At 35.6% G+C, this 144,179-nt stretch overlaps 1 protein-coding gene and 1 long non-coding RNA gene across 2 annotated transcripts; both read right to left on the minus strand.

Annotated features, from left to right (window-relative positions):
• Positions 1–3,356: 3,356 nt before the first annotated feature.
• Positions 3,357–7,792, minus strand: LOC128547860 (uncharacterized). The gene is made up of 2 exons (XR_008366714.1): positions 7,551–7,792; positions 3,357–3,423 (listed from the first exon to the last, which is right to left on the minus strand). It is a non-coding gene; the product is annotated as an uncharacterized LOC128547860 (long non-coding RNA).
• Positions 7,793–22,449: 14,657 nt separating this feature from the next.
• Positions 22,450–69,332, minus strand: LOC123530064 (protein jagged-1-like). The gene is made up of 12 exons (XM_053520806.1): positions 69,312–69,332; positions 67,510–67,561; positions 59,675–59,782; positions 58,837–58,944; positions 57,707–57,814; positions 56,829–56,936; positions 43,362–43,496; positions 36,832–36,846; positions 26,501–26,670; positions 24,969–25,132; positions 24,227–24,402; positions 22,450–22,683 (listed from the first exon to the last, which is right to left on the minus strand). The coding sequence occupies exons 1-12, from the start codon at positions 69,330–69,332 to the stop codon at positions 22,634–22,636; spliced, it is 1,215 nt and encodes a 404-aa protein (XP_053376781.1). The 3' UTR covers positions 22,450–22,633.
• Between the last annotated feature and the right edge of the window lie 74,847 nt (positions 69,333–144,179).

Consider the following 144,179-nt stretch of genomic DNA (forward strand, 5'->3'; position numbering starts at 1 on the left):
ACTGAAATGTTCTGTGACAACTCCATTTTAACAATATCTATGACAGTTTTCAAATCAGCACCAAGCTTTGAAACGTCGTGTTTTGTGGCATCGATGGACATCTCGATTGTTGTTATTTTATTCTCCGGTAATGAATTTGTCTGATTTGCAAGCTTTGTTGCATTATTACTGACGGCCGTTACTTCATTTCTGACGACTAAAATGTTCTGTGAAAACTCCATTTTAACAACATCTATGACAGTTTTTAAATCAGCACCCAGCTTTGAAACGTCGTGTTTCGTGGCATCAATGGACATCTCGATGATTGTTGTTATTTCATTCTCCATTAATGAATTTGTCTGATTTGCCAGCTTTGCTGCATTATTACTGACGGCCGTTACTTCATTTCTGACGACTGAAATGTTTTGTGACAACGCCATTTTAACAATATCTATGACAGTTTTTAAATCAGCACCCAGCTTTGAAACGTCGTGTTTTGTGGCATCGATGGACATTTCGATTGTTGTTATTTTATTCTCCATTAATGAATTTGTCTGATTTGCCAGCTTTGCTGCATTATTACTGACGGCCGTTACTTCATTTCTGACGACTGAAATGTTCTGTGACAACTCCATTTTAACAATATCTATGACAGTTTTTAAATCAGCACCCAGCTTTGAAACGTCGTGTTTTGTGGCATCGATGAACATCTCGATTGTTGTTATTTTATTCTCCATTAATGAATTTGTCTGATTTCCAAGCTTTGCTGCATTATTACTGACGGCCGTTACTTCATTTCTGACGACTGAAATGTTCTGTGACAACTCCATTTTAACAATATCTATGACAGTTTTTAAATCAGCACCCAGCTTTGAAACGTCGTGTTTTGTGGCATCGATGGACATCTCGATTGTTGTTATTTTAATCTCCATTAATGAATTTGTCTGATTTGCCAGCTTTGCTGTATTATTACTGACGGCCGTAACTTCATTTCTGACGACTGAAATGTTCTGTGACAACTCCATTTTAACAATATCTATGACAGTTTTTAAATCAGCACCCAGCTTTGAAACGTCGTGTTTCGTGGCATCAATGGACATCTCGATTGTTGTTATTTTATTCTCCATTAATGAATTTGTCTGATTTGCCAGCTTTGCTGCATTATTACTGACGGCCGTTACTTCATTTCTGACGACTGAAATGTTCTGTGACAACACCATTTTAACAATATCTATGACAGTTTTTAAATCAGCACCCAGCTTTGAAACGTCGTGTTTTGTGGCATCGATGGACATCTCGATTGTTGTTATTTTATTCTCCATTAATGAATTTGTCTGATTTGCCAGCTTTGCTGCATTATTACTGACGGCCGTTACTTCATTTCTGACGACTGAAATGTTCTGTGACAACTCCATTTTAACAATATCTATGACAGTTTTTAAATCAGCACCCAGCTTTGAAACGTCGTGTTTTGTGGCATCGATGGACATCTCGATTGTTGTTATTTTATTCTCCATTAATGAATTTGTCTGATTTGCAAGCTTTGCTGCATTATTACTGACGGCCGTTACTTCATTTCTGACGACTGAAATGTTCTGTGACAACTCCATTTTAACAATATCTATGACAGTTTTTAAATCAGCACCCAGCTTTGAAACGTCGTGTTTCGTGGCATCAATGGACATCTCGATGATTGTTGTTATTTTATTCTCCATTAATGAATTTGTCTGATTTGCCAGCTTTGCTGCATTATTACTGACGGCCGTTACTTCATTTCTGACGACTGAAATGTTCTGTGACAACTCCATTTTAACAATATCTATGACAGTTTTTAAATCAGCACCAGCTTTGAAACGTCGTGTTTTGTGGCATCGATGGACATCTCGATTGTTTTATTTTATTCTTCATTAATGAATTTGTCTGATTTGCCAGCTTTGCTGCTATTATTACTGACGGCCGTTACTTCATTTCTGACGACTGAAATGTTCTATGACAACTCCATTTTAACAATATCTATGACAGTTTTTAAATCAGCACCCAGCTTTGAAACGTCGTGTTTTGTGGCATCGATGAATCTCGATTGTTGTTATTTTATTCTCCATTAATGAATTTGTCTGATTTGCAAGCTTTGCTGCATTATTACTGACGGCCGTTACTTCATTTCTGACGACTGAAATGTTCTGTGACAATCCATTTTAACAATATCTATGAACAGTTTTTAAATCAGCACCCAGCTTTGAAACGTCGTGTTTTGTGGCATCGATGGACATCTCATTGTTGTTCTTTTATTCTCCATTAATGAATTTGTCTGATTTGCCAGCTTTGCTGCATTATTACTGACGGCCGTTACTTCATTTCTGACGACTGAAATGTTCTGTGACAACTCCATTTTAACAATATCTATGACAGTTTTAAATCAGCACCCAGCTTGAAACGTCAGTGTTTTTCGTGCATCAATGGACATCTCGATTGTTGTTATTTTATTCTCCATTAATGAATTTGTCTGATTTGCAGCTTTTGCCTGATTTATTATGACGGCCGTTACTTCATTTCTGACGACTGAAATGTTCTGTGACAACTCAATTTAAACAATATCTATGACAGTTTTTAAATCAGCACCAAGCTTTGAAACGTCGTGTTTTGTGGCATCGATGGACATCTCGATTGTTTTTATTTTATTCTTCATTAAAGAATTTGCCTGATTTGCCAGCTTTTCTGCGTAATTACTTACGGCCGTTACTTCATTTCTGACGACTGAAATGTTCTGTGACAACTCCATTTTAACAATATCTATGACAGTTTTTAAATCAGCACCAAGCTTTGAAACGTCGTGTTTTGTGGCATCGATGGACATCTCGATTGTTGTTATTTTATTCTTCATTAAAGAATTTGCCTGATTTGCCAGCTTTTCTGCGTAATTACTTACGACCGTTACTTCATTTCTGACGACTTAAATGTTCTGTGACAATTCCATTTTAACAATATCTATAACAGTTTTTAAATCAGCACCCAGCTTTGAAACGTCGTGTTTTGTGGCATCGATGGACATCTCGATTGTTTTTATTTTATTCTCCATTAATGAATTTGTCTGATTTGCCAGCTTTTCTGCATAATTACTTACGGCCGTTACTTCATTTCTGACGACAGAAAAGTTTTGTGACAACTCCATTTTAATGTCCAGTATACGATTTGAGATATTTGCAAAATGTGATCCGAAAACGGCATCTGATTGAACTTTGAACGCCTTCAGGCTGTCATTAATTTTCCTTAGACCTGCTGCTATTTTCAATTCCGATTTGTGTCGTTCTACTTTCTCTGAACGAAGAGCTTTAGCTATCAAGTTTTGCAGTTGGAACGGGTTCTTCGGATATTTTGTGGTGCTTTCAGGCATTTTTGTTTCGATAGCACTGATTCTAGTTTCAATCATCTCAATTCGATCTGTGCCTGAATAATAGCAATTGAACTGCTTAAAACAATTGTATTTCTCAATTTTTCAATGCAGATCATTTATAATTACCAACATAGATAACACAAAAGAATACAGTCATTCTGTAATGTGGTGCAATGACATTTAGTACACCCATTGGAGTAAACTTTAAAACTCAGCATTATGTGTACACCCCCCCCCCCACACACCCCACCCCCCCACACCGCCATCTTTGTCCATTTACAGTGATACACTTAACGGATGTGTGGTCGAAACTAAAATAAATGCAAATTACACGGTCTTGTCCAACAAAGTGTTAGTCACAATCACATTTTAATATAACTTCTTCTACATCATTTTATTATAACAACGCATTTCTTTAGGAATATATCATGTTGATGTGTATTAAAATGTGTTATAATGATTAGTATTATAATGTTTCGTGCTGATTGGTATTATAATGTATCGTGTTGATGGCTATTTAAATGTATTATGTTGATGGGTATTAAAATGTTTCATGTTGATAGGTATCAGATTGTATCGTGTTGATGGGTATTGTAACGTATCGTACAAATTGTTATCATTAAAATGCATCGTGTTGATGGGTATTACAATGTGTCATGCTGATCGGTATCATAATGTATCGTGCTGATGGGTATTACAATGTATCGTGTTGATGGATATTATAATGTATCGTGTTGATGGCTATTTAAATGTATTATGTTGATGGGTATTAAAATGTTTCATGTTGATAGGTATCAGATTGTATCGTGTTGATGGGTATTGTAATGTATCGTAAAAATTGTTATCATTAAAATGTATCGAGATGATGGGTATTACAATGTGTCATGCTGATCGGTATCATAATGTATCGTGTTGATGGGTATTACAATGTGTCATGCTGATCGGTATCATAATGTATCGTGCTGATGGGTATTACAATGTGTCATGCTGATCGGTATCATAATGTATCGTGCTGATGGGTATTACAATGTGTCATGCTGATCGGTATCATAATGTATCGTGCTGATGGGTATTACAATGTGTCATGCTGATCGGTATCATAATGTGTCGTGCTGATGGGAATTACAATGTGTCATGCTGATCGGTATCAAAATGTGTCGTGCTGATGGGAATTACAATGTGTCATGCTGATCGGTATCATAATGTGTCGTGATGATGGGCATTACAATGTGTCATGCTGATCGGTATCATAATGTGTCGTGCTGATGGGTATACAATGTGTCTGCTGATCGGTATCAAATGTTCGTGTGAGGGAATACAATGTGTCATGCTGATCGGTATCATAATGTATCGTGCTTGATGTGAGTGATGTAGACAATGTATCATGCTGATCGGTATCATAATGTATCGTGCTGATGGAATACAATGTTCATGCTGATCGGTATCATAATGTATCGTGCTGATGGGATTACAATGTGTCATGCTGATCGGTATCATAATGTATCGTGCTGATGGGTATTACAATGTGTCATGCTGATCGGTATCATAATGTATCGTGCTGATGGGTATTACAATGTGTCATGCTGATCGGTATCATAATGTATCGTGCTGATGGGTATTACAATGTGTCATGCTGATCGGTATCATAATGTATCATGTTGATGGGTATTAAATTGTATCGTGCTGATAGGTATTAAATAACAAAATGTATCGTGCTACAGGGTATCATGTTGATGAGTATCAAACTGTATCGTTACGATGGGTATTAAAATGTATCGTTACGATGGGTATTAAAATGTATCGTTCTGTTTGATACTTAAAGGCATCGTGCTGACGGGTATTACAATGTTTTGCGCTGATAGGTATTAAAATGTGGGCGGTACACTTAGTTGTTACACCTTTCCGCCGCGATGTCAGTTCGTGGGTGACTCTGTGTACTGTGCATAACCTGTTTTCTTTTTTGTTGTACCTTCAGGGATTCTGCTTTGACTGTGCATACTCCTCCTTTTTATGTTACACTTACTGCACGTATAACGCGGTAGAAAACAATCATACATATATAATATATATTCTATAGACTACTGCTAACTAACTTACAAGTAATTGTTTCTTGTATAAATAACTGATTATAGATGTGGGCGCATTACTGCGCACAGAAAAATAGCCTGATAATATGGCGTGTCGAACGCTGCAAATTTCAGTTAATAATATGTTTACCTTTCATATCGCTCTATTCGTATCACGTAACGCAGTATTTTTATTCTATAGATAATGTCACATATTTGTCCTAAATATATTACGCGTTATCCCGCTGTCGCCACAATCCATCAATAAACTGTACTAGTCAGAAATCCGAGAAGCAGTCCATTAATACCTCCATCACTTCAAACTCGTTTTCATTATTCTTCAAAAATGTAGCCGAACGAGCTCAAACTGTATGCCAACGGAACTGACGGAGAAGCGATGTTCTACCGTCTATTTAAGAACTTTATGGACTGGTTCGGACGGGTTTGAACGTGAATGGTGGTCCAGAACTTTGAGTCTGCTCAAAATTTTCTGCCGCTCATCCCGTCCTGCAGTTAGACAGACAACGTACTTCAAACGAGATGTACTTACTAAGAACTGAACTGCCGTACTTCGATCAACTAGAGACGTGGTATGACGTAATGCAATCGGGCGTGAATTTCAGTACGTGTGCGCGTCGACCGGATCCGTTTGTAGCTCGTGCAACCCGTTCACACACAGACTTAACTCGGTCGCATTACATCATTGGTGCGTCGTTATTCCGTCTGAATACGATCAAAATAAAAACAGACAAACTTAGTTTGCAATACGTTTCTAAACTGTTCTATGAGTCTGCAGAAGGTTCTCAGTACGTTCCGCTCGTTTTTAGTACGTTTATTACGTTTGTTCGCAGTTCATACAACGTCGATCCCGTCTGCTGTACAATTACACAAAGTAGGGTATAAATACAGGCTGTTAAACATTAGGGCACAATGTTTAGCCGGAGCCACGGTTCACGAGGCTCTGTATCGGCTTATGTTGTGCAGGTGCTACGAGACGTTGGGTCTTTTACTGCTTTAACACCCGTCTCTGTTTAGCTCCACTTTCCTTTTAAGGCTTGCCAGTTTCTGTGGGTTTTTTAGTTGTTTATCTTGAGAGATTGAAGAGACAAACGAAAATGAGAACTGGACGAAACTTGATGGCTTTTTATAATGTGGTCGCAATTCACGTTCTGAACGTAATAGGGACAAGATAAGGACGTATTTAGAACGAGTTACTGTATACACTGTGAACGAGTTGGTCGAGTTTCATACTAGTTAGAACGTATTTCGGCGTACTAGAAACGAAGAGGACTAGTTACAAACTGCTTTAATCTGACTATAGCCGGGCTTGGACTGCTAACGGTGTCCACATGAGGTGAACGGGCAATTTTTCCTAAACTGAACTAAGTCTTACTATAAACGGACTTCAGACGGGAAAAAGACGCGATGGACGTATCGAGAACTGTTTATTGAATTAACTACGATTAGGATATTATCCGGCTAAAGTACAAACGTTCTTGCCATATCTCGGCCCGTTTTACAATTTTTTTAGGACGGGTTGGGACGTTTTGACAACTAGTTGTGTGTGATGAGGGTTTTAATAGTCATCTGGTACAGTCGACTAACTTTCTCCGCAATCAATATAAAATGATTTTAAAATCTACATGTTTATATGTTAGAATGCTGGTCTCGTGTTGACTCAATGCCGAGCAAGGATGACTCAAACGGTGATGTTATAATAAGTTAATAAGTTCTTGAATCTGTGTGACCACGTGCTGTGCGAACGTTATGGACACGGTTGCCGTGTATATAGTCTCTGCAGGAGAGCAGAATAGTTTTGAAAAGATACAACTTCAGTTATGGAATAGATACAATAAATATTTTATAAGAGAAAATCAATATTACGACATACCACAACATATTGAAGTTTACAACACATATACTATTTTAGAACAATAATATGAAATTAAAGAAAATGTATACTTACTACATTTTGCAACTTCTGACATGCCATGTGATAAATGTGTATAAATTATTACAATTACATATTTGCTTTTAGTTTTTTTTAATATTGATAAGATTTTAAGATGCAAATTTAAAGAGAACATTCTTACATTGAATTAAAATATTCTTACCTATTTTGCCTGATTGTTAGGATCTGCATCATCAATTCCATCTTTTTAATTCTAGACTGGAGTTGTTTATTTTCAGCCTTAAGATCAAAAATTTCATTGCTCAGTATATCCTTAACCGTCTCACAATCAGAAGTATTTCCGAAAACACATCGTATACCCAAGAGCAAAAATGCCAGAAGCCTAACGGCAAGCAGTGTGCTCGCCATCTTGCTTAAAGACGTTTGTATGTGACAAACTGTGATTTATGTATATAAGTCTTAAGTCTTAAATCTTAAGTGGAAAACACTTAAAACATATGTAACCGGACGTACATGCTTAAAAGACAAATTAGAAATAGCTGTTTTGTTGTATCTCAAACAACCGGACATTGCTCATTGAGTTTTTGTTAAAATGTCTGTATGATTTTGGTCATGTAATGCTTTTCACTGGGTATATATCAAACGGAAATATAAAACTCGAAATTCTATTGTAATCATAAGAAATAAACAGCTTTTAAACACTTTTACGTTAAAAGTGTTAAATTATTTTATTACTTTTTTAAGATATGCCTAATGAAATACATTTCTATGTAACTAGCTTTTTGTTTCTTAAACCAGTCTCTCATGGAATATAGTATGAAAAACGATGTTGTCATAGTGATGCTAATATAGTTTAATATGCACTGAGGAAGAATTGCGAGCTCAAATCACAATAATACGTGAAACGTGTCACTGTTTTATATGATTGTGGTTGTATTATATGAAAAGAAATTCGTGAAAACCTTCAAATACAATTATAAATATTTGGTTATGTGTATATTATCCCCTTTGCAGTAGTATTCCACTGCCAATTTTATTCTTGTCTTAGACATTTCAACACACGTTTTATTCTGTGTTTAATAAAGAAGAAACAGTTACGGCTTAACTTACCTTTCACAAATAACAAACACTACTTGCAGTGAGCAAGACTTCGATTTATTTTGGAGGTGTTGCTACTAAATACATTTTCATATAAGTGTTTGAGTTCATCTTTACAGGTGACACTTATAATATTAACAAATAAAATTTAAAATAAAAAACACCAGGCATGTACTGTAAATGCGTTTTCTGTTTGAATATTACAATATGCCGTACACGTATATTCTACAACACAATGATTTACTAAAATAATAACTGTCTTAGAGAATACCTGTTTTAACTACATATTGAAATTGAAGTATTTACAACGCTTTGCTTTACTTTCTATTTTAAATTTTACCTCGTACAAAAATATTATCCGTCATTGATAAGACACCATGACCGCTCAGGAACCCCCCCCCCCCCCCCCTCCCTCCACCACCACCACACTTTTTTAAAGGAGGAAACATTTACCCGTTGCCCGCCCCCCCTCCCTCCACCACCACCACACTTTTTTAAAGGAGGAAACATTTACCCGTTGCAAGTGTCAAGCTGCCCTCAGGATAATATTTTACGGGATTTTTAAATTCGAGGCATTTCACGTACTTATTGCTCCCAACTTTAACTTAACAGTCGTTCAAGAATTACTAGATTTGTCCGAACATGACTGTGTGAACAATACAGTAAATATTTCTAAATTCATGTGACAAACATTACCAGAGCGTTTACAACAAATGTTCCAGTATACCTCTGGCTTAAACACGGCCATGCTGATAATACAAAAATAATTATACCCGCCAATCTATTAAGATATGTTATAAACTCAAACTAGAACACGGTTTTCGAATTTGAAAATAGCTCACGTGTTGTATCGACGAAGTCAAGCCTAGAACTGAAAACGCCTACGTTATCTTATACATTTGTCCCGCCAAATTACCACATGACTTTAACGCACAAATGACTCGGTGCATTTGTACACCGCTACGTTAAGACATACGTTCTGCTCGATACTTCGTAACGCGCAGAACTTTCAAATCTTTGACAAGCTATACATCCGCTGTAATTGTTACAGGAAAACGCTAATAAATAGAGATAGTACCTAAAATTTTAAATTATGAAAAGCAATTAAAAGATAACTTTGGTTGTTTAAATATAACATTTAGGACGGAATATAATATATGTCTTGATTTAAGTTTTTAACCATACAGTTATTTCATTTTTCCTATTAACTGGTGTCCTACGGGTGTACAGGTTAATGCAGGGAATGGTTATTATTTGTGTCAGTGATGGATCTCTAGTACTATGTCTATAATAAATGACTATGTACAGTGAATAATTGCCTCCAAACTCCAACTGCGCAGAATAAGAAACACCTTCAGTTTTTTAGCCATTAAGAGCAGTTACCATTATTGCAATGAAACGACTTTCAAATATCACATTGGTGGAAATTTTCCAAGAGTTACTATGGTGGCTGATTTCTTCCATTTCGTGTGTTCGTGTCGGCGGGTCGAAATGTCGAAGTAACGAAAACACGAAAGGTCGAAATAATGCTTATTTGTCGTGTGTTCGTCTTTCGACTTTCGAGGCGAATACATTAAGTAACGAAACATTGAAGGCGAAATAACGAAATTTCAGAGGCGAACACACGAACTTTTGTATTAATCACTTTTCGTGTCGGCGGGTATTAAAACTTCGTTATTTCGCCTTCAGGCCTAACTAAACTAAAGGAACCAGCGTGGGAGCCATCTGGTCTAGTCGCGTAATGGCTGCCAGGTATTTGAACACTATTTTTTCACTTGACATGGCAACAGAGGTCTAAATTGAGGCTAGTTTTTGTTTAAATTTCATTGTGGATGTAATGTTGACATTTTGGTAGGAAAAATGGGAGAGCAGGTTGTATTTGGTGAAGTCAAGCTCAATTTTAGTATGAGTAGTATTTGCAGGTCACAGCAGTGTGATTTTGATGTCAGTTTACAGTAAGTAAATGTGACCAGAGAAATCTCTCTTAGAAGATACATGACCCCTACTTTTCTCTTCATTTTATATCAGTTTTATCATAACTCTTTAAAATGAGGTAAGGATTTGTTCTCTGAAATGGGTCTAGCTATGTTTGGTAGCTCTTTGAAAAAGGTCAGTTTTATATAGAATATATAGGGAAAACTATTTAGGCTGTTGTGACCTATAAGAAAATGTGGACAAAAATTGAGATTTGTCCAGATATTGATATAAATGAACTAGTTTGGTCAGATTTTGGTAAAAAAATGAGCATTTCATTGACATTTTGCTGCAAAAATTGATAAAAACCCAAAGCAATTTTCTGTCTCAGCTGGGTTTTAGATTAAAATTTTGACAGCTAGTTTTAATGGTACATAAAGATTATATTCCAGCTGAAACTGAATAGTCACTTGTAAATAGTCATGAATTTAAAACTTAAATATTATATCGATAATTCATATATACAATAAAACGGAAATTAATAAATCTTATAACTGTCTTTTCTCAGATATTTTAAATGGAAACAGTATTATGGCATTAGAACCGGATGATAAATATGCCACTGTTCAGTTATGCATAACAAACTTATATACAGTTTGAGAAAACCCCTAAAGTAAGTCCGCAGTCCGTGGTCCGCAGTACGCGTCGGAGTAAACTGAAAATCTCTAATAGCTAGTTGAAGATTATCGTTCTTTTTCGAGACAGTGAAATCACACAGAGTCGGTATCAGTTTCAATATGAGTGCTATATACTCATTGAGTTACGATTGGCAAGTTTGACTTATTTAAGCGATCTACCTACATTCAGTTACTAATAATGAAAGCTTGTAAACACTGTGCGAGTTTCATGAAGATTGCTCGATAACAATGATATCAAGTTATTTACAAACCGAAAAAACGAAAGAGCGATGAAGAGCTGAAACTGAAAATTGAAGCTCACTACCCTTGGGAAATTCGTGCCAGGTGAATTACAAAATGTATAATCATCAGAATGAATATTTAACGGTTTGAAAAAAAGAAAAGAAAACACTTTTATTTAAGTTTTTAGCATCATTTTGTACCAATTTTATCAGAATGTTATTATTAACATGAACACAGACGAGAATCGCTTTCATCTTTGATTGAGTCTGACGGAAATGGCGGAGGAATCTATGATTGGAAGTTTTTCTATCCCCTTGGGACTGAACTGTTTTGATATTTATATTCTTGCCTGTCTTGTTGGGCCCCTAAGAGCAAAGGTATTGAGTACATTGATTTTGGTTCTAAAATTCTGCTTTATATATAAATTTGCAAAAGCATTTTGTGTTTTACGTGCAATGTCACACTGTCCTGTGACTTTGGATCATAGTGAGGGCAAGACCGAGTCTAGGTTCGCCTCATAAAACCGGTTGAAGCTACCAAGTAGTGATTTTGCCGATGACCGTGAAAAAAAACGTGATTCTTATCTCGTCGACTTATTGGCTGTATTCCTTTGTTTGTTCGTTTTTACCTCATGTGTTGTTGAGTCTTGTAGCTTAACAAGGTATTTTTGACCTTCTTTCATGTTTCAGTTTTATTTACGAAAAGAAACCGATATTTTTGGTTATACTCAGACTTTACTTGTTATAAACAGGAAGCTGGCGCAAGAAAGAATTAATATTGCACAAGCCGTCTAGCATTTCTTCTTCATATAAACGTATATATAATATGGTGGCTGATTACTGCCATTTCGTGTGTTCGTGTCGGCGAGGCGAAATGTCGCAAGTAACGAAAACACGAAAAGTCGAAATAATGCTTATTTGTCGTGTATTCGCCTTTCGAATTTCGAGGCGAATACACGAAGTAACGAAACATTGAAGGCGAAATTACGAAATTTCAGAGGCGAACACACGAACTTTTGTATTAATCACTTTTCATATCGGCGGGTATTAAAACTTCGTCATTTCGCCTTCAATATTTCGTTATTTCGTGTATTCGCCTCGGAAGGCGAAAGGCGAACACACGAAAATTGAGCTGTTTTCGGTATTTCGTTACTTCGACCCGCCGGCACGAACACGTGTAGGGTCTGCCTAAATACACTGATAATGGCGCAAAATGGGGCGAAATGTATATATAAATTTAATACCAGAACTGAAATACTTGAAGAGTGACATGTTTTATTGCATTTTCTATCATAAATTGAGATTTTTTGTATAAATGGTAAAACACATTATCTAGATAGCATTCAAAGTTCAGATCGGCGTAAAGATATGCCCCGTAAGACTGACAGAAGCTTAATGAATTAGTTAATATATGTACAAATTTAATACACTATAGTGATAAAATATCTACAAAATGACATCGTTTATGGAATATAATTAATTATCTTCCGTTTTAGAACAAATATTATTTTATAAATGGTAAAACACATTATTTAGATAGCATATACATTTCAGCAACATATGTGTAATTGTTATGCGCATGCCTACCAGAAGGCGAATACACGAAAGGACGAAATTGCACATTTGTCATGTGTTCGTGTCGGCGGGTCGAAGTAAAGAAAGGTCGAAAACTGCTTCTTTCTCGTGTGTTCGCCTTTCGACTTTCGAGGCGAATACACGAAGACACGACAAAAGAAGGGCCACAACACGACGTTTGGATACCCGCCGACACGAAAAGTGACTAATACAAAAGTTCGTGTGTTCGCCTCTGAAATTTCGTTATTTCGCCTTTAATGTTTCGTTACTTCGTGTATTCGCCTCAAATGTCGAAAGGCGAACACACGACAAATAAGCAGTTTTCGACCTTTCGTGTTTTCGTTACTTCGACTTTTCGACCCGCCGACACGAACAAATATGCATTATTTCGACAATTTGCAAACGTATTGTAGGAGTTAAAAAAGCACGTAAAACGATTTTATATATGGTGGACTTGGCAGAGTTGCTTATCAAACACAACGTCATTACAATATTTTGAAATACTGGATAAAAATTATGCATGCAAGTAGTAATAGATATGTCAATAATGTTTATACTTTACTGAAACATGATTTGGAAACCTGACCAAATAAAACTAACTGGTGCACTTTAGTTAAATTTCTGTTGTGCTTTTTAGGTTTTTATGACGCCTGGCATATGCAAAATGTAGAAAATGATGATGTGTTTTATCTGTTGTAAAAAACCAGGTTGAAGGGGATCATTTTGTACAAAACTGGTCAAGTAGGCTAGAAGATTCTAGCAGACAAATTTCATGTTTTAAATTTCAGCCATACATCAATTTGATCAATATTACAAAAAAAATATTGCGAACTAGCACGTTTAAGAGTATCTTTTCATAGATTGCATGTCTAAACTGGTAGATGGACTAAGCCAAACAGTACACCTATAAATGAAAGAAAATGTTATGCTTGTGGTATGTTAGAAGATGAATTCCACTTCATATTAAAATGCAACGTATATGCTGATTTAAGAAAACGTTTTATTCCATCTTATTATTGGAGACGGCCAAATATGTCAAAATTGATAGAATTGTTAAATACTGACAGAAAAAAATTAACACGTAATCTTGCAAACTTCGTATATTATGCTTTTCAGCTTAGGAAAAACTCTACTTAGTTCGTACTTAATAACTAGTAGAAACATTACGTAGAATGTTATATGGAATTTTATAGGTATATGTAATTTTATGTTATGTTATATGGAATTTTATAAGTATATAATTATTATTATATTATGTTGCATAGAGGATATTACATGAGTGTCTTTTCATCTTGAATTTATTAAACGAGTTGAATAAAATAATAAAAAGCGAGTCTCTGTCGATCATTTTATCAATTTTATTCAACGAGTTTAATAAATTCAATGCAGAAAGTCACAAATGTAATATTCTTTTTATCACATGTTAACCTTTCCTGTTGAAACATCAAAAATTCTACTTTCTTTTACTATAAACAGGTCAATTTGACCCAAGTCTCTTACACTATAAACGACGTAGACGTCAAAGCTTTTAATGGCTTTATTACACTCCCGCGCCGTCAAACAAGTGATAAACGGTAATATACATGTAAATACACGCGCAGTTTGAAATTGAAAATTATAAACGTATAATCAACATTACAGTCTTTCATTTCTGAGATCCATCTGTTGACCTTGTGTTTCGTTTCGGCAAGCACAACATAGCATAGACATTAAACATAGTGTAGAGTGCACGGTCTAGCTCAGTATATTAAATATAATATAATTTTCCTATGGGCTTCCTTGCCGAATGATTGGAAAACAAATGATTCTTAAAATAATTGGTGAAATATAAAATAATTAATGCTAATCAATCTATCTCAAATTAACTGATGACAAGCACTCAAAATTCGTGGATGGGGTCTTGTAGAATGGCGATTCACAACAAACAATGCCTGAGGTGAATACCATACATTAAGAGTTTACCTAAATACCACCAGATGTTGAGTTCCTATCGTCGTGGAACTTAAACAAAACGCAATGTTTTGAGTAAGAACTCAGACTATGATAGGAGGTCAAGAACCCAATAGTATTTGGTAATTTATTGTATTATTTATTTTTCAATGAAGTTATTCACTCGGTAGCTTGGCAGATTCTTTAATATATTTACTCTGACGTTGTTGACTCCTCGGTAGCCAGGCAGGTTCTGATCTCTTCGTGGCGCTGGCCGCGTATTAATAAGCTTCATCCAACTGTAATTAATGAGTGATTATGACAAAATCAAGCTCCATAGTACAATGATCATGGAAGTGCGTAATTTGTCTTTAATTTGTGTATTTTCCGTAATTAGAGTCTAAAACTGTCGTAATTAACGGGTCAGTAGATAGAACTTTCTTTTCTAGGAATTTATGAAAGATTAGTGCTTATTTCATTTAGTCTATCATCTAAAATATTGAATTATGACGGATCATCGGCAGTTCGAATATGATCGGGTCTAACTATTCTATGTACGAATCATAAGGTATGCGGCAACTAAATTACATCAAACATCCTGATAGAGGCATCTCGCCACATTACCCTCTCCTCCGAATTCATGCGCCCCGCATTACATTTAAAAACTTATCATTATACCTTTATATTCATAAATTACGACACACAAAAATGCAAAGTATATCGAGGCATTGTTTTAATGTTTCCATCTGAAACAAATGCATATATATAGATAATATCTGTCCTTAAATCTTAAGTTTTATCAATCACATAGCATATTGAAAGTCAGTTTTTCTAAATCTCAGACTGTTATCATATTTCAAAGATGGTAATCAGAATCACATGTTCATCAGCTCTTCCACTGAGATCTAGCCATTATCGTCAACGTAAAAGTTGATACTTGATGAATAAGGTTCATAAATAGTTTCACTATGTTGCATTTTCATATGCTTTTTCAAGTATGCAAGTTTTAACATAACTTTATTACATATGTTACATGTTCTCTCTAAATCTTTCTTCTTTGAACACTCGACAATATGGTTTTCAAACCTTATACCTTCTGGTATATGTGTCCTGCACACTGGGCATATAGGCAAAAGTTGACGTTTCTTCGTCTTGCCTGTCATGTTAATATCTTTGCAAACATCTGTACTTTGTAAGGAGTCTACGTTTTGGACTTTACTGTCGCTGCCTGTATGAACCTTTCTTTTCCTACGACGTGTCTGTCTTTTAATGGGCTCATCAACTTGATCTAACCGACCTACTTGATAACAACCTAGTCTTCCTGAACAGATCAAGTCGAAAGTTTGTCCACGTATTTTGATGGTATTGTGTACAATGTCTATGCTCACATCATGCATCCGCATAAAATCAAGGCCCAGTACTACGTCCATGTCAATCTCTGCAACTATGACAGTAGTTCGGCAATATCTGTTGTTACCAAATAAAATTGACAGCTCTGTCTGTCCTTTGACTTTCAAATAATGCCCACTCGTTGATGAAACTTGGAAGTCAAATTCTTTCAAAGTGTGATTATGCTCACTTTGTCGGATATGAGAGTCAAAGTAGCTCCCGTATCTATCAAACAATCTACCGACTTCCTGTCAATACTTGCTCTTGCATATAAACCTGATTTTCGCACGCTCGGTTTATTAAATCTGCCGTCATCTCTATTTTTGCCTGCCTCCGATCTCAATTCTAAACTGCCTGGTTTAAAATAATAATTGAACTCTCGTTTTCTATACTTGGGAGGAGAGTTTGTAACACCCGAGTTTGAATGATGGTATCGCCTTTTCGATCTATCATCATTTGATCGATGATAAGGTGTTTTTCTGTATTTACCTTGTTGTACTCGTCCTCTATCACAACTATATGGTCTATGCATGGATCTATCTTCAGTCTTACTGTATTGTATTTGGTGTTTCAAACTATCTACGCTATGTTTAAGATTCAAAACTACCTGCTTAAGATCTTCAATTTCTTTTGACTGCCCCTCATTTACTGCGCTTTTAAAGATTCCCTCTTCTTTCTTTTCTGCTCGATAGAAGGCCTCCAACTCCGCTGCATGTCTGACGGCATCGTTTAGATCCGTAGGCCTGACCTGCTTAATCTTGAGACGTGTTTCTGAACTTACAAGGGCGTCGATGAATTGTTCCTTAGCCAGGGTCTCACGAACGTCGGCTGGGGCATTAGGATAGGCCAAGTTAGTTAAACGCCGGATATCCTGTCCCAGTTCGGCCATAGACTCTGTAGCTTTCTGTTGTCTGTCTCTCAGTTGAACCCTATATAACTCGGTTTGATTTCTCGGTGAAAACCTATCTTCTAAAGCTCTTATTAATTCATGATAATCGGTGGTCTTTGAATTAAGGTTGCCAAAAACTCCCTGGGCTTGTCCACGTAGTGATACGGATAGATATAAGCCTTTCTTGTTATCATCCCAGCCATTTAAAGTAGCACATGCATCAAAGTGTGCCTTATAATCTGTCCATGCACTTGTCCTGTCATATGTGGCTGGTTTCACCAAAGTCGTCTCACTGGAACTTGACATTTTTGTATTATCACTTGAATCTAAAGTTTGCTTATCCTCAATTTTTGGTGGATGGGCAACCTTTTTAATGCGTTCCGTCACAAATCTATCTGGTTTTAATGACTCTCCTTTATCTCTTGATTTAGGTGTTTCTGGTAACAGACGTCTAGGCTTCAAGGGTCCTTTATGTATCGTAGATAACCCTTCATCAGGTCTGTCTGGTGGTATCATTTCAAAGACATACTTTTCATCACTCTGTATTGGGGTTGAGGTGCCAATATCACTCAAAGTCTTATCTATTTCTTATTGTAACTTTGAAATCTCTCGTTCAAGTATCAAAATCCTATTTTGTCTCCTCAACCTCTCAACCTCTTCAACCATGGTTTCGTCGTGACAAGGCAACCCAAAAGTGTGCTCAGTCATCTTTTAGCGTGGATAAGATAGCCTATATGAAGCTATGAACATGCCCCACGTTGGGCGCCAAATTTTGTAGCGTGCGCGGTCTAGCTCAGTATATTAAATATAATATAATTTTCCTATGGGCTTCCTTGCCGAATGATTGGAAAACAAATGATTCTTAAACTGATTGGTGAAATATAAAATAATTAATGCTAATCAATCTATCTCAATTTAACTGATGACGAGCACTCAAAATTCGTGGATGGGGTCTTGTAGAATGGCGATTCACAACAAACAATGCCTGAGGTGAATACCATACATTAAGAGTTTACCTAAATACCACCAGATGTCGAGTTCCTATCGTCGTGGAACTTAAACAAAACGCAATGTTTTGAGTAAGAACTCAGACTATGATAGGAGGTCAAGAACCCAATAGTATTTGGTAATTTATTGTATTATTTATTTTACAACGAAGTTATTCACTCGGTAGCTTGGCAGATTCCTTAATATATTTACTCTGACGTTGTTGACTCTTCGGTAGCCAGGCAGATTCTGATCTCTTCGTGGCGCTGGCCGCGTATTTATAAGCTTCATCCAACTGTAATTAATGAGCGCTCAGTGATTATGACAAAATCAAGCTCCTTAGTACAATGATCATGGAAGTGCGTAATTTGTCCTTAATTTGTGTATTTTCCGTAATTAGAGTCTAAAATTATCGTAATTAACGTGTCAGTAGATAGAACTTTCTTTTCTAGGAATTCATGAAAGATAAGTGCTTATTTCATTTAGCTGTCTTACACAGGCAGACATGTTAGATCATTTTTCTTGTCTATCATGTTCAAAATAGATCGTGGAGAGAAATAGGTTTGGGTATTTCCTAATATTATTAATAAAGTTTATGACGTCAAAATGGTACCAGTACTATGTGACGTCACCTTAGTGCACGCTATTTTAGACAAGGTTTTTCCCTAGGGAAACACAGGAATATCTATTCCCGGCGCGTGCTCGGATAAATGTATACTTTCCCCGCTAGGTAGGCAAGAAAGAACTTTCTTTTCTATAAATTCATGAAAGATTAGTGCTTATTTCATTTAGTCTATCATCTAAAATATTGAATTATGACGGGTCATCGGCGGTTCGAATATGATTGGGTCTAACTATTCTAGGTACGAATCATAAGGTATCCGGCAACTAAATTATATCAAACATCCTGATAGAGGCATCTCGCCACAATAGGATAATGCCCAACGTTGCAATATAATTTTATCAATTATTCAAACTGTCTTGCATTTAAGAAATGAAATGATTTTTTTCAGTAGAATGAACGACAGAATAGGATCGGCAACCGCGATTCATGCATAATTTGCCGATCCTATTCTGTCGTTCATTTCGCATGAACACCGAAAAAATAGTTTCATTCCTTATATTTACATTATAGGCTATTTCCTTTCCATTTGTAAACAAGATAATATTATTAATTGCACATATTTTATGGCAAATGGAACAACTGATACGTATTAGACCTTCCTGATGGCATTTAACATAAAAAATCAGTTTCTCTGCCATTCTGTTCAACACACGAAATAACTGCGAGGTCATCTAAGGAACGTTCTCCCTGACTATACGCGGACGTCGTCAAAACAGCGGCCGGTTATCACTAAGCAGCGATTACGTAACTTTCGCGCCTTTCTTTTTGCTGTTTATACGAAATGAACGTCATAATTTTCAATAGAAAAGAATAGGGCGAATGTAAATATTTTTCTTGATCTTTTGTATAACAAGCTGTACACGCTTGAAACACAAATTGCACCGATAAAATGATAAATAATCTGTCGTATGTCTATACTGGTAGGATTATGGATATTTATGTATAAATAATTGTAATTCTAATGTTGTAATATTAGAATGTCCTATTTATGTAAAAAAAAAAACTGAATGTTAACAACCTTTTCCGTTTATATTATTGTCTCGCCATTTCCGTGTTTGTTAACCTCATGGGCCAGTTAGCCTAAAGGAAAATTTGAAATAAACTTATCAAAACTAATATTTAGTATAAAACTGTTGAAAAAACTGTTGTAGTGAAAATAAATTAATGTTGAAACTTTTAAGCTTACCCATGCGTTACTCTACAATTGCGTTGTTGGAGCCAACGAACCAGGATAAGATTCTTCAAATGGGTTGTCATGGGTATTACGAAGTACTTCCGCCAGAAACGACACGCCTGCTAACTGTGAGACCTTTTATTTTTCTCATAATTCTGATATAAATCCAGCTATGCCACATTTAAAAAGTCGAAAATCAATAGTTTATTTCAGGTTTTGGTATTACGTCAGAAAAACGAAATTATTATTGGACAAACTTTTATTTTTATTTAATATGGTACGTGTTTGAAATAATGAGAACGTTATTTTATTTGAAAAAAAAATGCCTAACTTATAAATGTAGAAATTAAAAAATGGAAAAAAGGGGAAATATTCAAATAAAAAGAAATAAACTTCAAGTGTGCATTGATCGGATAGGACAGAACAGAAAGATAAGCCAAATTTTATTCCTTTATTCAGAAAGTCAGAATTTAAATTTCTCTCACTGATGCTTATTACTCTTAGCTTCCAGAATGTCGGAGATATTTTAACAAAGTGAGAGAGTTTGTAGCAAAGTAAAATTTCACTTGTTTATTTACATTCATGATTTAATTCTGTTGTCATATTTTTAAGTATATGTTGTTAAAGCAGTCGTATCAGTACGCCATAGTCTGTTGTATCATGTCTGTACTCTGTGTCCCGTTGTATTTTGTTGTACTCCGTGTTTGTCTAGTCATGTCCAGTTATGTGTCTACTCGTCCAGATAGTAAAACTATTTTGGAAAACATGTAGGAACTGTGACTCTGGGGTGGTCGAAGATGAACAACATTAACTCTTAAACTGCTATAAATATTCCGCTCTCATGGCTTATTTTATATAAAAAAATATTCTGAAAAGTATAAAAACAGATTTATATATGACTGTTTTATTTTATGCTCTTCAGTAGAATACTGAAATTTATCAGTGAATTAAATTGATATTTTCACTGATTCAAACAGTGAAAATATCATTTTTCAATTTTTCACTGGTACGGAACTACACTTGAATGCGAAAGAATAAGAATTATATAGATAATAGGTAATTCCTTGCAAAATGTACTTCAGTAAAATATAGATGTATAGAAATACTAACAGGATCATAAATATATACATTCTATTATAAATTCATAATAAAATTTAAAGAAATCAGGAAACGTAATAGAACTATTTACAATTTTTCTTCAAATATATCCTGACGTCACGACATAATGACGTCATGATGCGATGCACGTGACGTTGCGCGGACAAACAGGATATAATTTTGTTAAAACCATTTAAAAAACATAAAATAAATAGAAAAATTGTTCGTTTCAGTGTAAGATCGAAATATATATCACTCGTGAACACCATGATTTACATTTTCACTCGTGGCTGCGCCTCTCGTGAAAATATTGCATTATAGTGTTCACTCGGTGAAATATATTTCGATCTTACACTTAAACTTTTTTTTTTTTGTCTTCGATAATCATTTGCACGGCTCTCTATGCATCATTCTTTAGAATCATTTGCTACTGAACACAAGTTTCTTTAGTCTGCTACATTTGTACTTTTTGGTAAATCGTTGTGGTCGCACTTTGTTCTTTATAGTATATCTCTCGATTCAATTTATTTTACTTGAGAATTTCATAACGTTATGCAGCAAAAAATAAAATAAAATGGAACTTTATATTATGTGCTTCTTTCAAACGTCACAACACGTCCGACGTCATGTCTGTTTACACGCGTCTGTTTCCCGTGCTGAGATTAAAATTTGTTGCAAAATGAACATCTCAACGTAACTAGGCATAAAATAAAAAGAAAATCTGTTTGTTTTGAGCGAATATGGAATATATCTCGCCTCAAAGTAAGAAAATTTTCACATTTTCTCACTTCAAAGTAGCCTAAGATATAATAAATTCCATATTCACTCAGAACAAACAAGTATCATCTATGTACCATCAAATTAGACGTATCTGGGAAGCTATTTTATTTAAGCATTTGTTCTTCAAGTTAGTAATAATCGCGGGAGATGTATTTTGTGGAATCTGTATTTTCACGTTTGCTATTTCTGTATGTTTCATGTTCCTGATTTTACTGTTTATGTTTTCAGGTTTTCTCTGTGTTCTATACGGGCGCTCTGTCCAATAAATAGATACAAACTACAACATGGTCGAGTTCACTAGCATTCCAAATATGCCACTACTACATATGTTTGTTTACATTAGTCCTTGTTGACTATTTGTTATTATATATATACGCTAATGTGGGAATTTGTTTATGGCTATTTCTGTTCGATCACTGTCCTTGTTATTCTTTCTTCTGGTACCAAAACACGGCCGTCTTGGTCACTATCATGTCTGTAAACGTAAGCCAGTGATAAATGAGCCGCACTATGAGAAAACCAACATAGTGCATTTGCGACCAGCATCAATCCATACAAGCCTGCGCATCCGTGCAGTCTGGTCAGGATCCATACTGTTCGCTTTCAAAGCCTATTACGCGGATGTGCAGACTGGTCTGGATCCATGCTGGCCGCAAATGCACTATGTTGGTTTTCTGATGGCGCGGCTCTTTAATGATATTAAGCACAAGCAAGTCTATTTCAGATATGCTAGCATTTTATTTTTCAGTACAACATGAAGAAATCTTATCATTTTATGTTGTTACTCATGAGGTTATTTAACTCCAGACATTTGTCAGTGCGTATAGACAGGTCATTTGCATATATAGTTTTCGCATTCTGCATATTTTATATACTCTTGATAAATCCGTAAGTAGACTGTTTACATTTTAGTGTTGTATGATGCTGATCATTGCCGTGTCAGCAAATTCAAAGTCAACTGAAAAATAAACAAGAAAGTACACAAATAAAGTCAAGTGAAGGAGCAATATAAAGTCCCCATCTGTTTAAGGGACGGTATAATGAATATGGAAACAATATTCCTTAAACATATGTAGTTATATTAACTTTATTTTAAGTAAACAAATATCCGTTTTTCGCCTATAATGAACATTTGTATCAAGTGATTTTAATATCCATTCTTGTAGCCAACAAGAAAGCTTAATGGCCGGAGACCACTCACCTGAGTTTCACATCAGGCTTACACAATCTTCGGAGAGGGTTATACAAGTTAATTATCTGCGATTTTTTTTTAAATTTGGCTGTGGGTTTCTGACAATACACTTTTTGCTGAAGTGGGGCAACAAACTTCGAACACCACACCATCCCTATACTAACAGCTCACCCTGAGCAGCATATAGAATTTGTAAATAATAAATTTTCAACAAGACTATATTCATATATGGAATAAACTTAATGGTCTCTGAAAACGGTCGTTTAAGAAATATTTAAGTTGAACTTTGTCAACCGTTTCTTAATAGCAAATTTTAGCTTTCTATAATATACATGAAGCGAAAAGTGGCAGTAGCCCCAGGCATCAATATTGATCAGTTGAACTTTTTAACAGAGGTTCCCTATAATCTATACTGCAATAACATTAAAATCCTCAGTTCATATTGTACACTGATAAAGAAAACATGCTTTAAAATATGTTAGCTCCAGTTGTCCCCTTGAGCTAAAGGGGACTTAATCTTACAAACGACGCATTGCTTACTTTACTATCGTTACATGAACTATTCTCAAATTAATTAAATGTGAAAAATGACGATTGAGCTAGTGACATGGTCCTTGCATGGAACATACGGTCTTGTTATGGTCCACTAACAAGGACGCCAATTTATCCTCTACCAGTGCAGGTGCAGAATGCTCTGACAAGACAAAGCCTCAAGAACAAGAAAGAGGGAGGGGGTTGATAAAGACATGCTCGGCTTTCTCAGCTCTTTTTGGGTGGAGCCTTGTCCTTTAGTGTACCCGGTTTAGAGCACTGGTACTCACAAGTCCTTTTCGATAAAGACCCAGTTCATCTCTGTTAGTTGGATGGAAGAAGATCAAGAACATCTAAGAAATCCCGGATCTCTGGATTTACAGTTAAGTGTGTTATCATTCGATCTCCGGAAAAAAGGATAATCTGCTTGCTAACTTATCATGGGCGCAGTTCGCCTCTTGTAAATATGACGTTTTTATGAGGTATATGCTCATTTGATGCGCGCTACTCATTGACATATAGCTAGTCTCTAGCCATCTTGCGATACAGTCTGTTTACACACAGAAGTATGAGTGTAAGACATTGCAATTCGGTGAGAATTGAATGAATGGATCAACTTTAATGGTGCAGCACTCTCCTCTTTATGGAACACCTCTCTGTTCAGAACACTTTAAAAAGGGACCTAGTCATTAAACAAGAGGTAATAGTTTTGCAAGATATTGACAGCGCTAATTATTTATAAATATAAAATTTAAGAAAGGCAAAGAAAAGTACGAACATCTGTTTCCCGTACTGTGTGCTGTTGTCCCAACACTGTACCAGATATACGGATTATTTCCAAAACCATCGTAATAACAACAGCAACCACTCCTGTCTATTGTGAGGAAGTGGGTTATATCAGCATATTCGCAGTTTCCGACCTCGTGTTGTATGATGAAATTTCTTTCCTCAAATCTTTAAACATAAAATATTCAAAAACATATTTGTTCCTAAGGAACGCTGTTTCACATGCCGGCTCTTCTATTTAGACGGACTGAAATAAGCTCATATTGTAGGTGGAAGAGAGGGGTCTCTGTGGCCAATTGATTAAGGTTGTTGAATTCTAATCATTAATGTCTCATTATTATTGGTTCCCAGCGGGGCATCTTGGGTCTTCCTCTACCAGAAAAGTTTGGAAGGTCGCTATTTGGCCCATTCTGACTCCCAATCTCTATCACTTAAAGAATCAAAGGTATAAAATAACATGATTAGCAACAGCTAAAACTGAATTTCCAAATTTTTAAAGAAGTTAAGTTAATTTTAGAGAAAACCGTTGTTCTTCGATCATAATTTAAAACATAATTATATCATGTATTTCAGAAGTTTTGTTTTGAAACAAAATTACATTATCAACTTTCCTTATTTCAAACAGCGGGATTTTCATTTCATAACATTCACATGGTACAAATGCTAAGCTTTAAGCGGAAGAGAAAACTCGGAAAAAATTATACACGATAAAACACTTGACCAAGTATATTTACCCAGGATCAATGCCAAAAAGGATCCAGCCACTTGCATAAGTTATGTCTTCATAACTGCTGATAATTATCCTTGAGCGTGTAAACCAGTTGGTCATACTGCTTCCTTCGCCATCGAACAACACGTAGGCCACTTCCGTCTCGTTTTTATACAATGAATAGCGAACCTGTATAAGTGTAATGACAAGGTACGAAAAGGCACTACTTTCCGAATGTGTGTTTATCTTTGAGAACGGCTGCATGAAATTAACTTGGCTTTGTAAGAAATGACAAAGTACGAAAATGCATCACTTTCTTAATGTGGGTATAATCAGCACTTTACACTACTTTCCTAATATGGGTATGGTCAGCCAGCAATTTCTACAGACATTGGCTCTGTCTAGCTGCCAAACACATGTAAATGTAAATTTAAACGGGGAAAATACAATTATAATTATTTACATTTGTAGTGACAGAGGTAAAATAACAAACATAAAATTACATTCCTTCTGATGTATCCTTACTCATTTGACTTTACCGGAATGACTTATTTTATGATCTGATATTTTAAAGTTGCCTTTCCTGTATCTGCATTTTATTGTTAGGAAAACGAAGACTTTGAAAAATCCACAAAAGTCATAATAAACTGGTCAGACGGACTTTCTTTGATGAATCAAACATTAATATTCATGTAGAAACTTCAAATGGGTTGGATTTAATTCATGATTTTAATTAATAGACTTAAATCGTCGAAAATATGATGTGAGAGGTGCGGGTCAGCAATGTTAGGTTATGCTTAATGTCAATATAAATTCATTTTTAGAGATGTAATCATTACAAATACTTTGTTCTTGTACCTAAAAACGTTCCCAACATAGGGGATATGCAGAATACGTTTGGGCGTTAGAATTGTTTCTCATTTAAGTACATCAGATTGTATAACGAGCTGAGAACGCGACTGTTGAAATTATCATTCTTGCTCTTGAGGAAGGATCCAAAATCAATCAGCCTACTAGGTAGGCACGGTCTTGATCATTAACTGATCCTTTAAATTTCTAGGGCTATGTATTATCATTATCCTCAGACCTAAATAATTTATCTGCAGAGGAAATCTCTCTCAGATTTATTATGCTTCATTCTACATTCTATCAAACAACTGAATTATTACATGTTTTGTTTTCGCATTTGGTGCGATGATTTGCTAAACACCAACCCATAGACACTGAGCACATATTTAATATGTGTTTTTATATGCGAGGTTTTCAAAAAAGTTTGCCTGACGCACATTTCTGCACATGGCAGAAAGCTTATTCATATTCAATGAATTTTTGAATAATAGACAAAAACTGTATCAGTCTCAGGTTTGTGCGATCATCTCCCCCATCCCAACCCTCCAGAAGTTCAAATGGTCTGTCCCTAATAATCCAAGTCCCTTTGTCATCAATTAAATTTTGTACACACCACTGCATACGCAAATTGGTCAAAACACAAAGTAAATATTTCAAGAAAAATAGTCATCACTGACTTATTTTGGCTTTCATGATAGAGGATCAAACCTGTTTGACATTCAAGGTGTTCCAGTTGTTGACAGAAGGGTTTCTGTAATGTTTAGAGCACCCTGAAAACTGGTCAGTCGATATGCAACTTTGATCACTTGTTGTTCCGGATCCACCATTAACCCACGCATTGACGGTATTCTCGCCGTTTCCGGTCTGAACACGAAAAACTGAAACAATCAATCAACATGTCATACCGACGTACTGATGGTAATCTAATATTACAAAAACTCTCTAGCCTGTAAAATTCTAGTAAAAGTTAATTTTTGCATACTTAACACATTAATTTTACAGAGAAAGAGATGCATGATCTAGGCAAAATATGCGTTAAACTTGATTGTTCAACTTTGAGTAATTTTCGGTGAAACTTTTACATATCATTTCTAAGATTTGGTAAGATTTAAATGGTTGGGAAGATATATTAATTACCATCCTTTCATTTTTTTGATCTTTAAGCTCCATGAAATTTGCACCTGAGGTGTTAAGTCATTATATTATTTACGCATGCGTATATTTTACTTCCGTCACTTATAATAGTGCGGATACGTATACTGGTATCGCACAGTATTATGTGGTTTCTAATGTAAATCAAAGTATTGTAAATACTGGAGGACGGATTGTCTTGAAATATATTGACTCTGCTAGGTTCGAGATCAGCATGTCCCTTTTCTGTTGGAACTGTTAAACTAGTAAATGTCTTGTTCGGTTGTTGTTTTACAACAGTGTAACTATTTCCTTGCCAAATTGCTATGTTCATCGTGAATTTAATGACTAAATATGAACAATGCTGCGTTTAGACACATACACACAAATACCGTAACCGCTCGGCCAACGAGAAATGACTGACGGCATCGTAAACGTATTGTCTGCTAGTTTTTACCTAGCACTCATTAATCATCGCCAATATTTTCAGTGATTTTCGTTAGTTTACGCAATATTTGTATCCTCGAAATGTCTTATTACTGAAACAACCTATGAAAAAAACCCAACAATGACTCGATGGTGTGGTGGTAAGGTGTTTCACTTCAATACACGAGTTCAAAAACATCTCAGACCGTTTCAAATTTCAGTGTAATTTTATGCTATCAACATTGCTTTTATTCTAATATTTACATATTAAACATACTAGTATTTCACAAATTCCGACTGTTATTGGAGATGTCTAGACCTCTCGATAGTGTTGGCTTTCAAACTAGAAGGATTTAGATTAATCTACTAATTGTACGGCGTTAGATTTCACTTTCTAACACATATTACGATTGAGCCAGTCTAAAATGCCCCAATGCGCTTGCGCACAAGTAAGTTATGAAATCCTCTGAAGACGAAAATAATTGTTCGTTTAGAATAACGAAATAATTTATAGTGTAATACTATTGTTGCAAATGTTGGAAGAGGTTCAGTTCTTAATAGCAAAATATATAGATATATAATTACTATTCTTTGTTCGCAGTATTCAAAGATATGCATATGCACTGAATCACGTTAAACTATATTTCGTTCAATTAAATAGATTTATTGTTTAACTTGCGGTTCGTCTGCCTCGTTCGTTTTGGCCACAGAAGATCTACCGGAATAAGAATAGCTCTTCCGAGATGTTCGATTGTGCGTCTTTTGTTTTTAGAAGATCTTCTGTGCCTTCTACTTGATAATCGAAAGATGTAGCAGAGATGTTAATCACGTGATCAAAACAAGGCAGCAATTCGACAGATAAAACTTACAAACTTAATAATAAACTAGAACAAACAAATATGTTTTTTCTCTCTTTTTTTTCTTTCAAATAGCACAGTAACAATAAAAATCTCTGAAAAAAATACATGTAAAAAGAATGATACGTTTTTTTTTTCACTCCCGGCAGACATACGTTTGATTGGGATTTTCTTCCAAGCTATTCTAAAGCTTCTCGGATACTAGTCTCTTGACAAACAAGCTAGTGAGGTTCTCTCAAAGATGGTAAGATGCCAATATGGCAGCTTTCATCAGGACCAAGTTTTGACTTGGAGCCAAAGACGTAAGTGAACAATTATTACAGTGGTACCTTTTGAACATTTTTAAATGAAATTCAATAAATAGGAACTACTTCGGTCTGCAGTCGCATTGCCGGAGGTTGATCATAATCTGAAGACGACTTATTGATTAGGTCGTGGTTACAGTGACCTGGACCAGGGAAACAGTTTCCAAGGCAGCTTCGGCCTAGGATCTCTAAACTTGATACGAAGGCTGGCCATTACCAGCAGAATGATAACCAATAATAGGTCACAGTGTTCTGCATCATGGAAACTGTTTTTGTATACAGCACAACATATCATATAACCAGAGACCTAGATAACAATTGTTATCCATGTCCCTGATATAACTTTTAAAGGAACAAAACTGTATCTCTCAAAGGTTTCTTTTTTTTCTAAAAGAAGCCTACTTGTTTCTTGTAGTATTGATTTTCTTGAAACACTGGTGACAATGACTTTATTTCTATCTGAGAAATTTTAAGGATTTTTATTCATTTTGTTCTCGGTTATCTAGACTACAATTTTATTTCTTTCAAGAAATAGGCCATAAAGTTGAATCAGATAAGTGTGGCAATTTTTCTACTTGTAACGTTTGCAGATAAACTTTGAGGAAAAAATGTCAGATGCAAGACTCGAACCAACAGGTATACGTTTTGTCCGCACAGCTACTTCACGGTGCACAATCGCGTGACGTTTCAACTGGGGTAACACGCCAAGCAGAAATTGTAAACAAAGCGGTGCTATTCGAAGGTAAAGATTTTAAAGATATATTTTTGTAAAATGAAAACTAGCTGGTACAAGTGCTTATATCAATGCTACTTCGGTATTATAGCATATTTCCGTGTCTGCTTTTGTTTTGCTGGTAACCTGGACAAACCCAATGCGTATTTTCAAATGGCTTGTAAACCAAATCAAAGCGACTGTTGCTTGATGAACGACCAATAACTTGTCACCGCTTCGTTTTCTTTGACATCTAAGATAAGTTTGGTTGGATATTTGCTAAGAAAATGGCGTATTTCTGGATAGATGGCCAAACTCGAAATATGTCCGTTATTAAGTCCAAAAGCTCTCACAGAATAAACGTTTTTGACTGCGATTTTCTCGTTCCTCTCTTTTGAATTCATTGTCGCAATTAACGCAGATTACGTTTATCCCTACCGACGCAATACTTTGTAAGGTTTACTGCACGTGGATAGTGATATTTTCACGAAAATGTGGGTAAGTCAAAAACATGCTCTTACAGCCAGTTACTTTGGACCAATGCTATCACATCAAGCACACATCTCTGGCTGACAGGTTAATCAATTTCTTCCTTTAATTTTGCAAAGAAAGCAAAATGATTTTTATTTGACATATAGCCCTTTTCCAGTTGGATTTCACATGAATTTAGTTGTATCGAGACAAAACTTAAATAATAAAAATCTATGCTCTCACAGCTTTGATTTAAAAGTCAATGCTGTCGCAACAAGCTTAAAACGTTGACACACATTTTAACTACTTTTCAAAATAAGATCAAAGGTAAATGATTCTTATTTGACAAACATTCCTCTCTCGATTCGATTTCACCTTTTTTATTGAATTTTATTATAGGAAAGAACTCGGGTAAAACGAGAATTAGGTCTCATAGCTTATAATCAAAAGATCAATGCTCTTACTAAAAGCCAAAGTATTAAATGAGCGATTTTGCAATTCTGATCTCGAAATACCAGACCGCTGTTTTTTCAATCGAGACACAATCGGTTCGTGTACTTTCGTCACTTAAGCCTAAGATTTTTAGCGACCGTTTTATTGTCGCTATATGCGCGATTTCAACAAATTCACAAATATGTATCCTCGATAATTTATAATCTTTCACCAATACAAAATATTCGGGACTGTTTTACTGTTTTTCTTTTACCCTTATGCTGTATGATAGCATTAAGGCTTCTTAATAGTGCATTAAATAGAATATTATTGATCCATCAAATGCTAAGTAAACGGTCACCAAACATAACTTTCCAAATTTATTATTTAGTCCGCATTAATTTTCAAAACTGACAAAATTACTGACATACCCTCCTTTACATCCATCTGTATTCAAATTAAAGAAATGTATTTGTCTTTGATCTTGCATAAAATGCCGCCGCAACCGCGTGACACAATTATGTCCATTTACACAGTTGGCCAGTGTTTATAACTCCATATCAATACGTGACGTTTTTTTCACAATGATCAAATATTGGAACATATAAAGGATTCAAGGACAGAGGTGGTTTATTTGTTTGTTTACCTCTTCTTTTTAATCTTGATTAATTAGAACTCATCAGCATCAAGTCCAGGTTGCTTTTGCCAGTGTAACTCTTAAAAAATTAAAATCTATGCTCGAAATAAAGTAACGTTTATTACACATTAGGTATATAGATTTGGATATTCACCGAAATCGTCAGTCTGTAGATCTATTTGATTCATTTTATCACCGCTCTAAAAACAAACATGAAGTTCCGGGCGTCAGTTAGGGATGAAACGTCTACAGAACGCAACGTAAGCGTTGCCGAGAAGTCAAATATTTCGAACGTCATCTTATTCAAAGAAAGGGAGCACTACAAGACGAACTCCATTTTTTTTCAACGTTTCAACAATTTATTTTTCTTCTTCGAAAGAAGTCAACAAATGTGAAACATATGACTTGTCACACATTTAATGTATAGAGTGTGAAACCGTTTATCATATTTCCAGCTGTTTTGTGCCTCACGATTATGTTAATGTTCGATCACATGTAAATATGACGTCATCATATACACTCGACACCAACGCCTAATCAAAAGCAACGTTGAGAGAGATATTCACCTAACCCCAGACTCTGCGTCACACATATAGTGAACATCTCTTGATATTTATTCAGAGTCATGTGATCGAACATGGCTATTACAATCTCTTTACGGAAAATATATGACGAAGTACAATATTAACGAATTAAATAGAGTATGCCGTGTTATTTTGGATACGACAGTTACACAACTTTCAGGCGTAGGGTAAGCACTTTCTTTATGGGTTATAAATGATGTAACACTAAGAATAAAGATAAAGAAGAATAAGTTTATTTTGCAATCAAGGGTAATAAAAAAGGACATGAAAACATACAATTATGGAAGGCCTAACAAATAAATGAAATAGTAAAACAAATAAAACTTGATTCGTTTTGGTATAAACACAGACAACATACCTGAAATTTTATCACCGGAGGCATCATGCTTCTTAATACGGACGAAACTGTATTTGGGTCTAATGTTTGATAATATGCGAACATTTAACCTAGCAAACCACTTCAGACTTCAAAATACGTCAACATTAAGCTTCGCGAAAATATATGATCAACCAAGACATAAGAGGACTAGAAACATGCGTCTTTCTCACTTTCGCTTTCGCTACAAGCCAAACCAGCAACAACAGTTTATAAGCTCTTTTTCAGAAAAATAAACAATTCTGGTTGTTTCAAATCGTATTTTTGGAAATCATATGGCGATCAAAAACAAATATAGTACACATGCCATTAACTTTAGTGTAATTGGTTTTCAATACGCTTTACTGTACATTTTGACCGTTCTTCAGCAAAACTCTGAGCATGGGTATATCTAGTTTCTATATCTATTTATTCTACTAAACGCCCGTTTACAACATTATTTTCTGTTACATAATGCGAGCAGTTCACCTAACCATCGTTACTTGGAAAGACCAGTACTAGACTTCAAAGTCCTTAAGCATCTAACTACTTCCTCACCAGAAGAGCAGTAGTCAGAAACAGGGCTCTAACCAAAGACTCGCCATCACTGAAAGTTGTCAGAGACAAAAGTCTGCAAAACGGACCACGAACGATTACATCTAGAGAGTGCTGATCTAAATATCGAGGAATGAAAGCGAAAAGGTTCTAGCTGCTTCTTTATTTAATATCACTTTGACCTCTCGATATGCAGAAAGAAGCCAGAGATCCCATTCTGATAACTATTATTGCATGTTAGTATCGCCGTTGTTGTGGGATACTAGTATTGGACTTCATTTACCCAGGATAGATGTGTATGAATGTCAAAGTACCTCGCTTATTCACATAACTATACCCTAACAAACAAAGTTTGAGAGGGTATATTGGCGCTGTGTGTGTCTGTCTCTGTGTGTCTGTCCTGTAAATTCATGTCGGAAGTATTATGGGTTAATATCGCCCAGGACCGATGTATATGACTGTCAAGGTACGTCCCACATATTTGATCTGAGCAGGACCATTTCTAAGATGGATGGCTGGATGGATGGATGGACGGATAGATGAATGGATGGATGGATTGATAGATTTCTGCATAAAATGTATAAAACATGGCATCAAAATACATTATCCACGAAAACAGAAACAAATATGTGATAATGATCCATCTCAACTACATTATATACAAATATATTTTCATTTTTATTGTCAGATTCAAGAAATGGCAGACCCATTCATATATGCAAAGAAATTTTAGCACAAGAGAAATTTAAGAACGCACGAGAAGAGTCACAGTGGGACCGTCCCATTATTTTGTTGTGAAAAGGAATTTTCTTCTAAACGAGATATGGGCAGACACAGATAAATGTTAGCATTCAAGAAAGTTTAACAAATAAATTTGATACTAAAACATTATTGTGTTCGTTCACATTTTAAATAAAACTTTCCAGTTCTATATATTCTTCACCAGTCATGTTGCCTTATCTTCTAGGAAAAAATAATAGTATTACTAAAAGATAGTATTTTACAAAAATATATCTTAAAAAACCTTACCTTAAAAAAAAACCGTTTTACTTACGAATTCTACTTGGCGTGATACCCATATTGAAACGACACATGATTGTGCACACAGTAAACTTTACAAAGTATTGCTTTGGTAGGGAATAACGTAACCTGCGTTAATTGCGACATTGCATTCAATGAGAAGAATGAGAAAATCACGATTTTAAATAGTGCTTTCTGTGAGTTCTTTTGGACTTTAGAACGGACATTTTTCGAGTTCGGCGATCTATCCAGAAGTACGCCATTGTTTTAGCGAAAATCCTACCAAAATAATCTTAGATAAGAAACAGAACGTAGCGGTGATAACTAGTTGGTTGTTTATCGAGGAACAGTCGCCTGAGTTTAGTTTTCAAGCCATTTGAAAATATGCTTGCTTTGGAAGCATTGCGGTTTGTCCAGCTTACCAGCAAAACTAAAGCAGACACGGACATATGCCATATCACCGGAGGTATACATTGATATAAGGACTTGCGAGAGAAAGGTGTCAGTTTATAAAAAGATATCTTTAAAACTTTACCTTCACAAATACCGATTTGTTAACGAATTCTGCTTGGCGTAATATTCCAGTTGAAATGTCACAAGTCACGTGATTGTGTACCGTGACGACGTCAAACATGTGATGAATGATAATAATTTCAGACTGTATTAAAATTGTGGCAATTATTACTGAAGAGAGCATGTAATGCAGTGGACTGCCTTTCACCTATTAAGAAAACTTGGACTTTCCGATGGATCTAACCTACTCTTTCGTTTGCTTTCAAAACTTGACAATAATTATGCTTCTCGCATGTTGTGATGGAGTTCATTCAACAATTTCCGGTAAAGATTGTATTTTTTGATAAGCGTAAATTTCTAAACGTCGGGACACATTGGTGAAGCAATTATTATTGCGAATGTTGCATGAATTACTTTCAAGTATTAAGGTATTGGGTCCCTAACAGTAATGTCTTAAAATGGCATTTGCTTGGTATATTCCTAAAGTCGACCATGTTTCGCACTATGTTGCAAATTTTGAACAACTTTTACTGTGCTATTTGTTTTGTAAATTTTGTATAATTTATGGTATTTCATCAAGCTCAAGAAGAGACAAGTTTCAATGTGATGGTCACTATCTAAAACGTCTGCAGATAATACATTTCAGCATTAATTTTGATAAAAGACACATCAAACTATTGTTAAATTATTATAAAACACAAAATAAAATTGTAAATATTATTTTTCTAGGATGCCTCATGTAAACAGATTTAATGTGACAGAATTCTAACTCCAACATTAAAAAATTAAGGTCGAAACCTGTTGGTCTGTTTTGAATTTTGCTCACTTCATTCAAAAATAACCGTGGGCAGAAGTAAAACCTACCTGCATTTCTTCCATAATATGTAATCTAAAGAATGAAGGCAAAATAGAGACCTTTTACCGCATGTAACTCAGTATTTTTAAAGATGTCTAATTCTACCCCTCCTGATTCAGAGGTAAATTCACTCTGAACAGCAAGAAATCGCTTATTAAATGAAACTTTTCCACATTTGTACAATACATCCATAACAAGAGGGCCATGAAGGCCCTGTATCGCTCACCTAACCTACTGACCTAAAGATCTTCAAGATTAACATTCTGACCAAGTTTCATTAAGATATGGTCATAAGTGTGGCCTCTAAAGTGTTAACTAGCTTTCCCTTTGACTTGAACCTGTGACCTAGTTTTTGACCCCACACAACCCAGATTCGAACCTGACTTAAAGATCATAAAGTTTAACATTCTGACTAAGTTTCATGAAGATACAGTCATAAATGTAGCCTCTAGAGTGTTAACAAGCTTTTCCTTCGATTTGACCTAGTGACCTAGTTTTTGACCCCACCTGACCCAGATTTAAATCTAACCTATAAATCATCAAGATTAACATTCTGACCAAGTTTCATTAAGATATGGTCATAAATTTGCCCTCTAAAGTGTTAACTAGCTTTTCCTTTGACTTGACCCGGTGACCTAGTTTTTAATCTGACATGACCCAGATTCAAATCTGACCTAAAGAGCATTAAGTTTAACATTCTGAAAAAGTTTCATGCAGATACAGTCATAAATGTGGCCTCTAAAGTGTTAACAAGCTTTTCCATTGATTTGACCTGGTGACCAAGTTTTTAACCCCACCTGAACTTGATTTTCACTTGACTTATAGATCATCAAGATTAAAATTTTGACCAAGTTTCATTAACATATGGTCATAAATGTGGCCTCTACATTGTTAACAAGCTTTTCCTTTGATTTGACGCGGTTATCTAGTTTTTGACCCTACATAAACCAGATTCAAACTGGACCTTGAGATTATCAAGATTAACATTCTAACTAAGTTTCATGAAGTTACAGTCATAAATATGGCCTCTACAGTGTTAAAAAGCTTTTCCTTTGATCTGACCTGGTGACCTAGTATATGACCCCAGATAACCCCATATCGAATTCTTTCAAGATTTTATTAAAGGTAACATTTTGACCAAGTTTCATTAAGACCAGGCCAAAACTGTGACTTTCAGAGTGTTAACAAGGTTTTCATCTGATTTGACCTAGTGACCTAGTTTTTGACCAAAGATGACCCAGTATCAAACTCGTCCAAGGTTTTATTGAGGGTAACATTCTGACCAAGTTTTATTAAGATTGGGCCAAATTTGTGACCTCTAGAGTGTTAACAGTCAAATTCTTGACTACGCCGGACGACTGACGACGGACGACGGACACAGGGCGATCACAAAAGCTCACCTTGAGCACTTTGTGCTCAGGTGAGCTAATAAAAAAACTTACTAGAAAAAAAGCAAAATATGGAGAAAAAAAAGTTTGGTCCCAGTGGGGCTTGAACCTACCCGCCCCCCTCCCCCGCCCTGAAAATTGTAGTCAACGTGGTTTATGATACAAATGTAGGAATTAAATACTCTTCAAAAAGGAGGTACACTATTACGGGTCCAATACCTTAAGTGGCAACATCTCAGTAGGACTTCATGGTAAATTGCCTTGTTTTTCTATGGAAAATGGTGGAAAATGCTGAAATCGTGTTCTACAAAATCGAGGTGCACATTGTCAAACAGTAAACTAGACGAAGATAAATACATAACCTCTATATTCAAAAGATGGAATTTAAGCAATAATTGTTTTGACCAAATCAGGATTTTTGTAGATCTTTGTTTAAAATTGTTACAATATATTCTGTATCGTTTGACTAAACGGCGAGAGAAAGATCGGTCAAGAGGCGTGTAGCACTGACTAAGGATTCGGCTTAATAATAAAAAAAAAGAACTAGCACTTAACCTCGTGAAACACTCGAAATTATTGTTTTACGTCAATTCTGCACGTTCGGATCGAATGTTTTCTACAATGTAGAATTTGATTAACCTCTGATTTTTCAAAACTTCAGCATATACTCAGCTAAGACTGAAACTATTCTGTTAACATGGAGTCAGATGACATTTGTGAAGTGGCTGACTTTTTAAACAACTTTTACACAGATCTTAAATCAGAAATCATTCATCTCGGTATAACAAAAGACTTACCAGTCTCCGAAAGGTCTGAAAAAGAGATATAAAGATTAACATCTTCTGTAACAATACACATAAAAGTCACGGCAATTGAAAAGTGTAAAGCGTCATATAAGGAGAAATCCAACATCTCATTTTAATTTACATCACAATATGAATACATCTGTAAATGTTTCAAAATTGTATTCTGGTACTTGTTACATATGTAAATATTGTCGACCCGGGGACAAAGGGTATGGACGTTAGCTTGCATTTCTGCTACCGTCCATGAACTGGAACAATTAAACCGATCCTGCAATATTGTCATTTATGTGTTGGGCGACCTGTAGTTTCCACTTTTTCTATTTTATGGTGCAGACCACATTTTGCTCTAATCTCCAACCGTGGTCCAAAATCAAAACGACAATGCAACTTAAAGTTATCTCTACTGGGTGAACGCTTACTCATGAATGGCCACAGAAAAAAATAAGAGAAAAGTCAATTACGAAAAGAACGCAGTTTTATATATGAGACTGTATACACTTACACAATCGTTACTTTAACCCCCATCCCCTTTATACATATATATTTCAAAACAGTGTAAATGTTGATGCAGGGCAGACAACTGATGTTGGGCCGTTCATTTACTTTATTTGTACTTTAACCATACTCTTTGCATATCAGATGAGCTAATTAAAAATGTTGAAAAATATAACTAAGTTTGATAAATAAGATTACTTCTGAAAACAGTGCATGTCTGCCTAGTATACGGTTTTATTTAAATGGAATGATAAATGTAAATGCACAATATCTAGGCATAATATGAAGACATGTATCTAGAGAAAGACAAAGATGGGGTAAGTAGTACAATGTTTGCGATACAAGGTAATGACAAGGAAATCGTTAAAAATAATATTGAATTAACCATTACTTTTCAACAATAGCAAGAAACAATGGAGGTCTATGATGGTTCTTCATCGTGCATCTGAGTACCATTACTCAAAAATCAAGGGCTAGTTCACAAATATCCAATAAATATTTAACATGAATTCACATACCAATTTTAGTATACGTATGTTTAGTAATAAATAAACTACATACAAACATTACAGGAAAATGATTACTATATCAACGCACAAGAACAGTCAATAGTTAGACAATATGTGTACGACTTTAAAAATGTAAAATGGTACGGATTTATTGAACAGTGAAGTTGCTAGAGACTGTTTATAGTACAATGTATATCTTGCAAATAACTCTCAACATATTGACATGATCTGGTCTATATCTGGAACTTGTAAAAGATCCTTTTGGTATACACATTCTTTTTTTTAAATGATTAGGATTGATTGAAAAATAAGAACAAACAATGAAATATTGCAATTTTGATAAACTCTGGACTTACTTTTCAACTCTGGCCATCATCAAGTCTTATTCAAGATTTTGCAGACGAACATATTCTGTATAAATCTAAGGAGGATTGGCGAAGTAATAATGCTACTAGCGTAAAATATAGCTTCCTTTTTCAGATGCCCTTAACTCCACCAAAACTCTAGCAACAAAACAACTTATTAAATATGTGCAACTGGGCTCGTACTAATCAGTTCTATAGTTTCATTCATATCCCATCAGTTGTATAGGAAAAAAGACCGGACAAACTCTTATCAAAAACAACCTTTAAGAGGGTTATAACTGCGCCAAAAAATTAATCAACCGGACATACCGACTATATTTTAAACAAACCTTGGTACTGAATCATTCTGTAGTTTGGTTGATATCCCACCACCAGTATTTTTAGAGAAGTAATCTGGACTTGATTTGTGACTGAGGGTTAGACAAACAGACATGCACATGAACAGTCAGACAGGCAGCAAGAAACAGTATCTCACAATATCCCCATATATTACGAGTTCAATATCTTACATGTTAATAATGTATATTAGTCTGCCAATATCTTAGGAAAATGTGACTTCTGATGGCACTGTTTGTTAATGCTCGGATATTAGTATAACAGTGTTACTTAGGATCATACATGAAATTTAAAAGGGGCCAAAAGTCAAATGAGTGCATTTACAAATAAACTATGTCGTCATGCACTCCTTTTATTTTCATATATCCAGCTAAATTGGTTTAAATATTGTGTCTCAACGCCCTTTAGTATTTTGTAAATAAAACTGAAGATAATATAAAAAATATGTATATAATATATATTATATCATATGGAATGATATATATCCGGGAAAAGTGGCATACGATGGCAAAGTGTGTTATACTTGACATGTTTGCTAATCTTATATGTGGATCAACTGCAGAAATAGTTTTGGTACTGTCGTATCCAAGGGTTATTTTAATGTTATTTCAAGGTCACAGACATGTCAAGGTCAAAACAGAACTTCTGAAAATGACTTCTAAGGTATCAAAGATAGGAAAATGGTGCGTATATTAATAATATAATCAACACGTTTTCTAACTCCACACCTTTTTTCCCTTCTATCGCTTAATTTTGACAGATTTTAATGAATGTTTTACACAATGTTTAATGATTATTTTATTATAATATAACATAAAACGATCATAGCCTGATTTACATTCATTTAACCTTAAGGGTAACAATAAGGTAACCCTTAGAATAAAAGTCACATAATTAGTAAATTCCAAATCACACCAATACACTTTGATTCTATGAATTTAATGAAATTCAAATTATTATATTCTGAATGTTCAACTATGTTTAGTTGAAATGGAACATCCGTCGGTATTTTCAATATGAACATGTTAATTTCATATCAGGTTTGTGACGACATTAATGACACCACATTAATTACAAACTTGTTTAATCCCGTCGATTGCAGTACTAGAGAACATAGAGACCAGCACCAAGTTGCATTCATTCTGTGACTTTTTATTTTTAGGTAACCTCATTTGAACTGTCATGGCTCAGCAGACTCTAGAAAACTGATTAGGTTAATTGACCGCCGTTACATGACTGAAATACTGTTGAAAGTAACAATTACATATATGAAATGCTTCTCCAGCTCCTAAAGAAATGATTTCAATACTGGTGATGATTCATTATGATGATTCATTATATGATATATATTTATGTTAATTTGTCCACGCGGTGATGGTTAAATAGGACCATTTAAGAGGAATAACTGAAATATTGGTCACATTATAGGTGTACTTAGTACATGTACTGGTTGGGAGCATTTTCCGGACAGTACCAGTTTTCGGACACATGCAATATCCGCTTTATTTCGTTGTTATTAATGTAATCGTTTCAACTAGATCATTAAGATGTTTGTTCTTCATGTCTACAACAAACCGCTAAATTATAAGGCTGTATAATGTTTGGGTTTTGATGATAACTCATCTGAGTTTACAAAAAAGCTTTCTGCTTTAACAGGGCATGAAGATAACATTGCGCATGCGCAGGCAGTAGTTCACACTAGCCAATGTATCAAGTGGGGAAGAAATAATTAAACTACATTATGATTGTCTGCTGATGACATGTTCTACTTTAAGTTTCACAGTAAAAGTTACTTAGGATGCAGGGCTGTCGATTTTTGCAAGTTTATTCTATATTTATTGAAATTATCAAGAATTCGTGTTAGACGGAATTTGAGTTTTTTATAGTCAACCTCGGTTTGCTTTTGTAGCTGCTATTGAAAGTCGGGATATGTTTCAAGTGCAATTTTGAAGAGATGAATGATAAAGAAATGTGTAGAAATAGTTTAATTACTTATTTTGATATCAAATTGACTGCAAAACACCGTCAAAATATTTTTTCCGGAAACTGGTTTACCTGACGGGGCAAATAATTTCTTTTAGTGACCCAATTTGAGGCCCTATGGAATGAAACTTTTACGTCACAACGCGATGCTGGTTACATCATTGGATGCGGCAGGAGCTGAAGTTTGTGCAGTGTGGGCTGCTTCATTTATGTCAATTTTTTTTTTTGGGGGGGGGGGGGGGGAATAATGGAGCCGAAATGTTAAAATGTGTCCGGAAAAAAGTTCCCAACCAGTACGGTAATAAAAAAACAACAGAACAGATCTGTAGAATTTCAACTAGTAAATATATACACTATTTCTTTGATTTGCTGTAATTTCTTCTTTTTTTTACTGTCAGTCAGACATTTATCATCATATTTTATGTATTTATAATTAAGTAGCACATTTCAAGAACTATCACCGAAACTGTAAATGCGATATTTGCATTATTTTATTCTGAAAATTCAGCATGCTATTTCTGTTTCGATCCTTATTATTTTTGGCTTTACTTCTACACTCCCACTTCCTGTTCAAAACAAAAAAGAAAACGAATCAGATCGTAACAATTTACACATCTGACACTTGGTTTCAGACAGGATGTCCTTGATAACATTGTGAAAACAAAGCTAGTATCTCGACACTGAAACATAAGTCATTCAGATGTCTTACAGAAATGTAAAAATAAAGATATAAAAACATTAGACAGGTTGCTTTAGAATTTTTTATAATAGTAACAGTAAGGCACATTCAGTGAAATATTGAAGTTATACCTTCCGGTATTTTCATGATTACTAACAGATGATGGCTGGGCTAATAAAAATGATGAAATATGGTGGCTCGATAGTAACTAAGAGATATACAATGCGTAAAAATAACTTCCTGCAGGATGAGAAGATCATGAAGAAGAGATTTGAAATTCAAAACGATGGATTTAGCAGGCTAGGACGTCTATAGCTTGTGCAGTGGCACTATTAAGGGGTTTATTTATTTTCATATAAGCGTAAGAAGTTTTTTATATAAGGCTGGTTCATTCTAGCATTCCGCACTGATTTCAATTAAAAATATATTTATTTTTACACGTTTACGGCTACAATAGCGTTGGCTCACATTTGTTTCATTTTACAACATCAGATTCCTTCGTGATACATTAGTACGTTTCTACCCGGTTTTATCACCAACCAATCACTCGGAAATCTAAAGGTGTTGTAAAAGGAAAACAGACATGCTTTACCCCTATATTCACATCCATAAAGATCATACTAATAACATTCGATATACTTTAAAATTCACTGACAATTATTAAGCATTTTTGAAGTTATGCCATCTATAGAACCAACATAAACAAAAAATTACAAAATTGTAGATATTGAAAACACTTGAAGAGTGGTTACCAGTTCTTATAATAGCTAATGTAAATGTGCAAAGAAATATTTTTTAGCTTGTTCAAAAATAAGAAGAGTACCATTTATGAAGTTACTGGAATGAAAGAAAAAAAAACTTAACATCTGCGGTTATCTAATATCTATATTTAAACTTTGATATCGCTTAATTTTTGTACACAGTATTTCTAAACGCCCACAAATTTCTGAAATAACTACAGCACATGCGTAGACCACTGAAGAGTTTTAATTGACAGCATAGACCATTTTAGATAACGCTTGAGAGAATTTGCACATTTCATACTATCTCACAAACAAACTTAATCAAACCGAGTTTGCTAATTTTTTCGTCCTTGAGTTAAATGCTTCCGAATGAATCTTTAGATCTGACAACAGTTAGTGCAATCAAACTATGTTAGCTAGAAATGTGTTCGCAATATCAGTAGCACAAGCCAGCGTGAAGTATACATTATATATACCTGACGATGAGTTCCAGCCAAGAGTAGTAAGCAAATAATCCGAATTCGAGCAAAGGTAGTTTGACTGTACTAGTCTTTATAAAATACGCGCCATAGATTTTTTCTACCTGTACTGTTCATACAGACAATCATATACGCAATTTTAGCCTGGAAACGGAAGTTTTAGAAACATGAAAATGAACAAAATATCAAAGCGTACGAAAAGTTATGATCATTCTATAGAAATAACTGTAGTCGTTTTGAATTTTGCCAGTCTCAAATGCAATAAATCTACAGGAAGTAATTTATTTTACCTCTCAAATTCATAATTATCATCGAAAAAAATACAAGTTTATATCAAAAAGTAGCAAAAATGGCGAAAATCTGAAGTTTATAACAAAAATGCACTTATTGACCTTTGAAGTTGTGCCATGACCTTACTATGACCCTTAGAAGGCGACAGTCCCCATAAAACTTTTCCAATTTTTATAAAGTTAACAATGAACACGGCTGTCGGGCATTACAAAATGCCGTCAAAGGCAATTTCTAGCCTCTTTTTGGATATATAGGCAGACTATATTGATATACGTTGTAGATACTTTTGTCTTTCAGCCAACGAAAAGCATAGAATTCATTTATATAAAGTTCATTATCCTAAGGTAAATCACTAGTGTAATACAAAATTCATTCTTGCCTTTATCATTATAAACTCCCCCTTACTTATTTTGCAAAAGCTTAAAGAAAATTACCCAAGGCCCTTTAACAAATAATGTCCGAGCTTGCAAATACTTACAAGTGTGCGTTGAATCCAAATACATGTACATAAATCAATGAAACAATTTTGTTCTTTTACGTGTGTTAAAATCATCCATTGTAGACTCCTGGAATTATAACATTTGGCATTATCTATATAAATTCTGTCCTTAGAAAGTCAGATAAAATATTCTATAACTTACCGACACATTCGCAGTTATCTGTCCCTAGTGCCCAGTCCACTCTGCTACAGCTGCAAGTATAACTCCCAACTGTGTTGGTGCATATGCTAGACGTACCATGACAGCAGTCGGTATTTAATGCACATTCATCAATATCTGTTTTGTAAAAGAAAAACAAGTCTCAGTACAGCTGATCCATACAAAAATTACGAGAATGATATAAATTTCGTGTTAGGGTAAAAAAGATGTTATTACTATACATTTAGTAAAGTTGTCATCGTAAGATTAGTCAAATTGACATAACAGTATACGTTATGCTGAAATATTGCAATGAGGTAAATTGGAATTATACAATTGATTATTTTGATATTATATTGGGGCCTCCGTGGCCGAGTTGTTTAGGTCGCTGTTTTCTAACCACTTGCCCCTCATCGATGTGGGTTCGAGCCGCACTCGGGGCGTTGAACTCTTCATGTGGGGAAGCCATCCAGCTGGCTTACGGAAGGTCGGTGGTTCTACTCAGGTTCCCGCTCGTGATGAAATAATGCGTTTTGTGTGTGTGTTGAGGTTATTTAACGTCGCCACCGGTTAAAACCATATGGGCGACTGTTGCTACAATTATCCTCCTCCTCCTCTTCATACATCGTCTTTACTTCACTCCCATTAGTATACATCAGTTATATTTCATCGTAGTTATGTATCATCGTAGTTATGTATCATCTGTTATGTGTGTCGTCGTGTTTCTGTGACATCTGTTATGTGTGTATCTTCTTAGTGTTGTTGGCACCGTTGTTATTGCATCTACATTTTTAACGGTCTGATCGCCTGTCCTTCATCCCGCCCTCCGCCACCGCGTTGTACGTCGCCTCCACCAACTGCCTTGCCCGAAGTGCCGCATCCGGAAGCCTGGTTCCGAGGTCCCACCTTGTCGATGAACCAGCTGGAGTAAGCATGGGATGAGAAAATCTCTAGAGATGGTAATCCGGCATCGAGTCGGGGGTTCTGAGCCAACATCAGCCTCGTCGATGAACCAGCTGAATTATCGGGAATGCGATCCCTCAGAGATGGTAATCCGGCATCGAGTTGGCCGGGATCAACCAGACCCGGCACCCCGGTTGTAGAAGAGAGGTCCCCAACACGATGGCAAGCAGACAAGATGAAGCTCAGCCGATAAATGTCCTCTTTTTAAGGCCACACTCCTAATAATAAAAAATAATGCACGGAGGGGCTTCTGGGGTCTTCCTCCGCCATCAAAATAAAATCTGGAAAGTAGATCCATCGGAAGCACCGAGAACAATGCAAACAGTGAAAATTGCAGACTCGGTTTGATTGAGTCTGTTCATGAGCAGTAATGGAAAATGCAACACTGCCCACGCCCCCTAGCACCGGTTTAAGCAGTATTCAATCTTCAAATCTAAATGAATTGAAATCAATGAAGTCGCCATATGACCTATAAATGTATCGGTGCAACGTTAAACCCAACAAAATAAATAAATTGATATTATATTAGTTTAGTCTCCGTTATCAAAATTAGTTTAGATGACATTATACAATTAGTAGTCACTAGTCTGATCATTCAGTAGAATATTTTTCAAAAATGGTTGCAGCATTCTGATGCCTGATAGCAACAAATAAATACCTTATTGTCAATGTTAATGGCATAGCAGAAATGCTTAAACACACAAAATATAGTTAGAATTTTGAACGGTTAAGTTCTACTGAACGACCGGTCTAAAATACAACTTGTCTGATATTTACATATTGCAGAGCCAACCTGACGAGTGTATTGTTTTAGATTTCAAGTATGTGACAGTGACTTTCATCGTACTACCCAATATTATGTCGTTTCTATTTTAAGCGGTATGTAAATAAACAATCATTTACATTCTCGTTTACGAAATTAGATCAAAAGTCCGTTTGTTGGAGTGGATGGAAATGAGATCGTTTTGTATGGATCTTTTGACGGTTCGATCTTTCATCTGTCCATCAAAGTTTTTGTTTCTACTTTGCATAACATAGAATGTACTTTGCTAAAGTTTTTTCCGGTTCCTATTGATTGTTTTTTTCTGTGATTCTTATACAATCGGCAGTGTATTAAGGTTAATAATTACTGAAGTTAATGCCAGGAAATACAGTACTATTTAAAATGAATTTTAAGATTGTAATAACATTTTTAGAACTAACTCGTTGTGCTTTAAATATCAAGGCAGAGCTTTAAAAGCATTAAATCATATTTACGGTGAGTGTATTTAAACATAATGGCGTATTAATAATGACATATTTCAGTTAGTGAAAAGATCGGAACTAAATTAACTAATTTTAGTTGTCTTTGTAGAAGCTTATTAAAGAGTAAGGAATTAGATACGTTTTAAAAATGAAAACACAGACTCTGTATCTGCACCGGAAATGTTGTTAATTGTTATTCATTTGTTTTATTTAAATTTCGAAACGCCATAATAATTTGCGATAACTGTGATAACTCTAAATTCAATTTGATTTATTATTTCATATGTTTTGTTGATTTTACACAATTGGAAAAATGATTAAAAGTATTGAGTCGGTATATGTACATATGAATAGAGGTTCTAACAAATATACATAATTTTACAATGATTTTGCGTCGTAAACTTGTTTTTTTTTTACCTCATGTTACCCAGTTTGAAACCGACCTAAATTTCATAGACACAATTATTCTGACAATGTATATACATATCAGGTAAAATATGTAGTCCCTAGAGTGTTGAGAAAATGAGTGTTTTTCTATGATCTGATTATTTTAAGAAATCATATAAGCCAGTTTTGAATTTTCCTTAGATTTCGTAAAGTCAAATATTCTGACACAGTGTGATGAAAAACAAAATGTTAGCAAGGGCTTCCTATTAATTAACCTTGTGACCTATGGTTTGTCCCCAGATAACCATTACCGAACTCTTCCGATATTTTTATTTAGGGTAACAATCTGACCAAGTTCCATAAAGCTTAGATTAAAATTGTGACCCCTAGAATGTTAATAGTCAAAATGCTGAGTTAAATTTGCACTTTGTGCTAAAGTGAGCTGAAATGATAAACTGGATTTAATTGAGAAGTAATTAAATGTACAACACCCCTCACTTTCAAAGCACCGGTTTAAGTGAAATTCTATTGTGTACAGTAGAGGAAAGAACAAGCTAACCCGTATTTACTTGCGATAGTTCAACAAACAACAGACGATTGTGTTTCTTTTTATACCTGCGACACATTCATTTACACATTAAGATTTTACTGCTTATATAAAATGAATTCCTTCTTTACTAATTTATCTTCATGGGGGATTAAAGCAAATGGTTTTTGCCAAAATTTATTTTTGTGTAGTAATAATTTCATGGAACCCTAGACCTGTGTGATTGTGGAGTCGAGTGAAAGTATATATGTATAGTTATAATTCACATAAAACGGTGCTGAGGGGCTTATGGGTGTATCACGCTTCATTACCTCTTGAAAACAGAGTCAAATTTGTTATTTTCTTGCTTTTTTAAGTCCTTTGCCTCGTCCAATTTTCTTTTAGACTTTACAGTTCATATTCTACATTGTATGTTTATGAAAAATATTGTTTTACTTCTGTTAAGATTTATATATAATTAATTTCAATGATGGCACCACTTCGAACAACAAAACTCGGTCGAAATGAAACTAATTGTACAGTGTTTAAGTACCTGAAAGACCTCATTTCCGATCAGTTAATTCAAATAAACAATAAAAGGTTAGATTAGATTTCCCGAAAGCACAGCACCCCAAACTCAACCAGAGAGCCATGCATCGCAACTTAGGCCCGCAACAAAAAGAAACTGTAGCGGAAAGATATAACAGAAATGCAAGTATGAATATTCAACAGTGAAAGTCACGTCCCAAAGGACGGCCGGTGGCCAAACAAATTTGAGAGCGTACATCTTTTGAAATACCTGCATAGCAGATACTCAATGAACTGCATAAATCATATGTAAAGTCTGCAATATCAGATACTTTGTTTGCAGATGGGTACGTAAATTTAAAAACGGTTAGGCAGTCCTTAAAGGCAGAGCTTGTCTTGGCAGGACCAAAACAGCAGGGACGTCAAAGAACATTGCTGCGAAGAAATCCTAGTACACGGTGTCCTAGATAGCATCTTTTCATGGCTTGTCAACAAGGAGAACTCATGAAATTCTCACCAAGAACTAGGGTTTAAGAAAGGTTTGTACCCAGTGAGCGCCTCACATGTTAACCAAGGAGCAAAAGGCCAATAGGATGTAATGTGCTAAAAGAAACGCTGAAAAAAAAGTGTTCAAATTAAGATGATCTCACAATGTCACAGCTCCTAACAGGGGATGAGACATGGATATACTTTTATGAGCCATAGTGTCGCGTTGACAACAGACAGTGGCGGCGAAAAGGTGGCCAGTAATTGCGAAAAAGTGTCAAAAATGTTTTGTATTCCATTTTCTTAACTTAAGGGGTAGTCTTGTACAAATTTCTACACCACCAGGGAAGTCAGTCACTGGACACTTTTATAGAGACAAAATACCAAAAGCTGCTAAACGAAAATAAAAATTGCGTCCAAGGAATGGTTTTCTTCGTGGTCTCCACTTGATCCATGACAAAGCTGCGGCTCACAGAAGTGCCATTGTTCAAAAGTTTCCTAGAGATGAAAAAGTGGAACAAATCAATCATTCCGCTTATTCACCAGATCTAATTCTTTGTGACTTTTTCCTCTTTCCAAGACTGAAAAAGATCCTGGCTTGGAGCAATTATTTATCGAATAAGGCACTTTGGAGTAATATTTTCAAGTTAATTAAGATCATACCAAGGACAGACTACTCTTCAGCGTTTCCTCTTAGATTTCTCAAATGCGGAAATGCGTAGAAGTTAGGAGCGAATACTTTAAACGGGTAAACCTTAATTTGAGGTCTGAACACAAACCGTGTACCAAATTGCAGCAAAATTGTCATCATATTTAGAATGGCTCACGTATTTCGAGAAATATGCTGCAAAGTCATAATTATAAGTGTGAGAGAACCTTCGTTCTCTTTTCTACAATAAATGATAGACAAAAAGTTATATATTGTGAATTATCAAACAGGAGATAGGCAATGAAATGTATGTGCAACCATAGAAATATCTTTTAACCTAGTACGCTTTGCACATTTTGTGGAAAAGCATACAATTCCAGCAAAACATGAGACAAACCGTAATGTTTAAGTTTGGCTAATGAAATAGTGTTGAATATTTTACCATTACTCTGCTATTCAATTTGATTAAAAATTTTATTTAAAGTATAAAGTTAGTGTGAAAACCACCGCCAATCCATTTCTATCACATATTTTATACCTTCCCGAAATTCACATGAAGAATTGTTCCCCCAGATTCTACCGACAAATTGTCATGACTTATTCACAAACAGAGATAATGTACACAAATATATCGCCACCAGAATATTTCTGACAAATTACGGCAAAGCCATACAGCTTGTTCGATGTACCAGGTCTTCCTTTGAAGTCAACGAGGCAACAAAGAAATCGTTATAAAAATCTCACGTTCATCAGTAAATGTATCATACTTGAAAACAAATATCCATTTATAAATGATATTAGATCTGAAACACATCTGTCTTTTTTTAAAAGTGGGATCTGTCTATGTTTTGTTTTATAAAAATGGAAGACCAGGAGTCATTTTCATCAACGTTTAAAGAAGTACCCTTTGAAACGCTGAACTCACTTTTTACCATGTATTTATAAAATATGTACAAACGTATTTACATTAACAATAACAAACAAACACCGTTTAGATCTAATTAAATCCGTTTTAATCCAGTCAATTCGATCAGCGGGCATTCCTCTAATTACAAACAAATTAATTATTTCAACAATTTCTTATGTTAAAATAGCGATGTAAAACACCAAACATCTTTAAATAACAATTTCAGACAATCAAACAGTTTGATACGTTGTGTTGATAACATTTAAAAGACTTGTTAGCAATTAACGGATAAATACACAATGTACACGCTTAACGTGTTAACACGATGTCGCACGTGTTAATTCCCGCGGCGATTCACGGTAACATACAGAAAAATTTGAGTGGTCGTAATTGCGGTGATTAATTAAGTGTGAAAAAATCAAACAGTTCTGAAATTGGTGGTCGCATTAGTGGATTAGCGGTCTGGTCGCATTTTCGGACAAACGACCATTGGTTTTAAGAAGGAAATATTCCGTTCTTTGCAAAATCGGTCGTATTAGCGGTGCGGTCGTAATTTCGGCGTGGTCGTAAGTAGGAATTTTACTGTACGTATTATCATGAATCTCTCCAAATGAATGTTTAGAAATTTAAAGTATGGCATTCCCTGTTTGATATTTGACTGTATTTTAGTCTAAATCTGAGATCTAGAATGTTGATAAAAGTCAAAGTTGGAACCTATTTTCTGAAAACGTTTTCACGGCAATAAATCAGAACAAAACAGTCTGAATGTCAATCAGACTGCCTTCCGACTAAAACTGGTTCAAAGTGTTTAAAGTTAGGTTGTACTTCGCTAATTTTTTAAACATAACGCCCATAATTGCTCCTTTTTATTCTCATATGTATACTAACATCCCGTTTTACGCGACAGGACAATATATAAGTACGAAAGTTGCTGCAAAATGCAGCAAAAGGAAACTCCGTGCCAAACAAAGCAGTGATTGTAGTACTGATAGAACAACAGATGATATAACGATACTTGTGTCTATGTTGTGAACCATAGGCAAACAGACATTCTGGTGGGGTTTCATGAATGCTGTAAAAAAACTTTGTCTTTATAGTGTGAGCAGGATTTTTATTGTTATATTTAGTGACCTAATCATTGACTGATCATGACTCATATGCTAAATTGACCTCTAGGTTTCGGTATATGGAATGAAACGTATTGTATACACAAGGTTGTGCTTAAATTCAGACGTACGTAGCTGTTCATTCGAAATGACTGAGTTTCAAACTGAGTTCAGATGTTATCAAGACAATTATTCTGATATATATCTAATCAGGAATGTGGGCTGTATATGATACTTTTAAGTTAACAAGGTCGGCTTTTAACGAGAATTTTGGAGGATTCTCTCCCTTAATTATTGACTATGTAAAAGCTATTCCCAATAACTGCCTACATGTTTTATTGCTTTCTATGGTGTAATATGCGAGATTTATTTCCGTGTATTGCCAAAAACAAAATATTAAAGAATTATTGATTTGGGTCATGAATGACACGACTTTAGCTAATGTAAGGGTGACTCATGTAAGGTTTCATGAATCTATATCAAATACATTTTGAGCTAGGCGTGTCACAAGGTGAAAATGTGCATTTTTGACTATTTCAGGGGCCATAACTCTAAAATTAGGGGACAGAGCCAGACGAAAAATAGAATGTGCGCAAGTTCATATCATGATAAAGATCCATGCAAGGTTTCATTAATTTATATCATATACTTTTTGAGCTAGGCGTGTCACGAACTTCGGACGTATGCACGGACGCACGGACGGAAGGAAGGAAGTTCTAATGAAACAGTATTTATGTGACACCCCCATTGTTCTCTCTATTGTTCTAACAGTCACATAAAAAGAAAAAGGTCACATAAACAGAACGGAATGAATGACTTCAAAGAGAAAGTACCGTTATGCAGTCACTTAACCATCATTTCGCGGGCACGGATGGACGCACGGACAAGAGCAAATCTATGCCCCCACCACTTATGGTGGGGGGGGGGGGGCACGATTCATCCTGTGTACTTCTTTATAATATCTAAGTTACTTAGTTTTGTATAAACAATGATATATATAAAACAAATATGCCATTCAGATATCTATTTGTGCTTGTTATACAATTCAATCAAGAAATCAAATTTACCCGTGTAAACTACAGTTTCTTTAGCTGTAAAGGTGACTATTTTGCATGCTTTCCACGAACATAACCGGAACATAAATGTAGGTCCTACTAAAGTCGAGATAACCTTACCGTGCAAACTTATGGAAAGCATGCTATTTTAAATGTTGTTTTTTTCTTTTGCTTGTTTTGTTTTCAAGCTTGGATTTCATTCCTAAAATATACATTATATTGCTTGTCTGTTAATTTTCCCTTTTCTTCGTACAGCATGGAAATCATGCTGCCAGTAGTATCTTTTATTCAAATAAATGCACACATTCTCTCCCCCACCAACCAGCTTTCACTGATCGCCTAACTTCCAAATTACATTATTTCCTAAGAAAATTATTCTTACTGGCGTCGTTTTTCTCCTGTCATTAAATGTTTCAATATTCCAAAGATATTTAGCTTTCAGTCAAAACTAATGAAATTTATGTTGATTCGTATTATTCTCCAATCTGACTAAAGTACATCTCCAATTAACGCTACGCACATAGGATCTGAAAACGTGCTATTGATAGCCTCGTTCTGACGACCCTTCCGACAGCCAATCAGAGCCTTACTTACAACATTTTGTATGTGAATGTAGAAAATCTATATTTAGCCTGGGTTTTTCATATTTATATTTCTTATGACGACCACATCGCGACTCACTGTATGGTAACTACAACGGTAGCCGTGTGTTTGGATTTGTCCAATATGGCCGATCAAAGCAAAACACAATGAAACATCATATAAGTTCTTAAAGATATTTACTACGTCTTGCTACGTTTCGTTACCAAACTCTGTTCAGTAACCCTTGTAATGTCCAAAAAAGTAATCATTGGACTGACATGACGATCGGAGTCGTATTTATAATAAAAATATCTTGTAAGCTCATGGATATTTTTCAATATCGCGTCAGATGTTCCAAAATTTCATTTTATTATCTATAAAATCAAACTATTTGGACTAAATGGGTGTAAGTATGCATAAACTGTGATATGTACAAAGCACCTAATAGTCCACGGCCATTCGTAATCCCGCTCGAAAGTAGTTGAGAAATATATCCACATATATCAAATTATTCCTTGGTCCAAGACAAAAATAATAGGTATGTATCTCTTTTGGGGACCACGACTGGATCCGAAAATGACGTCATCAATATGGTGATCGCTTACGAAAATAATACTGCTGAATAATGATTAAAAATATTAATAAAATTGCTTATAATATCGGTTACGATGTTATTAAACAAGCCAATTGGACATATCAAATATATTATATTTTCACTTTCTCAGTAGAAAATTATTTAAGTTATTTTAATTGTTTTTGTACCCCATCCACCTAATTTACAATGCATTTTTACATGTCGCTTCTAGAAATAAAATATTTTCGACTAATGTTATGGCGTTGAATCTGAAATAAGATTACTTCCAAACGTTACAAGAAATATAACATACAATAAGGGAAAATACGTTATTAATATCTGGTTTTAATCAGTACCTAAAAGGAAAGGATTTTGTCGAAAATGCAATACAAATCAATGTCGGCACAAAAATTGTCTATGCTGTTATTATTAGAACATGTACAGCATTAGAACATGTGCATATTACATGCATTGTTTGCAATTTTATTTAAACAAATTTAAGTACGATCAAGACGACTATGCCGGTTGAAATTTAACAGATTTTTTCTTAAAGTTAGATTCATAATAGTCGACTCAGTTACTCAGAAATACTGATTAATCATATGCATTCAAACTTGACATCAACACTGAAAGCGTTTTACTTAATTCGTCTTCAGCTCCGCGATAACAAAAGTATCTATAAACAATATTATTTATTCATTTAAACGTTTATTATGGGCTTTCCGTAATTATGTTTAGCTAATTGCAGGAGGTGGGGCATCAGGGTCAGGGGATAATCATTTCATTTTCTTTCTTTCTTCATTCTTTCTCTGAAACTGAAAAATATTTCTCAACAGATCCGATTTGTGATAAACTATGACTCATGTTAATGCAACGCATATTTGAACCGTAAAACTCTGCAACAATGCATGTATATGTAAGAACGTGATAAATACATTGTACATGAAGGAAGAAAAGCCAATAGACAGAAAGCTTAAAACGTAAAATAAATGTACGTAGTGCGGCAAATAAAATCTGGAAAGCCTTGGAACGGTCAGTTGCAAAACAATGCTGGCAGTAATACTCACACTCTATATCACCACCATATTCCAATGTTATAGAACATTATACGTAAACTTAATCCCCCGACTGATGAGTGTCTTATTCACGCAAGGGAAACTGAGGGCACGCTATTAATTGAAACACAAAAATGATCGAGTAAATATCTACATTAAATATGTAAATAGCCTCTGGTCCTTTAGTATTATGAAGTACGTTAAATATCATTATAATATAGTTCAGCTTAAGCTGGTGCTAAAGGGCATGAGATTTTTTCACATTTCTAAATCTCTCAGGAACATATTTAGTCAAACCAAGTCTTCTATTATCTTGATTATTTGCGTTCTATACTTTCAAGGGATCTTCTTAAAGCTTTTAACAAATCATTTGCGCATGTTCTCCATGCCGTTACAGAAAGCAGAATACCAGCAGAACATTATGAAGGATCCGGCAAATCAAGAAAGTAGAAATATATCAAAGCAACTCAGTCCCAATGGCCTTTAAGAACCACCAGTCATGGCGTGGTCCACCTCTTTCGTTGGTCGTGATCAAAGAGGAAAGTGTAGCATCCAGCTGACAAAAGAATGAACACCGAATATGCAACATATCTCCAGATAAGAGGGTCAGAATCGCATATGATAAAACATTTAATCATTTGTGACAATTTTCATTGAAATTGATAAATAACTACTGTTTTGATACACTTAGTAATAATTTTTTTAATTGCTATTAAACTTAGAAAAAAACCCACACAAGTCTGAATTACAATCGTAAAATTTAGTAGAATATTCTTGCACTTGATAATAGCAGTATATCTGCAAAAGGGCATGTTGATAACGTTCACTGAATTCTTGAAAGGCGCTCTTGCAAATATATGAAGATTATATAAAAGTTAAGGAAAGTGTATTTATTAAATGTCGCATATAACCGACAAACAACATGACCTACAGATGATTGTGACAAACTACGTATCTAGTAACAGATAGTTATCTAAGCTGATATATTGCTATATTGCAGAAGACTGTATGGGGAACATCCCCATCTGAATAGAGAAAAACTCCAGTAAATTAACTTGAAAGTGTAAATCAATTTAAGATATGGAGATATATCAATCCCAAGCGATGCAGTATTGTAGTCTTTGAATTGTTAGTTTTATTTAATAACTACACCTCCCTGACATAAAAAATGACAACTATTCGAGCAACATCTGATTGTTTGTATTTGAAAACTTCACCAAGAATGCGTAAATTGTTTTTTTACATATAGTAGCCACACATAACTGTGTTTAACGTTTTCTAAATCTACGACAAGCTAGGCAGAAATAGTTCTCATGGATTACTTATTATCAAAAACTGCATTCCCTTACGAAACATCGTTTAATAAGGAGATGCTTTGACAAACTGCCTCACAGGTTCACACGGAAATTCTTTTTAGCAATGTTACAGCAGGAAAAGGCTTAACTGAAATTACATGCCCAAGAAAAGGCGTTTAATTAAAGCAGTTCCTTTGTAATTCATTGGATTATTTGGTAAATATGTATAAAGAGTAAAGGAATCATATGAAACGACGAAACAGCACACCCTGTAATTGCTGGAATGTTTTTTTCAGAATCTGCATATACTTTGTCGCACTCTTGTTTTCACATGAGGTAAATATCAGTTCGACATGAAGATATACGATTTAATAAATTAGAAGAGGTACATGTATTAGAGGTTAAATTATCTATGAAACGAACATAATGTAATTGTATATGCAATTAAGGAATCAAAAATAGTATTGCTGATCATATATGCGAGCTTTGATTGAAAATACAAATGAAGAGATGTGATTAGTTATCAAATCTTGTTAATTTAAAGGACTCAGTGTGTAGTTTTAAGTATTATACTTTTCTTTTGTAAAACGTAAATATACTGTAGCGCTAAATGACGATGACATCATAGACCAATCGTATGCTGGACAAAAACATTCTTACAGAAATCTTTTGATGATTTATTTCGTAGATGTCTTTGACTTAGTTTTAACTGATTGGAATTATCAATTTCAATAGGAGAATCTGCATTACAAAATAGTTTACAACAAGCTGTAAATGCATTAGAAAAAGCATTTTTAAAATTGTAGCAGATTTTTCTTTCTATTGATTTTGAGTTCTGACCACAGTGTCGGGGCATTTAGCTGATCTGACACACTCATACAGATAACAAGGGTATATAGATACATATAATTATAATCGACTATTTTGGTGATAGATTATTAGACTATTTCTATTTTAAATCGAACAAACTGCGCCATTAAATAGACATTTGCTCACTTGATATCGTTATTCAGTCGTTTTCGTCATTTTTGATATATATGGATATTTTCCTTTTTCATTTTAAGCATAATGAATTCCATCCTTTTCTATAAAAGTGTTTTATCTGCTAGAATAAACATAACCTTCACTAAATATATCAATTTTGCAATCATAACATAGTTTTCAAAGACGTTGTCACATGTATTTATTCAGCAGCCTACAATTTTTTATTTTCTCTTAAGCCGCCATATTTATGACGTCATAACTTTTCCCAGTCGCGTGCCTGGAAAGAGATACATGGGAAATTACAATAACTCACTTCAATCTACAATGTGGTATAGGTCTCTATATTTCTCAATATTTTTCTCACGGCGGCCCATATTCCCACAATTTGACATGCACTATAAGGCGGATTTTTAAGGGATAATTTTTCTTTCTAGTGAATTGTCTAGACGCAATTTTATGCCTTATTCGTCCTGCTAAATATTGGCAAGGCAACTGGTTTCGGCCTTAGACAATTACAATCTTTCAGTGCGTATTCCTGCTTATAGGCGGAATCCGTGTTATATTAATCTAAATTGCAATTCAAGCGGAATCCGCCCTACAACTTAAGAAGTTTTCTCAGATAATTCTGGGAGCAATTAAATTTTCGTATGGGGTGTCTACTATAGCACAAGTACTTGCATTCTAGAAAGGATTAGTCGTACATGTGGCTGAAAATGGTTATTCATATTTCTCTTTGGTATATGATAGATAAAGTTATTCGGTTTTCCTATTACACAAGAACTCTCTGCAGAACAGGTACCTCAATAACAGGAAGGTCCATTATTAAAGAATGCTGAACCAAGTATCCTAAAGACGTAATTAAACAGTCTTTTAATTAAAAACCAAAAACAATGAAAGAGTTTAAAACGGATAATCATTCAGTTTGAATATCTTACTTGGCATTTCAAGGATTTCACAGAATTTAGAAGGATCATCTGGTTTCATTCCTGATTCACAATTTGTCTTCGTGTGCAAACGCACACGTGCATCTAATTATTTTGAGTGGTAAAATGTTGAAACTACGAATTAAAGTAAGATACTTGACACATACGTTTGTGCAGGATTTAAAACAATCAAATTTCTACATACCATTTCCACAGTATGTGCCGTTATATCCCGCGGCACAAGTGCATTCATGCTGATTGTTTTGTATAGCACAGGTACCTGCATTCTGGCAAGGATTGGTTTCACATGTGACTGAAAATATTATATATATTATTTTTCTTATATGACTGACAAAATTTATATTTTCTTTACTACTTGAGAGCTAAGTGCGAATTAGGCAGGTTCAAACTAAAAAGGTTTGCTCATACAGGACTTTGAGGAGATAAGGTTTATATTACATCAAAAAGTGAGCTTTGTTTTAAAGACTAACTACCGAAATTGTGTGTCTCTAAAATAATTTCGTGGCATGATTAAATAATCATTTAAAATTTTTATTTGGCATTAATATTTTCACATAATATATAAGCGTTATCTTTATTCATACTATTTACAGTATATAAGTGTACTTTGTATTTCTAAAATTCTTTCAATTAAACCAAATGGCGGACTTTTTACCTGTCAAGAATGTCCTAAGGCGGATTGTTTCAGGGATTTTTCTTGCTAGTGAATTGTCTAGACGCAATTTTATGGCGTATGTTTTCTGGCTAAATATTGGCTATATATATGATAGATACAGTTATTCGATTTTCCTAATACACGAGAACTATCTGCAGAACAGGTACCTCCATAACAAGAAGGTCCATTATTAAAGAATGCTGAACCAAGTATTCAAAAGATGTAATTAAACAGGTTTTTAATTAAAAACAAAAACAATGAAAGAGTTTAAAACAAAATCATTTCACAAAATCTAGAAGAATCATCTGGTTTCATTCCAGATTAAAGTGTGCGTCTTCTACCAATTTCAATAAGATACTTGACACACACGTTTGTGCAGGATTTGAAAGAATCATATTGCTACATACCATTTTCACAGTAAGTGCCAACGTATCCAGCGGCACAAGTGCATTCATGCTGATTATTTTGTATAGCACAGGTACCTGCACTCTGGCAAGGATTGGTTTCACATGTGACTGAAAATTATTGATATATCATTTTTCGTATATGACTGACGAAATTTATATTTTCTTTACTACTTGAGAGCTTCGCGTGAAACAGCAGGTTCAAACTAAAAAGGTTTGCTCATACAGGACTCTGGGGAGATAAGATTTATATTACACAAATATAAAGTGAGCTTTGTTTTAAAAACTAGAGACCGAAATTGTGTGTCTCTAAAATAATTTCGTTGAACGATTAAATAATCATTTGAATTTGTTTCATGGCATTAATGTTTTCACATAATATATAAGCATTATTTTTATTCATACCATTTTACAATATATACAATTGTACTTTGTATTTTTGATTCTTTCAATTTAACTAAATGCCAGACTTTTTTCCTGTTAAGAATTTCTTAAAGCGGATTATTTTGCTAGTGAATTCTCCAGACGGAATTATAAGGCATATTATCTTCCTGTTAAATATTTGCTAGGCGGATGTTTTAAACTGTTTTCTGCCTTAATGAATTTGTATATTTCGCTGCGTATTCCTGCTTATAGGCGGAATGCGTGTTATATTAACCTGAATTGCAATTTAATCGGAATCCACCTTACAACTTCGGTTAATTGGTTTTGGTCGTAAGCAGGAATACTGAGTAAATAACCGCGCGTGTTGTTTTTCGCACCTCCTGTGGCAGACGATAACTGTGCGAATACAAGCGCATGAAGTTTTTCGTACCTCGTTTGGCATACCATTAATGTCCACTCGAGATAGCCGATGTCAAAATAGAGTAAATTTAAAGTTGGGAATTGAAGACTTAGTCAAGATATCGAAAAAATCGAAGTAAACAAATCGAGGTATCCGTAGTTGATTTATATAAAACAAGAAGGAAAGATATCGGGACCGGGAAAATCCACTAGAGATGTCGAAATAACCGAAGTCGGGATATTGAGATTTGACTGTATATTGAGTGGTAAAAGGTTGAAACTACCAATTTCAATTAGATACTTGACACACACGTTTGTGCAGAATTTAGAAGAATCATATTGCTACACACCATTTTCACAGTATGTGCCGTCATATCCCACGGCACAAGTGCATTCATGCTGACTGTTTTGTATAGCACAGGCAGCTGCATTCTGGCAAGGATTGGTTTCACATGTGACTGAAAATTATTGATATATCATTTTACGTATATGACTGACGAAATATATATATATATATTACTGATTGAGAGCTTAGTGCAAAACAGGCAGGTTCAAATTAAAAAGGTTTCCTCATACAGGACTTTTAAAAGATAAAATTTATACTATACAAAAATAAACTGAGCTTCGTACATGACTGAAGAAAATATTTTCTTTACTGCTTGAGAGCTATGTGATTGTTTACAGTATATAATTGTACTTTGTACTTTTTAGATTCTTTCATTTTAACCAAATGTCAGACTTTTGTTCTGTTAAGAATTTCTTAAGGCGGAACTTTTAAGGGATTTTTTTAAATGTGCGAAACAGAGAGGTTCAAACTAAATAGGTCTGCTCATATAGGACTTGTGCCGTCGTATCCAACGACACAAGTACATTCATGCTGATTGTTTTGTATAAGTGCATTCATGCTGATTGTTTTGTATAGCACAAGTGCATTGACATACCGAAATTGTGCGTCAAAAATGTTTTTGCAAAGCTATTAATCAATCATTTTGTATTTGTTACTTGGCTTTAAAATTGCCGCATAATGTACAAGAACTGTCTTTATTCATACCATTTTAAAGGATGTATCTTTGTAAATAATAGCACAATTGCATAACAAAAAAAAATAGAAAATCTAAACAATAAATCTGAATTAGTATTTGAAAATCATCTTTATTCAGAATACAGAAAAGTCATCTTGACACATACCTGTTTCACAGTATGTGCCGTTGTATCCAGTAGCACAAGTGCACTCATGCTGATTGTTTACTATTGCACAAGTACCTGCATTCTGGCAAGGATTGGGTACACATATGGCTGAAAATTATTGATATATCGCTTCTAATATATGACAGACCAATATGAGAGTTTCACTTCCTTGTTTATTATTTGTTGAGCTTTATTACAAAATGATCCATTTGTTCGAAACGCGGAAAGTAATTAATATATATTTGATGAAACTGAAATAATTTTGTTGAGAAGACAAACCAGAACAAAGTGTATCACAAAAGATTTCAATGAATAAATTCTAAAGCATATAAACAGTTTGAATTGGTAGCTTGGCATTACTGATATCGCAGAATCCGGAAGAATAATCTAATTTCAAACAAGATTTACAGTATGTACCCTCATATGCAATGAGAGAGGGGCATCAACATATTTTGAGTAACAGAATATTTCAATTGGATACTTGGCACTCAGGATTTTGCAGGATCTGAACGAATCATAAAGTCTTATCTCTTTACTGTACTGTTCAAAAGCGACAGCAAGTTATTTACATTGCGAATTTTGTCTATAGTTTACAGAGGAATTTCCTCTAAAAATTAAATTGCCATGCGATTTTTTATAGAAATATTGTTTTTACTGCTTACCCAAATGAAAGTGCGTTAAGGTGCAAGGTCCTGTAAAGACCAACTTTTGGTTGTTTTAAATGTCAAATCGTGACTTCTAAGAAATTGACTGAAATATGTGGGTGCACAGGCCTTGGAAGAAGTTTTGCCCTTGAGGAGGGCAGAAGCAAAATTTAAAGATTTATATTTGCGAGATGTGTGCGGGTTGGCAGGAAGAAGGAGTTGAAGCAGGGTGTGTGTTGGTGACAGGGTACTTAAGGACAAGGAACTAAATAGAAAAACATGTTTTTCTCTTTTGCAGGGGTGTTCCGAAAGCAGGATGTTTGTGTGCGGTGGTGGTGACAGGACAAGATACTAAAGATTTAACAACAAATAAGAAACTTATTGCCATTGAAGCAATTTCCGGGTTTTTAAAATATGACGATCTGACGGCAAATAATAAAAGTTAATTTTGGCAGCCATTGATACTTTAAATACAACATATTTTTTATATTTGTTTCCACCATGCATAGATGCTCAGAAAAGATACTTTATCAAAATATTTAGATTAAAAAACAAATAAGAAACTTATGGCCATATAAGTGATTTCCGGGTTCTCCAAATTTACTATTTCAAATGCCAAAAATTCTTTTATGTTTGACAGCCGGTTAAACTTTCAATATAGCATTATTTTTGTACTTTTTTTTCACTCTATCCTAAGCCTAGATACTTAAAAATTATATTACATAACTAGAGCTGTCGGAGGACAGCAACGCTCGACTATTCAACAGTCTTGTCAATTGAATGAATATTAATGTCAAAAAAGGGGCATAACTTTGTAAAATTGAAAAACATGGTTAAGAAACCTGTACCAGCTCATGACAACTGACAATTGTGTGAAGTTTAAATCAATTCCCATTTACGGGTACTAAGATACCAGCTTACATACAAAAACTTAACCAAACACAGCTATGTCGAATAAAGGGGCATACTTTTATAAAAATGCAAAGTAGAGTTACAGAACCTATGCACTGCATGTCAAATCATCACAGTGATCAAGTGTGTGAAGTTTCAATTCATTCCCTTAAGTGGGTACTGAGATACCAGTTTACCAAAAGCTTAACCAAAAACAACTAAGTAAAAAAAGTAGCATAAATTTTTAAAGAGTTATGGAACCTGTACAGTGTAAGTGAGTTTATCACAGTGAATAAGTGTGTCAAGTTTCAATTCCCCTAAGTGGTTACTGAGAAACCAGCTTACATACAAAAACTTAACCAAATCTTGACGCCGACGCCGACGCATGGGTGACTCCAATAGCTCTACCTATTCTTAAATAGTCGAGATAAAAACTTTTAGACAGAAACAACAAATAAAAAACGTCTGGCCATGTACATGATTTTCGAAAGTTAGCTGTAAAATTTCCGGGTTTTCCGGGGAATACACCTGTCTGAAATTTTTGCTATTTTTGTTTGCTTGTGTGTAAAAATCTGTTGTGGTTTTGTTTTTTACATATATTTTAAACAGTAGTGCAAAAATTACAGTTTTAAAGACAAACTTAGTATGTGTCCATAGCCGTTTTATGTGGTTTCACGACTCTATGTGAAAATCCAACACAAATGTTTAAGCACTTTATGTGTTTTTCAAAAAGTCAAGGACAATAACTCTAGTCTGGCTGAGTGAAATTCAAAACAGAACACCAAGTGCATATAATTATGCTATATGAGTATCTTCTAACGTTTAATGACTCAGTGTGTACATACCACGTGGTATGTGACGTCATTTTCGGGTATTACGGCAAGAGAATTTATAAACATATCCATCGATTCAGAAGTTAAAATCACCGTAAGCATTTTATTTTTTCAGCAGTTTGAATAAAAATTTTACAAGGCTTAAGCCAAAATAGTAGGCTATAAACACAAGACAATATTTTTCTGAAATTCTAAGAGGTTTTTGCAAAGGTCGGTTCCAACCCTGAAATTCGCCAAATTCTTGAATACGGCAAGAAAACCCCAGGTTTTACAAAATAATGCAAGATTGCTTTCCTTTACATTGTTGTGCCTTTCACCGCTGTTTAATTGGGTTCCAAGAAGGCCTGCAAACCACTATACTGGAAATAAAATGGTACGTTTCTCTGTGAAAAAAAGTGTTTTCGGAAAATGCTAATACGGCAAGAATGATATGACGGCAAGCAGAGTCTGTACCTAACAGTAATTTAGATTTGATTCTTTAAAACAGCTTGATTGTATCTAAAAGTAAGTAAATAGGGCCTATACCTATTTAGTTCATGGTATGCTTAACTAGACGGAACCGTTTATAAACAGTAAAGCCCAGTGTTGATAAAACATTTTTACGTATGTTTGGGATTTACCAAAGTGATCTGTTTTCAAAATCAGTTCTGAAAGATATCATAATGAAACAAGTCGTGCGTGTATAATGATGCAAAAAGATGTAATAAAACCTTTAGTCCGTTACATGCATCACTGATTGTTATGATTTAATTTTAATATTTGCTTATTTCTTCCTCGATGGCGGACTTCTTTTATCAAGGTGAATGGAAAGAAGTATATTACACCACATATGTCACATAAAAAGTAATAAATGTAGATTACCAACTACTTTAATATTTATGTTTCGAAACAAGGACGGAAGCAAATTCTCATATTTGTTCTACATGTGGAAAGTCGTACAAACACATGCGAAGTTTGGCCACACATGAAAAAAGTCACAGTGGAACTCTGCCTTTCACGTGCTGTGGATTGGCTTTTCTTTCGAGAAGGGGATTACAGAGACACAGGTTAACCATGAAACCTTAACCATATAGATGATAGCTTGAAAAACAATAATTGAGCCGTGCCATGGGAAAACCAACATAGTGGGTATGCGACCAGCATGGATCCAGACCAGCCTGCGCATCCGCGCAGTCTGGTCAGGATCCATGCTGTTCGCTTTCAAAGCCTAATGGAATTAGAGAAACTGTTAGCGAACAGCATGGAGCCTGACCAGACTGCGCGAATGCGCAGGCTGGTCTGGATCCATGCTGGTCGCAAAGCCACTATGTTGGTTTTCCCATGGCATGGCTCAATTATATTTCAAATTTATCTGGACAAAGACAAAAAGAGACCAGAAAGGTAGCTATCAGTTTTCAGAATTTTCAGTCAACCATTTACTTTAAACTTTTTGGAACAATTGAATAAGGGTGTTAGCTTTTAAAAAGGGATTTAAACTTTAGGAGATCGCTGTTGTACAAACATGTATATCTTAATCAGAGTATGAATTTCACAATTAATTAATTACATAGATATGCGGTACATGGTGAAATAAAAACGTATGTCTGCATAAAATGTAGCAAGGAGTTAACAACTAGAGATAATATACTTCAGCATGAAAGCCGGGAGCAAAGGGAACAATAACTTTCTTGCGAAGTCTGTGGCCAAAAGTTCTTCAGAAAGCCACTTTCTGGTTTCAGCATTATGTGATTGGACATATGCCAAACGTTCTTCAGAAAGCCACTTTCTGGTTTCAGCATTATGTGATTGGACATAGGATTCTTAAGTTTCTGAAAACCCGAATTTATCTTCAGTAATGATTCTGTGGTCCTTACCAAAACTTGGGTCATAACTTAGTAGACAACTGTTTCATTACATGAACTGTATTTGAAAGATGTTATACCGACCCTTGATTCCCTCTGTGACAACTATGTTCTAGTTACTAACAGATAAGTATTATGTCTCAGTGGCAGATCAATATATCACACTTATTTGTGCTCTTTGGCTAATCATTAACTCTTTATTCAAAGGTCATGCAATATTATTTTCTCTTGCGTTCGGTTTAGTCTTTATGAGAAACAAAATTCGAATTTATCATATTCTTGTAGTCATTGGTTTACTCGTTGAAAGTGTCCAAATATTTGAGAATATATTTTAATACATTACATTTTGTAATGTTTTTATTTTTAAAGGTCTCGCAGGTGCATCTGCATTTTACACTCGAGTATGACAAACAAGAAGTACTGCATACACATGTATATATTTTTGTTATTTTTATATGATTTACATTGATTAAACTGTGAATAAGGGTAACGACAAATGAAAGTCGAGAATAATTTTATATCATATGTGCAAGTTTGCCCATCGTCAGTAAAATATTTTGTTTGAATAAAAGATAAATTTGACATACAAATTATTTCACAAAAGGGTGCTGCATAGTCTTCATTTATGTACGTTGTTTACTAAGTTTCAATGTGCATAATATGTCGTTGCGTATATCGAAACTAAAAAGCTGACTTGGTGACCTTTTGTTGATTTTGCTTTTGTTGTATTGCCATTGCTTTGTTGATAAAATGAATAGTTCCAATTTTACTTGATTTTTTACTGTTATCTTTTACATTTCAAAACGTTTAATATTTTTTTTTAAATTTATAACTATCAGCTTATACTTTAATTTGAATGTGTTAATTTATACCATTTCATAAATAAAACGATCTTTAAGAAGCATTAAAAAAAGCTGTTCTTTCATATCAAAGCTTATATATACAGAAATTAATCCTAAAAGCTAAAGAAATCTTTGCAAAAAGGTATTTTAGATGAGGAAAGGAGGATTCAAACTCATTAATTCTCGAAACTGTTCATAAAGGTACAATACGTGTATTAATGCATCTGCTTGCCGTCATATCATTCTTGCCGTATCAGCATTTTCGGAAGACATAATTTTTTCACTGAGAAACCTACCATTTTATTTCCAGTATAGTAGTGGTTCGCAAGGCCTTCTTGGAACCCAAATAAACCGCGATGAAAGGCACAACAATGTAAAGGAAAGCAATTCCGCATTATTCAGTAAAACGCGGGCTTTTCTTGCCGTATTACCCTCCAAGAATTTGCCGAATTTCAGGGTTGAACCGACCTTTGCAAAAACTGCTTAGAATTTCAGAAAAATATTGTCTTGTGTTTATAGCCCAATACTTTGGCTTGAGCCTTATATTTTTTTTAATCGGTGAAACAATGAAATACATATGGTGTTTTTAAGTTCTGAATCGATGGATTTGTTTATAAATTTTCTTGCCGTAATACCCGAAAATGACGTCACATACCACATGGAATGAACACACTGTGACTGATAGTCAAATAATTTCTGACATACATGGAACACAAAATGACATACATGAAACAAAAATTTTTACGCCCTTAATCCTGAGAAAATTAGCAACTAATACTGACTAGCAAGAAAGAGCAAAAAGATTTTATTCAACATTTGTGGAAACCATTTTTCTATTATTAGTAATAGTAACCTTGACCTGAGTTTCTAAGTATCTCAAACGTTTGTTTTAATAAAAGGTATCTATACACATAGGTGACAATAAGTCTATCTAAACTTAAAGAAAAACAATTTTCTATTTTTCAAAATCCTTATGACCCAGACCTTGAACCAAGTGACCTAAAATATAATCATAAATGATAACCTTTGTCTTGATAAAGACCTGCAGTAAAACAACAAAAGTTTATTCCTTTATGGTCATCTGCACATCAAGCATGTTCATTTGTGAAAGTTTGAAGCGAATCAGGCTAATAGTGTGGGAGGAGTTTGTTTGTTTGTTTGTGTTGGGTTTAACGCCGTTTTTCAACAGTATTTCAGTCAATTAACGGCGGGCAGTTAACCTAACCAGTGTTCCTGGATTCTGTACCAGTACAAACATGTTCTCTGCAAGTAAATTTTAACTTCCCCACATGAATCAGAGGTGGAGGACGAATGATTTCAGACACAATGTCGTTTATCAAATCGTCACGAACATGAATTTTCTCTATATTCTATATAGCAAAACTATCAAAAGGTAGCGATAACTGATTACAAGAGGGTCATGATGACCTTGGATAGCTCACCTGAGTAATATAAGCTACAGGTTTCAAATGTCAAACTACTGCTAAAATATTAAGAAAGTAGGTCAGTAGGTTACACTCATGGTCACTGAAAGTCAGTTTAAAGATGATGTGCAAAACTGTACATGTCATCGAAATTTAAAGGCTCAATCTTAAAAAAAACATGAAAGTAGGACAGTAGGTTACATCCATGGTCACTAAAAGTCATTTTTAAGATCGGTGTGCGAAACTGTACAAGTCGTCCAACTTTCAAGGCTGTATCTTAAAAAACAAGAAATTAGGTCAGTAGGTCAAGGTCACAGTCGTGTGACCCCTAATCACTTGGGGTCATCAGGTAATTATAATAAAACTGTCTAGGTGATGCTACATACCAAATGCAAAAGCCCTAGGACCTGTGGTTTTGCACAAGAAGGTTTTCGTTTCGGTTGGCAACCAGAGTTCTGCATGGATTTCAATTCTTTGGGCAATCTTTTAAAGGACACTCAAGGATTCTTATGAAGTTTGGTGTAAATCTGCCCAGTGGTTTTGGAGAAGAATAGTTTTTTAGAAATTGTTGACACACGACGCACGGCGGACGAATGGCGATCACAAAAGCTCTCCTTGTCACTGCAGCAGCAACACTATATGCCCCCACATAATGTATGAACATAAAGAATAAGACCCGGACGTGGATTTGAACCAGCACACATCAGTTCAAGATTCCAACAGCATCATGGACCAATGCTGAAGCCCACTGCACTGTAGTAGAATTTTTTTATACGGACTAATAAAATTATGCTGATCCTGAACTTGATCCCTTAGAGCCTATTAAACACCAATGCTTGGTTTTTCTCTAAACTACCTAGAGGTCAAATTTGATTTCAATACATCAATTTTAACTAAAGCTATTGCCTATTGGGTAGAAACAGTTTTTAATATTTTACGTAACAGTGACCTTGGCCTTGATTCCACTGAAACCAAATGGTGCTGTTATATACAACCTAGAGTCCAAGTCTCCTTCCAAAGCTTCAACCTTAATTAAAGTTATTTAGCCGAAACAAAGGCTGCCCTGCACGTTCAAACAATGACATTTGCAATTTCTGAAGACCTGCAATCTCAACGCAAAGACATCAACCATGATAGAAATGGATTGCCGTCATATTGAAAAAAATACAATTTTGCAATTCCATAAAGTATAGTAATCAGTAGTTTCTCAGAAAATATGCATTTACCTATTTTGGAAAGTCTGTTGTCTATTGTATTGCCTGTAAGGCAACAGAGTGACTTTTTATAACTCAACAGAGTGACTTTTTGTAACTCAGGGCAAATGCTAAATGTTACAAATTATAAACTTATTGCCACTTACAGGGATAACATTTCTTTCCACTGTGACCGCTTTTGCTTTTACTGTGACCGCTCTTTTACTGTGACCGCTCTTGCTTTTACTGTGACCGCTCTTGCTTTTACTGGAACTAACTTCTGAGCAAACAGTACCTGGTGGGCACTGAAATATACAACAGTATAATCAAATATCAGGCATATTTTTCACAAAATAGGCACATAAACAATATTATAGGCAAACATATCATAGCATATGCAAATATATCAAAGTACAGACAGATAAACTACAATATAGTCAAATATAGCATAGTATAGGCAGATGTATGGGAATAGGCAGATATGCCACAGTATATATAGGCCTATATTTCATTTTGCTATAGTCTATAGCATTCAACTGTCGCATAAAGGTTTAACTTCTATGCGCTTTGCCTAAAGCTCAAAACCTAGTTACAATACTGCAACTCTTCTTTAGTCTACGAATGTCAAAAGTCTTCTTTTAAATAATTCATCCGCCCTGAGAGTGTAGCTGCCATAGCTTTCTTATTTATGTACTGCGGGATAAATTGTAAGTCGAATCCTTGATGTGATTACATCAGTCGCTGGATACAGAATTAATTCTATGTCATCCGTCAGCCTATTTTTACCCTAGCAGTAGTGCGCTTTGATTGGTGCCTATTTATAGAACTTGTTTTAACAAATTTGAAATTTTTTGGGAGAGGACCTTATAGTAACGCTACAGACCAGGTTTAATGAATATCCATTAAGCGGTTCATGAGTTCTTTATATGTTTTTCTATTTTTACCTCTGGTGGCCCCTAAAAGGGGTCAAGGTGAACTATTTGAACAAACTTGATAGATGCCCATGTCAAGACGCTACTGACCTAATTTGGTGTTATCCTGACCTGTAGTTTGTACAAGATGTACAAGTAAAAATATTGACGCAGAACATTGAGCGGCAGACCCGGGACCATCCACCTATACTAACCCTTACCTGATGAACTTGTCAATCTTTCGGTTTGGACAGTACCATTAACTGTTAAAAAGGTTGCACATGAAAACGATACTGACTGACTGGCGAACAAAGCAGGTCATGATCAGTCTGCACGGATATGCAGGCTGATCATGATCTGCACTGGTTGCAAAGGCAGATCCAATCGTGTCCAGCATGATAAGGGCTAATAGCTCAACCTGAACTTTGTGAGCTAAAAGAAATTGGTGGGTGAATAGGTAGGGGTCAAAGGGCAGGGAAAAACCAGCGTGTGTGCGCGTGTACAGTGATTGGTAGTGACAGGATAGTTAAGGCTAAGAAGGTTAAGAAACTAAATGAAAAATGTGGGGGTGGGGTAATGATGATGGAGGTATAAGGTAGATTGTTGCAGTGACAGGATAAAAAGGGCAAAAACTGCAAGTAAAATATATTGTTTTGATGGAAGGCGTTAATGGGGTGGGTTGTAATTGTTGCAGTCTGCATATCAGACAGATTTGATCTTTGAGCTCAATTTGTGACATTGACCTTTAACCTACAGACCCAGTTCATGTGCTCTGCACATTGTCTCATCACCACCTACCTTATAACATACCAAGTTTGAAGTCAATACCTTGCATTGTTATTTAGTTATGTTCCGGACACAAAATATGATTGACAATTTTGACCTTTAAGCTCAAATTGTGACCTTGACCGTTGACCCGCAAATTCTCATCGCCATCGACAGTACCTATATGCCAAGTTTAAAGTCAATACCTTAAGTAGTTATAAAGTTATGCTCCGAATATGAATTATGATAGACGTTCTCATGTAGGGACCTTTATTGGTTATTTCTTTTGTTACAATGTACCCAACAAGCGACATAGTCTAGTCCGATTTTGCAGATATAAGCTTATTTAAGAAGTTACAAGCATTTTGTTAGTATTTGGTCCAACATACTTTTTTAACATATTTTGGGTATGCTGAATCCAAAAATATATGTTGGCCGTTTGGCAAATGCCTCTGAAAGGGTTAAAAATGGGGGCAAAAATTACCACTATTTTTAACAAAAAAAATTTCCATCGATATTTCTTTATACAAATCTTTATCTTGAGATATGTTTCAACAAATTATTTCATGTTACTAGTATGATTGAGTGAATGTTTATCAATAAAATATATCACAAGTTAAAAATGTGAACTTTACGGGGTTCATAAAGGGGAATTTGAAGAAAATTTAGAAAAAAAAAAAAAAAAATATCCAACATCATTTATTGAATAGAAAAATGAGACTAAGTATTAGATTGAAAACTTCCGCAGGAATTTTAATGTCAAAAAAAAAATGATATTTTTGATGAAATGGTATTGCAGTTTTAAAATAGTCATTTAAGAAAAAATAAACTTAATTAACATGACATTGTCTGTAATGAACAAAACACGATGTAGAACTTATTTTATCTTTGTAAGATCACTTTTATTAATAATCATTTTTTTAATACCTTAGCATCATAATAATTGATGAAAATTAAGTGTGACAGGGATTAAGATTAAGGCTAATGTGAACTTAATCAGTATAAACAATCCATGTCTCTATCACAATAACAATCTGAGTCAAATCATGTTTTTGTTAAAGTCCTTAACTAAAATCTTTGGAGTATTTTATCTGTTGTTTAATGCAAATTAACTCTAACAAGACACACACTTTCATGATCATTAAGGTTTTAGAGGTGTCAAGAATACTTCATGGAATCAGGACTTTTCGAAGGATTTTTTACAGGTAGGACAAATTAACATGTATATTTTATTTCTAAAAATTTTTTAGAGATGCTTTGCTTTATATACTTCGTTATATTTCAAAATTTGGTGAAATTGTATTTATTTTAACTTTCAGTATCTGTGATAAGTTCATTTATATGAATCTGTTAAAGCTAGCTTTTTATATACTATAATTGCTTGTGAATAATAAGTACTAAATATTATTTTGTATTCATAGGTGTTAAAATATTTCAAAGTAAGAATGGACAAGACTTTGCATCTCAAGAGACCATTTCAAGATAGCACAGAATGGTGCATCATTTGTCAGAAGGCAAAATCTGACAAAACTTGAAACTAAACAGCCTCAAGGCATAACATCTCTAAAAGAGTTTGCTGAATCAAGATTTCTTTAAGAGATTTTTTCTAAATAAGAAGCCATTAGTAGAATTGAAAAACATGATGAAAATGACAAAATACATTGCCATAGGAAGCGTTATTCTAATTTTGTCCACAAAGAATTAATACATACTATATATAATCCAGTCAAAGCTAAGTTAAATATAGAATAAACATCAGATAAAGCTGCATCCTCATCAAACTTATTATATACTCCTACTAAATTGGGAAATGTGTATGTTCTGTCAGGGTAAAAAGAACATGAAGAACTTTTTTACATAGCTAGTCAGTGATAGTATTTTAAAGGATGCGATTATGACCCTCTAATGTCAACAGAGGGCAAATATCATAAAAATGTTTAAATTCTTTTAGATACGGAGTTCACAAAACCAAGTTGGACAACTCAAATACAGATCTTGCCATCATGTTTCTTATACATGAACGTGGGTATGCTGCAATGAAATCGCAAATACTGCAGCTTTCAAACAGTCGGAACAGATACCGCATACCTACTGAAGCCCTACAACATTAACTGAGAAACCAGTTTTAGTTTGTAACTCCACTTCATATATCTTCTGACGAAAGTAATGCACTTTTTGTTCTATATGAATGTGCTGCGTCAATGCTTAGAGATGCCCATTATAATATTACTGGTAATAGTGATGAACAGCTGACAGTACAGAAATATAATTCCAGTGACGACTTCTTGTCAGAAGTAAATGTAGCACTTAAATTAAGGGCTAATTTGTTCTCTCTGAAAGGACATTCTGGACTGAGTGTGACTGAAAATGATTCAGTAAACTGTGTTCCGGAGTGTCTTTCATGTTTCTGTATTTAACGTATGGTGGCCAAGAGCTTCTAGATGAAGAATTTGACCATAAAGATCATGAATCTGATAGGCAAACAAAAATAAGTGTAGCACAAGATATTATGGAGTGAGTGATGGTAAAAATGGAACCCTAAACACATTGATCTTGCAAGTACATTGCACTAGATGACTAGGTTAAAACATTTAGTTAACCTATTTTATAGTACAGGACACACATAGAGTTACAGAGACATACTAAGAGTAGACACATCTTTAGCTGAAAAAACAACAACCTGGAGTCAATGGATCCTAAAACTGGTCATGTTATTCCGCTGAATCTTACTGGGAATGAGATATTGACACATTAAAAACTGTTGTTCAGAAGTGTATGCATATATCAGAAAGACTGGGACAGTCGGATTCAATTATAACTGTTCACAATGTTCTTTACTTTAAGTTTGTGGATTTGAAATGGGCAGTGAATGGGTGGTTTACAAATTTCAATGAATTATTTGAAATCTGGTGAAACTTTTTTAGCACTAGCAAATAAAATTGACGTAGTAGATTTTTATCAGAAGCTGATCATGCAGTCGCCTACAGAAAGGACGTTGGTTGTTGGTGTCGGCTTTAAGGAAGAAGAAACTGTTGAAAACTCTGCCACTGAACTTAATTTGGATGAATAAAAGGCTAAACGCGAGGAATCTGACACAAGAATCATTCTCCATGCTGTTCACTGCAGTAAACGATCAAATTGTTTCTGTCAGAGATACTGCCGTATTTGCTCTAACTATGCCACTTGCAGGAAATAAATGCAACAGTATGGATGATGGCTGGAACAGTGAAAGAAACGAAAATGCATTCAAGTGAACACAGTGTTACATAACTCCTCAATAACTGAAGAGTTGTGTAGAAATTTACTTGCCTTTCATGCACTCACTGGCTGAGATATAACATCAAATTTATGTGGAATCTCTAAAGATCTGTATTTAAAGTGTTTACAGCAAGTGCAAAACTGATAGAAGGTCTTGGATATGGACAACTCTCTGATGAAGTAATGAAAAACTGTGAATATTTTATTTGCAAAATGTATGGCCAAGATGCTGTAAGTACTGACAGTGCAAAATGTTATGTTTGGCAGGTCTACAAGTCCTGAACACATACCCCCAACCAGTGATGCTTGCTCATTTCACATTAAAAGAACTCATTATCAAGCCCTGGTATGGAACCAATCAACTGTTCTCAATGCAGACCTGCCTGCACCTTACGACATGGGATGGAAGGTGGCAGGTGACACACTTAAGCTAGTTCTTATTACCCGTGATCCAATTCCTCAAGCTTGTATTGAGTTCATTGCTTGCAAGTGTAAACCTGGATGTAGGACCCTTAGATGTTAATGTAAAAAGACTGGGATCTTATGCACAGATATAAATTATGTTATGTGCGATAAAAGCATTACCAGCTGTATGGACTCGAGGCACGAAATGAACATGAAATTAACATGAAATGGGACTGTGAAAGCAAATGTTTCAATCTATATTATTTTGAAATAATTATATGATTATATGAACAGTTTATGGATGAGCTTCCGTCCTGTAAATTCATTTCAGATATGAAATTAGTGTACTGTATTCAGCAATGGCTTTGCAATTATAACCAACGTGAATTATTTAATAATCATCATCATCTTTTTGGCGAAATAGTCAAGTTAGTGTGGGTTTTTAATGCTTTTTTCTCCTAACGGAGCACACACTTTGATTAAAAGCTATTTATCTTTGAAAAAATGTTGTTAATTTAATCTGTTACTGTGTTACACATAACTTTGATAAAAAATCTCCACATATTTTTGGATATTGTAGAACTATTACATATTTATATTAGAAATATCACAATTTGGCGGCCATTTTGTTTTCCGCCATTTTGACCTACAAAAAATCATTTGTCAGATGGCCAACATATATTTTTGAATTCAGCATACCCAAATTATACTAAAACAGTATATGGGACCAAATACTAACAAAATGCCTGTACGTCTCACATTTATTGAAATCTGGACTAGACTAACAGAAAGTATCCAATGAGCAGTACAGAACGAACAGAATATATACCATTATCTGTTGTCCTCAGTACCCAGCAAATGTACAAAAAATGGTCAGACAGATGGGCAGATAGACAGACAGACGGACACGCCATCACATAACACGACCCGCATCTGAATAATACAGATTATATAACAAGTTGTAGAATTATGTTGAAACCATAAAACAAGTGTTTGGATAAACATCGTTATTGTCTTTTATAAATAACGTAAAAAAAAATCAACAAAACCTTTTTTTTTCGAAATGAAATCAAATAGAATAAATAATGTTATTTTGTCCGATTATTGCACTGAATTCTAGTTTTCTGCCACTGAGAGATATTTTCATTTGACTATGTAGATATTTATCACAAGAACATACCTGCTGAGTAATAATGGACACTTTTACTCTGCCCTATTATCAGTTTAATCAAAGGCAAAGATCAGATTCTACTGAGACTTAATCCTTATTCCTATAACTTTGAAATACTGGACTATATCACTGAAACAAACATATTTTCAATTTTAAAAGCACTGATAATATTATATTTATTTTTTCACTGGTACAGACTACACTTAAATACAGAAGAATATGAACAAGGAATGTGGACATTGGACGAGAACCAGGTTTTCAAAATTTGCATCACGCGAACAGGTTCTGTTTAAAAAATGGTCATGTTCTATTATACATATCTGACTGCATCCAATCATGTCATTCAAAAGTACAGGTATAAGAAAAGCACATGTGTCATTGCCCTGTGTAATTTATGATTCTTTGATAAAAGCTACCTAAACAAATGTTTGCTGACAATAAGTGTACCCAAACTAAAAATATTGAGCATAAACATTTTTTTTTATTTTTAGTAACAGTGGCCCAAAATGCATTCCAAAGCCAGTTCTTCAATCCAAGTTATAAACTCGAAACCAGCTTTTTGATGGTCAAAGTGAAAAAAAATCGATCTTTGATTTTAACTATCACCATAAATTTTCTATTTATAGTTACTCAATGGCATTAAATAGACCTTTTTATCACAAAAAAGTAAAAACAATAAACAAGGCAGTCAGTAACACCGATGGTTGCTCCCCGAAGCAATTATCCCAAAAGAGAAGCAATTCAAAAACAAGCTCATATATGATTCTTAATTGCTGCACTTCCCGTCAATGTGTTCTATAAGAATTTAAAGTTTGATGAAAGTATCTCTTATAGTTAACACAAAGGAAGGTAATTAGCTAGAGGCCAGTTAGAGTTATAGTTCTTGGTTACTGCACTTCCTCTCACTGACCTCTTAAGAATGTATGACGTATTGAATCAACCATGTATACACTTTTCAAGTAATACTCTGGAAAAGTTTTCATACATAAAGGGCGATAATTCAAACGCCGGGCAAGCTAGAGTTACTATTCTGTTTCAATGCACTCCCTCTCACTGATTTCTAAAAAATTAAATTAATCCCGCATATATTTTTCAAGTAATGCTCAAGCCTCTGGATAAGCTTTTTGCACATAAGAGGAGATAATTCAAAATTGACATCAGCTTGAGTTATAGGTTCTGTTTATTGGACTTTCTTTCAATGATCTCTATCACTGTCTAAAGTATCAAGTCATTCCTTCCTATTCCTACAGTTTCCAAATTATATTCAGGACAAACTTTTTCACATAAGGGGATATAATTCAACAAGAGGGCCATGAGCTACCTAGACAAGTGTAAGAGATCAGGAAAAATATTAAGAAAGTAGGCCAGCAGGTCATGTTCATGGCCATTAAAAGTCAGTTTAAAGATCGTGTGTATGTCATCCAAAGTTCAAGGCTGTATCTTAACAAGAGGGTCATGGTGACGTTGGATCGCTCACCTGAGTAATATGAGCTACATGTTTCAAATGTCAAACTGATGCTAAAATACATGTATTAAGAAAGTATGAAAGTAGATCACATCCATGGTCACTGAAAGTCAGTTTTAAGATCGGAGTGTAAAACGGAATATGACATTAAAATTTCTAGGCTGTATCTTAAACAAGAGATCACAGAGTGGTCTCAAGACTAGCTTAAATCTTAAAAGTAGGTACCTATGTCAGAATCCAGGTTATCACAATCTTTGGATCCAGTGACCTCTAATATCAATTGATAGTTTTGGCATTATACAAGGTACTTAGACACAAATATGTCACTAGGTCAAAATCAAGGTCAAAGTTCATTTCGGTACACAAACTGTGTGTGTGGTCCATGCATGTGGTCCAAATTTGAAAGCTGTTGCTTGAGAAATGTGAAAGTAAGTCACTAGATCAATTTCAAGGTCAAAGTTCATTTTGGTACTAGGTGCTTGGTGAAAATCAAGGTCAAATTTCAATTCAGAACACAAAACAATGCATGTCGTCCAAATTTTAAACCTGTAGTTTGAGAAATGTTAAAGTAGGTCACTAGGTCAATCTCAAGATCAAAGTTTATTTTGGTACACAAAACTATGCATATGGTCCAAATTTGAAGCCTGTTCCTTCAAAAATGTGAAAGTAGGTCACTAGGTCAAAATCAAGGTCAAATTTCATTTCGGAACACGAAACTATGCATGTTGTACAAATTTGAAGCCTGTAGCTTGAGAAATGTGAAAGTATGTCACTAGGTCAATCTCAAGGTCAAAGTTCATTTTGATACATAAACCTATGCAAGTGGTCCAAATTTGAAGCCTGTACCTTCAAATATGTGAAAGAAGGTCACTAGGTCAAAATCAAGGTCAAATTTCATTTCGGAACACAAAACTATGCATGTGGTCGACATTTGAAGCATGTATCTTCAAAATGTAAAAGTAGGTTTCTAGGTCAATGTCAAGGTCAATGTTTATTTCGGTACACAATCCGATGCATGTGGTCAAAATTTGAAAGCTGTAGCTACAGAAATGTGAAATTAGGTCACTAGGTTAAGATTAATGTCAAGGTTCATTTCAGTACACAAAACTATGCATTGGTCCAAATTTGAAAGCTGTAACTTGATAAATGTGAAAGTAGGTCACTAGGTCAAAATCAAGGTCAAATTTCATTTCGGAATACAAAACTGTGCTTGTGGTCTAAATTTGAAGCCTGTACATTCAAAAATGTGAAAGTAGGTCACTAGGTCAATGTAAAGGTTAAAGATTATTTCGGTACGCACACCTATGCATGTGGTCCAAATTTGAAGGCTGTAGCTACAGAAATGTGAAAGAAGGCCACTAGGTCAATCTCAAGGTCAAAGTTTATTTCGGTACACAAAACTATGCATGTGGTTCAAAGTTGAAGGCTGTAACTACAGAAATGTGAAAGTATGTCACTGGGTCAAATTCAAGGTCAACTCATGTCAAGGTTCATCTAGCCACTCAAAACTATACAGGTAGTCAAAATTTGAATGTTGTAGGTTATGGACAAGATTTTAAAGGTGTTTTTCGGATATAAGTCTATATAAACCATATGACCCCCGGGGCGGGCCATATTTGACCCTAGGGGTATAATTTGTATAAACTTGCTACATTACAAATATCAAAGCCCTAGTCTTTGTGGTTTTGGACAAGTAGATTTTCAAAGTTTTTCGTTATATAAGTCTATGTATACCATGTGACCCCCAGGGTAGGGCCATATTGACCGTAGTGGAATGATTTAAACAATCTTAGTAGAGGACCACTAGATGATGTCACATACAAAATATCAAAGCCCTAGGCCCTGTGGTTTTGGACAAGAGGATTTTCAAAGTTTTCCCCTAAATAAGTCTTTATAAACCATGTGACTCTCGGGGCGGGACCATATTTGACCTTAGGGAAATAATTTGAACAATGTTGGTAGAGGACAACTAGATGATGTTACATACCAAATATCAAAGCCCTAGGCCCTGTGTTTATTTTTTTCACAAGAAGATTTTTGAGATTTTTCCCTATATAAATCTATGTAAATTATAAAAATAAACAAAAGCTGTCTGAAAGACAGCAAATGCTCGACTATTCGAATTGTTGTCCCAGAAGCAGAAATATTACCCTTAATGTTAGAGTATCTATAGAGTTTCAATCCAGTATTTGCATTAGTTTTGGAGATAGTAAATGGCATGCAAAACTTCAACTGTATAAGTTCACAGGGGACATAATTTGCATGTCAGAGTTAAGGGACTTGATGCTATAACCTAGTTTTATAACCCTGAAGATACAGTAAAAGTTTGGAGACAATAACTTGCACCGATTTTCTAAGTCCAGAAGGAGGCATAATTTGCCACGAATACCTGTTATGGGACTTGACCCAGTGAGGTTGGTAATTGCCCTAGAAAAGAAAAAATAAGTTACAAAGCTATATGCCTTTAAGTAATAACTATTTATACTTGAATGCAGAATTCTAAGTCCAAAAGGGGCCTAATTTGGCCAAAAAGCATGTCAGAGTTATGGCTCTTGATGCTATCACCTAGCTTTATGACCCCGAAGACAGGTAAAGCTTCAATTCAATATCTGCATTAGTTTTGGAGATAATTACTTGCATGTAAAACTTTAATAATAATTTTCTAAGTCCGAAAGGGGGCATAATTTGGCCCAAATACATGTCAGAGTTATAGAAATTGACCCAATGAGGTTGGTAATTGACCTTAAAAAAAGAAAATCAAGAGGGCCATAAAGGCCCTGTTTCGCTCACCTGACCTATTTACCTAAAAGATCATCAAGATTAACATTCTCACCAAGTTTCATTAAGATATGGTCATAAATGTGGCCTCTAAAGTGTTAACTAGTTTTTCCTTTACTTTGACCTAGTGACCTTGTTTTTGATCTCACATGACCCAGATTTGAACTTGACCTAAAGATCATCAAGATTAGCATTCTGACCAAGTTTCACGAAGATTCAATCATAAATGTGGCTTCTAGATTGACAACAAACTTTACATTTGATTTGACCTGGTGACCTAGTTTTTTACCCCACCTGATCCAGGTTGGAACTTAATTTGAAGATCATTAAGATTAGCATTTTGACCAAGTTTCATAAAGATATGGTCATAAATGTGGCCTCTAGAGTGTTCACTAGCTTTTCCTTTGATATAACCTGGTGACCTAGTTTTTGACCCCACTTAAACCAGCTTCCAATTTGGCCTAAAGGCCATCAAGATTAACATTCTGACCAAGTTTCATGAAGATACAGTCATACATTTGACCTCTAGGTTTTGACCCCACATGATCCAGATTCGAACCTGACCTTAGAGGTCATCAAGACATACATTCTGATCAACTTGACCAAATACATGTCAGAGTTATGGGACTTGACCCAGTCAGGTGGGTAATTGACCTAAAAAAAAAAGAAAAAATAAGTTTCAAAGCTATATTCCTTTAAATGATAGCTATATGTACTTGCATGCAAAACTTTAACCAGAATTTTCAAAGTACATAAAGGGGCATAATTTTGCCAAATTACATGTCAGAGTTATGGGACCTGACCCAGTGAGGTTGGTAATTGACCTAGAAAAAGGAAAAATAAGTTTCAAAGCTATATGCTTTTAAATGATAGCTATATGTACTTGCACGCAAAAATTTAACCAGAATTTTCTAAATCCAAAAGGGGAATAATTTGGCCAACATGCATGTCACAGTTATGACTCTTGAAGCTGTCGTCTAATTTTATGACCCCGAAGACACATGTATGTGAAGTTTCAATTCAATATCTGCATTAGTTTGGAGATAGTAACTTGCATGTAAAACTTTAATCATAATTTTCTAAGTGCAAAAGGGGGCATAATTTGGTCAAAATACATGTCAGAATTATGGGACTTCACCCAGTAATATTAGTAATTGACCTAGAAAAAAATAAGTTTCAAAGCTATATGTTTTAAATGATAGCCAAATGTACTTGCATGCAAAACTTTAATCAAGGTGTAACGCCGACTTCGACACCGAGTAGAATAGCTAGACTATTTTCTGAATAGTCGAGCTAACAAAGGGCCATAACTCATTCAAAAATTGTTGAACCAGTCCAAAGAAGTATAAAATACACAGAATGGCAACTGGCTGTAATCTCGCGTGATCTCGTGTCAGAGCGTGATTGGGCGTTATCTTAGTAAAACAACCATCGTCGAGCATGGAGTTACAATTTGTACCTTTAAAACTACATTTAAAATACATGTTAGCTTCTAAAACAACATCACTTTATGGTGAAATAGTCTTATGACACAAAGTACACGTTTCTTGTCATCAAAAGAAGCGTGGTCATATCGTGATAATTATTTTACCGATGGATAATTGCTTTCGCATACAATATGGCGCGTGGAGAAAGCGCCACTTCCGGTACACGAGATCTCATCCCGTGCTATCACGGGATGTTGGCGTGATTTGCTCTATATACCTTTGCCGATCTGTTTATTTTTATAGCTCTTTGACCAGTCTGATTTTCAAGGAGACAAAACTAGGGTACCAATACATTATTCTGACAAAGTTTGGTCAAAATCCCCCCAGTAGTTTCTGAGGATATGCGATAACGAAAACTTGTTGACGGAAGGACGACGACCACGGACGCAGAGTGATTTGAATAGCCCACCATCTGATGATGGTGGGCTAAAAACAAGAAAATAAGTCAGTAGGTCAAGGTCACAGTCAAGTGACACCTAATTACTTTGGGTCATCAGGTAACTATAAATAAACAGTCTAGGAAATATGATCAGATAATTTTTGAAGTATTTTTTCCTATATAACTCGAATAAAATTTAAGTGGCACTCGGGACAGGGCCTCTTTTCACCCCAGGGTCATAATTTGAACAATCTTGTTAGAGAACTACTGGGCAATGATAGATACCAAATATCAAAAGTCTAGGCCTTGAACTTTTAGTCAAGAAGGTTTCAAAAAGTTTTTTCTAATTGTAAGTCCATTTAAAACTTGGGACCCCTAGGAAAAGGCCTCTTTTCACCCCAGAGGCATTATTTGAACAATCTTGGTAGAGGACCACTAGGCAATAAAACATACCAAATATCGAAAGCCTAGGCCTTGCAGTTTCATACAATATGATTTTAATTATATGTTTCCTATATAAGTCTATGTAAAACTTGGGACCCCCGGGGCGGGGCCTCTTTTCACCCCAGGGGCATATTTTGAACAAGAAGATTTTAAAAGGTTTTTTCCAACTGTAAGTCTATGTAAAACTTGGGACCCCTGGGGAGGGCCCTCTTTTTACCCCAGAGGAATTATTTTAACAATCTTGGTAGAGGACCACAAGGCAATGCTACACACCAAACACTTAAGGCCTAGGTCTTGTGGTTTCAGCAAGAAGGTTTTTGCTGTATAAATCTATATAAATTTGGGACCCCCGGGTCTAGTCTTTTCACCCCAGGGGTATAATTTGAATAATCTTTTATAGAGGACCATTAGATGACGTTACCTGCCAGATATTGAGGCTCTACGCTTTTTGGTTTTGGCCAAGAAGATTTTCAAAGTTTTCGCTATATAAGTCAATGTAAACCATGTGACACCCCTCCAGGGCGGGACCATATTTGATGCTAGGTGAATAATTTCGACAATCTTTGTAGAGGACCACTAGATGATGCTACAAGCCAAATATTAAAGCCCTATGACCTGTGGTTTTGGACAAGATGATTTTTTAAAAGTTTTTCCTTTTTCTTTGAACAATTTTTAAAGAAGTTTCTTCAAAATTGGCCTGGTGGTTTAGTTGGAGATGTTGTTTAAAGGAAAGTGTGGGCGGACGGACGACGGACAGACGGACGCCAGACGGTGAGCGATCACAATAGCTCACACTGAGCCTTTGGCAGCAGGTCTGTAGGTCAAGGTCAAAGTCATTACTTGGGATCATCAGATAGTTATAATATAACAGTCTAGGAACATATGATCAGATAATTTTTGAAGTATTTTTCCTATATAATTCTATATAACAGGTGACCCCCGGGACCGTCTTTTCACCCTGGGGGCGTAATTTAGTTTGTTAGCGAACAACTAGGCAATGCTACATATCAAATATCAAAGTCCTACGCCTTGAACTTGAAGACAAAAAGATTTTTCCTTTATAAGAATAAGTAAAACATTGGACCCCCGTGGCAAGGCCTATTTTCACCTCGGGGCATAATTTGAACAACTTTGGTAGAGGACCAAAAGGCAATGCAAACATACCAAATATCAAAGGAATAGGCCTTGCAGTTTCAGTCAAATCAAGTCCATGTAAAATTTGGAATCCCCTGGGTGGAGCATTTTTTCTCATCAGGAGTATAATTTGAATAATCTTTGTGGAGGATCACAAGGAAAGGCAACACACCAAATGTCAAAAGCCTAGGTCTTGCAGTTTTAAACAAGAAGATTTTTAAAGTATTTGTTTCCTATATAAGTCTATGTAAAACTTGGTACCCGGGGCGGGGACTCTTTTCAACCCAGGGTAATAATTTGAACAATCTTAGTAGAGGACAACAAGGTAATGCTTACATAATACATATCAAAGGCCTAAGGTATTGTGATTTCAGACAAGAACATTTGTAAAGTTTTTTCCCTATATAAGTCTATGTAAAACTTGGGTTCCCCGGGGCGGAGCCTCTTTTCACCCCAGCGACACAATTTGAATTTCATTGTCAAGAAGAAGATTTTTTTAAATTGTTAACAGACGGACGACGCACGACGGACATCAAGCAGTGACAAAAGCTCATCATGAGTGTTTAGCTCTGGTGAGCTAAAATGGGGTCAGCTAGAGTTATGGTTCTTTAACAGTACACTTCCTCACACTGACCTCTATCAATAAGTAAAGTATCAAGTCAATCCCTTTCATAGTTTTGGACTTACGCTCCGGACAAAACGGGAGATAATTCATAAATTGGACACCTAGAGCTATGGTTCCTTATCACTGCACTTCCTCTCAATGAGCTCTATCATTACAACTTAGTGCCTTCAATACTTTTTGAGATATGCTCCGGACAAGAAGTGTGATGGACAGATGGTCATACGGATGGACAAGGTGGCGACTATATGCTACCCCACTTTGGGGAGCATCATAAAATTTTGGACCTCAGTGGGATTTGAACCATAACTCTTCCGTTCCACAGCATTAGTATCTGTGACCTTGACCCTGGCACAATAGCATTAAAAAAATATTTTATAACATGTCAAACAGAAACAAGAGGGTCATGGTGACCCTTAATCGCTCAACTGATTAATGTGAGCTACATTGAAAAGTGTAAGAGGTCAGGTAAGAAAGTCAAACGTAAGTAAGCATTTAATCTCTTCCCAGTAGTGTGAACATGTTTCAAGTGTCAAACTGATGCTAAAATATTGAAAAAGTAGGTCAGTAGGTGACATTTATGGTCACTTTAAGATGGGTGTGCAAAAATGTACATGTCATCTACATTTCAAGGTTGTTTCTTAAACAAGAAGGCCATAATGACCCTATATCGCTCATCGGAGTTTAGTTGCTTGCTTAAACAAATTTCTTTGCTTAAACTTCACTAACAAAAACTAATAAGTAGGTCACGGTAAAGATTATTCAAAATAACTATTGAAATCTGAACAACAGGGTCATGATGACTCTGGATCGCTTACCTGAGTAATATGAGCTACATGTTTCAAATGTCAAACTGATGCTAAAATATTAAGAAAGTCAGTAGTTCACATTCATGGTCAATGAAAGTCAGTTTTACGACCGGTGTGCAAAACTGTGCATGTCATCCAAATTTCAAGGCTGTATCTTAAAAAAGAAGAAAGTAGGTCAGCAGGTCAAGGTCACAGTCAAATGACATCATACTACTTGGGATCATCAGGTAATTATAATTAAAAAGTCTTGGAAATAGAATCAGATAATATTTTAGGTATTTTCCAATATAACTCATATAATAACTAAGTGACCCCAGGGCGGGGCCTCTTTTAACCCAAGGGGCATAATTTGAACAATGTTGGTAGAGGACTACTAGGCAATGCATCATATCAAATATCAAAAGCATAGGCCTTGCAGTTTCAGGCAAAATATTATTTACAATTATTTCCTATATAGGTCTATATAAAACTTGGGACCCAAGGGCGGGGCCTCTTTTCACCCAAGGGTAGTAATTTGAATGATATTTGTAGAGGACCACTAGGCAATGCAACATACCAAATATCAAAAGCCTAGACCTTTCAGTTTCAGACAAGAAGATTTTTAAAATTTGTTCCTATAAAAGTCAATGTAAAACTTTGGACCACAGGGCGGGCCTCTTTTCACCCCAGGTTAATAATTTGAACAATCTTGGTAGAGGGCCAATAGATGATGCTAAATACCAGATATCAAAGCCCTAGGCCCTGTGGTTTTGGATAAGATTAAGATTTTTAAAGTTTTTCCTTTCGGTTGCCATGGCAACCAGAGTTCTGCATGGAATTCAATTCTTAGAACACTTTTGAAAGGGGGCAACCCAAGGATCATTCCTGTGAAGATTGGTGTTATTCTACCCAGTTGTTTTCAAGAAGAAGATTTTTTTAGACAAGAGGGTCATTGACCCTAAAGCGCTCACCTGTGTACAAGGCTTCAAGTGTGTTTGTATAAGTACAGAGTTATGTTTCTTCTAATTTAGCCTATATTATATACATGTCACACACACTTTTGAACCTAGGGCAATAATATGAACAATTATGGCAGACATCACAAATCTGATATCACACGCCAAATATCAAGGCTCTAGCTATTGTTGATTCAGAGAAGAAAAGTGACCACGCTCCCTTGCAGTCATGTTTTTCGACAAATCGGAATAATTTGAACAATCTTGGTAAAGGCTCACACAAGAATCATTTGTGCAAAATTATTTTAAAATCGGGCCAGCAGTTTCACACAAAAAAAAGATTTTTAAAGATTCCACTATATACTTTTCAGATTTTATTGGTTATTACATGAGCATGTTAGATTGGTTTTGTGCCAAAAATGTGAAAATAATTGTAATCTATAACTCTGATGTAAAACAAAATGGCGTCATTTGAAAATCTAACGGAAGTGACTTCTCCGTATTGGCCCTCTCTTTAATTTTGAACCGATCAAAATGCTTGAATTTCGTATCGGCCCTATTTTCTCGCATTGACCCTGTTTTTCTCATACTGGCTCAGTTATGTTTTGTATTAACTCTATCTGTTTCATATGATGTTCGCAACTGGTCTAATACAGTGTGTAATATTGTAAAGTTGAATAATAATGTTTGATACAGATTTTAACATTTATCTTGAATTATCTTAATCACGACTTTCTGACATACTTTCTTGTTTTTGAATGTACAGCATAGAAATTCGGACCACGTTTGTAACTTCTGATACTAATTTCAATACTCATCTTCAATATTCTTAACCTTGAACTACTGACCTCCTTTCTTGTTTTTAAAGCTACAGCTAAGAAATTTGGACCACTAGTTTAACTTTTTATTAGCTCACCAGGCTCATGGTGAGTTTTTGTGACCTTTCAATGTTCGTCGCCGTGTTTCTGTATGGAATTCATTTTTTTAACATTTTTTTTAAAAAGCCATCCAAGGAACATCCGTATGAAGTTTCTTATATAAATGCCTATAGTAAGTACATGTCAGACAAAAGGGCGTGACCATTTTTTTACCTTAGGGCAATAATTTGGAAAAGTATGGTAGAGTGTCAAACCCTTATATCGCATGCCAAATATCAAAGCTCTAGAGAAAATTATTTTTAAAGTATGATAGCTGAAAACCTGTTTTTAACCAAAATGACCTGTATGTTCAATGAACCGGAACTATTTGAACAATTTTAAAAGAGAGCTACATAGAGATCATTTGTGTTTTATCAACATCTATTCAGTGGTTTTGGAGGAGATATTGTTAATTAAAAGTGACCTCTGGCGGCCATGTTTTTTGACGAATCAGAAAAAATGAACAAAATTTGTAGAAGGTCACACAAGAACCATTTGTGTAAAATTATTTTAAAATCTGGCTAGCAGTTTCACACAACAACATATTTAAAGTTTCCACTATATACATATAGGGAAAAGTGACCACGCGTTCTGGCGGCCATGTTTATGGATGAATCGGTATAATTTTAACAATCTTTGTAGAGGGTCAGAAAAGGACCATTTGTGTAAAATTATTCTAAAATCGGGCAAGCAGTTTCACACAAGAAGATTTTTAAAGTTTCAACTATATACATAAAGGGAATAGTGACCATGCCCCCTGGCAGCCATATTTTTGACGAATCAAAATAATTTGAACAATCTTGGTAAAGGGTCATTCAAGGACCATTTAGGACTATTCAATAGAGTATTGAATTCTAAATCACAAGTTATACGTGTAGTCCAAATTACTAGGCTGTAATTTCAAAAACAGGAATGTAGGTCAGTAGGTCACGATTAAGACAATTCAAGATGAATATTGAAATCTGTGTCAAACATTATACTTGTGCAAATTTCTTCAAAACAATAAATAAGTCCATGTAAAACAATGGACCACCTAGGCGTTGTCTATATTGAACCCAGTTTCAAGATTTGAACAATCTTGGTAGAGAACCTCTACAGCATGCTACATATCAAATAGCTAAGTTCAAGGCCTTATGGTTTTAGAAAAGAACCTTTTAAAAGGTTTTTCCCTATATAAGTCAATTTAAACACTGTTGACCCTGGGGTGCAGTCAATTTTGGGTCATGATTTGAACCAACTTGATAGTTGGCTACTAGACAATACCAAATATCTTAGGCATGGGTCTTATGGTTCTAGACGATAAGTGTCCTAAAATTTCCCTATATAAGTCAATGTAAAACAAGAGACCCCACCCCAGGGCGTGGCACACATTGACCGCAGGGTCTTGGTAGAGAACCACTACAGCATGTTGCATACTAGATATCTAAGCTCTGGGCCTTATGGTTTAAGACATTATTTTTAAAAAGTTTTTTTTCTTACAAGTACAAGTCTACTTAAACCATGTGACTCCCGGTGTGGGTCCATATTTGACCCTAGCGGGATAATTTGAACAATCTTGGTAGAGGACCATTAGATGATGCTACATCTCAGGGCGGGGCCATAATTGATCCTAGGGAGATAACTGGAACAATCTGGGTAGAGGACTACTAGATGATGACACAAACCAAATATCAAAGTCCTAGGCCCTGTGGTTTTGGACAAGAAGGTTTTCTAAATGAATATATATAAGTATATATAAATCATTTGATCCCAGGGCGGAGCTATATTTGATCCTCGAGGGATAATTGGAACATTCTTGGTAGAGAACCTCTAGATGATGCTACATACCAAATATAAAAGCCCTAGGCCCTTTGGTTATGGACAAGACGATTTTCAAAGTCATTCCTTATATAAGTCTATATAAACCATGTGACCCCAGGGCGGGGTCATATTTGACCCTAGGCGGATAATGTGAACACTCTTGGTAGAGGACCACTAGATGATGCGACATACAGATATCAAAGCCCTAGGTCTTGTGGTTTCGGACATAAAGATTTTCAAAATTTTCCTTATATAAGTCTATATAAACCATGGGACCCCAGGGCGGGGCCATATTTGACCCTAGGGGGATAATTTCAACAATCTTGGTAGGTAAATACTAAATATCAAAGCCCTAGGACTTGTGGGTCTGGACAAGTTGATTACAAAAGTTTTTTCTTTCAGTTGCCATTGCAACCAGAGTTCTGTATGGAATTTAATTCTTTGAACAATTTTTAAAGTATCGTGTGTGTGCGTGTGTGTGTGTGTGCGTGTGCGTGTGCGTGTGCGTGCGCGTGCGCGTGCGCGTGCGTGTGCGTGTGTGTGTGTGTGTGTTTAACGTCTTTTTCAACAATTTTGCAGTCATATAAACGACGGTGTCTACTTGTAGCAGTGAGCACAATGCCCAACTTTATAGTGCTGCCTCACTGGAATATCACGCCGTAGACACGTAGCATGATACCCCAACCAGTCACATTATATTGACACCAGGCTGACTAGTCCTAGCACTATCCACTTAATGCAGAGCGCCAAGCGAGGAAGCTACTAGTACCATTTTTGCGTCTTTGGTATGACGCGACCGGGAATCGAACCCACAACCTCCCGCACTCGAAGCGGACGCTCTACCACAAGGCTACTGAGGCGGTAATTTTAAAGTAAACCATCCAAGGAATATCCCTGTGAAGTTTTATTAAAATTGGTAATTTAGGAAGAGACACCAGACGACGGACACCGGACGGACGCCAGATGGTGAGCGATTACAATAACTCACCCTGAGCACAAACCCTGAGCACTTTGTGCTCAAGTAAGTTAAAACACTCTATTATTGTAAAATGTGATTTTTTAAATAAATCTAGAAACAATATAGAACTACACAACATTGTATCAACAAAGATATTGTGAGGTCACAAAATTGAGGTAACAATATCATTCAAATGATGATATATGTGATAAATTGTACATAATGGAAAGCCAACTACCATTTTCGTTACATGTAAAATCTTAATCATATATGGCAATAAATCAAACAATACCAAACAACACCTCTCATTTTCAGAATTTCATAGTTTTAAACATATTACCTGTGCGTCTGTTGTACATTTTCCTTTCGAAGGTCTATCCGAGATTTTAGTCTTTCCTCCTTTCGAAACTTTCGAAATGTTTGCACGATTTGGAAAGCATGATACTAGTACAAGATATGCCAAACACATGACCTGAAAAAAATATATAAAAAAGAAGATTGAATCATATTGGGGATGGGGGATTGGAGAATGTTGATATCAGATTGATATTGTTAGAAACATAATTATAGTTTCTAATATTTGTTGTTTCTGACGCTATTTATTTGACGTCTGTTTGGCGTCTTCAGCCACGTGATAATTTGCGGCGTTCATTGACGTCAACGTCATAGTTGTTCATACTTCCGTTTTCCGCCCAGACATTGAAATGTTAACTGAACTGAATGTTAACTGTGTGGACATTAATTATTCTGAAGAGACTTGATGAGTAAGAGACCAAATTCGGTAACTAAATACTGTTAATTTATTCAAAGCGTAATTTATTGAAGTTAAGATATTGAATTTGTTAAATATCATTGAATGAATATATAGACTTTAAGTTTAATTTTCTGCATGATTTCTGCATGTTTGGATAGTGCAACCTTTGTTGATGTGAAATATGTTTCAAAAGTGCATCTGTTGTTTATATGAGTACATGTATATTTGGTGAACATTGTATGAATGCTGTTTGTATTTTTGTATTTGTAGAGAACCGCTATGACTAGAAAATAAAAAGAGTAAAGGCGCATCTCTCGTTCAGTCACTGAGTTGATCCAAGTCCCAGAACAGATATTATTTGATACAGAAGAAAAAAAGCCAAAACAGGCTTGGAACAGACAAACCGGCTATGATCTCAGTGAAAATTCCTTTTCAAAACAGCTGCTAGAAATATTGACAAAGTGATAAATTTCAAATAAAAATATTATCATTTGTAAACATTATTGCTTGCTTATACAGTTTTGGATTGATAAATATTATTATTATCATAAAGAAATTGTCAATTTGCTAAGGTGAACTAATAAGTGCCGTTATGGGCACCTGGCCGCTAATCAAAACTTATAACATCCCCTTGATAACTTTTGTTGTATCTTTCATAATACGAATAGCTGCAAAGATATCATTTCATTCATTTTACAACCATAACCCATTTTATTTTTAAATCACAAATAAACAGGTACATGTTTTTCTAGTAGTGATTCGATACTAAAAGCAAATATCAAGAAACTTTAAAAACTAAAAGAAAACTTGATTGTTGGTGTCCCTACTTCCTGTCACTGTACAAGGTTTCGTGGCTCTAGGTGAAACAATTTTTGGATATATGTAACATGAACTTGTAGGCACTTTATGTGTATTTTTCACAATGTCAAGGACTATGACTCTCGTCTGGCAGGGTGAAATCCAAAACAGAATATAAGGTGCACAACTTCACATGCTATATAAAAATTTTTAATGATTTATTACTCTAAGTCTTACAGAGTGAAATCAACAGAAAAAATAACATTTCTACATGGTTCTTTTTTTTGTATTGAGCTTAACGCGTTTTTCAACAGTATTTCAGTTATGTAACGGCGGGCAGTTAACCTAACCAGTGTTCCTGGATTCATTACTTGTACAAATCTGTTCTCCGCAAGTAACTGCCAAATTCCCCACATAAATCAGAGGCGTACAAAACACCAGGTGTACAACTTCATGTGGTGAATTATATTCCTATAATGTAAGATAATCAAATTTATTTTGAACTACATGCAACGCAAACTTTTAGCCCCTTTCATGTATATGTTTACTACTACTTGTAGTGTGTGTGTGTGCGAGGGGGGAGGGTAAAGTGGGCGAAAAGAGGGTGGGGAGAAGATACTAAGAGATAATATCAAGAAACACAGCAGTTACTAATAGAAATATACCAGATGAAATGACATTTGAGCCTCCCTGTATAGCTCAATAGGTTGAGTGCAGATATACGGAATGATTTCAAACCGCTGGTGAGGCATATGTTCTACGTGACATTCTGTCCTCCTCTGATTCATGTGGAGAAGTTGGCAGTTACTTGCAGAAAACAGGCTAGTACTGGTACAGAATCAAGGAACATTTAATTAGGATAACTGCCTGCTGTAACATAAATGAACAAGAGCACCACCGTCAGGTGCCAACGCTCATCTGTAAGTACTGGAAAATATATTAGAAAAAAAGAGTTATGGCTCTTGGCCTTCTTACTCATCATAATTGATGACAAAAATTGTATGAAGTTTCAAAGCTATAGAAAGTTTTCAAGAAAACTGAACTTAAACAAAAATCAACCAAGGCTACCATTAAAACATTTTTGGTTGCTGTGACATGACCTACCCATGAAAATCGCTGCGACCCATCTTTTTTTTTCTGGTCGGTCAGATGACGTTATTTTTTAACCCATATAATTATATGCAAAAACAACAAAACATCTCTCTACCTACCTACCAACATGAAAAACTTTGGGTTGTGTTACCGCAAACAATTTTTAAAATACCGCCAAAGAAATACTGTTTTGTGTTACCGCAAACAATTTTTTAATTACGGCCAAAGAAATACTGATTTGTGTTACCACAAATTTTTTTTTAATTACGGCCAAAGAAATACTGATTTTCTATAATAATTCTGACAAAATGCAAGTGAGAGTTATGGTTCTTAGCTAAGATACTAACTAAACGATAATAACAAGAGGGCCATATGATGGCCCTATATTGCTCAGCAAAGTTGATCTGGCATTCTGACCTAGTTTTTGACCCACATGACCCAGTTTCAAACTTTACATAGAGATCACCATGACACATATTCTGTTAAGTTCTGACCAAGGTTCATGAAGATAGGATCATAAATCTGATCTCAAGAGCGTTAACAATGGAAATAAGAGTTTATTTTAACACTTTTTGTGTGTTATCCTTGACATATGATGTATACTTGCCATGTAATTGAACATTTTATGTTGAAATAAATCTATCTATAAATCTATCTAACAAACTTTTCATGTGATTTGAGCATGTGACCTACTTTTTGATCCCACATGACCCAATTTGAACTTGACCTAGAGATCATCAAGATAAACATTCTGAACAAGTTTCGTAACTGTGGCCTTAGAGTGTTAACAAGTTTTTCCTTTGATTTGAGCGGGTGACCTTGTTTCTGAAACAAAATGACCCACTTTCAATCATTGCCTAGGAATCATCAAGACAAACATTTTCACAAAGTTTCATGAAGATAGGATCATAAATGTGGTCTCAAGAGTGTTAACAAGCTTTTGCTTTGAACTGACCTAATGACATAGTTTTTGACCCCGCATAACTCAGTTTAAACTTGTCCTAGAGATCATTAAGATAAATATTCTGATCACGTTCAATGAAGATAGTTCATAAATCTAGCCTCTAGAGTGTTAAAGAAAAGTTTCCTATGATTTGATTAGATGACATAGATTTGACCCCAAACGAACAAACTATGTTGGCCTAAAGTCATCAAGACAAACGGGTGACTTATGTTTGATCTCACATGACCTAGAAACCATCAAGACAAACTTTCTGACTAATTCTCATGATTTTCAAACTTAAACTGTTAACAAGAATTTCTTTGATCTGGCCTAGTGACCTAGTTTTTTAGTCAATATGACCCAGTTTCAAACTTGACTTAGAAATTATCAAGACGAACATTCTGACCAATTTTCATGAAGACTGGTTCATAAATGTGGCCTCTAGAGTGTTAACAAGCTTTCCCTTTGATTTGACCGGGTGACTAAACTTTTGACCCCACATGCCCAAGATTCAAATCTGATCTATAGGTCATTAAGACAAACATTCTGACAAATGCTCATGCGTTTCAAACTTAAACTGTGGACTCTATAGAGTGTTGACAAGATTTTGGTCTGACCTAGTGACCTCGTTTTTGACTTCTAATGGCACAGTTTCAAACTTGACCTAGAAATCATCAAGGCAAACATTATGTCCACGTTTCACAAAGACTTGGTCATAGATGTGGCCTCTAGAGTGTTAACAAGCTTTCCCTTTGATTTGACCAGGTGATCTAGTTTTTAATCCCACATGACCCAGATTCCAACTTGACTTGAAGGTCATCAGGACAAACATTCTGACCAATTCTAATGCGATTCAAACTTAAAATGTGGGTTCAAGAGTGTTAACAAGATTGTCTTTTGATCTAGCCTAGTGACCCAGTTCTTGACTCCACATAAGCGTGTTTCAAACTTGACCTAGAGATCATCAAGATCAACATTCTGATTAAGTTTCAAAAAGATAGGGTCATAAATATGGGCTCTAGAGTGTTAAAATTCTTTACCAAATGACCTAGAAGTCATTAAGGCAAACAATCTGTCAAATACTCATGATTTTCAAACTAAAACTATGGATTCTAGACTGTTAACAAGATTTTCCTTTGATCTGGCCTAGCGACCTAGTTTTTGATTCAACATAACCAAGTTTCAAACTTGACATTATCAAGACAAACATTCTGACCAATTTTCATGAAGACAGGTTCATAAATGTGGCCTCTAGAGTGTAAACAAGCTTTCCCTTTGATTTGACCGGGTGACCTAGTTTTTGACTCCAAATGCCAAGATTCAAATCTGATCAAGACAAACATTCTGACCAATGCTCATGCGTTTCAAACTTAAACTGTGGACCCTATAGAAAATTTTCCTTTGATCTGACCTAGTGACCTCATTTTTGAATTCAAATGGCCCAGTTTCAAACTTGGCCTAGAAATCATCGCGACAAACATGGTACCCATGTTTCACAAAGGCTGGGTCATAAATGTGGCCTCTAGAGTATTAACAAGCTTTCCTTTGATTTGGCCGGGTGACCTAGTTTATGACCCCACATGACGCAAATTCTAACTATACCTAGAGGTCATCGAGACAAACATTTTGGCAAATGCTCATGCGTTTCAAACTTAAACTGTGTACTCTATAGAGTGTTAACAAGAGTTTCGATTGATCTAGCCTAGTGACCTAATTTTTGACCCACATAACCCAGTTTGGAGCTTTGCCTAAAGATCATCAATACAAACATTCTCACCAAATTTTATAAAGATTTGTTTGAAACTGTTGCCTCTAGAGTGTTAATAAGGCAAATGTTGACCCACGACTCACGACGCCGGACAATGACTGGTCACAATAGCTCGCTCACCTTGAGCACTTCGTGCTGTTGTGAGCTAAGAAAGTGTACAAAGTTTCAAAGCTATAGCTCAAAAGACTCAAAATGACCATAACTCTTGTTTTGTTGAGTGAAATTTCAAATAAAACACAAGATGAACCATTTCACATGCTATTACAATCCTCTAATGTTTTTGACTCTAAGTCCAATACTTTTTAGATAGGTGTAACACAAGCTTTTAGGCCCTTTTAACTTTAATCAAATCAGGGGCCATAACTCTGGTCTGGCTGAGTGAAATACAAAACAAAACCCTAGCTTCGCAATTTCACATTCTGAATAGTATTCTTATAATTGTTCATGATCCTAGGTCAATTACTTTCTGAGATACATGCAACGCAAACTACAATGTTTAATTAATCAGACTATAGGTCAAATACCTTTTAAGACATATGTGAAACAAACATGCGTGCTACCTTAAGCATATTTTTGTCAATGACATTGACAATGGCCATAACTTTGGTCTGGCTTAGAGAAATACAAAGCAAATTCCAATCTGCACAAAATCACATGCTGAGTAATATTCCTCTTAGGTTTAATGACTCTAGGTCAAGTATTTTTTGATACATATGTAACGCAAACTTCCATGACCTTTATGCATATTTCTGACCATGTCAAGGGTCAGACCTCTGATGATCAAGGGTCTGGGTAAGTGAAAACTGAAAATAAAAGGTGCAGAGCATCACATCTTGAATAACAATCCTATAAATAGATTCATCCGATAATATCTGATTACAAATTGGGATAGATGGCAGGAGATCAGACAAGGTGAATGCCAACCGCTCCCTCGCAAACCCAAACCCCATAAAAATTTAGTGACAGTATCAAGTAAAAAGGTAAACAAATAATGAAACAAGAAACTAAAAGTAAAATGTTTTTTATGGTTGTTGGATGTGTGTGTATGGAGGGGGTGGGGGTGCGGTGGAGAGGTGCAAACACATACAGTGATTCATGAGCAGTATGCATTCTATATTCCCATATGACAACATACATTGAAGAAAAACAAAAGAAACAGAAGATACATTTCTAGTTTGTTTAAAAATGTCTAAGTATTAAATGGGAGATTAAAAGGCAATTGACATCAACAATAATTATTATGAAACTTAGTTCATACTATTTGAATTTTAATGGCAAAGACATGTGTAAAGTATCATTGACTTTTGATGTTTAGTTACAGAGTAACTCACTTTCCGGCAAGAGCAAACAGAAATGTATAGACAAGAAACTTCTTTTGAAAAAGTGCATGCCCCAATACTGCTTCCTTTGAACAGAAAATGTAACTTGTATATATTTGGTCAAATGTTTTATAACTTATATTTTATGGACTAGACAGGGAAAACACCCTACTGACCTTTGACTTCAGGTTGTAACCTTGATCTTTGAGCTAGGGGTGTGTGTGTTATGCATGGCAAGTTGTCTTTATGGGAAACATTTGTGCAAAACAACTATTATTTATTTATTTTGTTGGGTTTATCGCACCGACACTATTATAGGTCATATGGCGACTTTCCAGCTTTGATGGTGGAGGAAGACCCCAGGTTCCCCTCCGTGTCTTATTTCATCACGAGCGGACACCTGGATACAACCACCGACCTTTCGTAAGCCAGCTGGATGGCTTCCTCACATAAAGAATTCAACACCCCGAGTGAGGCTTGAACCCACATTGGTGAGACGTAAGTATTATGAAGACAGCAACCTTAACCACTCGGCCATAGAGGCCCCAAAAAAACTATATAAGTCCCTTGACGGATGACACACTTATTGGCCAGATGGGAACAAAACCCTATTGCAGTTTAACCTGTGAGTGTGACCTTGACCTCTGGGCTAGGGGTCTGGGTGTTGCGCATGACACATCATCTCATTATGGGATTTTTGTTCTTGTAGCATATGTAAATGTTGAGTTCTGCTCAACCCGGGTCTAGAGGGCGAGGACGGTAGCATGCATTTCCACTACCGTCCATGAACAGGCTCAATCAAACCGAGCCTGCAACATTTTCGTTTTTGTCGTGTTGAGCGATCTGTAGAGTTTCCACTTTTTCCATTTTATACGTTTGAGCCATGTAATATTAGAATCACTTCAAGGATGACCAGACAGAAACAAAAGCTCTCACAGCTGGATAGTGAAATGGGGCACATCTGAGGAAGCCGTTGTCACTCGAGTATTTAATGACTCAAATATGGATGAAAATATAAGTGAAAATTAAATCAAATATGTTTAGTAATAACAGAGATAGGGTGAAAGTGCATAAAACGTTTACCTGAAATTTAAAGTAAAAAGGGGGATAAGTCAGAAAATACAGATGTCACAGTTATGGCACTTATGTCAAATGACGTAGGTGAGAGGGCTGAACAATTTTTTAAAGTTTAAATCAAATCAATTCTGAAATAACAGAGATATAGTGGACATGCATCAAAATTAACAAAAATTCTAAGTAAAAAGGGGGCATAATTCTTGGAAAAATGGTGCCAGTGTTATGGCCATTGTGCCATATGATGTAGATGATGATGTGTGGAATAACTATTTCAAGTTTGAAGCAAATCCATCAAGTAATAACAAAAATAAAGAGAAAGTGCATCAAGACTTTAACCTAGGTGCGGACGCGGAAGGACGGTGACACTGACGCCAACGCTGGGCCGAGTAGATAACTCTCCATACTTCGTATAGTCGAGCTAAAAAAGAACACTTCTGATGTTTACCTCAAAGTGTGACCTTGCTCTTTGAGTTAGGGATCTTGGTGATGCACATGACACAACATATAATTTGTGCCAACTAATATTACAAGAGCTGTCACATGAGACAGCGCGCTCGACTATTTCGATGCTGGATAGTGAAGCTGGGCACATCTGAGGAAGCTGGAGCTGGCACTGGAGTGTTTAATGACTCCAAAAATGAAGATATTGTATAATAGCTTGAGTCTGTGTCAAAAGTATTAAGTAATAAGAGAGATATAGTACATTAAATAAGTACAATTCTTAAAAAAAAGTGGGATAATTCATGAAATATTGGCGCAAGAGTGAATTTTGCACCTTATGTCATATGATGTAGGTGGTGATGTGGAATAACAACTAAAAGTTTCAATCAAATCCATTTAGTAATAACTGAGATAATGTGAAAATGCATCATAAGTAACCTAAAAGTCTAAGCAAAAGGGAGCATAATTCATGAAATATTGGCGCAAGAGTTATGGCCATTGTGTCATATGATATGATTAATAATGTTTAATAACTAATTTAAGTTTGAATCAAATCCATTTAGTAATAACTGAGATAAGAGTGAAACGGAATGAAAAAAACTTTAGCCTGAAAATGCATCATGAGTAACCTAAAGGTCTAAGTAAAAGGGAGCATAATTCGTGAAATATTGGTACGAGAGTTATGGACCTTGTGTCATATGACGTGGTTGATAAGGTGGAACAACTATTTTAAGTTTGATTCAAATCCATGTAGTAATAACTGAGATAAGAGTGAAACGGAATGAAAAAAACTTTAGCCTGCAATTCTTAAACCTAAATATTGGTGCAAGAGTTCTGGCCCTTGTGTCATATGATGTGAGTGGTGATGTTGAATAACTATTTTAAGTCTGAATCAAATCCAACTAGTAATAACTGAGATATAGTGAAAATGCATAAAAATGTTAACCTGAAATTCTTAGTAAAAAGGAGGGATAATTCATGAAATATTGGTGCAAGTGTTCTGGCCCTTTTGTCATATGATGAGAGTGGTGATGTTGAATAACTGTTTTAAGTCTGAATCAAATCCATTTAGCAGTAACTAAGATACAGTGAAAGTGCATGAAAACTTTAACCCGAAATTCTAAGTAAAAGGGGGCATAATTAATGAAATATTGGTGCAAGAGTTATAACCCTTGTGTCATATGATGTGGGTGATAAGGTGGAACAACTGTTTTAAGTTTAAATCAAATCCATTTAGCAATAACTGAGAGAGTGAAAGTGCATTGGGGTTGGGGGGAAAGAACCAATTGGTCAGTTTCTCCCCCTCCCCCTTCAATGTGTATTTTTCAGAAATGCAGATACATACACACTAGGGGGTGAGGAGAGAACCAACTAGTCAGTCTCTTCCCCCTTCAATGTGTTTTATTCAGACATGCAGATCTATGCACAGGGGGTTGGGAGAGGGGAGAACCAACTAGTCAGTTTTATTCCTTTTCACTGTGTATTATTCAGCTATATGCATATACATACATACCAAGGCGGAAAGAACCAACTAGTCCGTTTCTTTCCCCTTCACGGTATATTATTCAGACATTCAGATACATGCACACTACGGAATGGGTGGGTGTGTGGGGGTAGGAGGGGAAGAACCAACTAGTCAGTCTGTAACTGACCGTCATAAGATGACAACGATAATAACCGTTATTCATTGAATATTTAGGTCAAATAGATTACCTCCCTTTTTACGTTGCTCCGCCATTTGCAGAATTTTAGGCGCAAATAGATAGAAAACTCAGTTTTTCTTAAATATAAGGTGCTTAAATATGTATAGGCCTAAAGAGGTATATTTTAGTAGTCCTTAATAAAATATCACGTTGTTTTTGTAGAATCATAGTTATTAAATAGTTTTTTCGTTGAATTTACATATAGAATGTCATACTCTGTTTTCGCGGTTTTCTAAATTTCGGATAGATATTTTTGAAAAGAATTAAAGGAAATCACTCCTTAATAGGCATCACTTACAAAATACATCCAAGTATAATTCTGACTATTATTGCGTAATTCAAATAGTATTTTGTGATGTAAGTTTTGCATACCAATTGTACTAATGAGAAACTGAATTCTTGTATGTTTTGAATTTCAGTTTGACGTAGACAACCGAATAAAGAATGAATAAGGTCTTCAGTCTGTCTTGGGTACTAATATTTCACCTTATATTTCGCTAAGTGTTGTAATCGTATCCGACAACACTTACAGTCAAACTCTCGGCAATACAGTCAAGTGGAATCCTGGCATATCAGTTGTTCTCTGTGTCTACAAATTCAGCTGTGCACCTGCAGTGGACTACATTCATGAGTGACAGTAGATTAAAGAAACATTACAGTAAATGCTAGATTTACATGCACTTATAGTCAAGCTCCTGCAAAAGCCAAGCATTCAAGTAGATAAGTATCTTATCCGATCCAATGTGATAGTGTGCATCCAGGAGAACACTTGCGAATTCATAAGACCTGTTGTTTTCACTTTTTTTGAAAATTGGTTACGATAAAAGGAGTCTGAATGCTAAACCCAAGCATTCAAGTGGATGAGTGTCTTATCCGATTCAACGTGATAGTGTGCATCCAGGAGAACACCTTGCGAATTCATAAGACCTGATGTTTTCACTTTTTTTTTTGGAAAATTGGTTTACGACAAATAGAGTCTGAATGTTAAACCCAAGCATTCAAGTGGATGGGCGTTTTATCAACTTCAGCCAACAGTGATATAGTGTGCATCAAGCAGAACACCTTGTGAATCCCTGGTGATTTTTGCCTTCAACATTTTCAAAGAAAACTGCAATCCACAAACATAGTCTGAGTGCTTTGACTTGCATTGACATTTGCTTAGGCTGAGATAGCTCAGTCATAAATTGCTACTTGCATATATAGAACTATTAGATTTCTGTGAAGTGTAACTATATAGTAGCTGTAATTTCATGTCTATTCAAAGTACTTTAATGTATCTTATATATCATTTTTCAAGTTATTAGAACTACATGTTATTAGAACAAGTTAGCTTCATCAGTGATAGTGCACATATTGCAATTTTTCAGCTTGTGTTAAACTATTGCAATTTTTTCAGTTTGTGTTGAACTATTGCAATTTTTTCAGCTTGTGTTAAACTAAGGCTATTGTTATTTTTGAGGAAGGGCCTATTATTATTATTAATTTTTTTTTTTTTTTTTTTTTTCATGCTGCAATTTTAAGTACAGGTATTATTTTTGCGCACTTAGATTTAAGGATAAGGTTTGTATTTTTGTAGTATTGTATATCTATTTTCATATTGTTGGTTAAGATGACTACCGAAGACTCTAATATGGCAGTGCGATCCTCTTCTCGCGAACGAACATTAACTGAGAAGGGTTTAGGGTACCACATTTCTCAGCAGACTATTAAGTTTCGGTCAGCCATATCAGCATGGAGGGGTATTGCCAATAAGTTACAAGTGTCAATGTCTGATAACACTGATATTTCTGTTATCCGTGAAGAACGCAATAAGCTTCAAGAAAATTTTCATTCTCTGTCTAGTGTTGATCTTGATCTGAATTTTCTTTCATCTGGGGAACAATCACATTCCACTGAGTTTGTCAATATAGAAACTTACCATCATGAACTAATGAGAGACATTGGTATTTATTTACGTTCAGTAGAAACCGATAGGTCCGAGACTAGGTCAAATTCATCAAGGTCCTGTAGGTCAAGGTCTCGATGTTCAGTCAGGTCAAGTCGCACACAGAATTCCAATAAGTCTGAGGTTGCTGCTCACGCAGCAGTTCTTAAAGTTAAGCTGAAGTATATAGACTTAGAAGCAAAATCAAAGGCAGAACTCGAAAAATTCAAACCAAAAGGGAGATTGATATGGCAGAGGCAAAATTGAAGCTTTAGATAGCACTGATTCTTTTTTACCAAATACATGTTTGTCAACAGAATCAAGTCTTGACAGGGTAAAAGATTATGTTGAAGCCCATGCCCATTATGATTCTAGCAGTACAAAATTTCCTCTGTCTCAGGCACAGAATCCCATTACAACTGAAGCTACTGATGATATCATAGTCTCAAACCCCAGCTCATATCTCATATACTACTTCTTTGAATCCTAGGGTATCAGACTTTGTACCTCAGAGTTCTGATACAGTTTTTTTCCGCCACCAATCCTTCTCTAGATAGGACAGCAGACATCACTAATACCGACAGTGCACATATACCTGTCCATAAGCCTATCATAGCCCTATACCATCTATTTACCAAGTGGTTCCACCCAAAGGGCCCAGTGATCAAAGTCTAATTGATCTTGCAAAGACGCTTGCAGAACAAGTTTCACTGAATAGGCTACCTTCACCCGAGCCCGGTGTATTCTATGGCGACCCCATTCAGTATCCTTCATGGAAGCTAGCGTTTAAAACTCTCATAGAGAGTAGGCAAATTCCTGATGCTGAGAAAATCACTATTTGAAGAAATATATTGGTGGTCCTGTTAAACTAGTTGTTGAAAACTACACCCTGTTAGCCAGTGATGATGCATATGATAGCGCTAGGAAGCTACTAGATGAAAGGTATGGGGACCCATTTATTGTGTCCAATGCTTTTAGATCAAAACTTGACTCCTGGCCAAAGATAAGTCCCAAGGATGCCAGTAGCCTTTTAAAATTTTCAGACTTTTTAAGACAGTGTCTTGCAGCAATGCAAAGCATCCCTCATCTAAGCGTCCTTAATGACCCTGCTGAGAATCGTAAGATGTTTAGCCAGGCTTCCAGAATGGTTAGTCTCCAGATGGAACCGTGTCGTGGTAGGTCACAAGGAATCCCATAACGAGTTTCCTCCCTTTCAGTCATTTGAATCCTTCATTTCAAAGGAAGCCAAAATTGCTTGTAATCCAGTCACTTCTGTTCAGTCCATCAAGGGTGACATGGGAAATCATGGAAGTGAGGTACCTGAGAAACGGATACGGGCGGAACAGAAACCTTTGCTTAAGGGAAGATCCTTCTTAACTGGGATCGATGAGGGTAAGAATCCCTCTAAGGGCCATCCCAGGCGTAATTTTTCTGATTTCCAATGTTTTTTCTGTGAAAGGCCAGGTCATGAACTCGATCTTTGTAGAAAATACCTAGCTAAGACACTTGAGGAACGTAAATCATTTGCTCGGGACAAAAACCTCTGCTTTGGTTGTCTTTCTCCTGGTCACCTATCTAAGGGATGTAAAAGGAGAAAACAGTGTAAAACCTGTTCCAAATTCCATCCTACCTCGCTTCATGGAGACAAAAGAGGGACCTCTGATGTCACCAAGGACAAAGGCCAGGCTGATAAAACTGGAAGAGACTCAGAAGTCTCAGGCAATGCTTTCAGATTCGTCATGTCTCAATGGCACTAGTTGTAATAGTAAATGTTCTATGGTAGTCCCCGTATTTCTTTCTCAGCATGATAACCCGAACTTAGAGAGACTGGTCTATGCCATGCTAGACACCCAATCCGACACAACCTTTGTCCTAAATGACACTTGTGATGCATTGGGACTGACTGGCCCAAAGGTAACACTGATCCTGTCCACTATGTCTTGCAAGGATACCAGAGTGGAAAGCGCAAGGATTGGTGGCCTTGTGGTTCGCGGGTTTGATAGCTCTGTGAAGATATCTTTACCTGATGCCTTTACTAGAGAGGTTATACCAGCTAACAGATCACATATCCCTACTCCAGAAATAGCCAAACACTGGCCACACCTAAATGGCATAGCTGAAAGGTTAATGCCAGTTGCTGATTGCGAAGTTGGATTACTCATAGGATACAATTGTGCTCGTGCCTTAATGCCACGCGAAGTAATTCTCCCATTGACCAAGGACCATTTGGTCAACGTACGGATCTTGGGTGGGGAATAGTTGGTATAGTTTGATAAGTTTGCAGACAATCACGATGACTGCATTGGACTGAGCCATCGAATTTGTACCCTTGAAGTGCCATTGATCTTGCCCCTAAAAAGGCCAACATAGTCTGACAAATGAGGTAGCATTTTCCTTTAGAACTCGGGTCAAGGTTGCCAGTCCTGTTGAAATAGCAAAGGCTATGGAGTTGGATTTTTGTGAAAATCAAGTTACTTGTACGTTGATCTCTCAAGAAGACCAAAGATTCTTGGAGAAAATGAATTCTGATATCAAGTTCGTTGATGGCCATTATACAATGCCCTTACCATTCAAGGGTGACCCACCAAACTTACCTAACAATCAATATATGGCTCTCCGTAGGTTAGAAGGTCTTAAAAGGCGTTTACAGCGTGACAGCGACTACCGCAGACTTTATGAACAGTTTATGAATAGTTTGATTAAAATGGGTCATGCTGAAGTTGTGAGTGACTCTGACCTACGAGTTGTCAATGGCCATGAGTGGTACATACCCCATCATGGTGTTTTTTCACCCAAAGAAGCCAGGCAAGCTTCGAGTAGTTTTTGATTGTAGTGCTGTGTTTAATGGACAAAGTTTAAAACAATCACCTTCTACAAGGTCCTGACTTAACAAACACCCTTATTGGAGTCCTCTGTCGCTTTCGCATGGAAAAGGTTGCATTTGCGTGCGACATTGAACAAATGTTTCATCAATTTAGAGTCGCCGAGAAAGATCGAAACTACTTGAGGTTCTTTTGGTGGTCAGATAGTAGTATGAAACAACCTGTAGTGTATCGTATGTGTGTTCACCTATTCGGCGCCAGTTCTTCCCCTGGTTGCGCAAATTTTGGGTTAAAACAGATTGCCAAGGACAACGAACTTGAGTTTGGAGAAGAAGTAGCTAACTTCTTGCGACACAATTTTTATGTGGATGATGGACTCAAGTCTGTTCCTTCTGTCGAAGAAGCTATTCGCATGATAGATTCTAGTCAGGCAATGTGCAAAAGGGGCGGTGTTAGATTGCACAAATTCTTAAGCAATTCTAAGGAAGTTATAAGTCACGTGTCACCTGAAGACAGGGCTAGTGGACTTGCAGATTTTGATATTCTTACTGATAGTTTTCATGTTGAAAGAACATTGGGCGTTCAATGGTGTATCGAGTCTGATTGCTTTCAGTTCAGAATAGTCTTGAGTGACAAACCTTTAACCAGAAGAGGAGATTCTGTCCACGGTTAGCTCCGTATATGACCCTTTGGGATTTATTTCACCAGTTATCCTTGTAGGCAAGCAGATACTGCAGCAGCTATGTGCACAGAATGCAGACTGGGATGATCCAGTTCCTGACAACTTAAAATCAAAATGGGAGCAGTGGAGAAATGAGCTTACATTCTTGGGTCACTTAGAATAAGCAGATGTTTTAAGCCTAAGGAGTTTGGTGAAGTCATATCTGCTGAAATACATCACTTTTCAGATGCAAGCATGGACGGCTATGGTCAGTGTTCATACCTCAGATTAATTGATAACAAGGGCCAGGTCAATTGTTCTCTTCTTATGAGTAAGGCTAGAGTTGCACCACTCAAGCCTATCACTATTCCTCGTCTTGAGCTGGCTGCAGCTGTTGTCTCAGTAAAAATTAGCGTCTTATTACGACAAGAGTTACAATTTCCAGATGCACTTGAGTATTTTTGGACTGATAGTAAGGTAGTTATTGGTTATGTTGGGAACGATTCACGGAGATTTCATGTGTATGTAGCTAATCGTGTCCAACAGATTAGAAGTCACAGTGATCCATCCCAGTGGAGGTATGTTGAGTCAGAACTCAATCCTGCGGAATTGCATCAAGGGGTTCATCGGCTTATGCCCTTGTACACAAGTCCAATTGGTTTAAAGGCCCAGATTTCCTGTGGAATATTCAACTTCCACCTATCAAAAATGTAATCCCACCTTTGTCAGATGATGATAAGGAGCTAAAAAAGGCTCATACATTCAGAACCTTCGGTGCTTCTACCAATCTAGGGGAAATCTGTTCGCGTTTCGAGTATTTCTCTAGCTGGAGACGATTGAAACTTGCAGTTGCTCTATGTCTTAAGTACATTGTCTGTCTTAACAAACGTGTTAGGTCGTCCAAAGCTGAACAGCCGATTGCTCAGACTGAGGGAGAGGCGAGTTGTCAGTCTGCCGTATCAGTGGACGATTTGTTAGTAGCAGAACAAATCGTTGTCAAGGCTGTGCAAGCGGATGCATTTTATGAAGAAATTAAAACTCTCCGTAACCTAAATGTGTCGGACAAGTTGTCTGATCACGAGATATTAAAGTTAAGAAAATTTGCTTTGAAGGGAAATTCTCCCATATTTCGCTTAGATCCTTTCCTTGATCAGTTTGGACTTTTGCGTGTTGGTGGTCGTATAAAACGGGCTGAGCTGACATTTGGTTTTAAGCACCCTGTTATTCTTCCCAAAAGAGGACACGTTACCGAACTCATTATTCGTCACTTTCACGAACATGTCCATCACCAGGGAAGAGGAATAACTATCAACGAGATCCGTTCCAGTGGTTTTTGGATTGTTAATCTCAATTCGAGAGTTTCGAGCTACATTTCTGGTTGCGTAGTATGTAAGAGGTTGCGTGGAACTACACAAGTTCAAAAAATGGCTGACTTGCCAATAGACAGGCTCCAACCTGCTCCTCCTTTTACATACAGCGGAGTTGACTACTTTGGGCCCTGGTATGTCAGGGAAGGCCGCAAACAACTTAAAAGATACGGGGCCATATTTACATGCTTATTATGTAGAGCAGTTCACATTGAGGTAGCGTCTTCTCTTGATACGGACTCATTCATTAATGCCTTGCGCAGGTTCTTGTCAATACGTGGTCCAATTCGAGTACTTAGGTCGGATAGGGGCACCAATTTTATTGGTGCAGCTCGTGAATTAAGAGAGGCTGTTTCAGAAATGGACGATGACCGTGTAAGTCAGTATTTACTTGAATCAAATTGTGACTATGTTGTTTTTTAAAACAAACGTTCCGTCTGCCAGCCATATGGGCGGAGTATGGGAACGTCAGATAAGATCAATTCGAAATGTCCTTAGTTCCCTGATGTATCAGAATGGGTCTCAACTGGATGATGAAGGTCTCAGAACCTTCATGTGTGAAGCTGCGGCAGTGGTTAACAGCAGACCCTTAACTGTAGAAAACCTCAATGACCCATTGTCACTGGACCCCTTAACGCCAAATCACTTGTTAACCATGAAATCTAGTGTTGTCTTATCACCTCCTGGTCAGTTCGAAAAGTCTGATCTTTACTCTCGGAAAACGTTGGAGGCGTGTTCAGTATTTTAGCTGATGAATTTTGGTCGCGTTGGCGTAAGGAGTTTTTACAAAACTTGCAAGCCAGAAGCAAATGGGTTAAACCAGAACAGAATCTTTCTGTGGGAGATGTAGTTCTAGTCAAGGATGACAATGTCCCAAGATGTCAATGGTCGCTTGTCGTGTAAGTCAGGCGGAACCAATCAAGATGGCCTTGTCAGAAAGGTAACAGTCGCTGTTGGTGATTCCTCTCTTGATAAAGATGGAAGGCGTAACAAGCCATTGACCTTGTTGGAACGACCAATCCATAAATTGGTGTTATTGTGAACCGGGATAATTCCCCATCGGGAAGCCTTTTTTAATTGTTGTGCGCAATAAATGAATCGGTTTTTCAAGTTTTGAGAACAGTGCTATGTCGCAATTGAGAAATATTGCCTTTCTTTTAAATTCAAGTTTTAGGTTTAAGTTTATGTAATAGGTCCCTCTCCAGATTCATTTGGGGTTTTTTTGCTCATATTGTAATTCTGTATACTTAAAATTAATTTGTCTGTAATCAGTTGATGTATGGTTCAGATGTGATGCCTTATGTGAATGCTTCGAAACTTCTAAGATTTAATAAGCAATAATTGCTGCAATGATGTTATCACTTTAAGGGTTTCTACTTTAACTCTAGGTTATGTAATTTATATCCCTATATATATATATATTTTTTTTTTTTATTGCCTTGGAAAATTAGGAAACCTAATTTTGGGGAGCCATGTAACTGACCGTCATAAGATGACAACGATAATAACCGTTATTCATTGAATATTTAGGTCAAATAGATTACCTCCCTTTTTACGTTGCTCCGCCATTTGCAGAATTTTAGGCGCAAATAGATAGAAAACTCAGTTTTTCTTAAATATAAGGTGCTTAAATATGTATAGGCCTAAAGAGGTATATTTTAGTAGTCCTTAATAAAATATCACGTTGTTTTTGTAGAATCATAGTTATTAAATAGTTTTTTCGTTGAATTTACATATAGAATGTCATACTCTGTTTTCGCGGTTTTCTAAATTTCGGATAGATATTTTTGAAAGAATTAAAGGAAATCACTCCTTAATAGGCATCACTTACAAAATACATCCAAGTATAATTCTGACTATTATTGCGTAATTCAAATAGTATTTTGTGATGTAAGTTTTGCATACCAATTGTACTAATGAGAAACTGAATTCTTGTATGTTTTGAATTTCAGTTTGACGTAGACAACCGAATAAAGAATGAATAAGGTCTTCAGTCTGTCTTGGGTACTAATATTTCACCTTATATTTCGCTAAGTGTTGTAATCGTATCCGACAACACTTACACAGTCTCTTCCCCCTTCACTGTGTATTATTCGGACATGCAGATTCATACATACTAGTGGGGAAAGAACCATCAGGTCAGTGTCTTTCCCCTTAAGTGTGTATTATTATTCAGATATATAGATATATTCATACTAGAGGGCGGGGTGGGTGGGGGAGAGAGAGAGAGAGAGAGAGAGAGAGAGAGAGAGAGAGAGAGCCAGCTAGCCAGTTTCTTCCCCCTTCACCCTGTATAATTTTTCTGTATGTAGATGTATTCTTCCTTGAGGGAAAAGAACCAACAGGTCAGTTTCTTCCCCTTCCACTCTGAATTACTTTTTCAGGTATGTAGATATATTCATACTAGGTGAAAAAATTATCTATTAAGTTTCTCCCCAATACACCCTGCATTATTTTTCTGATATGTAGATGTACTTGTCAGTTTATTCTTTCTTGTTTGTGTACATGTGTTTCTGCCGTAAAACAAAGTTATGGCCTAGACAAGAGCATATATTACCTTTGAGATAGTGGCCTGAGGTCTTTGTGCGACACTCACATTTTTGCCTAATATATATAAAGATAATTGCCCCATGCATGTCAGACTGGCTCTAAAATGATCTTTGATCCCTGAGTGTAATGACCAATGTGACAGGGACTTGGGGTTTGCACGTGACACTCTGCCTCTTTGAGGCAAACATTTATGTCAAATATGATTGCTCCAAGAATGTCAAAGATATGACCTGGACAAGCACTAAAATGATATTTGACCCTCATCAAGTGTGAATCTTAGTGTCCCCATAAACTGTCACATTGGCCCGCACATGTGAACTTGACCTTTAAGGTAAGAATCTTGGGTTTTGACACACTCATTCTGAACAAAAACAAGAGGGCCATGGTTGCTTGCTTGAAAAAATATTTTTGCTAAAGCTTCAATAACAAAGTGTTGGGGGATAAAAACTGAAGAACAATGTTTGAGGTGAGTGGGGCGTGCATGACGGGAGAGGGGTGGATGAGTGAGGTAGGGGAAGATACAACTTTGCGATTTTCAATTGGAGCGGTTTTTCTGTTATATAGAATTCGCTGTCAACTTATAGCGCAAGATGTGCTCCGTATGTTATGAAATACTCGTTGTTATTCATTTACCAGCAAATCTAAGCACTTTTCTCAAATACTTTGGAAAACCAAGCAAAAATAGCAGGTAAACAATGCCATGACTCAGAAAAAGTATTATTTTAGTACCTTTTTTTGGCATAAACACTATATTACTACTTCCACGATATCACTGACACATTCCTGTAAATGTTTTATCATAAATGATGATTTGAGCCGTGCCATGGGAAAACCAACATAGTGGGTGTGCGACCAGCATGGATCCAGACCAGCCTGCGCATCCGCGCAGTCTGGTCAGGCTCCATACTGTTCGCTTTTAAAGCCTATTGGAATTGGAGAAACTGTTAGCGAACAGCATGGATCCTGACCAGACTGCGCGGATGCGCAGGCTGGTCTGGATCCATGCTGGTCGCACACCCACTATGTTGGTTTTCCCATGGCACGGCTCATTTATATTTCTTGAAAGAGTAATATAAGGCGGCGATTCATGACCGTGCTGGTCAGTAAGGCAGGAGACACAGAATCAGCGACTGAAAATGCAGTAATATAGGAGCTTCCTAGTTTTCTTCTGTGTTCGTTTTTCACAAGGGAAACATATCTTTATTCACTTTATTTATCTATCAAAACATAAGTAGTTGCAACACAAAGAACAATGTGATCAAAAAGATGTTTAATGCTCCACTCTGGTAAGAGTCACGTCACCATATGTTGCTACTACATTGAAGTATATGAAAATTGAATAAATGAAGTTAGAACAAAGGGGATGGCTCCAACCTACCTCAGAACTTGAAATCAGTACTGATTCTTAAGGTATATAATTATACTGGTTGTAATAAAATAGCGTTCCACACAGTGGACATATCATTGGGTTCGAATTCCCTGTTCCATACTCGCCAGGACAGTAGAATGATTTATTACATCTGTTGCACTCGCGGATTTTACTTTGTGTCTTTTCATATGTCTCTTCAGGATTGATTTTGTTGATTTTGTTTGATAGCATATGAAGCACACGAAGCCATAATAATAAAAGAATAATGCAACAACTCGCCCTCTTTCTCTGCTTACATTTAGATTTTCTATAGTTCCAGTAATTATAGCGCTGCCATGGGGGTATCAATAATTCTGTTTTCAAATCACCTCCGAAAAGAGGCGGAGCTAGTGTTTACAGGCTATAACTTTGAGAGAATAACTTGCAAAGCAGTGGTATCATAATTGTATTTTTAGACAAATTGAATAATTTCTGCTAAAGAATTGCAAATCCCTTAACTCTTCAGTTTAAATACTGTCGATGTTTACTATTAAATAAAGTTTGTAGCAAAAGTCTGTGATTGTTGTCAAGGACACAAAAGCTTTTGCCTAACTTTTAGTCTGAAAAAGGAAAATTTACATACAAGTCTAAAGAAGGTAAAATCACAAGGGTGAAAACCGACTAAGAATAGTCATGTAACTGGGGACAAGTTCTTACTTGAGGAATCCTTAAAGGTATACATGCGTGTTTTTGATAGTTTGGTACAAACGCATTAATAGATGTGCTAAGGTGAGAAATAAAATACACTGTAGTACGAAAAGTAGTTCCATGTCACAGCATTTTAATCTTGATCTCAGGAAAAATCTCTCGAAAATGGTTTTCTCGCCATCGTTCTTATAAGTTAAAATTGGGCAAGCTATATGTACATATTTTTTAACTTTATATAGAAGATATAAGCAACAGGATTTCGGACACGCATGCCTTATTTCGTCTAAAACAGTTTGACCACAGTGCGACCGAATTTCTGCCCTTAAATCAATAGTAATATACGGGGTTTCATCAGAAGAATGATAAACTATATAAAAAAGCAATAAACAGCTGTTCAGACTAGAACCTATCCAGAGAAATACCTATCGCAGTTTTTAAAAGATATATTAAGTGAATAAAGGTACGTTTCCCTTGGAAATTGATGAAAACGAACACAGAAGAAAAATCCGAAGCTCCTGCGTTACTCCATTTTGCAGCCCGTAGATCCTTTGGCTCCTACATTACTGATCAGTTCAGTCATGAATCGCACTTATATCGGCCTTCCAAGTAATTTAATTCATCTTTTGTAGCACTAACGTGTTACATGAATATATCAGTGAGAACAAGGAGTTGGTTATGTTGTATTTGAGGACGTACTGGAAATAACGCATTTTTTTAGTCATGGCATTGTTTGCCTGTTATTTTGGCATGTTTTCCCCGAAGTATTTGAGAAATTTGCTTAGATTTGCTGAAAAAGAAATAGCAACGAGTATCCATAATGTTCAGAGCACATCTTGCGCTATATGCCGTCTCTGACAATAATTTCTTAATAACTGAAATAGACAATTTTCTTACCAAAATCGCTCCATTTGATCCGAGATCTTACGTTACTGATCCGGTTTTTCAAAGTAACGATTGGACACGGTGAGATTCTTTAAGTTTTTCCTTTCGGTTGCCATGGCAACCATAAATTTGCGTAGAATACTATTCTTTGAATAATTTTGAAAGGGGCCACCCGAGGATCATTCCTGTGAGTTTTGGTTTAAATCTCTCCAGTGGTTTTGAAAGGAAGATTTTTTTTTAGAAATTGTTGACTGATGCGTTTAGCTCAACTGAAAATCATTTGACTAAAACATGAAGATAATATCATTGCACCTCTTCTTGATAATGAAACTTCACTAAATTCCAACCAGTGGTTGCTGAGAAATACACTGGACAAGAATTGTACTATATGTACAGTAAACTACTGTTGAATTATCGAAGAGCAATAACTCATCCGACCGGAACAAGAATATAACATGTGCATCCCCTCTTGGTAGTTAAGCTTCCTTTGAAGTTTCGCTAAATTCCAAATAGTGGTTGCTGAGAAATGCTTCGGACAAGAAATGCGGGACAGATTGACGAAGCGGCAACTATAATATGCTTCCCCTTTGGAAAGCATAAAAATATCATCTCCATCCTTTAGTTTTTTTATTCGGTATACAAGTTTAACATGTTTAATTCATACTTGCATAGATATTCTGCAGTTATTGTTGTTTGTGTTCTTTTTTTTTAAATTAAAACTGGGCATAATATATCTTTAACTGATGACAGTATAATGTATGATACTTACAGCGAAAAATACTGTCAGTTTCATGCTTGATTTTAAAGTGAGAAACCAGTCTGGTGCCTAAGGATATCAACTGAGTAAATGCCGAACTGCTGGAAATAGAAAGACAAATATCATATAAATATAGTGCCTCTCTTCTTAAAGAGATTTTATGGTAGAAAGGATTGTTTATACATGTATAGTTGTAAAAGAAACAATGTAGCTTCCTACATTGTGTGTTCCTTCGTTCATTATAAGCCTTTTCTGCATAGTCGATATTAAGCAGTCATATTTATGTAACAGAACAGATTTTTTTTTATATTTAAGTATAACATCATATCATCTGTAATAACAGCATATTAATTAACAAAAGGCACAAAGAAAGTGAAAGGCACATATTAAGATATGGGAGGGTAAACATATAATTTATTGACACAAAAGGCAATATTCATACCCTTGTATCTAATTTTGTGTTGGGTTTAGACAAAGACCAACACAATCAAGGTCATCATAATTAATAATAATAATATATTTCCAGCTTTTGATGGTGGAGGAAGACCCCAGGTGCCACATCCAGCCATTATATTTCATAATAGGCAGGCACCTAGGTAGAAGCACTATCCTTCTGTAAACCAGTTGGGTGACTTCCTCATAACTGAGCCGCGCCATGGGAAAACCAACATAGTGGGTTTGCGACCAGCATGGATCCAGACCAGCTTGCGCATCCGCGCAGTCTGGTCAGGATCCATGCTGTTCGCTATAAGTTTCTCTAATTCCATAAGGCTTTGAAAGCGAACAGCATGGATCCTGACCAGACTGCGCGGATGCGCAGGCTGTCTGGATCCATGCTGGTCGCAAAGCCATAGGTCTGGAGACATGCTGGTCGCAAAATATGTTTTTATTCCTAACGGCTTTAAAGAAAGAATATCCTACAACTGCGCATTGCGAGGTGTTGGATCCATCTGGCTTGCAAGCCACTTAAGCTCTGGAACCTTACGCTCGCCACACAACCACTATTGCTTGTGCTATTCTCCTCAAGTCATATAAAATAATATCCACATCATCGAGCTTTGGAAAACTTTCTGTGGCATTCACCTGAAGTATTTAAGACACAAACTTAACCAAATCAGCTCTAGTAGAATGCTATCTTAGCTGAAATGCTATTCTATCCTCTAAGTCATTTTAACACATAATAATGCCAAGATCCAGCTCTTAGTTGAAATGCTATTCATAGTTGAAATGCTATTCATCCTGTAAGTCATTTTAGACACATAATGATGCCAAGATCTGGCTCTTAGTAGAAATGCTATTCTTAGTTGAAATGCTATTCATGGTTGAAATGCTATTCATCCTGTAAGTCATTTTAGACACATAATAATTCCAATATCTGGCTCTTAGTAGAAATGCTACTCTTAGATGAAATGCTATTCATCCTATACGTCATTTTTAGACACATAATAATGCCAATATCTGGCTCTTAGTTGAAATGCTATTCATCCTGTAAGTCATTTTAGACACATAGTAATGCCAAGATTTGGCTTTTTAAATGCATTTCCTGGTAATACGCTGACGTTCCATAAGGACCAAACAGAAAAACACAGAAAATGCAATGTTTACTGCAATGAAAATAAATTTATGTAGCAAAAAAATCACACACACGCATCAGAAACAAAAACAAATAAAAACACATCCTCCATTGTTTTCTACTTGTTGTTTAAGTACACTCTTATTTCAGTTTTAAATAACAGCACCAGTATCTTCATTAGAATCTGTTTCTCTCACTGCCTTATTTTTCCTACAAGGCTAAGTTAAGACTGGAAACTGTTTGGATTTAGATTCAGATATGGTTCATGTTACAGGAAAATGAAATCTGTACAAGCTTGAATTCATTTAAATTTACATCACGTCACTTTATATCAAATATTTATTATAAGATTTATTTAACATCTAAGTAGCTCACAAAACTCATTTGCAGAAGGAAGGGAAATGCGTTTCTTTAAATAACTTTTATATCTTCATATCTAAGTATTTATTATATTTATTTTAATATTTATTTATTTTCTTTAAATTTCATAATTATGACACTATGTATATTTATTTTCTCTAACTGTTCAAAAGAATATCAATGATATTTTTATTTCTTTAAAATGGTACTTTATCCTGTATTTCTTTGCTTTTCTACTACAAACTTAAATGTAACATAAATTTATATATTAAACATAAATTATTCACTGCAGTTTGACAAATGTTTAGCAAAGTGGTAAGAGCGTACATTTGTAGAAGGCATTTAATAATTTTTTCCTGTCATCCCTACACACTTTCTTAGTAACTTATAAGATTTCAAATAACATTTTGTACAGATTGTATGCCTTAATGTTACATTGTAGAAAATATACCAGAGTATATAATAATATAAAATATACTGCTTTTACTCATTGAACTTTCCCTATTTTCGTTGACTGAATTTACAACATCCTTTACATTTACTTAATTAAAATTCTTACTTACAAGTGCCGTGTTTTAAATGACAAAAGTTTGTTTAAGAAAGCAACGATTTTTATTTTGCCTTTCATTAACCTTTAGGCTGATGGCGGCAAGTGATTCTGCGACCATGGTCTGCACTGTTTGCTATTCAGACAGTAAATTTTCAATGAACCCCCACCCCTTCGAATAATTAATGGTATTGTCAAAATTGAATGATGGACCAGTCCATTTTAGAAATTTAGCCGGAAATTTGGAAATGAATTTCGTCCTTCGTTACTTCATATCATTCAATACGTTCCATTCAAAATAACCCAATGCGGTGCTAAGGAAGCACCTCCCGCATCGGTCGAATTCAGCCGTCAGAGCATTGATACTGACGAAGACGTGAACCGCCAGTATAAATAATGTTACCGAGCTACCTCTGGCCTCATAAAAGAAGGATCGTGAGTAAGCCGTCATGTATTATGTCACCAATTGTGCCTTCAGTAGGGATAAAAAAACTTTATAGTTTCCACTAGCTGAACTTGAATTTGCCAGCATGCCGTCACATTCATGTTCAATTTCATACATATATGTTAATTATTGCATCACATTGTTTTATTTCATTTGTAAAATACACATTTATACCATTAAACATATGCCTTATCTTTCATTCCTTGAAATCTTGAACATCTTGTGGGTTTTTTTATTGTTGTTTTTTTAATTTTTGGTTATAATTTTACACTGTCTACAAATAAACTTTACTGAAGAGATTAAAGGGAAAATTTTATTGCTTCCAGATAAATATCCATTTTTTTTCCAAACAGAAAGCAAGTGATATTAGATATTGAAAATGATAAATCCATATTAATTATTAAATAGTATTTTAATGTGACTATAAAAGGCACAGCTAAATTCCTTCTATTTTGCAACAAATTTCGAAAGTGTGACTAACACATATTTTATTGTCTAAACAGTAACTAGACAAAAACTTCCCTAACATTAGAAATTTTTATAATTATTGATTAAATATATTTCTATTTTACACTTGAGCTTATGTATTTTTGTTGGAAACTTTTTAATCTCTTTGTAATGAAAACTGTATTAAAATTCTGACTGTTATTCCTTGAATCATCTGCCAAATTGTTCAAGTTTGATTATAATTTAATACACTGTGATATATTACTTTATATGAGCTATTTGATTTATTTCATCGTATGCGTAAATAATTCTAACATTTGATTATAAAAAAATACAGATTCTAAAATGTTTTACTTTAAATTCTTCTGAAAGCGGATGTATATATAGTCTGTCACATTCCTGTTTAACTTCATACCTATCATTCAAATACTGTTTTCCATTCAAAAATAACCCAGATGCGGTGGCCTAATGGATAAGGCACCTGCCCCGCAATCGGGGGTCGAAGGTTCGAGCCCTGTCAGAGGCCAGTCTTGATACTGACGAGAGACTGGTTGATGAGCCGCCAGCTAGTTAAATAATGGTTACCGATTGCCTACCTGCCTGGTGCCTGGCATTAAAAAGAAGGACTCGTGAAGTAATGCCGTTCAATGTATGTAGGTGTCTCATAAGCCAAATTGGCTGGACCTTTCAGTAGGAGTGACTCTATAACAAACAAACACTTTACTAGTTTGCCACTAGCCTGTCAACTTTTGAATTTGCCATGCATTGGCCGGTCACATTCATGTTCCAATTTCAATACCATATAATTGCTTAATTATTTGCATTCCACATTTTGTTTTATTTCATTTTTGGGTAAAAAGTACACATTGATACCATTACAACATATGCACTTATTCTTTATCATTCCTTGAAAATCTTGAACATCTTGTGTTGTTTTTTTTGTTGTTGTTTTTTTAATTTTTGGTTATAATTTTACACTGTCTACAAATAAACTTTACTGAAGAGATTAAAGGGAAAATTTTATTGCTTCCAGATAAATATCCATTTTTTTTTCCAAACAGAAAGCAAGTGATATTAGATATTGAAAATGATAAATCCATATTAATTATTTAAATAGATATTTTAATGTGACTATAAAAGGCACAGCTAAATTCCTTCTATTTTGCAACAAATTTCGAAAGTGTGACTAACACATATTTTATTGTCCTAAACAGTAACTAGACAAAAACTTCCCATAACATTTAGAAATTTTTATAATTATTGATTAAATATATTTCTATTTTACACTTGAGCATTATGTATTTTTGTTGGAAACTTTTTAATCTCTTTGTAATGAAAAACTGTATTAAAATTCTGACTGTTATTCCTTGAATCATCTGCCAAATTTGTTCAAGTTTTGATTATAATTTTAATACACTGTGATATATTACTTTATATGAGCTACTTGATTTATTTCATCGTATGCGTAAATAATTCTAACCTTTGATTATAAAAAAATACAGATTCTAAAATGTTTTACTTTAAATTCTTCTGAAAGTGGATGTATATGTCGTCTGTCACGTTCCTGTTTAACTTCATACCTATCATTCAAATACTGTTTTCCATTCAAAAATAACCCAGATGCGGTGGCCTAATGGATAAGGCACCTGCCCCGCAATCGGGGGTCGAAGGTTCGAGCCCTGTCAGAGGCCAGTCTTGATACTGACGAGAGACTGGTTGATGAGCCGCCAGCTAGTTAAATAATGGTTACCGATTGCCTACCTGCCTGGTGCCTGGCATTAAAAAGAAGGACTCGTGAAGTAATGTCGTTCAATGTATGTAGGTGTCTCATAAGCCAAATTGGCTGGACCTTTCAGTAGGAGTGACACTATAACAAACAAACACTTTACTAGTTTGCCACTAGCCTGTCAACTTTTGAATTTGCCATGCATTGGCAGGTCACATTCATGTTCCAATTTCAATACCATATACTTGCTTAATTATTTGCATTCCACATTTTGTTTTATTTCATTTTTGGGTAAAAAGTACACATTGATACCATTACAACATATGCACTTATTCTTTAACATTCCTTGAAAATCTTGAACATCTTGTGTTTTTTGTTGTTTATTTTTTTTTTTTTTTTTTTTTTAATTTTTTGGTTATAATTTTACACTGTCTACAAATAAACTTTACTGAAGAGATTAAAGGGAAAATTTTATTGCTTCCAGATAAATATCCACTTTTTTTCCAAACAGAAAGCAAGTTATATTAGATATTGAAAATGATAAATCCATATTAATTATTTAAATAGATATTTTAATGTGACTATAAAAGGCACACCTAAATTCCTTCTATTTTGCAACAAATTTCGAAAGTGTGACTAACACATATTTTATTGTCGAAAACAGTAACTAGACAAAAACTTCGCATAACATTTAGAAAATTTTTATAATTATTGATTAAATATATTTCTATTTTACACTTGAGCATTATGTATTTTTGTTGGAAACTTTTTAATCTCTTTGTAATGAAAAACTGTATTAAAATTCTGACTGTTATTCCTTGAATCATCTGCCAAATTTGTTCAAGTTTTGATTATAATTTTAATACACTGTGATATATTACTTTATATGAGCTATTTGATTTATTTCATCGTATGCGTAAATAATTCTAACCTTTGATTATAAAAAAATACAGATTCTAAAAATGTTTTACTTTAAATTCTTCTGAAAGCGGATGTATATATAGTCTGTCACATTCCTGTTTAACTTCATACCTATCATTCAAATACAGTTTTCCATTCAAAAATAACCCAGATGCGGTGGCCTAATGGATAAGGCACCTGCCCCGCAATCGGGGGTCGAAGGTTCGAGCCCTGTCAGAGGCCAGTCTTGATACTGACGAGAGACTGGTTGATGAGCCGCCAGCTAGTTAAATAATGGTTACCGATTGCCTACCTGCCTGGTGCCTGGCATTGAAAAGAAGGACTCGTGAAGTAATGTCGTTCAATGTATGTAGGTGTCTCATAAGCCAAATTGGCTGGACTTTTCAGTAGGAGTGACACTATAACAAACAAACACTTTACTAGTTTGCCACTAGCCTGTCAACTTTTGAATTTGCCATGCATTGGCAGGTCACATTCATGTTCCAATTTCAGTACCATATACTTGCTTAATTATTTGCATTCCACATTTTGTTTTATTTCATTTTTGGGTAAAAAGTACTTATTGATACCATTACAACATATGCACTTATTCTTTAACATTCCTTGAAAATCTTAAACATCTTGTGTTTTTGTTGTTGTTTTTTTTAATTTTTTGGTTATAATTTTACACTGTCTACAAATAAACTTTACTGAAGAGATTAAAGGGAAAATTTTATTGCTTTTAGATAAATATCCATTTTTTTTCCAAACAGAAAGCAAGTGATATTAGATATTGAAAATGATAAATCCATATTAATTATTTAAATAGATATTTTAATGTGACTATAAAAGGCACAGCTAAATTCCTTCTATTTTGCAACAAATTTCGAAAGTGTGACTAACACATATTTTATTGTCTAAAACAGTAACTAGACAAAAACTTCCCATAACATTTAGAAAATTTTTATAATTATTGATTAAATATATTTCTATTTTACACTTGAGCATTATGTATTTTTGTTGGAAACTTTTTAATCTCTTTGTAATGAAAAACTGTATTAAAATTCTGACTGTTATTCCTTGAATCATCTGCCAAATTTGTTCAAGTTTTGATTATAATTTTAATACACTGTGATATATTACTTTATATGAGCTACTTGATTTATTTCATCGTATGCGTAAATAATTCTAACCTTTGATTATAAAAAAAATAAATTATATACTTTTATATATTTTTTTACATTTAGCACATATAGAAAAACAAATAAATTACAAGCTTCGATATTATGCTTTTGTAAGAACTATATAAAGATTAGACCTAGCATAAGTAAACACTTAAGATTTTGTCAACCATAGATAGAACTCGCGGTATAAATTGTAACGTGTTTATAACATATAACATATTATAAATCCTGAAAAAGAGCAATAGTATTCAACTAATTAAAACTTCGAACAAAAGAAACCAATAAAAGAAAAAGAAAAATATAAAAAGCACTTACCTTTAGGGAGTTCTTACACATAAATTTAAGTAGCTTAAGAGAAAAAATATGCAAACAATGAACTTCCAAATTTTCTTACATATTTTCAGTATAAAGACATACACTACAGTTATCCTCAATGGCAAATGAATCTCTTACCTGTTGAATCCGAGACAAAATTTTCCCTCCAAATGCGATGAATTTATACAAAGAAAATAATAATTTATATGCAAATGAGTATGGGATGGTAAAAAATAAATCACTGACAACCTGTTACTTTTTCGTTCCTTTAATCAATACCTCCTACTAAATTTATAAGTAGAATTGGTAAAGAAATGACATTGCTGGATAGTCAAAATAGTGAAATATGAAAGTGTTGACTAATCAGGAGTTAGACAACTCTAGAACTAGGGGTTGGATCTGGCCCAGTATCAAATTCCCAAATGATAATAAAGGTATACATCTTCTGTATAAATATTATGAGAATTGAGAATTGGGTAAGAAATGAGACTGCCAGAATTTAAACATTGAAAACAGGATTTTTTCTTATGAATCAAATGCAGTAACTTCCCTATTGAGATCTGTTCAGAAACTATTACCTATGAACTGTTCAGGAGGGGGTGTGAATCATTAAAATGGTGGGTAGGGGAGGTGTTTCAGGGAATTTTAGAAGCAGTAAGAGATATTATAACATAAGTGCATGGAATGTATACAAAGTTTAACATTTATGGGGAGGGGAGGGGGATGTGAGGGATACTAGGAAGCCATCAAAGAAATATAAATTAGTAATTATAGGAAAAGTAAGATATTAAAACTAGATGTGCACCCGCACTTCATGACTATGCAAGACTAAGTAAACCTTCATATTACCTTTGGGAGGGGGAATGAGTCATCAGTGTGGTGGGTGGGGGTATAGATACTACAAAACAACATCAAAAATTATAAGAAAAAACTGAAAGAGTGTAAAATAGTTGAAAGAGTGAACAAAAAACATTTTGGAGGAATGGAGGGGGAGGGGAAGTTAAGGAGGGGTTTATTCCCAAATAAGACCCCAGGGACAAACCTTCACATTCTGAATAACATTCCTATGAAGTTTCTCAACACCAGGTCAAACATATTTTGAGATATGCAACACAAAATCTAAAGACCATTATACATATTTTGTATGAAGTCACAACCACAACTCTGAACTGGCAGAGTGAAACTTCAAAACAAAGTATACAGGTGTACAACTTGACACGCTATACTATATAAAAATTCCCTAATGTTTCATGCTTCTATGTCAATTATTTTTTGAGACACATTGGACACAAACTTTAAGGCCCTTTAATTATATTTTTTTCATAAAACCGTAAATGTAAAAAAACAATCTGGCCTCAGTGAAATCCCAAACAAAGCCCCAGTTGCAAAAATTCTCATGCTGAATAACAACCTTATAATGCTTCATTATCCTTAGGTCATATACTTTTGAGATATGGGTGACACAAACTTTAAGGCCCTTTTATGCATTTGATGAAGTGAAGGGCCGTAACTGTTATCTGGATGAGTGAAAATTCAAACAAAATCTCAGGTGCACAACTTTACATGTTAATTAACAATCCACTGATGTTCGATGGCTCAATGTCAAATACTTTTTAAGACATGCATGACACTAATGAAGAGGGACGGAACTTTGTCTGAACAAATCTTTTATTGACCTTCAAAAAATTTGGGGGACACAAAAATATGGGGGAGGGATGATGGATGGTGCTTGTGGCAACGGGTGTATGAGGAGATCTAAGAAACAACAAAATTCAGTGAACTGGTATCTTCCGCTAAACGTGACAACAGTTTCACCTCCTGCCTACAAAAAACGCTTAAATGCCATTGATTTCTGGTCTCCATGAAAATTTCCAATTCTTAACTAATTTACTGATCAAAAATAATTATTTCTATATTTAATAACAATGACCTTGATTAAAGCTACCCAAAATGCAACCAAAAACATTGGTTTAAATGCTACCTATTATCCAGTTTTGATCTGCTTACTCCATTCCTTACTGAAGTTATTTTGATAAAATCAATTTTCTATTTTTCCGCTGACCTTGAACTTGATCCAAGTGACCAGAACGCACATAATACCTTAGTAACCAAGAAAGTTACATTATGTAGTAAGCTTGGTCACAATATATCCCATAGCAAAATATTGGACCTTAGAATGTCGTTTGCAAAAAATACCCTACAAGTAACAAGAGCTGACTGCTGTCAGCGCACTCGACTATTCAAAGTATGGGGTCAAAATATTACAAACAAAAGAAAAAAATAGATTAGACAAATAATGTACCTGTATTTGCAGATTTGGATAAGTCTTGCGCTATATGGCAAAGTGTGACCATGATGGTAAGCAAGTGTTCAAAGTTTCAAAGCGATATGTCAAGAGGTTCAGACAAAACATGGAATGGTATGGCAAACTTAACTAATTTCTGTGTCGAAAAGGGCCATAACTGAGCTAAAGTCCTTGTCCAAGTTAATTTGTAGCCTTGCCTACATATTTAGTGTATGAGGGTAAACAAGTGGTCAATGTTTCAAAGCCATTTGATAAACAGGTAAGGCAACATATGGACAAGTATGAAAAAATTTAACTGTCCAAAATGGGCCATAATTCAGGCAAAACAGTTGATAGATTTATGTACTCTTGCCTACAAATGAGAATCATGGCGATAAACATGTGTTCAAAGTTTCAAAGACACATGTCAAATAGTTTTGACAAAACGCTGACTTGTACAAAAACTGAGCCAATTTCCAAGTCTAAAAAGGGCAATAATTCCACCAAAATAGTTGACAGAGTTATGTGCTCTTGCCAACAGATGAAAATCATGATGATAAACAAGTGCTTAAAGTTTCAAAGCCACATGTTTAATAGTTTTGACAGAACGTGGACTTGTATGAAAAAAGTACAAATTTCCAAGTCCAAAAAGGACCATAATTCAGACAAAATAGTTGACAGAATTATGTACTCTTGCCTATAGGAATTGTTATAACAAACAAGTGATAAAAGTTTCAAAGTCATACGTCAAACAATTTACACAAAATATGAACTAGTACAAAAAGCTTAACCAAGATTTTAAAAGGGGCCATAATTCAGCCAAAATCCTTAATGGAGTTATGTACTCTTGCCTAAAACTGGACAAGCAAAAGGTTTTGTCAAAAAGTGGACTGGTACAAAAAACTTAACCAAGGCGTGACGCCGACGCAGACGTTGTGGTGAGTAGGATCTATATTTTATTAAAATCCTTCAAACCATGTTTGTGATAGCACCGAACAGACAGAAAATGAAACAAGAGAGGTGACCTACTTTTTAATCCAATATGGCCAGTTTCGAACTTGGCCTACGAATCATCAAGATAAACATTCTGACCAATTTTCATCAAGATAGGATAATAAATTTGGCCTCTGGTGTGTTAACAAGTTTTTCCTTTGATTTGACCTGATGACCTAGCTTTGACCCGGCATGACACAGTTTCGAACTAGTCCTAATGATCATCAAGACAAACATTCTGTGCACGTTTGTATTAAATCAAAGCATAAATGAAACCTCTATATGGCTGAAAAGGCCAAAGAGAAAATGTTGCCAATTTCTGGGGCAGTAACTCTAGAACTCTGTGGTCTCTATCGTGTTCACAAGCTAAAATATCAAATTTTGGCCCTTTAAGGGGCCATAGCTCTGGAACCAATGACGTGGTCTGGCCAGTATTCAATATGAACCCAGATATTATGCCAATACAAGTTGTGTGCAAGTTCGTTAAAAATTGATTGCAAAATGTGGTCTCTATCGTGTTCACAAGAAACTGTGAACGGACGTACGATGGACGAAGGGCGATCACAAAAGCTCAATACTAGATACCAATGGTCAACATGTCAAGCCCGTCAGCTGTCAAAAGGAATGGGAGTTGTACGCGACACTCTGTCTCATTTAGGCAAACACTTATGCCAAGTAAATAAAGATGGCTTAATGCATGTCAGTGTTACAGCCAGGACTAGCTCTAAAATGACCTCTGACCCCAAAGTGTGACCTTGAGCTTTGAGATATGGATCCGAGGTTTGCGCACGACGCTGTCTAACAGAGGTGAACATTTACACCAAAGGAATAAAGATTGCTCTATACTTATCAAAGTTATGGTCTGGACAAGCTCTAAAATGACTTTTGACCTCTAACTGTGACCTTGACCTTTGAGAGAGGAAACTTGGGTTTGCACATGACACTCCATCTCACTAAACATTCAGGATAAATATAAACTAGATTTTTCAAGGCATGTAAACGTTATGGCTCGGACAAACAAAAAATCGGACGGAGGCACGCACGCACATACACCGAACAGTTATTTGGACAACTATGTCTTCGCTTCCGCAAGCGGGCTCAACATAAAATGCAGTTTAATGCATTCTGATTAGTAGTAAACAAACAACGCTTCATCTTTCAAAATATTCACCATCATGTGATATACAATATTAAGTTCAGTTTTCTAATCCAATTTTAAAGGTGTTTTCATAACCTTTTCCTTAGATATAATGTGCAGACACTGAAAAATAGAAAAATTTGGGAAAACTGGACAAATTTACATGTTTGATATTTTCTTTCGGCAAGGTATTTCGTAAATCTTAGAAACAGAAAAAGTCACAAATGTCGGGTGGAATCGGACGGTGGGGAAGCTCAACAACCTTTTCCTGTTTCAGAAAGTCGTGTGCAATGGCCGCCTTGTATGAAGACCCACTGTCATGCAATAACCTGACACCCTGCAAACCCACTGCTGGTTTGCTTTTGTTAAAGTATTTCTTTAATTTTTGAAGGATCTTGCCTTTGTAAATTTAGCATTTACTCATTTTCCTTTTGGTACGACAATCTGAATGGGAGGACTTTGATTTGTTATGGCATACATGACCTCTCTGACACTCAAGGTACGTTTTGCAATGCAAGGTCTTTTGCTTTGCTCCTATACTAATGCTACCTTTTCTGTATTACAAAAGTGCTTCTGTTGTGATATTTTGATACAAGCAAAACTCTATTATCTGCACTATAATATACTTACTGGTATTTCATTTTATTATCGGCTTGTTAAAAGTGAACTTTTACCATAAATATGCTGACAAAATCATATGCAGCAGGTTTGTAAGGTTAAATCAAACACATATGAATAAATCCTAAATGTTTTTGTTGCGCAGAAAGTCTGCTGTTGTGTCTTAAACTGTTTTCATTTTCCACTCAATTGTATAATTGCGAGGGAAGTAAACTAATAGATATCTCTACAGAGTAGCCAGTTATTGATCAAAAATGAAGTGTGATGGACAGACGTCATCTACTCTGCATGTCCAATCATACTATGAATTTTCAACATTTAAGATTCTGGCCAGTGTGACCTAGACGTTTGATCGACTGACACCAGAATCAATCGGGTTCATCTACTTTGTATGTTTATCATTCTATGAAGTTTCAACATTAAGGGTCAAGTGGTTCTAAAGTGTTTTCCATGTTCAGGCCCCTGTGACCTTGACTTTTGATGGAGTGATCCCAAAGACAATAGGGGCATCTACTTCTTAAGCCGTATCGTGCTATGACGTCTGAAGGACCTAGGTGAAATGGTTCTCAAGTTATTGATCGAAAATGAAGTAATTCTTCTGCCACTTCAGTTTTATGATCTATATAGCAATAATGAATTTCTGACTGATGCTTTAAACACAAAGTTATAAACATATATACCTTTTTCTTGAGATTAGTGACCACTTGTATGCAACATACTTATAATGCTAAAATTTCTTAAAACAAAGCTGCATTTACTCATTGTTCAATGTCTGTGTTAATTAACATCATATGAAATTAATTTCTTCATGTTTTGGAGATTTTTTTACCTAAAAATAATAGTTTCTAACTACAAACAAACATTTTAGTAATGACTAGTAAATGACAGTAAAATACACACTGCTAACTTAAAAGAATTTATTTAACTTGTTGGGTTAAACGTCGCACCGACACAATTATATAAAAGGTCATATGGCGACTTAACTAAAAGAAGGAAACAAAAAAAAAATTAAAAATGTACATAGATGTACAATAGTGTACAAAACTGTATATCGTAGCTTTCTTCAGGGCTTGTGCAGTGACCTCCTTTGACTGTGGATTCTTAGGTCTTCTGCCTGAAGGCATGTTAGCACCTCATCAAATACCAGTACCAGTACATGTATATCATTATATTTCAGAAACTGTAGCTGAGCTTATTCAAATAATTTATTATCAATGACCTAGTATCATCCTTCAAGTAATTTTAAATGCATGTATTGAAGGGCATTCATAATAAGACATTGAGAGTAAATATAAATTAACCTTATTAAATTAATTTTACTTATACTTTAGCCTACAGGTGGCAAGTGATTCTACCTTAACGACCACTGCAGACCAAGATCAGCCTGCACATTCGTGTGACCTTGACTTTTGATCAAGTGACCCCAAAATCAGTAGGGGTTACCTACCATGCATGTCCAATCATTCTATAAAGTTTCAACATTCTGGGTCAAGTGGTTCTCATGTCATTGATTGGAAAGAGTTTTCTATGTACAGTCCCCTGTTACCTTGACCTTAGTCAATTGACCCCAAAACAATGAGGGTCATCTACTCTGTAAGTCCTTTCTCCCTATGAAGTTTGAAGGTTCTAGGTCAAGTGGTTCTCTAGTTATTTACCGGAAATGGATTTCCATATTCTGTCCACTGCGAACTTGACCTTTAAAAGAGTGACCCATAATCAATATGGGTCATTTTCACTGCATGTCCAATCATCCTATGAACATTCTGGGTCAAGTGGTTCTCAAGTTACTGACCAGAAATGGTTTTCCATGTTCAGGTCCATGTGACATTGACCTTTAATACAGTAATCTCAAAATCAATAGTATGTCCAATGATACTATGAAGTTTCAACATTCTGGGTCAAGTGGTTTTCAAGTTATTGATCAGAAAGGATTGTCCATCTTCAGGCCCCTATGACCTTGACCTTCAACAGAGTGACCCCAAAATCAATGCGGATCATCTACACTGCATGACCCTCCATCCTGTGAAGTTTCAACATTCTTGGTCAAGTGCTTCTGCAAGTTATTCATCGGAAATGGTTTTCTAAGTTCAGGCTCCTGTGACCTTGACCTTTGATGGAGTGACCCCAAAAGCAATAGGGGTCGTCTACTCCATAAACCCTGCCATCCTACGAAGTTTGAAGGTTCTATGTCAAATGGTTCTCCAGTTATAAAAACAATATGTCTCTCCTAGTTGTAGGGGTGGGGGGAGACATAACTACTCCAGTGAGAGATCTGACATTGGCTGGGTCGGCGTCACACCTTGGTTAAGTTTTTCGTACCAGTCCAGATTTTGAGAAATACTTCTGAGATACTAGTAAAGCTTTGAAACTTTCAACACTTGTGTACCATCATCATGTCCAGTTTTAGGCAAGAGTACATAACTCTACCAAGGAATTTGTCTGAATCATGGCCCCTTTTAACTTACAAGCCTTGGGTAAGTTTTTCGTACCAGTTCATATTTTTGTGGAAACTGACATATGGTTTTGAAACTTTTATCAATTGTTCATTATAACAGTCTCCCTCTGTAGATAAGATAACATAACTCTGTCAACTATTTCGGCTGAAAAATATGACAAATTAAAATATCAATAGAGTTTCAATCCCGTATTTGCATTAGTTTTAGAGATAGTAACTTGCATGCAAAACTTTAAACGGAAGTTTTAAGTTCAAAAGGGGACATGATTTGGCCAATATGCATGTTATGGGACTTGATGCAATCAACTAGTTTTATAACCCTGAAGACATAAGTGAAGTTTCAATTTTATATCTGCATTTGTTTTGCAGATAGTAACTTAACTTTAACCAGGATTTTCTAAGTCCAAAAGGGGGCATAATTTGGCCAAAATAGGAGAGATCGTGTTTGTACACAAATCCGTTGTATATTCTATTTATAGAACTGATAAGACCAAGATCGGGTGGGCAGACGCCGAGCGACCATGTTTTTTGTTAACAGTGATGTTTTTCTAACTGCTTAAATTTTCTTAAAACATAAATAATATCAATATTTTTTTATCAATAGAAAGGATAGAAAACCAGCAATTTATTGATAACTTTTAATTATTATTTCGAAATAAAATGGATGAATTATGAACGCTTAACTTACAGTGTTTTTTCTAAAAGTTTGGGGCATTGCTACGCCGCTATTAAAATCATATGTCATTTAAAACGGTTATTCATTTTCAAAATATATTTGAATAAGAAAATATGAAATTCGTAAGTATTTCAAAACTTTTTGAATTTTTAAAATCCATAAATGAAAAAGAAGTTATTAAAAATTAAAAATTCCGATCCCATACACAAACGATTTAAAAATGTTTTGTTTTGCCTACCAGCAGATAAACAGGTGTTGATGCGTGACGTCAGGGCGATCTCTCCTATACATGTCAGAGTTATGGGACTTGACCCAGTGCGGTTGATAATAGACCTAGAAAAAGAAAAATAAGTTTCAAAGCTATATGCCTTTAAATGAAAGCCATATGTACTTGCATGCAAAACTTTAACCAAGGTGTAACACCGACGAATGCAAAATTTAAGCAGGCTTTTTTAACTCTAAAAGGGCATAATTTGGACAAAATACATGTCAGAGTTAAGGGACATGATTGACATACGTGAAGTTTCAATTTTACATCTGCATTAGTTTTGCAGATAGTAACTTGCTTGTAAAACTTTTAACCAGGATTTTCTTAGTCCAAAAGGGAGCATAATTTGGCCAAAATACATGTTAGAGTTATGGGACTTGACCCAGTGAGGTTGATAATAGACCTACAAAAAGAAAAAAGTTTCAAAGCTATATGCCTTTACATGATTGCCATATGTACTTGCATGCAAAACTTTAACCAAGGTGTAACGCCGACGCCTGGGTGAGTAGAATAGCTAGACTATTCTTCGACTAGTCGAACTAATAAAATTTGATGAATCTAAGGCCATAACTTAACAATAATCACTTTTGTGAAGTTTGGTATTCTTGTTCCTGGTCGTATTGGAGCAGTTGCCTGGGCAAGGTAAAATACGATAAATCAAGGACCATAACTCCACTGAAAATCACTGAACTGGAACATGCTGATAATATGCACAAAGAGGCTAAGCACGTAGAGTTGGTGGAAATCTGCCAAATAATATGAGAAGAGGTCAAAAAACACCAAAATCTGATGACTCAACGCCCGTATTAACTCCAATGAAAGTCATTGTTCCAGAAAATGTGCAAGACATGCACAACTAGACTTGGCAATGATCACTCAGTAACTCTAGAACCCATGAATGAATCTAGTCGGTTTTCAAAAGGAACCCAGATCTTACGGTGACTTATGTTGTGTGTAAGTGTGCTTAAAATCAAATGTAAATTGTCACTTCTATCGTGTTCACAAGGTAAAAATTAACAAATGTTTGCTATTTCAGGGGTCAATTAGGGGCAATAACTCCGGAACATATGATTGGATGTAACAGATTCATCAAGAGATTTAAGATCATTTGTTGTTAAAGATATCTTGCAGGTTTGTACCGAATCAAACCATTAATGAAGTATCTATATGGCTGCAAAAGCCAAAAAAGCAAATTTTGACAATTTAAGGGGCCATAACTCTGGAACCCATGATTGAATCTGGCCAGTTTTCGAAAGGAACCGAAATATTATGCCAATTCAAGTTGTATGCAAGTCTGATTACAATTTATGCAAAGTGTGGACTCTATTGTGTTCACAAGCCCAAATAGCAAGTTTTGATCCTTAAAGGAGCCATAACTCTGGAACCCATGATGGAAACTGGCAAGTTTTCAAAAAGAATCCAGATATTATGCAAATACAAGCTGTGTGCAAGTTTGATTGAAATCAATTGCAAAATGTGGTCTCTATCGTGTTCAAAAGAAATTGTGAACGGACGGATGGACGGACAATTGATGCCCACAAAAGTGAGAGGTGAGCTACATGACGGGTGAGCTAAAAAGAGTTGGGGTGGGGGCTATGAGTGAGGGGTGTGAAGTAGATGAGGGATACTAAATTTACAATATCAAGAAACTAAACTGAACATGAAAAAAATAGAGGGGCGAATATAGCAGGTATGTGTGTGTGCGGGGTATAGATGAAGGATATAAGTTACTAATAAGTGAAATAAATGTCAGTGTATGTCAGTTTGGTTAGTGTAATTACTAAGTTATAAAACTGCACTGACAGTTAAACAAGAGGGCCATGATGGCCCTATATAGCTCAACAAATCAGGCCTAGTGACCTAGTTTTTGATCCCACATGACAAGAATTTAAACTAGAGATCATCAAGACAAACATTCTGAACAAGTTTCATAAAGATTGGGTCACAACTGCGAGCTCTAGAGTGTTCAAAAGCTTTTCCTATGATTTGATGAGGTGACCCTACATGACCCAGTTTCAAACTTGACCTGGAAATCATCAAGACAAAATTCCGATTCAGTTTCATAAAGACTGAGTCACACTGTTGCCTTTAGAGTGTTAACAAACTTTCCCTTTGATTTGACCATGTGTCCTAGGTTTTGATTCCACATGACCCAGATTCAAACTTAACCTAGAGATCATCAAGACAAACATTCTGACTAAGTTTCATAAGAAATTGAGTCACAACTGAGACCTAAAGAGTGTTCACAAGCTTTTCCTTTGATCTGGCGTACTGACCTAGTTTCTGACCCTATATAACCTAGTTTCAAAGCTAACCTAGAAATTATCAAGAAAAACATTCTGACCAAATTTCATAAAGATTGAGTCAAAACTTAGGTCTCTAGAGTGTTCACAACTTTTCCTTTGATCTGGCCTACTGACCTAGTTTCTAATCGAACATGACCCAGTTTCAAACTTGACCTAGAAATCATCAAGATAAACATTCTGACCAAGTTTCATAAAGAATTGAACACAACCGTGGCCTCTAGAATATTCACAAGCTTTTCCTTTGATTTGACCGGGTGACTTAGTTTTTGACCCAACATGACCCAGATTTGAACTTGACCTATAGATAATCAAGACAAACATTCTGACCAATTCTCTTGGGTTTCAAACTTACATTTTTGTAGTCTCTAGAGTGTTGACAAGATTTTCCTTTGATCTGGCCTAGTGACCTAGTTTTAAACCCCACATAACCCAGTTGCAAACTTGGTCTAGAAATCATCAAGACAAACATTCTGACTAAGTTTCATAACGATTGAGTCACAACTGTGGCCTCTAAAGTGTTCACAAAGCTTTTAATTTGATCTGACCAGGTGACATAGTTTTTAACCGCACATGACAAAGATTTAAACTTGACCTAAAAATCATCAAGACAAACATTCTGACTAAGTTTCATAAATATTGGGTCACAACTGTGGCCTTTAGAGTGTTCACAATCTTTTCCTTTGATCTGGCCTACTGACCTAGTTTTTAACTTCACATGACTCAGTTTCAAACCTGACCTAGAGATCATCAATGTTAACATTCTGACCAAGTTGCATAAAAATTGAATCACAAATGTGGCCTCTAGAATATTCACAAGACAAAAGTTGACCGACGACGGACATCGCCGGACGCCGGACAATGACCGGTCAAAATAGCCCACCTTGAGCACTTCGTGCTCTGGTGAGCTAAAAATACAAGGGATTGTGTCTGTCTGTCTGTCTGTCTGTCTGTCTGTCTGCGAGCGTGCGTGCGTGCGTGCGTGCGTGCGTGCGTGCGTGCGTGCGTGCGTGCGTGCGTGCGTGTTGTGTGTGTGTGTGTGCGCGTGCGCGCGCGCGTGTGTGTTTGTGTGTGTGTGTGTGTGTGTGCGGGAAGCAAACATTACATACTGATACATTGTATACACTCACTTTAAACATTAAATGTTATGAAGTTAGACTATGATAGATAAGTAGTGACAAATGTAAAAATGTTGAGAATATCATTCAGATAAATACGTAGTGATTCAGAAGTAGGAATACTGTATCGATACTAGCTGTCATTGTTTCAAGATTTGTCATTAAGATAAGCTACCAAGTAAATGTGGAAACTATATGAAACATAAATGTTGAAATATTCCTAAATAAGTGAGAATGAATAGTATCGCAAATTGTCTAACAGTAACATTCAGAGGACTGTAGTTTGAATCTCTGTTCATACACTGGAAATATGAGTGTTCTCATAAGACACTGGAAATATTAGTGTCTCCTAATAGAAACTGAAAATAGGAGTCTCTCCCACCAGACCTTAGAAATTTGAGTGTCTTCCATCCACCTTATAATTCAGGGCCAATATTCACCAACATTCTAAGTCTAATATTTAGACATTAAATCACTAAAACATTCAGATATTGCATTAACTTTTATAATGTATTTATTTAGCTCGGTCTTCATACAACATTGTATTGTAGTATATATTATATATTTATGCCTAAATACATGGAAGTCGATACATGATGTACCAATTCAGGGTACACAGTAATTTCAGTAATTCAAAGTCTAAGTATCAGACTCGAATCATTAATGTTAAATATATTAGACTAGATGTGTGTCCATAGGACACTGATGCTCCCACTTCCTGTCACTGTACGTTTATATGTTACTTGCTAACAATGCAAGACTATGTATCTTGGTATGAGTCCTCAGGGGGCGGGGTGCAGGTATGGACTGGCATGGTTGGGGAGGGGGAGGTTGGCAAGAGTAGGAGTGATTAAAGCCCCAATAAAACCCCATGTTTTATGACCCCGGGTCAAGTACTTTACTTTTTTAGATATATATGGCACAAATTTTTAGGGCATTTATGTATATATTGTCATTAAATCTGAAGGACCACTACATGGCAAAGTGTAATCTTAAACAGAACATCAGGTGCACAATTACACATGCTATATAACAATCCCTTTATCTTTCATGACTTTATGTCCAATAGCTTTTGAGATAATTGTGAAACACAAACTTTAAGGCCTTTAATACACATTTTGACTACTTCAAGTGCTATAACTCTGGGCTGGCTGAATGAAATCCCAAACAAAGTCCCAAATGCAAAGCTTCACATGCTATATGATATTCCTGTACGGTTTAATTACTATAAGTCAGAACAGAAAAAGTCGAAAATGTAAATGTTGCAGGCTCAGTTTGATCCCATCAACACCCTCTTGCTACCGGTTGAGCATAACTCAACGTTCGCACATGTTACAAGTACTGAAAAAGATTGTAGACACCCGAAGGTGTATTTATATGCCAGTGTACATTGAACCTTCAATCGCAATTCCATGAAAAGGGGTTAAATGTCCCCAGGGGAGTAAAAATAATGGGTTTGCCCAAAAAGAGAAAACAATGGGCAGAACTTAACAAACTTAAACTTAAATAGGGGATCTGAGGTTATGGAGCCTGCATATCACAGGAACTGCCAAAAGACAGGATTGCAAGACCTATGCCATGTGGAGCAATATACGCCCAAAGGGTTTATTAGAGGATGGAAGCAAAAATTAAAGAAAAACCAACATTAAAGATTGTCTTTTGGTCGAAAGTGTTTGTGTGTGGTGGAGGGGGTGGGGCGAGCAGGCTGTGTGTATGTGTGTGGTGGTGACTGGATAATAAAGCGCAACAAACTAAATGATTTTTTCGGGGTGCGGATGGTCTCATCACAATCTGCCTGTATTCCAAGTTTCAAGTCAATACCTTTAACCTTATAATTTTAATCTTATGCTCTGGACATGAAATGTGATGTGCGGATTTCATCTTATCATGACTTTGACCATTGACCTACCACACTAGTACATGCACATCGTCTGATCATCATCTATCAACATCCCAAGTTTGAAGTAAATACGGTTATCTTCAATGGTTAACAAGTTATGCTACCACACAAAATATGGCAGATAGATCTGACCTTTAAGCTCATTCTGTGACCTTGACCTTTGACCTAGAGTAGGCTCAAGCAATTTGCACATCGTCTAATTGCCATCTACCTATATGCTCAATTTAAATTCAATACCTTTAATGGTTATAAAATTATGCTCCGGGGGCGAATTATGACAGACGGACAGATGTACGCGCCATCACATAATACGGCCCCTTTTTTTTCAAGGCATAAAAAAGCAGGCACCATGACCTATTAATGGTGATTTAAAAATACCGGAAGCTGTTTAAGTAGGAGTATCCAAGCCGAAAGGTTGAAACTGAAAACTAAACAGTACACTTACAAAACATAAACGTTGCTGTAAACGGTCTGAAGAGATTGAACTAGAAATGCTTTTGTAGAAAGGCGAATGTCTCCCAAATGCATAGTCGTAATAGGAAAGAAGTCAATAGGGGACAGGAGCAAACGTCAAAGAGACACTGATGGTTAGCTGCAATAGGGATCATCTAATTGGCATGTCCAATCATCCAATGAATTTTCCACATACTGAGTCAAGTGGTTCTCAACCTACTGATCGGAAAACGTTTTCCATGTTCAGGTCCCTGTGATCTTGACCTTTTATCAAGTGACCCCAAAATCAATAGGGGTTATCTACTCTGCATGTTCAATCATCCTATGAAGTTTCAACATTCTGGGTCAAGTGGTTCTAAAGTTATTGATCAGAAAGTGTTTCCATGTTCAGGCCCCTGTGACCTTGACCTTAGCTTAAGTGACCCCAAAAACAATAAGGGTCATCTGCTCTGTAAGTCCTATCATTCTATGAAGTTTGAAGGTTCTGGGTCAAAGGGTTCTCAAGTTATTGATCGGAAACCGCTGTCTATGTTCTGGGCCCTGTGATCTTGACCATTGATTAAATGATCCTAAAATCATTATGGGTCATCTACTCTCCATGTCTAATCATCCTATGAAGTTTCAATATTCTGGGTCAAGTGGTTCTTCAGTTACTGACCTAAAATAGTTTTCCATGTTCAGGCCCCTGTGACCTTGACCTTTGATGTAGTAAATCCCAAAATTGTAGGGATCATCTACTCTGCGCGACCTATCAAATTATGAAGTTTGAAGGTTCTAGGTCAAATGGTTCTCCAGTTATTTATCAACAATTTTTATTGACCCCAAAGCGCTCACCTGTGTACAAGGCTTAAAGTGTGTCTGTGTAACATAATGGTAAAAATACAAAGTTAGGTTTCTTCTATGTTAGCCTATATTGTATACATGTAACACACATTTTGAAAGTTAGGGCAATAATTTGAATTATTATGGTAGACAGTACAACTCTGATGTCGCATGCCAAATATCAAGGCTCTAGCTATTATTGATTCAGAGACGTTTCTTATATATATAAACCTATAGTAAGTACATGTCACACATAGGGTCATGGCCATTTTTTACCTTAGGGCAATAATTTGGACAATTATAGTAGAAAGTCACACCCTTATATCTCATGCCAAATATCAAATCTCTTGGGAAAAAGACTTTTAATGTCTGATAGCTGAAAAACTATTTCTAACCAAAAAGACCCATATGTTCAATGAACCAAAACAATTTGAACAACTTTGAAAGAGGACTACCCAGAGATTATTTGTGTAAAGTTTCATAAAAATTCATTCAGTTGTTTTGGGGGAAAGGTTACCATTGTTTAAAGAAATTGTTGATGAAAAGTGACCACTCTCTCTGGTGGCCATTTTTTTAATTAAAAAAAAATATATTTGCAGAAGGTCACACAAGGACCATTTGTGTGAAATTATCTTAAAATTGGGCTAACAGTTTTATACAAGAAGATTTTCCAAGTTTCTATTATATACATATAGGGAAAAATGACCACGCCCTCTGACGGCCATGTTTTTGACGAATTAAAATAGTTTGAACAATCTTCGTAGAGGGTCACACAAGGACATGTTTTGTAAAAGTATTTTAAAATCGAGCTAACAGTTTCATTCGAGTAGATTTTAACAATTTTCACTATATACATATAGGGAAAAGTGACCATGTCCCCTGGTGGCCATGTTTTTTGACGAATCGGTATAATTTGAAGAGCTCCGCCAAGCGGGACAATATACGCCCGAAGGGTTACATTAAAGGATGGGAGCAAAATTTAAAGAACTTGACTGTTGAAGCCCAAAGGACAGGAACAACAAAGGGACGAAATTCCAAAAAAAATCCACAAAGTCCACAACAAATATTCTAAGTCCACAAAATAATCCTTACCAGGTACAGGTATGTCAAATTACACCTACAAATTGGAGGTTGTTTCCTATGGCCAATAGTAAAAAAGTTTCAAAATAAGCTATTAATAGTAACATAAAAGGGAACTAATTCAAATAAAATATTGTAACTGAACAAAAATGGGATCCGCCAAATAAAAACAAGAGCACTGCAATGCTGAGCAATAAACACAAAGCAAAGTAATATATGACCTTTGACCCCTAAGTGTGACCTTGACCTTGAAGCAAGTCATCCGAAACATGAGCTCTGCACGTCGTCTCAGTGTGGTGAACACGCTCTGCACATCGTCTCAGTGTGGTAAACATTTGTGCCAAGTTTCTTTGAAATCCTTCATGCAGTTCAAGAGTTACAGAGCCGACACGAAGCAAACTGATATGAGCTTTGACCCCTAAGTGTAACCTTGACCTTGAAGCGAGACATCCAAAACATGCGCTCTGCACGTCGTCTCGCTGTGGTGAACATTTGTGTCAAGTTTTTTTTGAAATCCTTTAAGGGGTTCAAGAGTTACAGAGCAGACACGAAATTGCTCACGGACGTACGGATGGACGGATGGACGGACGGACAGACGGACCCCGGGGATATAACATAGTACCTCCCTTCGGGCGTATAACAATCTTGGTAAAGGGTCACACATGGACCATTTGTGAAAAATTATCTTAACACCCGCCTAACAGTTTCACACAAGAAGATTTTTAAATGTTCCACTAAATACATATTAAAATACATATAGGGAAAAGTGACCACGCCCTCTGGTGGCTATGTTTTTGACGAATCAAAATAATTTGAAAAATCTTGGTGGATGTTCACACAAGAACCATTAATTTTGTGTACAATTATTTAAAACAAGAGGACCATGATGGCCCTATATCGCTCAACAGAGTTGATCTGGCCTTCTGACCTAGTTTTTGACCCCACATGACCCAGTTTCGAACTTGACCTATGGATCATCAAGACAAACATTCTGACCAAGTTTCATAAAGATTGTATCACAACAGTGACCACTAGAGTGTTCACACGCTTTTCCTTTGATTTGACCAGGTGACCTAGGTTCTTACCCTACATGACCCAGTTTCAAACTTAACCTAGAAATTATCAAGATTTACATTCTGATTAAGTTTCATTAAGATTGAGTTACAACAGTTGCCTTTAGAGTGTTCACAAACTTTTCCTTTGATTTGACCTAGTTATTTACCCCACATGACCCAGATTCAAAACGGACCTAGAGATTATCAAGGCAAACATTCTGACCAAGTTTCACAAAGATTGAGTCACAACTGTGGCCTATAGAGTGTTCACAAGCTTTTCGTTTGATCTGGCTACTAACCTAGTTTTTGTTCCCACATGACTCAGTTTCAAAATAGATCTATAGATCATCAAGGCAAACATTCTGACAAAAAAATCATAAATATTTGGTCACAACTATGGTCTCTAGAGTGTTCACAAGCTTTTCCTTTGATCTTGCGTACTGATTTGGTTTTTGACCCCACATGACCCAAATTCAAACTTGACCTAAAGATTATCAAGACAAACATTCTGACCAAGTTTCACAAAGATTGAATCACAACTGTGGCCTACAGAGTGTTCACAAGCTTTTCCTTTGATCTAGCCTACTAACCTAGTTTTTGACACAGTTTCAAAACTGGCCTAGACTTCATCAAGGCAAACATTCTGACAAAGTTTCATAAATATTGGGTTACAACTAGGGTCTCTAGAATGTTCATTTGATCTGGCGTACTGACCTAGTTTTTGACCCCACATGACCTAGATTCAAACTTGACCTAGAAATCATCAAGACAAACATTCTTTCCAAGTTTCATAAAGATTGGATCACAACTGTGGCCTATAGAATGTTCACAAGCTTTTCCTTTGATTTGACCGGGTGACTTAGTTTTCGACCCCACGTGACCCAGATTTAACTTGACCTATAAATTATCAAGACAAACATTCTATCTAATTCTCATGAGTTTCAAACTTAAATTGTGGTCTCTAGAGTGTTGACAAGATTTTTATTTTATCTGGCCTAGTGACCTAGTTTTTGACCCCACATAATCCAGTTTCAATCTTGACCTAGAAATCGTCAAAACAAACATTCTGACTTAGTTCCATAAATATTAGGTCACAACTGTGGCCTCTAGAATGTTCACAAGCTTTTCCTTTGATCTGGGCTACTAACCCTACATGATCCAGTTTCAAGCTTGACCTAGAGATCATCAAGGTTAACATTCTGACCAAGTTTCATAAAGATTGGGTCGCAAATGTGGCCTCTACAGTGTTCACAAGGCAAATGTTGACGGACGACGCACGACGGACGCCAACGGACGCCGGACAATGACCGGTCACAATAGCTCACCTTGAGCACTTTGTGCTTTGGTGAGCTAAAAATTGATGTCACTCAACATATTAATACAGAAGGAGTTATGAAGTCTTTTGAAGTCATGAGTTATTCACTCAGTGATTAGATGGCTGTAAATGTATGTTTTAGTACAAATAGCTGTATTAAGGTTTCAAAAATTGAAATGTTAACTTTTTCTTTCACAGTTCACAAAGTATTTGATTTTATGCACTATAATTTTGTTGTTTCTAACTTAAGGTAGAGATACAACTGACCATATATAGAGTCAAATTTGCTATTAATTGAAAGTTGGAGACACAAAATTATTAGGGGAAAAACATACAAAATTTCTTTTTATAAAGTTAACTTGAAAAGAAATATCTACATATCTACATGTATAAGGTCCATGATGATGTGCCTTACAGATTATATTAACTCAGAGGCATAAAAGAGTTCATGCAAAATCCTGTTACAGATTATTAAAGTAAAAGCTTGGTATTTGTGTTTTCCTCATCACATAATGGCCCATGTGTGTGTGTGTGTGTGTGTGTGTGTGTGTGTCCGTATGTGCGTGTATGCGCGTGCGCGCGTGTGTGTGCGTGTGCGTGTTAGCGTCCTTTTCAACAATTTTTCAGTCATATAAACGACGGTATCAACAGCAGTGAGCACAATGCCCATCTTTATAGTGTTGCCTCAATGGAATGCCTCAATGGAATATGACATGCTGTAGACATGTGACATGGTACTCCACCCAGTTACATTAAACTGACACCGGGTTGACCAGTCCTAGTACTATCCTCCTAATTCTGAGCGCCAAGTGAGGAAGCTACCAGTATCATTCTTCATGTCTTGGTTTGACGCGGCCAGGGATTGAACCAAAGACCTCCCTGGTACTGGGGCGGTATTACAATTTTTGTTTTAGTTTTCATACAAGCCCATATATTCTTTTTGATAACATATATATTTTTATCATAAATTTCTATCAAACCTGTACCATATGGATCTACCAGTATGAATCAGTATCTGAATCAATACTTTATCAGGTTTATAATCTCAAATAAATTAGTGAGTTTTCTGACAAGCCCATGCTTCATTTTATGTATTTAATGTATATACTTTTTCATTTCTAACTTGTATACAAGTATAAATCAATACTTTATAATTTAAATTAAATGACTACTATAGGCAAAGCAGCCCGACACACAAGAAGCAAATATTTTATCATCAATTGTCACCCATCCACGCTCAAACACAAAAATGTCAATTTTTTCAAAGGTCAACAGTTTCCCGGCCGAGGTGTGACACACTGGCCAAAGTCAATAAATGTGTATTTGTGATTGATTTATTAATTAACTTGCTGATGTTCTATATTTAAAAGTTTTTTTAACAACAATCATACAAAAACAGAGACAATGTAGGTGTTTTTTTCTTCCTCAAAACATATCCAATTCGCCCTCGTCTCACATTGTATTTTGTTGATAAGTACGAAAAGGTGTAAAAACTGATTAGCACATGAAACTTAATCGTGGAAAAGCAGAACTTCTCTATTTTTTATCCTTAACCATACAGTTGTGATGGCTTCTTATTTTCATTTTCTTCCAAATTTTGGGGCTAAAACTGTTTCTTACCATAATAGTCATTTTTTTCTATTTCAAGCTCTGGCAATTTCTAAATTCCTTCAAGCAATACCATTTGAATAACATTAGGTGGGGTGTCCTTACATCAATACTTCAGACAAAGGTTGATGATTCATCATGTAGTTCCTGAGTAGTTGTTTTAATGTTGTTTTTTTTCTATTTTTAGATCGGTTGGGCCCTAAATCAGCCAAGCAGAACCATTTAAATAAAACTTGAAAAGGAAAAGGACGAGGATGCTGCATACCAAGTATATTGATGATCCATAAGCAGTTCATGAGAAGAAGTCATTGAAAGATGAAAAGGACCAGACAATGGACACAGCACCATCAGGTGATCTAAAAAGCATGCTAAACTATACCTTGACTATCTGATCTTGAATATACACATGGCACACTGAATCATGAAAGGTTATATCTGTGTTTAGCATGCAAAAACGAAACAGATAAAGTGCCTCCATTTTAACAAATCTGAGGGAGAATTTTAAAGAAATCAAACTTAGAATTTATCAAGTTTGATGGAGATCAAGAGAAGAAGTTGTTTAAGATTTTGTTTTTCAGCAGTAATGGTCCCTGCCTTACTATGGGATTATATACTAAAGCTCGATGAAGATCAATCATGCGGTTTATAAGAAGTTATTTAAAGGTTTCTTCTATGTTTACGTCTAACAGTCCCTTAAAAAGGCCAAGTGCCTCTATTTAAAAACAAGAGGGACATGATGGCCCTATATCGCTCACCTGAGTTTAGTTGCTTGCTTAAACAAATTCCTTTGCTAAAGTTAAACTAACAAAAACTAGGTGAGTAAGTCATGCTAAATATTATTCATGATAACTACTGAAATCTGTTTAAAAATTAAGCGGATGATCCAAATATCTTTCTTTGCTGTAGCTTCAAAAACAAGAAAGTAAGTCAGTAGGTCATGACTAAGACCATTCAAGATGAAAATTTAAATCAGTATCAAACAAGATTGTGGTCCAAATTTCTTTGCCATTGCTTCAAAAACCAATACGTCTATGTAAAACGAGGGACCATTTGGGCGTGGTCTATACTGACCCAAGGGTCATGATTTGAACAATATCGGTAGAGAACCACTTGAGCATAACTCATACTTAATATCTAGGCTCTGGACCTTATGTTTTAATTAAGACAAGCATTTTTAAAGGTTTTTCCTTGTTCAAGTCTATTTAAACCATGCGCCCCCACGGCGGGGCCAAATTTGACCACATGAGGATAATTTGAATAATCTTGGTAGAGGACTACTAGACGATGCTATATACAAAATATCAAAGCCCTAGGCCCTGTGGTTTTGGACAAGAAGATTTTATTCCTATATAATTCTATATTAACCATGTGACCCTCGGGGTGGGGCCATATTTGACCCTAGGAAGATAATTTGAGCAAGCTTGGTAGAGGAACACTAGATGATGCTACGCCGGACGGTGAGCGATCACAATAGCTCGCACTGAGCACTTTGTGCTCAGGTGAGCTAACAAGAGGGCCATGGTGGCACTATATCGCCCAGCAGAGTTCATCTGACTTACTGACCTAGGTTTTGACCTCACATAACCAAGTTTAAAATTTGATCTAGAGATCATAAAGACAAACTGTCTGACCAAGCTCTGACCAAGTTTCATGAAGAAAGGATCATAAATCTGGCCTCAGGAGTATTAACAAGCTTTTCATGTGATTTGAGCATGTGACCTAGATTATTATCCCACATTATCAAGATACAAACTTGACCTAAAGGTCATCAAGACAAACATTCTGACCAACTCTCATGAAGATAGGGTCATAAATGTGGCCTCTAGAGTGTTAACAAGCTTTACCTTTGATATGATTGAATGACGTAGTTTTTGACCCTACATGACCCAGATTCAAACCTGACCTAGCCAAACATTCTTTTTTTCCATTTTTATTTCACAAAATTATATACGAGCAAGTAATACAAGCATATAGCATTCCTCACTTACACAAAAACATATAACAATGTATAAATAAATATAACAAAGCCACACATTCTGACCAAAATTCGCATGCATTTCAAACTTAAAATGTGGTTTCTAAAGTGTTAACCAGATTTTTCTTTGATCTGTCCAAGTGACCTAGTTTTTGACCCCATATGACCGTGTTTCCAACTTGACCTAGAGATCATCAAGATCAACATTCTGACCAAATTTCACGGTCATGAATGTGGCCCCTAGAGTGTTAACAAGCTCTTCCTTTGATTTGACCCAGTTTTTGTCCCTACATAGCCAAGATTCGAACTTGACCGAGAAGTCACCAAGACAAGCATTCTGATTAATTCTCATGAATTTCAAACTGAACTGTGGACTCTACATTGTCAACAGGATTCCCTTTGATCTGGCCTAGTGACCTAGTTTTTCACCCTACATGACCAAATTTGAATTTGATTTAGGGAACATCAAGACAAACATTCTCAGCAAGTTTCACGATGATAGGGTTATAAATATCGCCTCAAGAGTATTAACAATCTTTCCCTTTGATTGACCCGGTGACCTAGTTTTTGACCCCACATGACCCGGATTCTAACTTGATCTTGACGTCATCAGATCTTGACGTCATCAAGACAAACATTCTAACCAATTCTCATGAGTTTCAAACTTTCAAACTGTGGACTCTAATAGAGCTAAAACATGACTTTCGTCGGAAGCCATCTCAAGTAATGTAAATGGCCACACATCTGATGTAAATGATGTAAAAAGATGTTTTCGTGCAAAAATAAGCGTGCAATTTGAAATGTTTTTAATTGTGGCCTCTTTTTTAACAGGTGTGCCCATTTTTATCTGAGCTTTTGAGCCAAAAAGGATCATTTTTATCTCTGTAATCACAAGAGTCTGAAATTCTATCAATAAGACCATAGAAGTCTATCTTTACCAAAAATACCCCCTATATATATAAAATAAACACCAGGAATGAAACGTCAAAAACCCAGGGTCCCCTGAAAATACGCACGGAACACAGGGTGATCGCAATTTAGCGAGCGTAGTGAAGAAATAATACTAAAATACACCTACCGCACTCGACAGTATTCAAATCTGATACACTTTACGAGAGTAATCAGACATTTTCTGAGGTTTTCTGAGAATTTCAGCTGTCGCCGAAGCCATTCGCTGACGTCACAACAACAACAACAATTACAGCGCCGAGATAAAGATAATATACTTATTTTATCCTTTAAAATGTGTACATCGAGTAAATAAGTAGTAGAATATTTATACGTTTACATCGGTCTATAATATCCCCTAGATTCCTTTTGCAATAAAAAGATAATTTACAAAATTTGATTGGGAAAACACGTAAAGGGAGGTTACTCTTGGGATAATCAATTTTTCGATGCAGCGAATATCTAAATTTCAGTTGTAAAATTTGATACTTCGTGAACAATGACTTTTTTATATGAATAGAGTGATATGAAAATGTCTGTTTTGTAATTTGAAGGTAAGACAGTACGGGAATTGCTACTTTCTTATTTTCATCCCGGCGCTGTAATTGTTGTTATTGTTGTGACGTCAGCGAATGGCTTCGGCGACAGCTGAAAATCTCAGAAAGCCTCAGAAAATGTCTGATTACTCTCGTAAAGTGTATCAGATTTGAATACTGTCGAGTGCGGTAGGTATATTTTAGTGTTATTTCTTCACTACGCTCGCTAAATTGCGATCACCCTTTGTTCCGTGCGTATTTTCAGGGGACCCTGGGTTTTTGACGTTTCATTCCTGGTGTTTATTTTATATATATAGGGGGTATTTTTTGTAAAGACAGACTTCTATGGTCTTATTGATAGAATTTCAGACTCCTGTGCTGTAATGTTAGAGAATGATCAAAATTATTAGACATTTTTTCTGATTTTTACGGAATGAATCGTATTTCATTTTCTAAGTCAAATCATATGCAGATAACTTAAATTTTCAAGAAAAAATGCAATCTGACGACGTCAGGGACTGAGTATGGGCATATAAATCGACTTGGGTTGACCTCAGTAAACTGTCCATATCTTTCTTAAAACTGAACATTTCTTGATGAAACTTTGTAAGACATTTGGTATTTGATCATGTTTTACAATATCACTGTACAATTGGAAAAGTGATACGAAAAATTCATCTATAGGTCAGAGACCACCAATTCAATAAAAAAAATTACAGGGAACTTACTGGGAATGAGGTAAGTGTATACCTGGGAATAAGGTAATGTCTGTGCGTTCTGATTGGTCAGTCATGTAAACAAACCCAGGAAGTGATTATTTTTTCAAAATTGATATTTTTTCACTGCATTTACAGTATTTTATTATACATTTTGACAAAATTTGCTACATTTTATGTGTATTGAAATTAAAGTTTTATCAAACGAATTTCTCACGCCATGTCAATGATGTAAACAGGGGGTCATCTCATTCACACGAAAATTACTTAAATAAAGTATCACTATTCATATGTTTTTCGTCCGATATTTTGGTAGAACTAAGATTGTTCTTGAAAAAGTACACGCCATAATGTTACAATGTAAGTCTATGGGACAACAACTGGTGGTCTCTAACCTTTAGAGTGTTAACAAGATTTTCCCTGGATCTGGCCTACTGATCTAGTTTTTGACCCAACATGACCCAGTTCCAAACTTAACCTGGAAATCATCAAGACAAATATTCTGACCAAGTTTCATAAATATTGGATTACAACTGTGGCCTCTAAGAGTGTAATAACAAGGCAAATGTTAACAGACGCCAGATGATGACCAGACACAAAGTCAGGGGTCACGCTGTCGATCGCCACTTTAGCCATTTGCGACAAAAAATTAAATGTGGCTCCGAAATTTTCTAACTGGCGAAAATGGCCCGAAGCTATGTCTGTCTGCAAAACTACAAATATTGCCAGGTGTGAAAAATCGATAATCTGTGTAGACACAACATCCGTTATTGAAAGGGAGCAAGCCAATTTGCAAATTTTTTATTTGATCAGGCAGTTAATTGGCGATAATTAGATTATTGAATAACAAACTGGATAATTATAATCTTCATTTTGTGCACATGATACGATTTTATGAGCAGTCGGCCGTTAGACAAATTTTCTATGATTGCCGAGGGTTAGTTTGAGCAAAAACAAATAAAAATGCTTTAGACAAGCAGAAATTGTAAGTATTGAATAGCTATGATGATAGAAAAGCAATAAAACGTAGGTATTTTATCAAATATTTAATTCTAACTTACGTTTTCCGAATTTGTCACCCGTTTTCGCGACCGTGATTTTCGGATATTTCTGTCATTTCTGACGAGATTTTTTAGTGCAATCTTAATAAAAGCCAATAAAAAGTCTACATTTAAGAAAAATATAACAAATGTTGCAAAAGGAGCTCTTATTTTGAAGTAATTTTCGAGAATATAACATGCGAAAGCATTGAACCCCACCCACTTATAGGCAATGTGCAAAATAAGACTAATAAGTTTTTTTTAAACATTTTTTTTTTCTTTTTGACATCTTTATTTTAAATGTGATTTTTAGAATTGTTTTATTAAAGGGCAGATGTTTATAAAAATGATAATTTTAGAAATTAACACAAATTGATTTTCTAAATAGCTTTTTAAAGGGTTACTAAGAAATATGTAATAACTATATTAATTTCTTGAGTAGTATAAGTACTTTGGTACATATAATGTAGTCCTACAAGAACGTCAATGCTATGCGCTTCGCCGTTGTTGGCCTTATAATTTTATCTTCGGAAAAAGCAGTGGCTCAGAGAAAAAAATCCCAGTGTGACCCCTGCAAAGTGCTCAAGGTGAGCTAAAAAGAGGGATAATTCATGAAATATTACTGTAGGTATTATGGCCCTTGTGTCATATGATGTGGGTGATGATGAGAAAAAACTGTTTTAAGTTTGATGCAAATCTATCAGATAAAGAGAGAAAAAAGAGAAAGTGCGTCAGAATCAATTTTCTATTTAAGTAACAGCTACCTTGACCTTGACCCCAGTGACCAGAATGCATACCATACATCAGTTTCCGAGAAAAACTATACATGTACTAAGCTTGGTCTAATATCCCATAGCAAAAATTGACCTTACAAAGACATTAAATCT

The sequence above is a fragment of the Mercenaria mercenaria genome, chromosome 13, assembly GCF_021730395.1.
Source record: "Mercenaria mercenaria strain notata chromosome 13, MADL_Memer_1, whole genome shotgun sequence".
Lineage (NCBI taxonomy): Eukaryota > Metazoa > Mollusca > Bivalvia > Venerida > Veneridae > Mercenaria > Mercenaria mercenaria.

Bases quoted from the DNA above. Each gene is read 5' to 3' on its own strand.
- LOC123530064 (XM_053520806.1), bottom strand. From the start codon at position 69,332: ATGTCGCTTGTTGGGTACATT. The intron at 57,815-58,836 runs GTGTGTAGCAAT...AATAATTTTCAG, and splicing joins CGGCACATACTGTGAAAATG to TCACATGTGAAACCAATCCT. The intron at 24,403-24,968 runs GTAAATATACTT...TTATGTTTAAAG, and splicing joins CTTTTTGGCATTGATCCTGG to ATTTGAGGAAAGAAATTTCA.